This window comes from Diadema setosum, chromosome 1 (assembly GCF_964275005.1).
Source record: "Diadema setosum chromosome 1, eeDiaSeto1, whole genome shotgun sequence".
In the NCBI taxonomy this organism is placed as follows: Eukaryota; Metazoa; Echinodermata; class Echinoidea; order Diadematoida; family Diadematidae; genus Diadema; species Diadema setosum.
Genome location: NC_092685.1, coordinates 23,607,690 through 23,733,746, shown reverse-complemented (window position 1 = coordinate 23,733,746; position 126,057 = coordinate 23,607,690). Strand labels below are relative to the sequence as shown.

Sequence of the window (126,057 nt, the reverse complement as noted above, 5' to 3'; positions counted from 1 at the left end):
TAATTACTTATAGTCGACCTTGAAAATCCCTGCAAAAGCCCTTCGCCATGTTCACGTGGGGGCTTACAATCATGGAAAATGACGCTACTTTACCAAATCATTCTCCAGTCAGCGTTTTTTAATAGCATGCTGGCTTGATCATGCCGGTTTAAACACCCATTGTAGATTGCCAGTAATTAACTTTCTTGTCAAACTTGCTTCATACATTAATTCATTCCAGCCAAAGCTCTCCTACGTACGGAATTATCACTCTCGTGTGGTAAAACTACCGCTCTAAATGCGACAAAGCCAAGCTTGCATTCGAAGTTGCTTGCCTGTTTGTAATCAGATTCCTCCTTTTTGCGTCGTTTATATCAGTAATAAGAATGATGCTATTGACATGTTCGTTATAGTCGAAGGCAAGAACATTTTTATTAGTAATTCTTGGCTTATATACTTTGATGTCCTCTAATAAAAAAAAAACACACACAAAACTTTACGCATATTTTCATCATAATTACTCCTCCATATCTCTGGGTAGTGGCAGCCCCAGCGCATCAACACCAGGGCCATGCACAAAAAACTGTAAATAATGTTGTGATGAAGGCTGAATATACAGACTATCAACACGAGCGCCGTTCTGGTGACTAATAAGAGTCCGGTCCAAATATAAGTTAGTCTGATAAGAAAGAGTAAAACATATTTCGCCGAGTTCAACTATAAAATTTTGATCGAAATCTGGTGAGAAATAAGGAAGTTATGACATTTTGAAGTGTCGCTAATTTTGATTTGATTTGATTTGATTTGATTTGATTTTATTGGTTCCTGCATTATGTCATTGCTCATGCAAATACATACACCATATGCATTGATGGTGCCATACATATAAATGGATATACATAAACATTAATTGCTAACAAGATATAGTTTCTTCATTACCTTTAGAATGTACAGCAATACAGTTTCTTCATTGCCTTTACAACTATGTACAAAAGAACATTATCAGTGATGCAATGAATAACGCAGAAGGGCTACAGCTTAAGCATTGCTTGATTTGCATGCAGCCCTCGTACATAATACATAACATAACATACATAACATAATGAGAAATCATTCAGTTCTTGAACGGTCAATATGAATATGCAAATGCATAAGTGAGCATGTCATTCCCTAACAACTTGCCATATAGTTTGTACATAAGATTTTGAAATTTCCAGCTTTTCATTCAAACGCAGTTATGCCCGAGGCTCAAATCTTGATATACTATACTGATCACTATTGTGAAGTTATTCAACCAGGAATAGCATCATGTTTCAGACTTCAATGACATCGCAGAAACATTGCATTTTTGTCATTTTTTGTACACGATCAATGGAAAATTGTGAGGCCATGACATGGTCAGTTCACTCATTTGCATATTCATATCCACTGTACAAGGACTGTTTTGCAGAAATTAGCAAAACTTCGAAATTTCATAATTTCCTTATTTTTATCAAATTTCAGTCAAATTTTTATCCGTTGAACTCGTAAGACTCTATACTCTTTCTTATCGGACTAACTTATTATTTTTTTTTGGCTGGATTTGTAATAATACAGAGAATCTATTAGTGTAACGGGCAATGAAAAATGCTGCTATACTGCATGTAAACTTAACAGATTGACCATCCTTATAACTTTGACGCACATATTTCTTTTCCTTTAGCTGTTGACAATGAAATTCAAGGGAAGTAAATTGAGCACCCTGCATTCTATATGCCGACAGCAAAATGGCATCAGACAGTCAAGAGCCGGTATTGTTTTAGTTGCACAACTTTCAACGAGAAGTTGAAGAGATGTCTTTCCTAGTATGTAGATTGAAAGAATGTGACATAAACGCTTTAAATCATTAAAATGGTCAGATAATATACAAATGATGCACAGGATAGAGTGCGTTAGTGGAGGCGTAGCGCACTCGAGAGTATTTACAATAAGTTTATTGTGAAACATGCACGAGGCGAAGCCGAGTGCATGTTGCACTACATTGTAAATACCCGAGAGTGAGCTGCGTCTCCACTAACGCCACGAAATAATCCTGTGCGTCATTTGTTTTATAAAATGGGTCGAAAACTAACAACATTTTTTACGTACCTTTGCGGATCAAGATGTCCGAAGATGTTCGTCCCAAACACGTCGCACTCGGAAATCCCGCACATAAGTACTGTACGTATTTAAGAGTATACGTACGCCACACATGTTACTAGTATGCACACAAGAAAGGCCGGCCCCGGCAGCGGTTTTTTTTTTTTTTTTTTTTTTTTTTTTTTTTTTTTTGAAGACGGCACAGATTGGGGCATGGCGCGTGTTAAACCTATGGGAAAAACGTTGGGTTAGGGTTTATGGTTAGGGTTAGGGTTGGGGTTAGGGTTAGGGTTAGGGTTAGGGTTTGATGGTTAGGTTAGGATTAGGATTAGGGTTAGGTTTAGGGATAGGGTCCCCAATAGATTTTTAGGGTCCCCAATCTGTGCCGTCTAAAAAAAAAACACGCCGGCCGGCCGGCAGCTAGCCTTTATACAAGGCGACTCGCTCTGCGTGCCCCCGTATAGCGCGTTTACCCCACAAACCTGTTGGTCGGCGAGCGGAGCGAGCCGCCTTTATCCACTCGTTCAGGGATGTGTACTTTTGTCGTTGTTGTTGCTTTATATTCTTTGACAAATTTGCGTACAAATTTGACGCAGAAAATACACACGGCACCAAGGCAAGCCTCGTTAATATTAAGTAGAATAAGAATAGTTAACCAATCATAATATATTAACGAGGCTTGCCTTGGTGCCGTGTGTATTTTCTGCGTCAAATTTGTACGCAAATTTGTCAAAGAATATAAAGCAACAACAACGACAAAAGTACACATCCCTGAACGAGTGGATAAAGGCGGCTCGCTCCGCTCGCCGGCCAACAGGTTTGTGGGGTAAACGCGCTATACGGGGGCACGCAGAGCGAGTCGCCTTGTTTAAAGGCTAGCCGGCAGCTAGTCCACTTCCTGGACTGTATTCGTAGTGTGCCCGCGTGTGTACGGACGTACGTTGATGGTGTCTGTATGTACACTATATTACACAATTCACCCTCCTGAATTTTTTCGGGAGTACCAATTGGTGGAGTGTCGCAATCAGCGGTTGGGCGCATTGGGTGGGTGCCGAGTGTGTGGGGACTATGCGGATGATAAAAATCGTCCAGTATCTGGACTAGCCGGCAGCCCGAACTAGAAGTTGTTTTCAGGATTGACAGCGCGTATAGTAGCGCGCGACGCTCTTGTAACAACTGATTGAGTGCGCACTGCCAGTGTAAGCATTGTGACGTCAGGCCGCATGCTTGTTAGTGAGAAATTAATACAAGCACACGTGACTGATTTCAGGGCTTCCAATTGGCTACATTCTTGAACCCATTTTATAATAACAGACAGCGAGATTATAGGTCTGTTTAAAAATGCCCTATACATATCATGAATGTCATACACGAGAAAGAAGATTTGCAGAATAATGATAGATAGAAAAGAACAATATATGGGCAAACTTTTTCTAGAAGCAGTAAAACCCCTCCTTTCCTCATTCCCTTATTATCTCACTCTTCCCGTCTATTTTTCCCTTATTATGTATTATGAATAAGGGCTGCAATCAAATCAAGCTAAGCTTAAACTGTATATGAAGTAGCCCTTCTGTACTACCCATTGTACGCAGTGTATAAACTTTTGTTTACACAACATTGTAAGAACGTATGTATGTATGTATGTCTGTATGTATGTATGTATGCATATTCATATGTACATTATGTGTTACAAATTCTATTTGAAATTATTCTATTTTGTACATAATAATTTGCAATTGGTATTGTACTCCAATACCCCATGAGGGTAGTTGAGTGATAATGAGTCAATAAACTTCAAACTTCATAAACTTCAAACTTTACTGAAAATTGAAGTTTATGACTGTGCACTTCTTCGGGCAAAGTGATTGATACCTATTCTCTGACACTGCCTGCTTGTTTCTTGATCATTGGACCGAAGATTGGCGATAAGCTGTAACCAGAATCCCTATATTGAGTTTGGGTTTGATTCTGTTTAATCCAGATCGAACTCTTTCACTTTTCTTGGCTAAAAATTCCTTTCAAACGCTAATATTGTTGCATCGCACATGAAGAAGTCCACAGGAGTGGAAGAAAGCTAGCCACTGCAAGTCAGTGAAGGTTGGTAGAAGCCAAAATCTCCTATTGAACTTTTTGAGTTATTTTGAACACGGGCAAACAAACAAACAAACAAACTAACTAACCAACAAACCAGCGCCGATGAAAACGTAACCTCCATCCCTTGGCGGAGGTAGCAAGTGTGTCTAATACCATGGAGCTCCACGCTAATACTATGGGAGGATCTGTGTGAGATAATAATTGTGGTAACACTAATAAACAGCACATATGACGTTACGTGGTCCGCCTCTCGCTAGCGCTGTCCTTGTAATGAGGTGTAGTGTTAGTGTAGTGTTTGGAGTGTAACGCACTTTTGCTACCTCACTACGTCATTGACACACCTCCTCCGCGCCCCCATGCAGGAGCTACGTAACGCAAACGGCAATCCCCCCCCCCCCCCTTTCTTATGACAGTGCTTACGTCCACCGACCGCGTGTGCGGCGAGGCATGGCGAGAAAGAGCAAGACAGAGTCACTGACGCGCAGAAAGATGTACAGCTCGACCAAGCAATAATCTGACCTAGACAAACCGTCCCATACCTTGGGTAAATTGACAGAATTGAGTTATCGCCGTTAGGTAGTAAGAAGCAAAATGATCCTCATTATCTCACAGTAGCAAATACAAATAAAAAGAACCTTGATGTTATTTTCATTTCTCGATTTAAAAAAGAAAAGAAAAAAAAAACACAGCAGATTTAAAAATCAGAAAGGCAATGGATGTATCTCGAGCATGTTTGATCTCCATTCCTATCCACCATTTAACTTAGTTTGAATGAACCAGAATGAAGCATGCTATAGAGAAGTGCTAATTTTATCAAATAGCATGATAACAATCCACGTGTCATAAAATTGTATACTATTCCTAATCAATGAATTCAATGTGACATGCAATAATGGCAGGCAGCCAAAGCCTTCATATTTCGATCTCTACTGCTACCTCCAGACCATTTCCGTAACTGTGGCTCGCACAAACTCTCCCTCCCTCTCTCTTAGATCCCCCCCTCTCCCTCCCTCTCTCTCTCTCAAAACAAACAAACAAACAAACAAGCAAACAAACAAACAAACAAACAAACAAACAAAATAAACAGCAACATGAGTCACACAAACATTCTACCACCAGCCTATATGTTTTAAATATCAACGGCCTATTGCCTATGTTCTATGATTATAACCTTAAAAAAAATTGAGCTAGTAACTTGCGCAAGTGATATGGTGGAAATGACAAGAATCCTGCATCCTGAGTGGCTGTAGAAGGTTCTAATCAACCCATGAATTTGCAATGATATAGTATCTGCTTGAAAAGAGATCGATATGATATCAATTGTATCTATCCTGATGGAGAGCCGTCTTGTAAATGCACGAGGTCGGATTGTGTGTGGGGACATTGTACTATGGCCGAAATGTTTGCGAACCATAACAATGATCCTTGCTTGCACAACTGCGTACTCTTGCATGCAACTGTGGACCGACTTGTCCGTTACTGCCCGTTCTACTTAACATGCACTCGAGATGCGAGGCGATCTCTAATAACCTTAGATCTACCTGCTGAACTCCAGTGCTGCTGAACTCCCCTTTTCTTGCACATCTCACACCTTTCGGGTTGATGAATAGTTATTATGTGAAGCAGATTATTCCTTTTTTTGTGAAGCAGACAAGGAACGGAAGAGTGAAATTGCGTCTGGTGATAGCGTGGTAAGCGATGTTATTTACGTGTAGTTCGAATTCTAAGATTAAGAATGTTTTCTCTAAAAATAAAATTATGTTTGTGCATCTGTGCAAAATCATGAAAGTGAAACTGCAATGATGAACAGTGAATTGAATGGACAAAATTTGAAGATGATCAATGATGATGAAGCAAAGGCAGACCAACAAACAATCTCTAGTAGATGCTTGCATAACGTCGTAATTTTCAGCGAGGATTAATATCAGGGTACGATTGAGAAAGAGCATTCATTTACTTCACAGATCACTTATCATTTGTTTTGCTGTGAGTGACATACTAATCCTCTTCCAGAGTTCCAGGCCTCAGAAGAAACGAAAGTTCACCATCCACAAATAATGCTACAGCATTGCAGAATCTTAACCTGTTGAAGACAGTTTGATTTTGCTACAGCATACATTTCCCATTTTGCCCGAGTATACTCGGGACTCGTCCTCAATGGGTTAAGATGTATACCAGTGTGCCATGCAGTAGGCCCCTATACGACTATAGCTTCTTCCCCAGTGCAGTCTGTCTCTGGAATGCTCTCCCACCCGAAGCAGTGTCAGCCCCATCCATTGGCATTGAGGTCTTCGAGCACCGCCTTTCATCATTCACCTCCATTTGTTGTTTACTTGCACCTTTTATCGCTCTCCTTTTCATTTGCGTGTTCACGCTGCATTCACTATACGTGTTCCCATGACTGCGCACCCCACTGCACTCAGTACTTACAACTATAAAGACTGGAATCATCTATAGAGGGGTGTGGTTAATGGAAGAAGAATAAGAAGAAAATTTAGGGTGTTACTCTGCATGTCGCTCCCTTTTGTAAAACAGATCTCGACCAAAAGATCATCGGGTGGGATTGTTATGTTCCGCGGAGACTAGTCCTCATGACATGTCTAGCTTCACGGAATCTCTCTCTAGAAAAACTAGACAGTTTTGGAGGAGAACTGTCAAATTATAAAAAAAAAAAAGGTTTTAAAACTCCACCAAACAGACATTTTTTTTTTTTTCTGCCTAGCATTGATAAATGCATGCTAGACATGGCCCCACAAATTCTCCACCAATTTGAACAGATGGCACCAAAAACGACAAAATGTTTACTACTGTAAAAGTGGATATATTTGCGCCACTAAGTTGTCGCGCTGGGTCGGTTAAGAGTTTCGCGTGTTTTTAATTCCGCGGAATCAAGATATCAACTACTGGAACTATATGGCAAGCAAAAATATTCAGGTGTTTTATTTTCGTGCTAGCTTCTGGTTGCGCGAAATGCACGAAAATTTCAACACCGCAAAAATTTCTACTTCAGGGCTCCACACTAACTTTTATTTTTGGTGGCCCAAAGGCAAACATCCGACCTGGATCAGGCCACCAAATTCTTCATTTCTGGAATTTTGGTGGCCCGACGTGCATTTTTGGTGGCCCTGGGCCACCGGGCCACCGTTAGTGTCGAGCCCTGTACTTGTACAGTAGTCAAGCGCATTCCACACTTGGTTGGAGGGAGAGGGGGAGGAGTACTTGTCTTTCTGGCAAGGGGAATTGCCATGGAGCATTGATGATTTTGTGTGTGTGTGTGTGGGGGGGGGGGGGTGTCCATGTGTGTCTTGTGTGTGTCCTTGACCCTGCAAACACCTTTAAATGGTCCTCTTGCTTAATTAGTTGCCTTTCCTTTTTGAATTTTGGGCAGCATAACAGCTCTTTTGTTTTCCTGTTTCAGTGTTTGCATTCTATAAGTACTACAAATAGGTCAGCACACATATTTGCTTGACACTACTGTCCTTTTGGTAGTTTCCTGTTGTGTTATTTACTGCCAACCTTTTTTCAGTTACCTCAAGTCCATTAATATTAATAATTTGGCCTACTCCACAGTATGATGGATCCCAGACACAACTCGCATCACTGACTTCTTGCCAGTTGTATTACTAGTACAGTACTACAGCTCTAGTACATGTACATGTACTAGAGCTGCTTTGATATGCGATGGTTTTCACATCCATTGGCTAGTAAAATGGAAGTTAAAGCTTTCTCCACCAGAAATTCTAATGTGCAATTGGCTTTGAGGGCTGTGTTGTCAACCTGGTTCAACTATGTTTACTCGTAGTTGTAACTCCTGTTCCCAAAGCATGAGGGTTTGTCTATTGCAATACAACTACAGAAGCCATCTTGTGTACACTGTACATTGTAGTCTTGAAGTTTTTTTTTTTTCTCTCTTATTTGAGATGATAATTATTGAACACTTGAGAGGGTTGATCTCCTTGTTCCACATACAAATGTACAATCTATCTTGCTATCACTCCAAGATTTAGGATCCTCCTGTCGGGAGTCTGCTTGCATCTCTTTCTCTACTCCTTTGTTTGCCAACAGTCGTTTTACTCAGGTTTGGTTATTCTGCTGGTCTAGAAACAAACCTCACAGCCAACAAACTGGAGGACAATATATTAATCAAGGCTCGACATTAACGGTGACCCGGTGGCCCGGTAGCCCGGGGCCACCGAAAATGAAAGTCGGGCCACCAAATTTTTAAAAAGGGCAAATTTGGTGGCCTGCCTCGGGCCACCAAATTTTTTTGAAAAGTATGTCAATAAATTCGTAACTTTTCGTGCCGGAAATGTTGAGGTTTATTTATGAGTAAATCAAATGTCCAGTTTCCAATTGTTATGATGATAAAACTTAAATATTTGACTCATTAAAAAAAAAAAAAAAAGGACATTTAATGTTTTTTATCGTTTTTTTTTTTCGGGCCACCAAAAAATTGAAATTGATGATTTTGGGGGCCCCATAGGGCCACAAAAAAAAAAAGTTAGTGTGGAGCCCTGTATTAATGACTAGAAAAGCACTCTGAGAGCGCAGACCTCCGCCAAGTATGCAGCTCATTTCCACCACTGATCTTGTTCTTGCATAGAAATATCAGTGATTTCCACCATACGTACTTATAGCATTGTGTGCTAAAAGTCGCCCAATTTTCCAATATAGATGCCTTTGTTACGTCATAAACCCTCAGCTGCACCCGCGCCTCACCCTAGCAGAAACTAGATCACGCACTTTAGTGCGTGCATGCAAACCTCAAATACGCGCAGCCTGAACTCCCAAAATGTCAAAAATCCTTCATAAATTCCCCAAAATTCTAGGATCACTACCAAAATTTAATCATCTATTACTTGTATCATTCTAAACCTTTCCTGCAAGTTTCATCCAAATCCGTTGACTACTTTTTGAGTTACAACATATTTTGCAAACAGACAAACTAACTACACCACCTGTAACTAGCAAATAACACACAAACCAACGGTAACGAAAACATAACGTCCTCCCTTGGTGGAGGTAATGATAATTACATTGTAGAGCTAGTCATGTCACCACTTGATATTAGCCATGCATGACAGTAAAAATTACGGTTTCTCGTCACCCTGTGATCTCTTTGTTTGTTTAAAATCCAGGACTGAAGTCACCTTCGCGCCCAGTTTTGCACCTGCAGTGAGTAGCAGGAGATTGGAGAGGAGCGCGGCTCTGACTGGAGAGTTGTACAGTAGGCCTCGGCATCGGTAGCAGCGCAGCTAGGGGAAGGTCATGGCAGATATGGAAAGCCCATCAAAGGATGAACTCATCTTCTTCTGCAATGGAAAGAAGGTATACCTTTTATGTGTCTGTGTGTGTCTCATTGCTTTGTTTGCTCTGTCTCCCAAGCTTTCTAGTGACACATTATACTTTTATAACTGTAAAATGAGGAATGTTCGCGTGCAATTTAATTTCGCGAGAACCAAAATTCGCGAAATTAAAATGCACACAAGGGCTCTTGTCTATGCTATATGCATTGAATGCCAGAGGCGCTTTGCGAAAATTTCGTGCTGTGAAAAAGGCTGACGGCTCTAATTCGCAAAAAATTTCATGCCGCTAAAATTTCATGTTTTACAGTATCTCCTACTTTCTGTCTCTTTTTCCAAGCCTGCTGTAATGTTCTGTAGCCTTTGTTCTCTTCCATGGAGCATTAGCAGCTACTGTAAATAGTGGTGTATAACATGTAACCATGACAGCTTTTTTGGGCCATAATTGGGGGGGGGGGGGGGGGGAAGACCACAGCCCTCTAATGAACGGGAATACTGCTATGCAACAGGAGGAGATAGTGCTGACATGTTGGTTGAATTGAATACTTGACAGGGTGCTACATAACCTTATTTTACCACTTGCCCAGTCGAGCAAGAAGATTTTCAAATTTGCTGCAAAGCACTTGCCCGAATATCAATTTTACTTGCCCGAAAATACAGTCCGAAATATTAGGAAATAATAGAAAAAATCATGTGTACATCTAAGTCAACTTTTAGTCAAGGGCTTAATAAAAAAAGAATCATGTGAATAAACAGCACACATTGATTTGCATGCTTACACATATTTGGAATAACAAACTGTCCAATCGAGTGTTGCTGTTGCATTGCATTGGGGCTTCGTCATATAACTGGATAACTATAAGAAAGTTGCTGAAATGAAATATAAAGTGCTAACAGCTATTTTCTTTGAAATTCCGCTTCTGTATGGTTAACTTTTGGGTTTGTTGGGGGAATAAGAGAAAAAAAAGGTGGCTTCAAAATTTTTTACTTGCCCAATTCGGGCAAGCATTTGTTCTCACTGTTCAAAAACACTTGCCCTAATTTGATTTTCACTTGCCTCGGGCAATCGGGCAAGTGCTTATGTAGCACCCTGCTTGACTTTGTCACCATCGAACCCAAAAATGTTCTAACAAAGGAGAAGAGTACCTGATAGTGATGCAGAAGCGATATACAGTGGATATATGAGATCATATCTAGGCTGTAGTTTGTTAGGGAGTATGAAAGAATGTCGATGCTACTGGTATGATGTTTCTTCCGTCAGCTCTGTGTAGACAGAATGGCTTGCCATTGATGTTCCACGCGGTATTGCTAACATCAATTCTATGATGCGCCATTAAATTTTGAATGATTAAAATGTCTCTGATGTGTCTTTATTTGAACATTCAACCATAATAATAATAAATAATACATACAATTTCTATAGCGCCGTTCTCCACTTTGATTAAATGCTCAAGGCGCTTTACAATAGGTACATCAAAGCAAACAGATTGAAAATACAAGTACATCACAGTAATAGAAGAAGATGAAGAAGCAGAAAAAAAAGACATGAAAGTCTGTCTTCAAAAGACACTGGTCATCAAAATGCACTGCTAAACAGATAGGATTTTAAATTACTCCTGAAAGATGTTATAGAGCTTGAGTCTTTCAGCTCACGAGGAAGTGAATTCCACAGTGTTGGTCCAGCGTGAGCGAAAGCACGTTCCCCCCAAGATTTCCTAGAAAACGGAATATGTAAGAGACCTGAAGTTGAGGATCGAAGAGTTCGTGAAGGTTGGTATTGACGAAACAAACAAACATTGTAATCAGGAGCTGTTCCCTCAATAACATGATAAACCAAAAGAAGTATCTTAAACCGAATTCGCTCCTGTACAGGCAACCAATGAAGACTCTTCAGGATAGGTGTGATATGACTGCGTTTACTTGACAAAGAAACAATACGTGCAGCGGCATTTTGTAGCTTTTGTAATTGGGCAATTTGTGAGTTTGGTAAATTGAAAAACAAACCATTACTAAAATCAAGGCGTGAAGAAATAAGTGCATGAACAAGTTTTTCCGTGGCAGAGCGAGTCAAATACTTGCGAATAAAACCAATATTGCGCAATTGATAACGGACTGATTTAGAAATGTTGGTGATTTGATCGGACATAGCCATGTGAGAGTCAACCATAACACCCAGATTGCGACATGACTTTGACAGAGGAATATCATTACCTACAATCGAAATACAATTAATATCCAACTTATTCAAGTGAGATTTAGAACCAAAAAGGATAAATTCACACTTGTTGTGGTTTAGAAACAATGAGTTAGACCTCATCCAAGCATCAATATCAATGATGCAATTTTCTAGACAGCGCAGTGCATGAGATGCTTGGATTTGATGTGGTGGGAAAGATACAAAAACTTGTATGTCGTCTGCATATAGATGATACCGAACAGAATGCCTTTGAAATATTTTCCGCAGACCGATCAAATAGATAGAAAAAAGGGTGGGCCCGCCAACAGAGCCTTGAGGTACACCACAGCCTAATGGCTTTGAAGACGATATGACACCATTCAAAAGAACAGACTGTGAATGGTGTGATAGGTATGATTTAAACCATTCGAGAGCTTGTCCCTGGATACCCAAACTTCTAAGTGTATTGACAAGAATTCTGACCATCCACAGGCAAGCTGAGAATGGTAGATGGTACACATCAGTGAACATTGTCTGCACATGTATATGCAGACATGCAGTAGGTAGACCTATTTGTTGTGATGGTGTATGAAACTGCACTCTGAATTTTGACCCATTTGAGTGGGGGAAAAATGCAGTTAATACACGGCTATTTACAGTAGTTGTAATTTTAAATTTTCACTCACTATCCAGCCAGCTCCCTGACATGTGGTGTGAGGAGTTAGCATTTTGACTGTTTCTTCAGTGCTTTGTGTACCTGTGTGTGAGTGTGTGTGTGTGTGTGTGTATGTGTGAAGATTTGTTTTGGGTGAGAGGGGGAGGGTGGGTTGATTGGGCCTATCAAAAACAATTTCATTCTTGAGTTGTACAATGTACACAATACTTGTATTTCTTTAATAAGTGGAATATGATATATATGATTCAACATATTCAAGGAGAAAATGATTGCATAATTGTATGTCCATATTTTCTCATCAGTATTGACCAGTAGGATTGAGTTTTTAAAGGGATTGTACAGTTATGGTTGAGACCTAATTTCAGGTTTCTAACATTTTTTGGTGAGATAATGAGAAACCTCTTATAAAATGTGAAAGAGCATGTAATTCTATGAGGAATTCAACATTTATTTGATGAAAATTGGTTTTGAAATGGCTGAGATATCAAAAAAGAGCGATTCTAATAAAGTGTGGGACCCACACTTCATTACGATCGCTTTGTTTTACTTTGTTTTTTGATGTTTCAGTCATTCCAAACCGGATTTTCGTCAAATAAACTTTGAATTCCTCTTAAAATGGTATGTTCTGTACTATATCATAAGTGTTTTCTTCGTATCTCGCAAAAAGCTAAAAACCCAATTCTCATCTCCACCAAAACTGTACTATCCCTTTAATAAATGATTTACTGACCTCAGTATCAATGTTGAAGTAAATAATTAAGTTTGATATGATATTATTTTTAAGCTGTATAATTTGTAAATTGTATTTCTTTCATGTGAACCAGAATGAGTGAAGCCATGGATGATTTCAGTGAAATCAATAAAGATCAGAGAAATAAAAAAAAAAAAAGTGGTGTGTGTGGGTATGTGGGTGTAGAAGTGTATGTGCATCCTAAACCACTTTTCTTTGTTTCTACCTGGATCTGATCATAGAGCTACAGTATACAACAACTTGTTGCTCAATCCTCTGAGCAAGAAAGCGGCAGTTGGGTTTTGCAAACACTCTGTACATGTATTTGCAAGGGCCAAGATTCTTCTGTTTACATTTTCAACTCTTTGTGAGGGGAAAAAAAAATCCTGCTTACAAAGCACCTTCCACAATGTACAATGTAATGCCTAAACCCTAGCTGTCAAAATGGCCATTCGAATGCACATTGTTTGTCCATGCCTGCACTCCAGGGTTCTGTAAAATTGTAGTACAGGATGGTCAAGACAGTGTGGTTGATAACCAGTGTTGACTTGTCTGATAGAAGTATCCAGATTATATACAATGTAAGAGCTTTGGGGGGGGGGGGGGAAAGGCAGTTTTAATGCCCTGACCCCTTGGTTAACTTGTGTAGAATTAATAATGAATAGTCATGGGCTATTTATTGTTGATTGCCTTTTCATATTTCATAAGAGGTTTCTCATTGTCTAAAAAAAAAGTATAATGTTCGAAACCTAAAACCCCATCTCTACCGAAACTGTACCATCCCTTTAAAATGTTTGTATTTTTGTGTCTTACTATCTTCTTTGGCAGGTTGTTGAGAAGAGCCCCGACCCGGAGATGACACTGCTGTTGTATTTGCGCAAGAAGCGTATCCTTGCAACTCAATACTTTTTTTTTCTTTTATTTTATATCATTTTTTTAATGGTGTAATGATTTGTTTTATATGGTTGCTATAAAGGGTGTTCACACTATGAGAGTTCACACACTGAATGTTCATAATTACAATGTCTTGTAAGTTGCTTCCTTGATGCATAGTTATTTCACCAAAAGCCTTGCCCCTTAAATACTAATTATTTTGTTTGAATGAAAATGTATCATTTAATACAAGACTGAACAGTCAACCAAATGCCATGATTTGCCACTTTGGTCCTGTCATTTGGAATTTACTACTGCCCAGCATTTATATACAACTTTAAAATGTGATGTTTAGAAAACACATACAGCTGTACGTGTAAAAGATTTCTCCCTGCTACACCCGTAGCTTAATGTTTTTTTCTTCACATTTTTAATCTGACACTTTTAGTTAACCACCCCAGCACTGAAGTTTATTCTATTCTGTGTAGTAAATCATGTGATTTAATCACTGCCAGCCCTTGAGGCTTTTACAGGACAACTATTTCTCTCAGTTTACTGCACTTTTCTTTAGCTGACTAGTTTAGCAGTTTGTTGTAATGGCTTATAAAGTCATTCCTATGTAACATACTGGTTGAATGTTACAACTGTATATGTGAAATATGCCTCATTAATATTTTAATTGTGCATACAAGATTGTACATGTGTGTATTGTAAACATTGGAAGAAATAAAGGTATGGAACCATACGACCAAAGGCTTTAAGTTTGTTTGGAAGGACTACAGACAGTCGACAAATATGCTCTGCCTTTTTGTAAAAAGACTGCTGTTGGGGGAATTCACACAGGGGCCTCATATTTGATCGTTTTTGGTCTTATTCACGGAGCCGCAGCAGCTCCCTAGTATGACTGTATGATACTATTCAAAATACCTCCAAACCTGTCTATAACTACCATGATGCATACACATATGCAATAGTGCATCCTTTTATTATCTACAAGTGTATCATTCTTTTCTTCGGTGGGAGTGAGGATTGAGATTTGAGTTTGTGCATGATGTATCTTCTGTTCATATGACAGTTTTTGTTTTTGTTTTTTTAAATTCTGTAGTGTTCATATTTTGTCCATTTTGAAGAGATCCATTTGTACGTTACTGTCGTGGCCAGTGACTCTCTTCAAACATGTCATTTTATTTACAAATTTATTTATTTATTTTTACGAACGAAGGGAAACTGCTGTCTCAACATTGTCCAGACCTGCTATAGACCTACAACTTGTACTGTATTAGGAGAAACATGCATCATGGCAGAGGCATACCAGTCGCCATAACATTTCTAGTTTGTTTTGCGTAGTTAAGAAATGATTTTAATTTGATTTGTGCAAAGGAATCAGCTTCCTCTTTGTATGGGGATTCCAGATAATGTGATCCTAGTCATTAGATATTTTGAGTTAGCATAATGAAGGAATAAAGACTTTGCGAAAATAAAGTATAAAGACAAAATGTCATTTTCAGGATGAAGGAGATTTTATTAGTCTCCTCATGGACGAATTCTCAGTCATTTTTACCAGATGGTATAACAAAAATGTGAGATAATTTTCGAGAATATGAATAGTTGTAACTTTTTGAACAATTAAGTGTCTGATTCGCTGATTCCCCACCCCCCTCCACCCCAGCGTTATGCTGTAAACTTTGCCATAGCACCGTTTAAAATGTAAGAAAGCTTCTGCTTTGTTGAATTTGTCTCCTCTCACCATATATCAAAAGAGATTGCATTAGTTTCTACATGGGCTGTAGTTTTGCTGGCCTCCTATTATTCCAATGGACGTGACACGCATGGCTTGGGTGTTCCTTACATCCTGCATTGAAACCAAACGACATGAATATGAGGCCGTCATTTTGATGTTCTAATTTTGTTTTTGTTCCTTTATTTCATTGGCACTAGTATGTCATGTTTTATGTGTATTGACAGCAATATCTATGAAACTCCCTGGGAGCTGGCCTCCAAAGTTTGCTGATCCCAATACAGAGGATATCCTCCATCTGGGGTTTCTTGTACAATGGGGTTCATCTGCGTATCATCAGTGCTCATAAATCTATGCAGCTTTTGTCTCCTTTGAAGATGGGAGTGAATGTTTCAAAGTGCAAAACAGCCAGATACCTGTGTATTGTATTCACATTGGCGGCCTCATGACATCTATCGATCCTCTTCAGTTAAAGTGCCCTGGAAATAATTGACTTCTTGTATTGTTTTTTGTCTTGGTTTGGTTTGGTAGGTCTTTATTGTTTTGATACCATGTCATGTGCCACTCGATCTGAACAAGCCTGTTCATGTTCTAATGAATTCATAGCAAATATTTACCAAGATAATTTTAGACGATCTGAACATGTCTCTTCATGTTCCAATGAATTCATCTGCAGCAAATTTTTACCAAGATAATCATAGTACAAAGGTGAATCAAATAAGATTAGTGAAGGTTGGCGATGATCTGGCAACTCTGGTTTTGGCATTGTATATAGCTGAAATGTGTGTACATGAAAAATGTAGTCATCATTGGCACATCGAGTGGCACATGACATGATACCATGTCATGTGCCACTCGATCTGAATAAGCCTGTTCATGTTCTAATGAATTCATAGCAAATATTTACCAAGATAATTTTAGACGATCTGAACATGTCTCTTCATGTTCCAATGAATTCATCTGCAGCAAATTTTTACCAAGATAATCATAGTACAAAGGTGAATCAAATAAGATTAGTGAAGGTTGGCGATGATCTGGCAACTCTGGTTTTGGCATTGTATATAGCTGAAATGTGTGTACATGAAAAATGTAGTCATCATAAACACTGATCCGCAAGTTATTGACCTTATTTCTGGATGAGAAAAACACCTAAAGACAATAGACACATTCACAAGCTTTTGGTGACCTGATTGGGCCACTAAAACTTGATATTTTTTCACAAAGTGCTGGCTTGACATCTATTTACAATGTATGGTGGCCAATAAATGCGAGTTTTGGTGTAAGGTCAAATATTTAATGATTGGAATGCAAACATTGTACAACAGACAAAAGCAGTTCTGTGTTAGGGATGTGTTGGCTAGCTAATGATCATATTGCCCCTGCAGAAAGCCTTAGGACCAGTAAGTGCAGCTACAAATGCTGGCCTGAGGCTGGATACCATTTGTGCAAAGCTATGGCTTGCTTGCCTCTGATCACCTTTAGAGGTTACCTTCAAAGGAGCCTGACCTCGGGCTGGTCTCCTGTCATTCCAATGAAAGTTACATTTATTGCTTGGGTGTTTGTTACATCCTGTATTAAAACCAAAAGACTGTGAATTTGAGGCTGTCATTTTAATGTTCTACTTCTTTTTTTTTTTTGTTTCTTTATTTCATTGACAATTTGTCATTTGTTATGTGTATTGACTGCAATATGAGACTACAATGTATGTAGAAGTTGGCCTCCGAAGTTCACTGATCCCAAGAGATAGTCTGGGTGCCAGAGGCTGAACCTTGTTTTACCGTCCACCCAATGTTTTTTTTTTAATGATTTTACCCTATTTCGGGGGTGCTGAATCCGAATCTGGATGATGCAACTCTTGCATCCTTGAGGATTTTGAGAATTCAAGATGGCCGCCAAAATGGCTGCCGGAACTGGAAATTCCCATGTATTTTCTTCTAAATGGTGAGATATTGAAAACAATTCATGGTTTTACCCTATTTCGAGGGTGCTGAATCCGAATCTGGATGATGCAACTTTTGCATCCTTGAGGGTTTTGAGAGATTCAAGATGGCAGCCAAAATGGCCGCCAAAACCAAAAATTCCCATGTATTTCTTTCTAAATGGTGTGAAATTGAAAACAATTGATAATTCTGTCCTATTTGGAAGGTGCTGAATCCGAATATGGATGATGCAACTCATGCATCCATGAGGTTTTTGAGATATTCAAGATGGCCGCCAAAATGGTCGCGCCAATTAAAACCGGAAATTCCCATGTATTTCCTTCTAAATGGTGAGAAAATGAAAACAATTGATGGTTTTACCCTATTTCGAGGGTGCTGAATTTTCATCCGAACCTGGATGATGCAACTCTTGCATCCATGAAATTTTTGAGATATTCAAGATGGCCGCCAAAATGGCCGCCAATTAAAACCGGAAATTCCTACGTATTTCCTTCTAAATGGTGAGGTATGGAAAACAATTGATGGTTTTGCCCTATTTCGAGGGTGCTGAATCCGAATCTGGATGATGCAACTCTTGCTTCCTTGAGGATTTTGAGATATTCAATATGGCCGCCAAAATGGCTGCCAATTAAAACCGAAAATTCCCTCCTATTTCCTTCTAAATGGTGAGAAATTGAAAACAATTGATGGTTTTGCCCTATTTCGAGGGTGCTGAATGAGAATCTGGATGATGCAACTCCTGCATTGTTGAAGATTTTGAGATATTCAATATGGCCGCCAGAATGGCCACCCAAAACGGAAGTTCCCATATATTGAAAGCCATTGGTGGTTTTTATCTTATTTTGAGTGTGCTGAATCCGAAGCTCAGGATACAACTCTTGCGTCCTTAAGGGTTTTGAGATGATAAAGATGGTCGCCAAAAATGACCGCCAAAAACGGAAATTCATATGTAGACCCCCTATTTCCTTCTAAATGGTGTAAAATATAAAACAGTTGGTGGTTTTACACTATTTTGAGTTTGCTGAATTTGAAGCTCCAGGATACAGCTCTTGCTTCCTTGAGGGTTTTGAGATAATAAAGATGGCCGCCAGAATGGCCCCTAAATGGCCGTTAAAAACAAAATTTTCCATGTAAGCCCTCTGCTACCTTCTAAATGGTGTAAAATTGAAAACAATTGGCGGTTTTACTCTATTTCGAGGGTGCTGAGTCCGAACCTGGTTGATGCAACTTTCGTATTCTTTTTAAGGGTTTTTAAGATGTCCAGGATGACCGCCAATATAACTGTCAAAAATTGGAACATTTTAGACCCTATTCAGCACCCTCGAAACTTGGTTGTTGAAATTCATCCATTCTTTAGGGTTTTTAGACGACCAAGATGACAGCCAAAGTAAGTGGCAGAATTCCAATGTTAATATATTTTTTCTTAATGGTAAAAGTTTTAAAATAAATTGATGGTCTTACCCTATTACGAGGGTGCTGAAGGTCTTTGAAGGTTTTGGGACATCTAAAATTTCCTGTATGAACGGAAACTCCTTAACATTTTCTTATACTTAAATTATTACCTTCCATGTTTTCGTTTGTTTTTTTACTCAATTTTTTTCGCGTTACCTGTGATATCTGACCGTCCCCTCGTGTGTGTTTGTAATATATTATATATACGTATACATATTATACATATACACATATATAATGTTACATCATAATTGAAAAAAAATTGAAGCATAACTATAAAAATGTCCCACTCTTGTCTTCAACAATGTCATCAAGACCATCAATATAAACCAAATAACCAATTTGAGTGTTCATGGATGAAGAGATTAAAACTGCTCATGGATTAAGACAGGTAATATTGGGTAATTTCAGTACACTTCTCTACATCACTATCACAATATGATATGTTTTCCATATCTCACCATTAAGAAGGAAATACGTAGGAAATTCCGGTTTTATTTGGCAGCCATTTTGGCGGCCATCTTGAATATCTCAAAAACTTCATGGATGCAAGAGTTGCATCATCCAGATTTGGATTCAGCACCCTCGAAATAGGACAAAACCATCAATTGTTTTCCATATCTCACCATTTAGAAGGAAATACGTGGGAATTCCCGTTTTTAATTGGCGGCCATTTTGGCGGCCATCTTGAATATCTCAAAAACTTCATGGTGCAAGAGTTGCATCATCCAGTTTCGGATTCAGCACCCTCGAAATAGGGTAAAACCATCAATTTCTCACCATTTAGAATGAAATACATGGGAATTTCTGGTTTTAATTGGTGCGGCCATTTTGGCGGCCATCTTGAATATCTCAAAACTTCATGGATGCATGAGTTGCATCATCCATATTCGGATTTAGCACCTTCCAAATAGGATAGAATTATCAATTATTCCCAATTTCACACCATTTAGAAGGAAATACGTAGGAATTTTCAGTTTTGGCGGCCATGTTGGCGGCCATCTTGAATATCTCAAAACCCTCAAGGATGCAAGACTTGCATCATCCAGATTCGGATTCAGCACCCCCGAAATAGGGTAAAACCGTCAATTGTTTTCAATCTATCACCATTTAGAAGGAAATACGTGGGAATTTCCAGTTCGGGCGGCCATTTTTGCGGCCATCTTGAATATCTCAAAACCCTCAAGGATGCAAGAGTTGCATCATCCAGATTCGGATTCAGCATCCCCGAAATACGGTAAAACCATCAAAAAACATTAGGTGGACGGTAAAACAAGGTTAGGCCCAAAAAGTCGCTTTAGCACCCAGACTAAGAGAGGAACTTTCAATCTGGGGTTTCTTTTACAGTGGGGTTCATGTGCGTGCAATCAATGCATAAATTTAAGTCCTGGCATGCAGCTTTTGTCTCCTTTGAAGATGGGAGTGAATGTTTCAAAGTGCAGAACAGCCAGATACCTGTGTATTGTATTCACATTGGCCAGCCTCATGTCGTCTATTGATCCTCTTCAGTTAAAGTGCCCTTGAAACAATTGACTTTAAATTTGAAGTTGTATCATATTCCTTTGGTTTGGTTTGGTAGTTCTGTAGTGTTTCGATACCATGTGCCATTCTATCTGAACATGTCTGTTCATGTTTTAATGAATTTATCTGTGGCGAATGTTTACTGAGATAATTTCAGTCAGTCAATGTGAACATGTCCCTTCATGTTTCAATGAATTCGTCTGTAGCAAATATTTACCTAGATGATTTTAGTCGATCTTAACATGTCTGTTCATGCTCCAGTGAATTCATATTCATAAGTAGCAAATATTTTCCAATAATCATAGTTCAGAGGTGTTCTGTGAGGTGTTACTGAATATAACAAAACAAAAATGAAACACAAATGGAACGAGACATGAAAACTCGTCACATTGAGGACGAGTTAGGTGATACGCTTGTGGTCATCAGATGACGGTCATCTGTGATCGACAAAGAAAAGAATGTGATATAGGCACCTTGAACTTATATTGAGCGTGCATGCGAAACCGTTTCTGTAACCACTCGGCCACGGGTCATCCACGGAAATGGTAAGACAAAAAAAAAAACAATGTATAGATATAACAGGGGGAAAGTCAATGCCCACTCAACTAACGTGGCCTGGTGAACATCTATTGCATTGCTAGACGGAGAAGCGGCCCTGTAACGACTGAGGTCACTATGCCATTTCTGGCAACTTGGGAAAAATACGTCCCGCAGACATAAAACCTATAATCGGCTGGTTTTGATACCTTGCCTTTAATCACAATTTTCAGTGTAATGACGTCATCAAATTACAAAACAATGACATCGTCTTGAAAGACAATTGTTCAAAGTACAACACCTCAGTCGTCGTCATTACATACTATGATCGGTTTGACAAAGTCAACCTGCAAAATGTTGCTGCAGTCGAAGCAATGTGGTCTCCAACACACAAAAAAGAGGGATATGGCGTGTGTGTGTGTCTGTGTGTGTGTATAGGTGCGTTTATATACGAACGTGATTTCTACATGGACGAATATGAAATACAAAATTGAAGAAAAAAAGTAAAATAAAAAAAAAAAAAACGTTTCGTGATCTTGTGGGGTTCGAACCCGCAATCTCACGTCTCTGAGACGGCGCCTTTAACCACTCGGCCATACGTCTCGACGAGAAAATATGGGGAACGTAAACTTATGTATGTGAAAGATACATGGGGAATCGTTTTGTCCACATTCCATTTTCATTTTCAGTTTTAAACTGCAAAATTGTCAATCTGATGAGGAGATTTCAAAGAATAAAATGCATGATTACTGCAGCTTATTGTCTCAGCTACAACATATTAAAGTTTCAGAGGAAATGAAGCAAAATCAACTGAGATAAAGGTGCTTAAACGTTGTTAAGTCAATTGATGCTTTTAAAAAAAATCACCTCCCATAGACAATACACGTAAACTTGTCCGATTTTGCGTCTTTACCTTTAATCACAATTTAAGGTATGATGACGTCATCAAATATCAAAAGCATGACATGGACTTAAAAGGCAAATGTTCAAAGTACAACATATCTGAATTTGGGATAATATTGAGCTTAAACAACAGAGATACGAGCAAATGAATGTCAGAAACAGTACCTTAAAAAAATTAATTCCACTTTTTTGATTTCAGATGACGATATGATGACGTCATATTTTAATTATGGAAATAATGATACTTGAAACGTTATTTTCAATTCATATGCTTTTGTAATATGCAATAAAAACATAGGGTCACCTGACGTTTTAAAGAGTTATGGCGAAATAAACAAAGACATGTTTTTTCACTATATTTGCACATAGATGCGCACGCGAAATTTCAACTTTGACGCCAGTGCATTGCTTTGTTATTTGTCAAAATCTATCAGAAATCAATGGATATTGTTACTCAAAGTATCAGGAATCCAGATCAGTCAAAAAATGTGCATTTTCATGTTACTGACGCGCTGTGCGCGCGAAAATGCGCGGACGGACGCGCACGCGCAAAATTGTTTGAAACGCTTAAAATTGTCTGAAACTTCGAGATTTCCCATTGGAAAGTTGTTTTGAGCCTTTTAAATGTTTGACGCGCGCTTACGCGTCCTAGATGACGTCCTAGGTAATTAGCATCTGAGAAAGAAAGATAGAGCGTGACCTGAACTTTATGTCCACAAAAACTGATACAGAAAGGACCTTTAGTTATGAAGTTATGATCGATCATGTAACATGGTCCGAAAATCACAAAATGGCGCCTAGATGACGTCATAGATACGTTACTGTCATGAAAACCTTATTGTGGCTAGATATTGTCATGAGACATGTTGACTGAAAATGTCATGTTACTCCGTAATGTCATTCTTGAGATATTGACGACACAAAATAGGCCAGAAAGAAAGAAGAACGAGACATGAAACTCGTCACTTTAAAGACGAGTTAGGTGATACGCTTTGGGTCATCAGATATCGGTCACCAGTGATTGACAACGAAACAATTAAATATAGCGACTTTAAGTTATATTTCTGCAATAATATTTTAGCAAAGTCGATTTTTTTGGACCTTCATTATTCAGATCATATTGTTAGTAACAATGCAAACCACATGGAAAGTCCTGTACGTGTGTCTGCGTGTGCAAGTAGGCCCAAGTAGATTAACAGGTTTTCTTAGTACAGTGTATCTCTACGATGACGAACAAATATAAACACGAACAAATTGAAACACGTCAATACAGTGTTCTAAAGATCGTCTTGACTTTAATAGTGGTCTTTTAAAAATATGAACTCTAGCCCTTATTTCCATAACCAAAACTGCTATATCGAATCTTGTCATTAATATGATCAGTTTGGAGAGCTCTTAAAGCTACAAGCCTGTAAAATTTTCCAGCAATTAAGCAATGAATCATCCAATCCAAAACAAAGGAAAATACAGCGAGTGCGTGTCTTTACAGAATGGGATTTATACCCGGACGAAATATGGTGCTATATTGTACTAGTAACTACTTGCTGACTTATTTTAAGGGCTCTGCTGGTTGAGTATCCATGTTTAGCTAAATGAATTGTAATTTGGCGATAAACAAAAATTCCCACGAGCAACAGAAACACTCTAACCTCCGATATAAAATAAGGGAAATTGCGTGTTTGTGTTCGTGGGGATGTGTATACTTGAGGAAATAGTGAAACAAATGACATAGGAGTGAAGCTGAACTGCCTAAGAAAAAAAGGAAAAATAAAGAAAGCCCTTGCAGCTACAAGCCTGTGAAATTTTCCGGCAGAAAAAGCAATGAAACGTCCAAAAACAAAACAGAGGCAAATAGAGAGAGTGTGTGTTTGTTTACATGACAATATGATTTGTACCTAGACGAAAGCGGCATTACCTCAACTAAAATAAAGAAAGAGACATAGCTTCTAACCACGTAACTAAATGGTAAGTCTTTTCGAACCAAGAGTGTGGAACGTAAGATGAATCATGACGATCACCCGTGACCGACACATCTTCAAAGGGAACAGTTAGAAGTGGAAGGAGTGTCAAGCATATTGTCTCAACAAAGCAATGAGACAATGACATTTAGGCATTCCATAATTTCGCTCTAAAATCAATGGTATTAATCATGTAGGCCTACCATTGCTTGCATAGTCCATAAACTTTGCTTTACAAACTTTCAGTGAAACGTGTCATAACATAACTATGTAACTCCATTAGCAGTGACTACTAGATAAACAAAGATATATCAAAATGAACGCTTAGCACATATAACTCAGGGGATTATAACCTGATACTCTGCTCTTCACTGCTCAGATGGCAACAACACTCATCACCTACGGCTGCGTATAGAGAAACAGCCATTACTTAAATAACAGTTTTGCCTTTTATTTGGCAGATCGACACACAACCCCTTTAAACACACTGTAATTGGCACGGAGGGACATGAAAGAACTCTTCATTAATACTAAACAGCATATGCATTCCACTCATGTGGCGCAAGATACCTCTAAAGCAACATAAAGCCTGTCTACAACTCCGTTATTGGGTCAAACAATACAGTACGAAATATCACAGAGATGAGCGAGACGGTATACACCTGGCTTAGAGTAAATCAATTCAGTTCTTTTTCCCACTCAAGTTGAAGTATTTATATAAATGCATAAATCCCCACCTTCAGTATAACAAAACAAACGTAGCGAAAAGGGAAGAGAAGACGAGAGCTGGCAAAAATATACTGCACAACTGCAATTTATAACCTTTTGTGTGACAAGTGAAGCAAAATGTATTAGATGTTATAGCAGTTGTTTTTTTAGCATAAACAGACAAATAGAGGACATGAGACACATTCGTGAAGTCCTATTCTTTATACAGTCCCACATAATTCAGATGAAATTGTTTCTGTCATGCAACCATGTGAACATTTCATGCGTGTGTCGGCGTGGGCAAGTAAGTCGATCAGACAGGATATGTAAATGAATATTTACCAATAGGTCTTTATACTGTTAAAAAACAGAAATCAAACATGGCGATAAGGTCTTTTAAGGGTCACCTTCACATTTACATGTGTATTTTCAAGTCGAAATTTCCAGTCGAAGCGCTTTGGTCTCCAACACAAAACAAAGGGATATTGTGTGTGTGTGCGTATAGGTGCGGTTACATGCGAACGTGATTTCTGCATAGGTGAAGGTGTAGTACTCCATTGAAGAAAAAAGTAAAAAAAAAAAGTAAGTATTTTGTTTCGTGCTCTTGTGGGGTTCGAACCCGCAACCTCACGTCTCTGAAACGTCGCCTTTAACCACTCGGCCATACGTCTCGACGAGAAAACATGAGGAACGTAAAGTTATGTATGTCAAAGATGATTCAGTAATCGTCTGGTCGACATTCCATTCTCATTTTCAGTTTTAAACTGCAAAATTATCAACCTGATGAGATTTGCAAAAATAAAATGCGTGATTTCTGCAGCTTATTGTCTCAGCTACAACATACTATAGATTCAGAGGAAATAAAGCAAAATCAGCTGAGATAAAGGTGCTTAAACGTTGTCAAGGCAATGCATGGTTTAAAAAAAAATCACCTCCCATTGACATAACACGTAAACTTGTCCGATTTTGCGTCTTTACCTTTAATCGCAATTTGAAGTGTGATGGTAAGTCTTCTCGAACTAAGAGTGTGGAACGTAAGCTTCTACGTGAAAGATGAATCATGACGATCACCCGTGACCGACAAATCTTCAAAGGGATCAGCTATTAGAAGTGGAAGCCCTCGTGCCAAGCATATTGTCTCACCAATTCCAAAGCAGTGATACTCTTACATTTAGGTATAACATAATTTCCCTCTGAAATCAATGGTATTATTTATGTACAATTGCTTGCCTTGTCCATAAACTTTGCTTTACAAACTTTCAGTGAAACGTGTCATAACATAATTCTGTAACTCCATTAGCAGTGATTGACTACATAAATAAAGATATATGACATTGAACGCTTAGCGCGTATAACTAAGGGGGATTTTAGCCTGACGCTCTGTTCTTCACTGCTCAGATACCAACAACACTCACCACATACGGCTACGTATAGAGAAACAGCCATGGCGAAAATAAGGTTTTCCTTTTCTTTGGCAGATAGACGCACAACCCCTTTAAACACACTATAATTGACGTGGAGGGACATGAAAAAGTTCATTACTACTACTGAGCAGTGATGCCTTGTACTCATGTGGCACAAGATACCTCTATAGCAACATAAAACCTGTCTACAATTCCGTTATTGGGTCAAACAATAACAACCTGGAATTTCAAAGAGATGAGCGAGACGCCGTTATACACCTGGCCTAGAGTTAATTCATTCAGTTGCCATTCCTGCTCCAGTTGAGTTATGTAAATTATTTTCCGACCTGTCTTGTGCAGTGTAACAGGAACAAACGTAGAGAAAAGGAAAGAGAAACGAAAGGTGGCAAGCGGGGCACTGTATACCAAGGGCAATTTACAACATTACGTATGATAAATAAAGCAAATACAACCTCCAGCCTCCGACAAAAAAAAAAAAATGGAACTTGAGTGACTGTGTCTCGTGGGGTAGTTATATACTTGATAAGATAATACGATAAATGACATCGGAGTAAAGCAGAACTGCCAAAAGAAAAACAAAGAAAGAGAGAGAGAGAAAATAATAGCGTCCTGCGGGTCTCGAACATCTCGTCCTAAGGTAGTGCATAATGACAATGCAGCGGGCTAAGCGACTATAAAGCCACACGGCTGTCCCGAAGATTGGATGTGAAATTCATAACTTAATATCATTTACAACATGAAAAAGTTCATTACTACTACTAAACAGTGATGCCTTCCACTCATGTGGCATAAGATACCTCTATAGAAACATAAAACCTGTCTACAATTCCGTAATTGGGTCAAACAATAACAACCTGGAATTTCAAAGATATGAGCGAGGCGCCATACACCTGGACTAGAATTAATCAATTCAGCTCCCATTCCTGCCAGTTATCTAAACGTACATGTTCCTACCTATCCTGTTACAATATAACAATAACCAATGAAGAGAAAAGGAAAGAGCAAACGAAAGGTGGCAAGCGGGACACTGTAACAAGGGGCAATTTACAACATTAAGTGTGACAAAATTAATGAAGCAAACCCAATCTCCAAACTCCAATACAAAACAATTAAGGGAAATAGAGCAGCCGTGTTCACGGCTTACGTATACTTGATAAAATAATACGATAAATGACATCGAGTAAAGCTGAACAGCCGAAAAAAAAAAAAGAAAAAAAGGGAAAAGTCCTGCGGGAGTCGAACTTCTCGCCTTCCGGTATGGCGTTATGAACACCCAGCGCGCTAAGCGATTACGCCAAATGGCTGTCCTGAAGATCGTTTGCGAAACTTAAATTTTTAATTATACAATCGTGACTGTTGACGGAGATGGCGCTATTCAACTTCCCACAAGTGGCCGCGTGGATTCGACCAATATACAGTTGCAAACAACGATCGCCAATCGTTCCGTACAGATTGCATTCTCATTTTCAGTTTTTAACTACAAAATTGTCGACCTCATGAGGAGATTTTAAAATATAAAATGCATGATGACTGCAGCTTATTGTCTGAGCTACAACATACATAAGTTTCAGAGGAAATGGAGCAAAATCAGCTGAGATAAAGGTGCTTAAACGTTGTCAAGTCAATGCATGGTCTAAAAAAAAATCACCTCCCATAGACAATACACGTAAATTTGTCCGATTTTGAGTCTTTACCTTTAATCACAATTTAAGGTATGATGATGTCATCAAATTTCAAAACCATGACATGGACTTGAAAGGCAAATGTTCAAAGTAAAACATATTTGAATTTGGGATAATATTGAGCTTAAACAAGAGAGATACGAGCAAATGAATGTCAGAAACAGTACCTCAAAAAAATTAATTCCACTTTTTTGATTTCAGATGATGATATGATGACGTCATAATGTATTTCGGGAAATATTGATGCTTGAAATGTTATTTCCAATTCATATGCTTTTGTAATATGCAATAAAAACATAGGGTCACCCTGCGTTTTAAAGAGCTTTGGCGAAATAAACAAAGACATGTTTTTCGCTATATTTCCACATAGACGCGCACACGAAATTTCAACTTTGACGCCAGCGCATTCCTTTGTTATAAGTCAAAATTGATCGGAAATCATTGGATATTGTTACTTAATGTATCAGGAATCCAAATCTGTCAAAACAATTGCATTTTCATGTTGCTTACGCGCACTGCGCGCGAAAATGCGCGGACGGACGCCTACGCGCGGAACGCTTAAAATTGTCTGAAACTTCGAGATTTCCCATTGGTAAGTTGTTTTGAGCCTTTTAAAAGTTTGATGCGCGCGTACGCGCGCGTAATGATGTCCTAGGTAATTAGCATTAACATGTAAGATAGAGCGTGACCTAAACTTAATGTCCACAGAAAATGATACAGAAATGACCTTTAGTTATGAAGTTATGATCGATCATGTAACATGGTCCGAAAATCACAAAATGGCGCCTAGATGACGTCATAGATATGTTACTGTCATGAAAACCTTATTGTGGCTAGATTTTGTCATGAGACATGTTCCCTGAAAATGTCATGTTATTCCGTAATGTCATTCTTGAGATATTGATGACACAAAATTGTCCAGAAAGAAAGAAGAATAAAAAGAAATAAAGAGAGATTTTGACAATCACAATAGGTGATACGCTGATAGCGTATCACCTAATTAGACTTACATGGAGGCAGGAAGGGCTACAGCAGATCAGCTGTTACAGTGTAGCATATGCCTTTCCCTGTGTTTACAGTATAGGGGGTTGTATGGTGTGTGTGTGTGTGTGTGTACACGGTGTAATTTCTATTTGGTAGGGTAGTGTACAGTGTACATGTACAACAAAAAAAAAAAGAATTACAAGAAAAAAAAATGAAGTCATATAATCAAACTTCAAAATGATAAATTACTCTGTATGTCTGTAGTATGTGAAAATAGGCAGGTATACTATGATAAAATGCTTCAAATACCGGTACCACAAACTGTGACTAAAAGCCCTATTTTAACAGCCCATAGTGCGACAATGTCACAACATAGCCAGAAGAACAAAATTCCTCACCTCAGGCATTAAAACCGCAGGAGCCCATTTTAAAAGACACACACCAAAAACCTTCTCCTGGCAGGTTTCTACGAAGGGAGTGTGTCCACTGATGCAACTACCCCGGCCACCAACCAGAGCTGCTTGTCTATAAACAAAACATGGTTACAATCACTGATCTGAACTACGAAGAGGTCAGTGGTTACAATCCATGTACAGTGTATGTGATTGTTGCGTGGTGTGTTAATCATTCTCTGTCTGCAATGTTGCACATGTGTGCAGAGTGTACATATCACAGGACTGTTACCACAGTTGTGTTGTAATAGAAGGGTTAATACCTGGGTAATGTCAGGTTAATGTTGCTCTAATTACCCCAGCTGGCTAGAATTGGGCAAAAGTCACCGTGACATCTGGGCAACATTTTTGCTGAGACTGTTTTAACAGGCAGGATAAAAAAAAAATGTTTATACATGCACGCTACCTTGACTTTGTCACAGTGGCAAGGCTCTGTTAACCCGTTGAGGATGAGTCCCAAGTATACTTGGGCAAGTGTTTAGGGGAAATGCTTGTTATAGCAAAATCAGTCCGTCCTCCATGGGTTTAAGTTGGGCTTATTAAGAAGTAAAAGAAAAAAAAAATGTTTTCACAATGAATCAATTAGGTAAAACATTAATATGATTATAGACCATGACAATTATGTGACAATTGGCTGGTAAAGCATATATAACAGAGGGCTTCTAATGCCACGTACTGTTACTATAAAGTTCACTATTAAAGTCTCACATATTTAATCTTGATTTTATGCATAAAAATGATTTTCCTTGGCATCATACCATAGTTTAATGAATTGAAATGTGTAAGGTTCTGTCAGTAATATCAGAAATCAGATTTGACAATATTAGATAGAGTAAGTTTAGCTGTAAAGATTGGTAGTGATCTTGCAACTCTGGTTTTGGCAGCTAGCTGAAATATGTGTGGTTATCAAACACCAGGCCACAAGTTATTCTACCCTTTACTCAGGCGCGGTGGAGCACCCCAATTTGCATCTCATTATCGCCCCGTTCTATTTGAATTTCCAACGGGCATCCACGGCTGCCCGAAACTGTGTGCATGAAAAAGTCAAATCTTTACCTTCTCCTTGTGCCGCTATGCATGCCGCTAGGAAACTCAAACTTCCCACACTATCTAAGTTTTTAAAAACCTTCCTTTTGATGAAAAAATTATGAAATTTGCTGCACTACAACTTGAGATATTAAAGCATTTTGAAAATCACCTCTCGCAAAACATGCTCTCTGTTTTTTTCCGACTGGACTATGGCCGGGCTCCAATGTGTCCGAAATTGGCAACATAACTTCATCAGGCCTCAATCCATACATGGTGAAAGTTTTCGCTTGGTTCCACCTGTACTTTTTGAGAAATCAACTTGTTTTTACAGGGTTTGGAATAGAAAATTGTAGTCAGCGAAACAATTGAAAATGACGTCATTTCTTTTCCCGTAATATTGGGCATGCGTGGTATGTGAGATTCAGGATTTCGTGCTCATTGTTGGTTTGCATGTGACGCAGTCAATTTTGCCGAGTGTCGCACGGCGGTGACTGCTGAGCTGCTGCCGCGCACGCTGCAGGCAGCAAAGCATTTGTGTGCTGTGACATGCAACGCTACAGTGACGCGATTATATATACATGGGACCGACCTGTACGCGTTGCGTTCGTGTCATTTTTGACATCGCCTTGTGGTTTTTTCCGACACAACCATGGCCGGGGATATTACGGTATGACATTTAAAATGCAAGCAGATAAATACATTTCGGTGTACAGTCAAACCTGTCTTAGCGGCCACCTCTCTATAGCGGCCACCTGCTTATAACGGCCACTGAAAAATCCCCCGAACGCAATTGCTGTATTATAGACCCTTTATATAGCGGCCACCTGCCTAACGCGGCCAGCGGCCACTCATTTTGTCTCCCGTGGTGAATATCAACCTGCGTATAGCGGCCACAAAAATTGAGTTGATCCATTAAATCGGCAATGAGTACAATGTCTTTTACGTTCATTGCGTGATTTCTACCGAGTCCTAGCTCAGTCACAATCACACAGACATGATCGACAAAATATTAGTGCAGCTCTTTGCCACGAAAACCCATCTTACCACCAACTTGACTAGATTAGATCTAGGCTTCAGTAATGCAGCCTGAATAGATGCTACAAAGGCAAAGACAACTCCTAATGACAACTTACACTGTTACCAAAATGCAGACTAATTAGTGTTTAAGTCCCTTTGAATAAGGACAACATGGTACTTGTCTGGGTATTGTTTCTATAGTTTACGTAAATGTTACACATCATCAATCCTCCATCGAACTCAGCTCTCGTGAGCCCCGTTCATGCTAACCGGTAGGGATGAACCAGAGCACTTCTCAGGCCCGAAATATTATTTTTACATCAAAAGAATAGAAGGAGGCAATGAAAAAAAATGAAGTGAATTTGTCAACGAAAATCCCCATAATAGCACTGCTGCACATGCAAACTTATATGTTGTTGTTGTTGTTGTTTTTTAAAGAATAACATGCGGTATTTTCGGCCTATTATAAAATGCAAGTAATGGAAATCAAAATGGCCGCCAACCTGTCTATAATGGCCACCTGTCTATAGCGGCCATTTTTGTTGTTTCCCTTGGGTGGCCGCTATAGACAGGTTTGACTGTACTTTGTTCGAATGGCGCTTTGGTTCCGCAATCACACTTTGTGAATTTTAGGATGATTTTCGAGGCATACTTTTGGTAATTTTGCTCGCCAGGTTTTCGCTAAAATTTCACATTTTATCATTGTCAAATCCTTTAATATGTTATATGTGCATATTCGGACATGTTTTCAAATTCAAACTAACTGAATTTTAATCCGAAAATAGGTTTCCTTAAATTGTTATTACCTTGAGAAGTTGTTTACTTTTTCTCAACTACGCGAGTACATGTTGTTTACTTTATGCAAATGAGGCTCGGCTGCTGATGGATTTCTGCGAGATAATTGGGGTGCTCCACCGCGCCTGTTCTGGATGAGAAAAACACATTAACCAACAATGTACACACCAAAAAAAAAAAAAAAAAAAAATGGTGGTGATTCAATTGAGCCACCAAAACTTTTAACTTCTTATAAAGTAATGGCCTGACATCTGTTTGTGGTACCCTGGGCCACCAGAAATACAGTAGATTGTTATTACTGATGGCCCAGTGGCCCCGGGTCACCAGGCCAACACTAATATTGGGTCTTGTTGTGTGATTACATATTTAATTAATGCAAGTATTGTATATATATATAAAGAGAAGATAATTTTGTGGTAATGGTGTTGACTGGTTTGAGATCACATGACCCCCGCAGCCCATGTGACCAGTCAATTTCAGTTATGAAGCTGGCCTCATCATGCTGGGCGTCATTTACACAAAGCTACATTGTATGACCGGCCCATAAGCCAACCTCAGATCATCTCCAAAGGATAGCTGGAAAGGAGCATGGGCTCAGGCCGGTCTCCTGTTATTCCAACAGAAGTTACTATACATTGCTGAGGTGTTCCTTACATCCTGCGTTAAGACCAAAGACATGAATTTGAAGCTGTCATTTTAATCTTCTCATTTTTTATTTTATTCCTTTGTTTCTTGAGCAGTTTGTCTTGTTGATAGCAATATAACATTACGTGGGAGTTGGCCTTCCAGGTTCGTTGATCTATGGCATCAGAAATCCTCCATCAAGAGTTTCTTTTACAAAGGGTTTAATGTGCATACTGTCGGTGCTCATCAATGTATGCAGCTTTTGTCTCCTTTAAAGGTGCATAGTCCCGGTAGCATAGAGGGCGCTGTTGATAATACTGCCGATCACCGTTAGCATTGATACGAAGATTACCGAAGTTGAGCTGTCATCAAGAGTAAAGTGTGTAGGTGTTGCGAAGTAATGTTGCCTTCGTTGTCTTCTCTGCGCATTGCGCAGTCTGTAGTAATGCCAGGGTGCGTTCATATGTGCTTCTTATTATGACATCACAAAAGAAGTTTGCTGAAGCTGTCATCCCCCTCAGCCGAATCATGAGCCGAACTGTGATCGGACCACTGACTATAGTCAATCGGACTTCTTCGGACTCGGGGAAGTGGGCCACAGCGTAAGCGCTAAAGAGGAGTCGATAGCGTAGGTCTCTTTAGGAAACTTGCGCCGTGCGCCCGCGTACGCATTTGACTAAAACACCGGGACTATGCACCTTTAATAGAAGAAGGCAGTAATGTTAAAAGACCCAGTATTGTTGGGAGACATGGACAGCCTGATTGAATTGATCTTCATTTGCTACCCACTGGGGTTCAATCCAATTCGAGGAAAAGCTCTCATCAGCGAATACTGCACATGGGGGCAGTCTAAAAGCATTGATGTTATGACAGAGATTTTGATCATGTGTGCCACTTGTGCTTTCATGAATAACTGCCACTCGTAATACCATAGTTGCTGGTTTTATATCCAATGCTGTCTGGGTATAAGTGGGGCTTAGGAAAGAGAGTGGAGACATATGCCACTGACAAGTTTATGATCACATGTTTGAGCTCTTGTTCCATTGTTATATTTTGTTTTGTTTTTGTTGTGCTTTTTGTGTGTTGTCAACTCTTTCGACCTCTTCTTGTACTTTCATTTCAGTGCCAAACAGGAGAGATAGTGCAAATTTATTCCCTCCCCCTTATCTTTCAAATTGGTGTAGATTGAATTTAGATTTTTAAACACATGAAGCTTGTAAACTTTAAAAAATTTTATATCTGAAATGTCAAAAAAATATAATTTTATCTAAATATGATATACATACAAGTATCATTGCTTACGAGGAATAGATAAGAAGATGGTATGGAGTCATTTGCACACTACAGAACTAAACAATTATGACCAATTAAGCTCATGTCTCATGCCTTATGTCTCTTCTGAAAACAACACTAGATCCAAAGTTTTTTTTTAAATTTTTTATTTAGCTTTATTTTCAGTCAGTGTGCCTTATGCAGTGCTTGTGCTCATTGCTGGTTTTATCTCTGAATAGTGACAGTGCATGAGTGAGAAGGGCATGTATGCAGGGAAAAGTGTTGTGCAGGTTTACCCACAATGCAACTGGGTGTATCCAGACCAGGCAATGTATCAAACTGAATATCAAAATGAGGATTAAGTAGCCCTTAACCCAGACATCCAGTGGGGCTCACCGGGACCAAGTTGGGCTGTGCTGAAGGTGGATGCGGGGCTTGTACCGTGATGGTCTCCAATTTCGACCGTACAACACAGAAGATTCAGTATCCTTTAAAGATCCGCTGTAATGGTGACAAGAAACAAGTGACTGAGTCTGGGTGGCCTTGTCTGCTCTGCTATTACAATTTGTTTTAATTCTATATATAACACATGAATAGATTATTTGCTTTTTTTTTGTTGGTAGTATTGGTCCAGTGATTCTTTTTTTTTCTGATGTTTTGCAAAGTATATCTTTAGAATATGAATTTGGCAGATTCTTTTTTTTTTTGGTTAAATATATTATGAAGGATGCTGTGTATTGTCATGTATCATAGCTCAATGTGTTCTACTTAATTTTGAGGTATTTGTATGTCATTGCAATGTATTTCAGCCTTCGGGCAAATAAACCATTCTAATAATAACTCACATTCCTTTACAGAAAACAAACTATGCATTTTTTATTTTTATATATTTTTTTTTTTTAGGGGGAGGGAGGGAGGAGTGTTCTTTCTGTAGAAATTACTCTATCAAGCTTATTCTTTCCACAATATTGAGAGATTTTTGTGGTACCCATACACACAAAAAAAGTGTAAAGAATAGAGACCAGCCTTTCAAAAGTAGACCAAGGCAACTGGGGGGGGGGGGGGGTTATTACTGATTTAGTGACATATTTTGTGGTCTATGGTCTTTGTGTGTGATGTGTGTCTCATCTACCAAGGTCAGCAAATAACAAAAAGTATATGTCCGGTGGTCAGTTGTTGTTGTTGTTGTTGTTTCTTTTTTTTAGATTTATCTTTTTTCAGACAAATCATCCAGAACAGATAATTGGCAGGACTCCACTAAAGTGCTGTGAGACTGCCAGTTGCTGAAAATGAGATTTGGAAACTTCCTGATATTAATCAAGGACAGATCATTTTTTATGCCTCCGCCACGAAGTGGTGCCGGAGGCATTATGCTTTCGGGTTGTCCGTCCGTCCGTCCTTCCGTCCGTCCGTAATGAATTTTGTGGACAAGGTAACTATCGAAACCTATTGAGGTATCCTAATGAAACTTGGCATGTATGTGTATTAGGGGGTGAAGTTGTGCCTATCAACTTTTGGGTGCACATGCTCAAGGTCAAAGGTCAAAAGGTCAAGGTCAAATACATAAAATTTCACTATTTCCACCATATCTATTGAATGCCTGAAGAGATTTTGTTGAACCTTAGTGTATACATGTATTACCCAATTAAGATTCTCCGGTGAAAGTTTGGGTCATGAGGTCAAAGGTCAAAGGTCAAAAGGTCAGGGTCAAATACATAAAATTCCACTATTTCCACCATATCTATTGAATGTCTGAAGACATTTCCTTGAAACTTAGTGTATACATGTATTACCCAATTAAGATTCTCTGGTGAAAGTTTGGGTCATGAGGTCAAAGGTCAAAGGTCAATAGGTCAAGTAAAAATATCAAAACTTCTTTTTTTTTCTCTGTACCTTGGAAAATTGTTCAAGGTATCTTCATGGAACATAGTATATACATGTACTGACTGGAAGTGATTATCTAGAGAATGTATGGTTCATGGGGTCAAAGGTCAGGGGTCAAAGGTCAAGTGCAAGACTTCAAAATTTTACTATTACCCTCATATTTATGCAATGCCAGCAGGGTTATTTTTTTACACTTGGTGTATGCGTGTGTAACCTAATAGAAATTCTCTGGAAAGTTTTTTTTTCTCTTTTTGCCTCAAAGGTCAAAAGGTCAAAGATCAAGTGAAAGTGCTGAACTAACTTTTTCCTCCATATCTCGGAAGTGGCTCGAGTTACCTTGAAACTTAGTACATATTATGCATGTTCTACCTGAAAGTAATTATCTTATGAATTTTACGGTCAAGGGCCAGATGAAAATGGTAACAATTTACTATTCAATTCAGAAATTGCACTTTTTCTCCACACCTGTACCTTGAAAATTACTCAATGCCTAAATGTATGAATGGGTCAAAGTCAAGTTAAAGTCCTTAAATCCCTAGATACATGCTCTCCTATTCATCCAATTAAACATACGTCAAGGAAGGTGAACATTCAACACATTTGTGACAAACTTGTCATTCCAATATTTTGCCAATTTTGTGAAAATGTAATCACACAGTGTCCACATGTACTATCTAGACCTATTGGGAAAATCATGCATTATGGCGGAGGCATACCAGTCGCCAAAGCGACATTTCTAGTTTGTTTTTGAAATTGTGTTTTGAAACTTTTGGACTGATAATTCACAGAACCAGCAGGAATATTAGGAAGGTGGCGTGAAGAAATTTTTCCAATTGCGATATTTTGCCATCACACGTTACGCATACCTACACAGAGACAGAGACACAAGCAAATTAATAGTGACATACGACATGGATTTCATATATGAATCGTTCTATTCATCCACCTACGTATATTGTGTCTATCCATCCATCCATGTATTTATTCACATAATCTATTTGTTCATCAATAGTATGAAGGATGTCTATTCTTGTGGTAAGTGGTGAAGGAAATCTGATCCTTCAGTTGTCTATTTATATCATTGTTAATGTTTCAACATTTCTCTTTAGAGTCCACGAATATTTCTTGCTCTTATTATGAAAGATTGGGACAGTATTTCTGTATCTGTTGGTCAGCTCTATAATGTATTCACTATACAGCTAGTGTTGTGTAGAAAATTGGCCACAGTGCCCAGGCTACTGCCATTGTGATGATGTAATTTTCGTGAACAATCAATCTTCCCAGACACAATGCTGTCAATGCATGCTTGGCTCCATTATGCTCGGTCCACTTTACTGCAGTCACTACGGTGGAGGGAATTGGGAGTACAAAGACCAAACTGCATCCAGTCCAGGTAACTTTAACCCCCCCCCCCCATGCATTGTAGTTGGTTTATGGAATTAAAGGAGACCGCCAGATGATTTTCAGATATTTGAATAATTACAAGTGTACAAATTGATTAGACTGCTTTAAAAGAGTTTCAGAATTTATAGTGACTGGGATGCGCAATGAGAATGTTTTCATATACAAATCACAATGAACGAACTCAAAGGATGATGGCATGGTAGCCTCACCATAGGCATACATGGGGGGGGGGGGGGAGCTCAAGGAAGCAGAATAAGAGAAGAAAGCCTGCTTAGATAGATTCTACACAGGTGAACTTGTCAAGCAAGCTGTATTGTAATTGAATTACATTGCTACATTTCTGAAATATGTGAAATATTGTCTATCTATTAAAGGTGATATCATTATTGTGGTTTTTGTGTGTGGAAGATATGTGTAGAAATTTAGATTGGATGTCAAAGGAATCACAAAAAACAAAGCAAAACAAAAAGGACAACATGAGCTCTTGTTCAGCCATTTTTGTGACTTTTTTTTTAATACCCAGGAGCGCATTGCCAAGGCCCATGGTTCACAGTGCGGCTTCTGTACTCCCGGCATTGTCATGTCCATGTACGCCCTCCTGCGCAACAACCCACAGCCAACAATGGAAGAGATCCACGGGGCGTTTGAAGGCAACCTGTGCCGATGCACCGGGTACCGACCGATCCTGCAGGGCTACAAGACTTTCACCAAGGTATGTGGAAACTTATTGTCGACATGGCATATTCTGTTGTGTCACAAGATTCATTTTTGTATAAATTGCAGTATTCTTTTTTCTTGCCACAAACATAGTCTGTTCCCACGATACCGATATCTCTTTCAGTCAAAGAGAATTCTATGCTTTTAGACCGAAATCTTGGAAATCAATAGAAAATAGCATCCAGTTGTATGACTACGGTCTGTATTCACATTCAAGTTGGTTGAATACCGTGCAATTCACCAATATTTTTTTTTCTTCACGTTATGTTTTCAACCCATATCCACCGTTTGCACACCATGGAGCTTTTAAGCTGTTGATGCCAGAGGGTCTCTCAGGCATGTTCACTCAACTGTGCTCTCTCAACTTCAATTTGATGTCACTGGCACTTATGGGAAGAAAAGCATGGAAAACTACATTTTATATATGAATTGAAACAGAAAATGATAGTCTTTGGTATAAGATGTATATCAGAGTCCTGTGATGAATTATGCTATGTCACATAATATAAATATGAACATATGTAATACAAATTTATGGAAGCAAGGCTATTAAAAGCTCGTCATTGTCCAAGTTATTTCTGTTACGGATAATCCTGTGTATCAGTGATTGCCACATTTGCGTGAACTACGGAATATTCCGTAGATCGGCAGAGATGGGTTAAGATAGTGCATTGCATGTCTTTGCCTTTGGCCTGATGCGGGGCAAGTGATGTGACTGTTTTAGGTCATGAATCCTCGGCCCCTCTTCATAAAAAGTTGATAGGATAGCGACTCTTGCTGGAATGGTAATTGTGGTGGTAATGACAAGAATTCAGCTTCCTGATTGGCTGTTGCTACAGTAGTGTATGGGAAGTTGCCATTCCAGAAAATGTTGCTACCCTAACATCTTTTGTGAAGTGAGGCCCTGCTCTCATTTTGATGCCTTCTTCTGTCATCCATCCAGGAGGGGTGTTGTGGAGGAGGAAACTGCCAGTCGGGCCCCTGCCAGAAGAACAGCGGTGACAACCGAGAAGATGATGAGGTAGTTTGGGCAGAGCAACCCTTCTTTTTTTTTTAAATTTTTTTTTTTAGCTGCACTAGCAGTTGTAGAGATTCACAATAAGTTTCGTCGAAGCAAACATGAAATGGAGCCATGTGATTTTGATTCTTTCTGGAGGGGGCCGGAGGGGGGAATGCAAAAGGGGATGTGATGTGTGCCAGCACTTGCAATGATAGTTTTAGGGGACTCGTGAAACGTTGCAGAATAAAACGAAAGCCAGAAAGCATGCACCCAAAAAAAGAAGAAAAAAGATCTAAAACACATACATTCGCAGACGCTATATGCACTAGAGTAGTGAGAGTGAGAGATGAAGAGATAGATAGGAGCAGATTCCCATAATATTTGGTAAAACAGACACGTGACTACTTATCTGTTAATGGGGGGAGGGTCAGGGAATGGGGGAGATGGTAGGGCAGCAACATGTCCCTCTAAAGATAATTTCACTATTTTTGAGTGAAGTGCAATGTATCTGTGATTGTCTCGACAATATTACTATTCCTTACCATTCTCTCAAGTTGTGGAACTGAACTGTCATGACTGGTATGTCATCATATCTTTAAACAAAAGATGTCATACTAGAAATGTGTGCAGGCATTTACTTAGTACACTATTTTCATGCTGTGTATGTATGCATGATGCGCACATCCCCACATGTATCTCTTGCATTCAGTATGCACTGTAGTAGGTATTATTCTGTGTCCTGACAGTTGCTTGAATCACTTGTTTGCAGACCTGGGTCCCGTTTCATAAAACTTGTTGTCAGTAACAACTGCCGCATTTCTATGACAAATTTGCTCTCAGCCAATCAGATGCAAGGATTGCAGTAGCTTATGTCAACTATCGTAACTTGTCATTGATAACAAGTTTTATGAAAAGGGGCCCGGGATAGGAGAAATATTCATGAAAGCTGAGCATAGTGTATATTAAAAACTTTAAAAAAAGATTTTTTTTTAAAGCTTGATGTGGCTTTTTTAAAGATCTTGAGATCTACAACTGTAGAAGTCTTGAGATCTACTATTATTTACAACTTCATTGACTTTGGTATGGAAGAGCAAATGAAGCAACCATAGAGAAAAAGAGATTGAGTTAAAGAAAGAGAGAGGGGTGGACATAAACTTGTCTAAATTTAGTCCACTATATTTGATGAACTTCTTGTATGCCCTTCATTTGAACTCTCTACTATAATAAAGGCACCCAGCATGTTGTTTGATCCAAGGGAATTTGCAGAGTATGACCCATCACAAGATCTCATCTTTCCTCCAGAACTGATGGTAAGCTACTGTACAACATATGGATGTGGACTGCAATGTTTCTCTAGTGGTCAGAAAGTTGTATCTTTCTGCACTTTCATACTCTTGTTAGTCAGTTATGTTTGCTACAAAAATCAGTTAGATTTTTATTTTCTTCAGTTCAATATTTATTTTCTTTCTTTTAAAAACAGCCCCTTTTCACCCTGATATTATCATCGTTGTCATGATCACTATCAAAGATCAATTTTAGATGATGATTTTATTTATTTTTGTCTGATTATCGTGTTTACAAGGATTGTTGTAGCAGTGATGATGATTATTGATGATGCAGCATATTAAATTGCTGTTAAAAGATAAAGTAACAAGTCTTTAGACTGATATAAGTTGAATTTAATGTTATTGTTTTTGTTTGTTTTTTCCTAATGGAAAAGGTAGGTTGTGCAGAGAAATTGTCAATTGAACAAGGTTTTTTGATAATTCCTGTATTATTTGAAAATGGGTTTGAATGAGAGGACATGACCATTTTTGCCTCAACTTTATTTCTATTTGGCCTTTTTCCATTTGCAGATGACTTCAAGTGAGCCACCAGTGTCCATTTCATTCCAAGGAGAGCGAGTCACTTGGTACCAACCTGTGACCCTTGATGAACTGCTTGACCTCAAGGTCAAATACCCCATGGCAAAGCTGATTGGTGGAAATTCTGAAATTGGTTAGTGTCAAGGACCATTTTTTTTTTTTTTTTTGGGGGGGGGGGGTAATACATACTCCATTTTGTGTGCCTTCTTTGACATGATACTAAAACAAAGTTGGAGCTTTCATGGAATTTTAGAATGTCATAGCTGCACAGAAATGTGCATTCACTTGCGGAGCAAGCATAATTTTGGTTTTTTTTTGTTTTTTTTTTTGTTCCCTTAATACATGTCACTTTAACATAAAGATGAACAGTAGTGTGCATGGAAGGAGTGAATGGAGATATGAGGGTTTTTTTTTTGGGGGGGGGGAATGGAAGAAGAATGTGGTATTGATTTCAGTTTGATTTCCTGTCAGCTGCACCTGGCTTGAAGAAAAGAATTCAGCTCCTTTGAACCTTTGAACCCAAGCTTGTGAAAATTCCTCTCTGGATACTAGCAAATGTAAAAAGGAGACCTTTAGATGGTTTTCAGACTTTTACATTTGAACAGCTATAAATCAGTTATACTGAGTACAGAGTGTCTGAATTTATAGTGATTGCGATGAGGAATGAGAATGTTTTCAAAATGTAAACAAATTGCAATGAACAAGAATGATGACATGGCAGCCTCAACATAAGAATGCATGAGTTGGGGCTCAAGGACATGGCCGATGCCATGTTTTCAAAAGTGGGGGAGCACCCTCTTCGGGTTTCATGAGCTAACAAGCAAAAAAACATTTCTGATACATTTCTGATATATGTGGGGCTCCTATGTCATCAATATTGTTCAGTGTAATTTGTTGAAGATTTTTCAGAGTATAAGTTTCTCTGCTCAAGGACTGCAATAAATTCCACAAATCTATATTTGGGGCTGTAGATACATATACTACATGATGAGAAATTTTGAAAATTGTCGGGAATGCCCCTTTAAATCCAGGTCTGCATTTACCATCATGCTCCATCACACATGAATTTCTATTGTGACAAGAAAAGAAGACCTTTTGATGAAGGAATGATGTTGTTGCCTCTAGCTGTGAAGATGGAAAGAAATCCATCTTTTGTTAGAGATACATTTACCTAGATCTTTATCTTAAGAAAATATTTCTTTTTTTTTTTAGAGGGATTTTTTTTTTCTTTTCAGTTGTGGAGACACCATTTTCAGCTACCCAGTGGCAGAGATAGTACATTCAGATGTTTGATGGTTATTATGGTGTAGGTGAAATACCAATACCTCTTTACATTGCATGACTAGTATGGCATGGCACCACAGTACATATGAAACCATGAAGAACACCTGAATTGTTGATGTTGCCCGTAGAGATCACAATGAAATCTTTACTTGTCAGAGGTAAAATTTCATGACCTCAGCAGGCACTTAAATTTCACTTATAATAACTTTGAAATGGATCCTCGCCCAACACTCTGTGCAATTATCATGTGATAATGCTTTGACATGTGATGTCTTTCTGCACTGCCATGTTGACCTCAAGGTGTCGAGATGAAATTCAAGAACCAACTTTACTCCGTGCTCATCTCTGTGACGCACATACCGGACCTGACTCGGATTGATGTGAATGGCCAGAGTGTGACCATTGGGTCCTCGGTCAGTTTGACGCACATGGACAATTTCTTTAAAGACTTCATAAAAAACCAGCCAGGTAAATATTGACTAGAATATGCAAAGGTTTGCCTGTGTATTTGCAACAACGTAATCCTTGCCCTCATTTCAGTAAATAAATTGTAGGGGTTCATGATAACCTGGAAATCCATTTCTGTTACTTTTTTTATCTCTCCAAATGCCCACTTATTTGTGTTCTTACAGTACAATCCTTTGGTTTGTATTTGGTCTCAATTTATAATTTCTGTTTCGTATAAAATAGTAGCCACTTTTAACATGTTGTCTTTAGGGGCTTTCAATGATGAATGCTCACAATACAATGATGTATACAGGACAATGCCTCTTTTTGTTCTTTGATTTGAAGCCCAGAGAAGTCTTAGAGATCTCTCAGGATCTGAATAATATCATTGGTATGCATGACACATTCATTTTGCAGAATACAAAACCAGAATTTTTGCCGCCATTGTGGAAATGCTCCGATGGTTTGCCGGTCCTCAGATTCGGAACGTGGCCGTGAGTATCTCTTCGGTTCTTCTTGCCCTCATCTTAAAGGGATGGTATAGTATTGGCTGAGGTGAGATTCAGCTTTTAACCTTATTCGAGATATTTAGAAACCACTCTATGAAATGTTGAGAGCATACAGTTCTTATGAAAATTGAATGTTTATTGTATAAAAATCAGTTTTGAAATGACTGAGATATCCAAGAAACATGGTAAAACAAAGAGATCCTCGTAAAAGTTGTGGCCTGTTGCAGTTTATTAGGATCATTTTTTTTTGTTTTTTGTTATTTCTCAGCCATTTCAAGACCAGTTTTCATCAAATTGTGAATTCCTCTAAGAATAGCATGTTCTTCCATATTTTATAAGAGGTCTGTTATTATCAAACAAACACATAAAAAAGGTTGGAAACCTGCAGCCCCATCTAAACCAAAACTGTACCATCCCTTTAAACAAGACTCAAGTTATCTTTATACTTCTGCCCCAAAGGGTACGAGAGAGGCATTGTGTTTTCTTCGTTTGTCTGTCTGTCACTTCTTAGATCTCCTCATGATCATTACTTTTCGAGGAAAGTTATATGGGAATTTTCTTGATATCTTAGTCCAAGAATATTTCATGAAGTGTGGATACCCTCAATTTTAGATTCTTGGCAAAATCTCTCCAGGTCTGAGGTCAAAGGTCAATGAACTTTTGCTGAGCCCAGAAGTTATCAGCTGTCACTTCAAATGAGAATGACCACTTGTAATTTAGTTTTGAAAATGAAAACCCTGTAAAATATATGGCGTATCCAATGCATCTTGTGCAGCGGGAAATGCTAGAAGTCAGTGAAACTTTGATATTGAATAAACATTAAAATACACACTAACTGAAGTGAAGTGTCCCTTTGGATACATGGAAGGACATACTGTTGTTTTTGTTGTTGATCACATCTGTTGTATCGTGATTGTGTCATAAATTCTATATCAAGATTCCAGCTATAGTGAGAAGCAGCTTAAGCTGCTACAAAATTGTAATCCTGCCATAAACTGTCTAAATTGTGATGTAATAATGCACACATATAATGAGAGCAGACGCTCTTATTGTAGTCATACCTTTATGGGATGAATGCCTGACTTGTAATGTCACAGTGTATGTTTAGTGAATGCAAATACTTTTAATTTGTTGCTATTATCGCCATTGCATAATTCACAAGACATTTTCATGTGTGTGAGTGTATGTTTGTCGGTGTTCCATTTCAGGCTGTTGGTGGCAACATTGTCACTGGGAGTCCTATCTCGGACCTCAACCCCATATTCATGGCAGGTCAATGTACTCTGGAGTTGGTGTCGAGATCTGGAGGTGAGTTCCTGCCCTCTTAACTTGAACACAGGGGTTTTCACTATAGTCTTCAAACCCCCTTGGATTACAATGTAACCCAACCAGGTCCTGTCCCTTTAACTGCTGAAAATCAGAGAGCAGAGTTTCTACTTCGGCATACATGTACTGTAGCTCAGACAATTCCATACCTGCTCTTGCAGGGTGGAAGTACAGTTGGCACTGCTTAGCCGAGACAACTCAGGAGTAAGACTTCTGTCCCAAAGGAGGTCAGAAATTTAGCAGTCGTACACAACATATATGAAGTTCAATGCGTATGGACCATAAACCCCCCCTGAAGAAACATGAATGTACGCACAGGGTGAGCCATAAGGAATTTTTGCACGTCACAGCAACATGCTGCAATCTTTTTGCTCAATATCTTCAAAACAACATGCAACATTCTATGCACCTTGATAAAAAGAAAGAAATGATGATGTCCTGAAAAAAAGAAATTTGCCAGTGAGTCAAATGGATCTGCAAGCATTCTAAACACTGGATAAGACTTTGTGTCCTGGGATTGCAGCTCATTCACAATGGTCAAATGATTAAAAAAAAAAAAAAAAAAAGCAAGAAAGGAATAAAGAACGGGGGGGGGGGGGGGGGGCTAAGATGGCACCAGACAGCATCTAGAGTTACAGAGCTTCTAAGACCCTCAGGTAGGTTATGGACACCCAAAGCTACTACACACTCCCAAGTGCGTGCTTTGCATTCATACATAATGTCAAATTTGTTTTCCTTCATACAACATGCTAAAATTACTCATTAAACAAAAAATGCAGAGACTCCAACTCTCCCGTTTTCGACGGGAGATCTCCCGCCGAAAACCCATTTTTGCAAAATCTCCCGTTCTCCCGTTTGAGATTTAATTTCTCCCGCCCTGGCTCTTTGTCTCCCGTTGGAAAGGATTTCTTACATATTTCTATCGTATGTTGAAAAAATAAGCCTTAGATAACACCAGAGAGCATCTAGAACCCTGGGAATTTCGCGCTTCGCACACATCAACTTTGAGTCTCCCGTTTGCTAGGGGTTTCAGGCGGGAGAATCTCCAGATCAGAAGGTACTTTGGGTTGGAGTCTCTGAAAATGGCTGATAACTCAAACCTTAAATGGAACACTTTCTTTTCTTTTCTTTTTTTGTGTGTTGTATCTATTGAGTTTTTTTAGCATGCAGGAAGATGAATTGTGTACAAAGTTTATGGTTTGTGCGAATATCTGATTGACTTTCTGTATTGTATCACATACTTCATCATACTCAATACTGCACTATGTCACTGCACTTCAGGACAAATGACGCTTCAGAATATGTGAAAAGATCACTCAAAATAAAGTAGCCTTTGTGGGTATGGTAGCGGTATGCCCACATTTATTTGAAGTGTCCCATTTCTTAATGCTAAGTGCATTGATGGAACGCCATGTAATACAGTGTACGTGAAAACGTGAGAAATCATTCTTTTTTTTGTGGGGCAAAACTTTTGTATGTCAAGCACAGCTACGTGTAGTCTGATATTATTTTTGTGATGCATGTTTGCATCTGGAGAACATATGAAATGATACACCGAGGAGAGACGTGCAGCATTTTATTTTAGGATGTTCTGTATCTATTGGAATTACGAGTTGTTTGTACACTATAAAGAGTACTACTGCAAGGAAAACCATGTATTTAAAGGACAAGTTCACCTTCATAAACATAAGGATTGAGAGAATGCAACAAACACACATCAGTGAAAGTTTGAGGAAAATTGGACAATTGATGCAAAAGTTATGAATTTTTAAAATTTTTGTGTTGGAACCGCTGGATAGGGAGACTACTACAGCTTGTGAGTCATATGCGTACAACCGTATAAAGAAAATGTAAAGAAAATTCAACATATTTTCACTTTTTTCGCATAATAAAAGAGCACTTGACTTGCCTCTTTCTAAAGGCAGGGGGAATAATATTACCCATAACATTTGTCGGTAACGAGTCAGGGGAATGTGTACTTTTTTTCAAAAGATGAAATTTTGTGAAATTCTCTTTATATTTTCCTTATATTGTTGTACGCATGTGACATCTAAGTTATTCACACACTGCAGTAGTCTTCTCATCTAGCGGTTACTGCACAAAAACTTCAAAAATTCATAACTTTTGAACGGATTGTCCGATTTTCCTCAAACTTTCAATGATGTGTTCTACTAATATTGCTACATTCTCTCAATCCTTATGTTATGAAGGTGAACTTGTCCTTTAAACCCGTTGAGGATGGACTGATTTTGCTATAACATGCATTTCCAATAAACACCCGCCCGAGTATTCAAGGGGCTCGTCTTCAACAGGTTAAAGTACTGGTATCCACCAGTGAAGTTTGCCCAGTGAAAGATTTAGTTTGACTGCACCCACAATCTATGTTTTTGTGCAAGTTTACTACAAAACATTTCCAACCCCAATTTGCTTGCACCTAGTAAAACACATTTTAATGGGAACTAATGCAAACATAGGACTTATGTTACCATTTCCTTTTGTTAAAGAAAACTGTTGTCTTGTTAGGGATGTTATCATTTTATGCCACAGAATGTAGGCTGTCTCTTATCAAATTTGTGAGCTTGAGATTTCTATTTTTAGCTCACCTGAGCCGAAGGCTCAAGTGAGCTATTGCAATCGCTCTTCGTCCGGCGTCCGTCGAGCGTCGTCCGTCGTGCGTAAACTTTTTACATTTTCATCTTCTTCTTGAGAACCCCATGACCGATTTTCACCAAACTTGGCAGGTAGCATCCCTAGGGGGATAGAATCTCAATTTGTTCAAATGGGCACTATGGCCCACCTGGGGGGTCCCCCAAGGGGGCCCAAATACCCTAAAATTAAGGAATCTTTAAAAATCTTCTCTAGAACCAGAAGTGATAGGGCTTAGTTGATACTATGAGTAAATACATTGATGACTGTAGTTTCAAGTTTGTTCATGGGGGAACCAGGGGTGCCCCCCCTTGGGACCCAGGGGAGGGGTCCTAATGGGGCCTAAATTGTACATTTTCATCTTCACTTTGAGATCGCCATGTCTGATTTTCACCAAACTTGGTAGGTAGCATCCCTAGGGGGACATGATCTCAATTTGTTCAAATGGGCACCATGGCCCACCTGGGGGGGCCCCCAGAATCCCCCCCCCCCCCCCCCCCCCCCGGGAAGGAGCCAATGTTGAGTATAGACAGCAGGGCTATATACAACTAGCCAGTACATTTCATCCACCAGCGATCATCACAGCCATCTGAAGTTCATTGTAGTCATGATTAATCACAGAATTGCACACTAGAGAAAGATACCAAAATACACTCCAGTTGTTATGCCATGGCCGTATCTACGAATATCACTTTATTGAATGAGCACATGACCATTCAAAAATTCCGTGGGGTTTGACTTCCAGTTTGGACCGACCGGTGACATTTGATAAAACAGTCTCATTCACGTGCAAAAGAGCAAGAAGAACACAGTGGAGTTGCATGTATCGCTTGATATCAATGCAAGTTTGTATCGTCAGATTAACCCGTTGAGGACGGGCTGATATTGCTACTACACGCATTTCCCAAATACACTTGCCTGAGTATACTTGGGACTCGTCCTCAACGGTTTAATAGGAAGACACGGCCACCATAATTTATGCAATTAAAATTTTGAGTAAAAGGGACTGGATTTTCCCTTCAACTCGTACAATTTGTAACTCTGCCATTTTTACTCCTTAGACAACTTAAAAAAAGAAATACATGAATACAAGGTGACAAATAAGGACTTTTCTTTGGGTTCAAGTACATGAAAGGGACTGGATTTTCCCTTCAACTCGTTTAATTCGTAACTCTGCCATTTTTACTCCTTAGACAACTTTTTAAAAAATACATGAATACAAGGTGACAAATAAGGACTTTTCTTTGGGTTCAAGTACAAAGTATAAAGGGACTGGATTTTCCCTTCAACTCGTACAATTCGTAACTCTGCCATTTTTACTCCTTAGACAACTTAAAAAAAATATACATGAATACAAGGTGACAAATACGGACTTTTTCTTTGGGTTCAAGTACATGTGTGTTGTGAAGAAAGTTTTGGCTTATATAAATGTGACTTGACTCGTGTTGACTGTATTGTACTACGTATGTACTTGACTGTCCTGGCATATAATTAGCAGGTAAATGAAGCATGCCAAACAGAAATATTTGTGATGGTTTCAAAACATTGCAATGCCTACATTCATTGAGTAGCACATATACAAATGTGTACATTAATGCACACATGTACAGCAAAGCAATCTAATGTAGTAGAAGTCAACCAGTGTTATTGTTCAGTGTTGATTTCTTGGCAAAACATGTTAAGGCAATGCAGACAGTCACAGGTTCCGATGTATGGAAATCTGCAAATCTGTGCTACAACTTTGCCTTTAGTACACAAATTAATTCAAAAGATATACAAATGAACAGAGCTGCAATATTCTGAGCATGGAGCATCCTTACTTTACAATACTGTGATAGTCACAGTGTGACATTTAAGATAGGAAAACGGCTATGAAACATGAAAATTATTGAAAAAATCAACCAATGTTTCTCCTCAATAAGAGCAAATGTGATTAGTGTTTTCTCTTTCTTTTTTTATGTGATTGAAGGAAATGTTAAATGAACTTAACTCACCGCTGCAGCGGCTTTTTATGTTGCATATTTTAAACTGTAGATGATTGTCATCGCTAAAGTATGCATGACCCTTACAGAGATAGAATGAAATAATCAGACTTACAAGCTTGTACGTATGATGAACACATACGACAAGATGTGATTAGAATTGTCATTATCAAGAGAATGTCAAATGATTTGCATTTGAAAATATTCCTGGTAAAGTTGTACCTTGTAGGCTAACTTACTTTACATCACTACTTTACATCACTACACAGTATATTGTACATCCAGTGTTACAGCTTTAGACACAACATGCATCATTATCATTCAAGGCAAGATATAGCTCTCCTTGCGTGCATAAATGTGTGCAACCAGGCTATCAGAATCATCACATTTGTACTGCTATGTAGTGTGATTACAAATCCAAAATGATAAGTATCAGCATCATCATATGAGGAAGTTTAGATTATAGTACTGTTTCATTCTACGTGACACATACCATGTCTGAGTAGCAGGGATGAAACAGAGAGCTGTAATATGATAATTAGTTCTTGGTTACTTTCAACACGCAGCATGCCCTAATTGCCACACTGAATGCACTCGACACTATTTATATCCATGTGCATGCACTACCACAAATGGCTGCAGTGGACTGCATTGGGCTATTTTACCTGTGATTAGCATATCTCGAATTAATTCTTGTAGTTGTTTTGCTTTGGACTGTAGTTACAAGCTCTTCAGTTACACTGTTTCCGTCAAGTACATTTCAGTGCCTGGAATTCAGTTTTACGTGTACTTTTGTTATGGAAAGATGTAGTAACAAAATACACAATTTGCTAAATCTACTCCTTTTGAATGAATACGTCTTTGTGCTCAGTATCCAATATATCATTGCCGGTCACACGAACCGACGAATCACTCGATTTTGGGTCAAATTTTCGATTTTGAGATTTTCACTCATTTCGATAGCAGACATTCCATACTACATATTCTGAAATTCTCAGTGTGTAATTCCGTGTAATTTTTACGTAGTTATCACTTTTGTAGAAAGTATGTAATTCCATTTGTGAAAATTATTTGTTTTCCCCATAGACGCGTGTGTTAAACAATCAGGTGATTCGACGGTTCGGTGACCGCGCGTACTAGTACGCGCGGTCACCGAACCGACGAATCAGTGCGCATTGACTTGCGTGTAGTTTTTGAGATTCAACAGTTCATTGACCGCGCGCACAGTGCGCGTACTATGTAATACATGTGTTGACAATGACAACGCTCAGTGTACATGTACATATGGACACACATGGAAAATGACAACGTTCTTTGCAGACCGAAAATACATGCATGCAGCTCTTTGACGATTTCCCGCTTATTTGTTAACAATACAATTCGATAAAAACATCACAAGTTAGAGCAAGAATTGAAGTCTGATGTACTACAAAAATAATTGGAAATTATAGACATGAAAGTGTAGCAAACATAAGTCAAAAATGGGTTAACTTCAAATGCGATTTTCTCGAATTGTCATTCTTACGTAAACCTGAGGGATTCGTCGGTTCGTGTTACCGGCGACGATATGTGCATTAGGGTTTGGTTTGTTTGATTTATTTTTGTTTTTGTTTTTTTATTTATGTTAGCTGTCACTTCTGATGCTGCAATCCTTTTATGAATATGTGTCTACTTTTCTAGTCTTGCCCAAGTCAGTGTTTTTGTAACACTTAGAACCTGTTGCCAAAGCAGATGTTGTGTTTGCATTGGTGAGAAATAGTCTATCTACTACTGCAGCTTTATCTTAGTAGTCCTTTAGTTGTTTTGAACAATCATGCCGGGTAGATGATTAGAACTGACACACACTTACAATGTGTGTCTAATTCAGAGATGCCTGGCCCATGATTATGCAGTAGTAGGCAAGTACAGTGCACTCCCGTTATAACGAACACAAGTAAAAATTCAGTCCTCAACATTATCAGCTCTATGTATTTTCATTGTTTATTTGTTCGGTTATAACGAAATTTCGATAAAACGAAAGAAAACTGCCTGTCCCAAGGACTTGGTTATAATGGGAGTCTACTGTACTCAGATCTGTACGTAGTACTCATTCCAGTATACAAATAAATGGTTTGATCAAAAGATTCATAGCAGCACATCAGCCATTTTCTACCAGGTTGCTCTCAAATATTCATACTTATGCAAAATGCTAACTGCAGATCTTAAACTTTATATCATAGACTTTGGAGTTAATTACTTTGTAAGGAAGTCTTTAATGAAGTCAGTGACTTTTTCGGGATGATCTTGCTGGATGAAGTGTTGCCCACCCTCGATCCGCTCGACCCTGAGGTCGGGGCAGAATTTCTCCATGTCGTATGAGAGCTTGGTGTGCAGAGCCTGGTCAGCCGTACCCCAGATGAGAAGACTCGGGACGTTCACTTTCCCGGTCTCAGTAAAGAGTGTGCTGAGAATGTTGCGATAGTAGTTCAAAAAGTGGTAGCGCGCCCTGCGGAACATGAGTGACCAAGGTGATTGAGATATACGTCAAAAAGAAAAGCAAGCTGTGGAGCAAAGATTGTTATTTGTCATTGTCCCTCACAAGAAATGTCAAAAAAGAAAACATAATGCCTCCATTGACACTTCCTGGCGGAGGCATAAAAACAAAGACAAGATGAGAATGACACAAGATGCCATGGACATGGAAATGACAGAGCAAAACAAGATCCCCACAGTACGCATGGAACAAAGAATGCAATTGGGTGTTTAGAGTAACTTGTTCCCTGTTGCATGAAAAATGGGGGGGGGGGGGGAAGGAAACAAATAGGAAGCAAATAATGGGCATTTTTACAGCAAGTTGTTTGAAATTGAGAATTTGATTATTGTCATTTCTGCCTCCTTTCTGTTTTGTAAAAGAAATAATTAGGACACTGAAAGCTTACTTTACATTACACAAATAAATCATGCCACATGCTATCACTATGAAATATCTTCAAATTGTTGAGTACCTTTATACAGATACCAACATCAGTTTAGAGATACAACCATACGTGCATGTTATATATGGTTCTTGGAATAGCGGTCATGTACTGGTACTGCTTGTAAGTACTTGAAGTGCTCAATGAAGAGGTTAGTCCTCCTCGCAGTAATTTGTATGTGTGGCTTTCATTCGCCTCTAGTATACAGTACTAATGATTTGAATATTCAAATTGAAAGACTTATTTGTGAAATATTGCTGGGATCTTCAAACAGAAAGTAACCACGTGAACCAAAAACTGGGGGAAACAGTCGTGATGCAAAATGGAACTGCAGAGAGTTCAGAATTTTTGGTGTTAGTGTCTTTTTGACATTACACTTGATATTAAAGGCCCTGTCTACCTTTGGGAGCAGTGATTTAAAAAATGTTAAAGATATCACATTTGATGCCAATGTGTAGGTCAGTTTTATCACAAAACATCCTACCATATAAAATTGTTGCACTAAAGCCTAAAATATAGGAGATATCACTATTTTTCTCAATAAACCACAACTGTAGATGGTTTAGTCTGGAAACATTTAGTAAAACTATTATATTGTTCACATTTCGTATATTTAACAATACTTAACATCATTTATACTGGTTCAAAGTTTTACATTGGTTGTTTCTATCCTTAACTCACATTTTAGAACTATTTTGAAGCACTAATGCTGGGTTTTTGTTGCATCTGCAAATGGTAAATTATGCCTTTAAATGCAGCCAGCATATCTGAAATTTGAGCAATGGCTTGCATTACCGCTGTATGTCGGTTTGCTGGTACTGGCAGTGTTAAGATGAGTTGTCAGTCCAATAGACTTACCCGGTTGAGAGAAAGCAAACTTGAAAGCCTCCCTTTCCTCCTCTGTGGCCTTACCCTTTGGGAGGCCCATCCCGATGGGTGCGTAGTCCCCCATCGTCATCAGCATCTCTGGGAGGCGGGGCAGCTGGAAGAAGAAGATGTACCTGGTGGGCAGAAAGAGGAGTGGAGGGAAAGAATGATCAACTCTTCACTTTCACTACTCAGGAATGTTTGCAGCATCTGTGGGGCTTTCTGTCCAAGGGGTGAACATCAGGGCCCCATTTCATAAAAAGTTGATATGATAGCGACTCTCGCTGGAATGGCAATTGTCGAGGTAACGACAAGAATCCAGCTTCCTGATTGGCTGTTGCTGTTGGAAGTTGCCATGCCAGCAAGAATTGCTATCTTAACATCTTTTATGAAATGGGACCCGGATGTCTTGGTCTGTTCATTTGCACACCAGTATCAATGTAATAGTGCTTTTGGTATCACTAAACCTCTTTTTTAATTGCTCTGAAATCATATATTATTTTGTTTTTCATATATGCTAATGTATTGTTGTGTTTTGCACAACTAACATGTACCCAAGTATGTAGTGAGAATGAGAAGAGGATTAATTTGGTTTTAGTGAGATATTTTCCAACTTAGGACGACAAAGAAAGTCAGTGAAATCATATGTTCGAATTCTAATGAGTGGATATCAGTAAAGCTATCAAAGAAGTGATGCTAGCATATGCTGAATCAGTGGCATATCCAGAGGGGGCACACCGCGCCTCCTCTTTATTTTTTGTTAAAGCAAAAGAAATAAAAAGAAAAAATGGGGTGGGGGGGGGGGACGTGCGCCCCCTTTAATTACTATAAAGGCGCCTCCCCTTTACGGAATTCCTGGATCAGCCCGTGGGTGAATGGTGTAATACTGGGAGACATACGCCACCGAGGAGTTATAAGCAGTATGCACATTACAACAGAACTTGGAATTGATGGTTTGAAGTGAGTTTGGTGATATTCAAATTCTCTCAAGGAAAAAAATATTTAGGAATCAAGATGCATGCTCAGACAGAAAGTGCAACCAAATGGGTAAGAGAATGATCTTTTGGTATCATTGTTGTTGTTGTTGTTTTTTTTTGCAAATTTTTCGCACTGGATGAGATACATACTCACCAGGACATTCTGGTTTGGGGCAGAAAAGAGGAGACTAGTTCTGCCATTCGGTCTGGATGGGATATGTTCAGGGCAATGAATTTATCCACCATCTCTGGGTAGTGGGCAGCGAAGGTCCAGCCCACTATGCCGCCCCAATCATGGGACACAAGGACGCAGGAACTGTGACCCAAGGCTTGGATTAGGTCGCGGACATCACCTGTGGCGGGTGGTCAACATCGAGCATCATGCAGGGAGGAATTGATAATATAAACTTATGTATGATAAACTGTCAGAACTATCATTTAAAAAAGAAACACCTGTCATGTCACAAAACTATTAATAGACCCATACAATATAAGCAAATATACCCTAAAAGTTACTCCAAGTAACCAACAGGGACTTTGATATGGAGATCAAGTGTTTTAGGGGTGCAAATACAGATAGGATTGTTTCTTGGCGTGCATATATACACAAATTTTGGTGTTTGAATAATTTGAGCGTGTGTGTGAAAATCTTGTGTAATACATACTATCAATATGAAGTGATGAGTCATTGCTAGAAAGATATCGTATACTGTGGGACACGAGAGTGCACACTCCTTCAAATTTCTTTATGATATATCTCTATATGGTCATTTCAAACTCGCGCCCCACTAATGGGAAGCCTTGCAAAAGGTGATGTAGTTTCTAGACACGCTACTTGAAGTTCAAATCTGGGAAAAGCAGAGATCCACCCTATAATTGTAACAGTGATGTTGTTGCAGTGTCACTGCATTGTGATATTTTACTTGCATTTAATTCTGCAATATAGTTTCTATGTTTACTATAAAGCTAGTGGGTCAGTCTTTGATGCTCGGGTTTTTCAACGAATGTATGTGTACACAGTGTATACCAATGATGGCATATCCACAGTTCCTAAAGGCGATAGACAATTGCACTTCTACCCATGGAATTCTCTTACGTGATGATTACCGTCATGAACATCTATGTGAACATAATACAGTGTATGTTGTAGTGAGTGACCCCTTCTGCTATGAGAATGCTACAGTGGTCAAGCTTACCGACCAGCTTGTCAATGACGTAGTTCTTGACCGCTGGGGGTGCATCACTCTCTCCAGTTCCTCTCATGTCCACAGCCACACAGCTATTCAAAATGAATTGTGAAAAAAAAAAATGGGATTGCAGACCAGCATGCAGCGGACTTTGACAAAGCCTTTGATTCTCATTCCTTTGATACATTTGTGATTTTTTGTTCCCCTTCTGAAAAACCAGGAGATATCACGACTCTTCTTACTTTTGTGTGTTCTGTTTTGTTTTTGTTCTTTGACAAGATGCATGTACGTGCATCACATGATATTATACTCACTAACATCATTCACCAGTAAAGACATGTATTGTCTACTGTTTTTCGAGCCATCATCGAAATTACTGTTTGCCTTTTTTTAAAATAGAGATTAATGTCAAAAATGCTAGTGACATCTTCAATCAACATTCATGATTTAGGTGATGAGTTGTCGGAATTCAGATTTTTAGGTACTACCTTGTATATATGCAGTTTGATTATATGCTGTAAAAGGGTAATCCTAGCATGATCAGTATGTTGAACTTATTGATTACCAGTATTATGGTCTCTTCAAGTAAGCTACATTGGACTGTAGAATGTAGCTTATTTTCTGGGTATGAATGGGGGGGGGGGGGGGGGGCTCTATTTGTAAACTTATGTACATTTAATATCCAGAGCAACTTCCTTACTGGTAGTCTTTGTTGAACGCCTTGATCTGGTGTCGCCATGAGAACCAGCACTCGGGGAAGCCATGCAGGAACAACATGAGGGGCTTTGAGGGGTCACCCGACTCCACCGCGTGGAGGCTCAGTTCCTGCATAGAGTGGTCAAGCACAAATATAATGTACTGGTCTTGAGTGTGGTCATTTCAAACTAGGCATGGCTGTCTTCAAGCACAAAGTCTTTGTGAGGAATGCCAACAGGGTCAGACTAACCTTAATCTTTGTGCAGACACACTTTTAGATACATTGGTACATTTTGCACGTCTACAGTCAAACCTGTTTATAGTGGCCACCCAAGGGTAACAACAAAAGTGGCCTCTATAGGTAAGTGGCCACTATAGACAGGTCGGTGGCCATTTGGAATTTCAGCACTTGCGTTGTATGATAGCATTAAATAACATCATGCTGTTCTTAAGGGAAAAAAAAAAGTTTGCATGAACAGCTCTAATATGGGAATTTTTTGTGTGCACAATTCACTGAATTTCAGTTTGAATTAAGATACTTCTGTTCATTTGATTTTTAATTGACTGAAGATTTAATTTTTACTTGTGACCGCTATATGCAGTTAGATATTCACTATAGGATACAAAATGAGTGGCCGCTGGCTGCATTAGGCCCGTGACTACTTTATAAAGGGTCTATAATACAGCAATTTTGTAGATTAATTGGCACACCACAGCAGTGAAGTAATGAAAGCAGTTTTGCCGTGGTTACCTTAAGTTTGATGAATTTGTGCGTGCCAAGTTGAGGGTCATTCATGCAGTCTGGCCGAACCTTCCTCTCGGTTTTCTTGAACATCCATCTTGGACCCTGAAAGACGAGGGTCATCAGCAGCAGGAAGATGCCGTAGAGCCAGCTCAGTATGAAGACGGGCGAGAAGTAGATGTTTCTCACCAGAGAGTATTGGAGCAGACCCATTGTGTGGGAGCTAAAACGGTTAAGGGTATGGGAGGAATCGACGATCAGTGTGGCAGACAATCTTGTCATTTGTGAAATACTTAATCATGGACTTTTTGAAACACTGTAGAGTCTAAGAGTAGTATTGTTTCCAATGAGGAGTGAAGTGTTTCATTGACCACAAACTACAGACCTTTGCAGTTATTTATTTCTTCTTTTTTTTTGTATTGGCTCTTTTTTGTTGTTGTTAAAATATTGAGAAATGTAATTCATACATTGCTAACCCCTGGACGCAAGTGTTCAGCTCAAGGACTTCTTGCAATGCAACCATGTGGTGGTGTTTTCACTACAGTAATTGGATTGGAAAGGTTGTGATTTTACATATAATTTGTAAATTTTCACTCATGTCTGTCCTACCTAGTCATGTAATATGAAAGATTTAGTTTTTTTTTCTTCAAATTTTGACAGCTGCATTGTATATGTAACCTCAGTAAATTTTAGCATTAATGTGTCCAATTTGTTGATCATTATTAGTCAACTACTATGAATTTATGGATAATTTACTGGTTTTAGCCATTAAAGTGACAGTGAGTCCCACTCACATCTGTGATCCAATCTATAGTGTACACATAATGTGCGGTAAAATCTGTGCAAAGCGATCAATCGAAGCGAGATGTAGCAGCATACTAGTAAGCCAACTCATGCAGTGTCTGATAGGATAGAATTGGCAGTGCAGAATTGCTTGCTTGAATCATACATCTGTCAGGTTAATATTTTGCATAGTTTTTATGTAACTAGTGATGTTATTGTCATTTATATTTATATATCATTTATATAGCTTATTCCCTCATTGTTTATGCATAAGGTTATGCAAAGCCCAGTAATGTATCTGAGCGTACATGAAGTATATAATATAGTAATTGAAACAAGAAAGAATAGGACCATGAAATTAGGTCCATAATAAAACATAATATCCCCACCTTTTGATATCAAAGTTATCGTCAGCACTTGGTTGAGACGTAATAAAATGTCTGCCTGCACTTGCTAAGCCAGCTTTACTGCCGTCAGGGAACAGAACTGAGTTGGGTGTTTGTATGAAAGGCTGTCTGTATGATCCTGCTTCTCCTCAGCTCCAGCAATGAGTAAATTATTAGCAGTGGGATTCTATCTTGCAATTTGAATGCTGAGCAGCATTTGCACAGAGCACCCCATTCACATGCAAATTAAGAACATTCTTCCGTGTGTTCTCCAGTGGTGTATTATGTAGGTCTAACGTGTGTGTCTTAACACACTTCCCTACAAAGTGTGCTCCAGAGTCACGCTTCACTGCATCTCTTCCAGGCACTGTCATGCAATCACACTCGGGTTAGAATGTGAATGTCGTCCAGTGTCAACACTTGGACAGGGGTCCAAAGTCCAGGGGTATGATAATCAAGGCAGGCACACAGTGCTTTAAAAAAAAAAAAAAAAAAGCTGTGTCATTGATTGCATGAAGTTCTTGTGAGGTAGACAATATCATCATGCTTATATTCTGATAGTTATCTGTAAACATTTGTCCGTAAACATATGTCTGTAATTGCATTACCTGTACGTGCTCTCTGCACACCCACAAATTTATTGAAAGTGGTAAGGGGCAGTGTTCTTCCCAGTGCACCCTGCCCAATACCGTGACTACAGCTGTAGATGTCATGCCCAGATACACTTTTTCAACATGTGTTTTTCTTCTACATATACAAAACAAGTAATGCGGTCATGTTTACAGTAGTAAGGAATATATTCACACACAACTGTAAATGTTTACAGTTTCAGTGCTTCCATCGCTGGATGAGAAAGGTGCAATATCTTGTGACATTTTATGTACGGACAAAGATAGTTAAAAAATATATAAAGGCAATTCTACAAAACTTGATATTTTATGCAGAGTACATATTTCATCATATTACTAGATACAATGTATGTTAAGGGTACTAAATGCTTTTTCATTATGCTGTGAAAATGTCTTAAATTCTGCTGATGGTTTCTTTATGTCATTATCCATGCATGATGTTATGATATGCTGTAAATGTCTTCTCATCCAACAATATTAGCAGGATTGAAGCCTTAAAAACTTATAATGTGTGAACGGATTGCTTGATTTTCCTCAAACTTCATGCTTATGTTCCACTAGTATTGCTGCATATATTCAATCCACATGATATTTAAGTTTCATTGTCACAAAAGCTCACTGTGTTGATTACTGCTTGCAACTGAGGTCTTGTTTAAATTCTTTCTTTATTCTAATTATAGGCGATGCAATGAGATTGGAATATTGGGAACATATACAAGTGGATGTAAAAGATGTCCAAATGTATTCACTTAAAAAGATGCTTAAATCAGATTTCATGAAGACAGTGCTGATGTATTAAAGAGTTTAGATGGGGCGAGAAAACTTGACAAGTGATCTCTTGCATAGATTTAATCATTCTGTTCTTTGCAAGAATGACCCTCTGTGTTTTATTGCATGTTTCTTCAAAAGGAACGCGGACTGTCACGATGGATGAGAATTTCTTCACAGGCTATCGGAGGAACATCATCCAGCCAGAGGAGATACTCAAGTCAATCACCATTCCTTGCACCCAACAGGTTAGCAGGTTATACTGTCTTCTACTTTCTTCTTACTTTCTTTTTGTCCATTTACACATAGTTACTATCATTTCTTTTGTTTTGTTTTTGGTGTTTTGTTTGTTTGTTTGTTTGTTTGTTGTTGTTGTTGTTGTTTTTTTTTTTTGGGGGGGGGGGGCTACAGAGGGAGGGGATGGAGAAATGAGTATGTATTGAATATACCGACAGGTGATACAGTCTAAGATACTCAAGCAGTGTCTGAGGGCATTGAAAGAAAAAGGGCATGGAGAGGGATGAGTGGATGTGAGTGAATGGAAAAATGAATTCATGGAGGATGGTGGAATCAAGGGGAAGGGGATGAATTGTGCATGAAGAAATGGAAGGTCACATTGTACTTTATAGATTTCTATATTTTTATTTCATGTGTTAATTTGTTTGTTTGTTTGTTTTTTGGGGGTGGGAGAAAAATTTGGAACTAAAGAATCCAGATATGGTACATGTGCCTGTAATGGTGTACCCATGCATGTCCAACTCTGTTGCTATGGTGCACACAAGTGACACATCTTGGTCAGAAGGTTTGGAATTTTCCTGTTGTCCAGATGTTTCATAAAAAATGCTGTATGTCTCAGTGCTGAGAGGAATTGACAGCAATCATTCTCTCTTGTGTCTTTGTTGTGAAAGGTCTTTGATGGGCAATAATATGGTTTACAAATGTAAGATACATGTAGTTGTTTGTCTATCCCAGGTCTTGTTTTCACAAATGAAGAAAAAAAAAATCACGACACAACTGTTGAACAGATTTTCTTGGTAATTTGCCCAATTATGCTACCTGAAATGCAGACAGGCCATTTTGGTACCTGAAGATCTTGGGCAAATCTAACAAGGTCAAAGGTCACAGAACTGTGGCTAAAATGACATGTAAACTTCATCTTTAAATATATCTAGTTGTAGGGAGGGTAGAAATAAAAGGGCATTGTCCACTAGCAACTTCATCTTGGAAAAAGGATTGAAATCATGAGCAGTATATATTAGCGGTAAAATTGCCTGAAGTTACAGTAGTGAAAGGTAATGGGTCAATGTTAAGCAAACAGATTTTGCCTTTGTATTTTGCTATTTGTGTTTTTTGTTTTTTTGCAATTTCCTATGCAGAACGAATACTTCTTTGCCTACAAGCAGTCGCCGCGAAGAGAGGACGACATTGCCATAGTCAATGCAGGTATGAGGGTGGTCTTTGAAGAAGGCACCGACATCATTAAGGACATCACCCTGGCCTTTGGAGGGATGGCAGCCACCACGGTGCTGGCCCTGCAGACCATGAAGAAGCTGGTCGGAAAGTAAGTCATGACATGTACAAGAACGGCACATGAAATGTGTTTGTTGGTATTTATGGGGTCACCTGACTCTCGTCATCACACATGTTGTACTCCCCATGCCATTGATTAGTTTGCAGGCACAAACCCTTGTTGATTGTAAAGGAGTCTGTGCAAAAGCATCTCTTTCATATTCCCTCTACTGTAGTTGCTCAAGAAGCTACAGTACAGGGCCTATATAATATATATATGGGACAGTAGTGCCAGTGGTGCATGTATATAGTAGTCTTGTCGCAGACGCCTTTACCAACCAATAAGGGTTTGTGCCTGCCAAATAGCCATCAATAGGGAGCTGTAGATTTGTGACGCGGACGCTTTAAATAACGATTGCGTTGACTGCTCTCCTCACTCCCCTCATCGTGTTGCAGAGTAGCTTTGGATTACACGAGGACAGAGCCTATACAAAGTTAAATGGTGCCCTCATTGATCAGTGCATCAAATAACTCACTGTGTTGTGAATTGAGCAGACGCAAAAATGGCCCAGAACGCGTAGTGAAAACTCAGACGACACAAGATCGATTTTGATAGGCAGATTTCTGTGCTTTATTTGGCCATTGGTACACACATCATTGTGTATATCTTGGTGTTTTCTGTCCACAGGCACTGTGCTCATATAGTGAAGCAGAATGTCAATGAATAAGGATTATCCATACCATTTATCATTGCCATATGATAAGGGCTTGATCCTATAGACTGCTGCACCATGGATCATACTTTCGCTTTGGCCATACTTTAGGTCAAAATATTTGTATGCTTCCTCCCCCCCCCCCCCCCCACCACCTCCACCTCTGCAGGCACTGGCACAAGTCCATGCTGGACACAGCCTTCTCCTCCTTGGCAGACGACTTACCCCTCCCACCTGGAGCCCCCGGGGGTATGGAGTCGTACCGCAGTTCACTGACCCTCAGCCTCTTCTTCAAGTTTTATCTCATGGTGCTGAAACAAATGGCTGCTACCCAGGTATTTTCCAGTGGCTACTTTTGTGTTTGTTTGAAGATTCCCATTTGGATAGTCCTCCTTACTGTCCAGTGTCTTTTCAGCAAAGTTGACTTGCTCATATTACTGTATACGCCGAATATTTCGCGAGGTTTTTATTTTTGCGAATTTCGCGAGTTAGGTGCTATTTGTGAAATTAAAGACACGCGAAAATATTGACTCTGATCCCAATGTGAATGTAACGTAGGCGTGTACACTTGTCCGTTCCAGTACAGGACTCTACAATCGCAAATTTAACCACTCGCAAAATTGTTGGGAATTCCCGATTCGCGAAATTTCAGACTCGCGAAATATATAGGGCATACAATATTAAGATTCATAAAATCCTTGTTCTATTGCTTGTGCTCATTCAAGACTTCTTTGTCATTCTTTGAGGAGAAACTTTTAGAGGGATTTTTATCATATTTGCCCAAAGCATGCTACGAGAAGTATAGGTGGACTGAGCAGAGTTTGGTTGAAATCCCTCAAGGTATATAATTTGATGTTCCCTCTCTCGAGGATATGTGTCAAACAGTGTCAGGTATTGAATCAGAATGATGCTGTAATAAAAGAATTAAAAGATTTTATAGTCTATTACAAGCAGGAAGTCAGCACATGCAGTCTGATCATTCATAATAATAATAATAGTATCCATTTATTTGTCTTTCCCCACCAGTCTTCTGTTGCCATGGAAACTGTATCCTCTAGCTACAAGAGTGCAACATCACAGTTCAAGCACCTGGAAGTGAATGGCACCCAGTTTTATCAGGTGTGTGAATGCATTTGTTCAGATATAAATTTGTAATATTCATATCTTTTTTATTGTTGGGAATAGTTTTCTGTAGTCTCTGTCATTTACATAGCCTTTATAAAGCAATGCAAGAATTAAAAAAAAAATGCAAGAAATTTCCCTCTTTGACAATATTTGATCTTAAGGGCAGCCTCTGAAAGCAAATGTATATGGATGTCTTATTACCATTTGTATTACATTAAAAAGCAAGTGAGATATGGAATCAGGAAATAGGCACTGACTGAGCAGAAAATGAGTAAGGGAGAAAAGGTTTGCAGGGCGAGGGTAAGAATGGCACAAACAAGTTTACCTGTCCAAGTAAGTTTGCATGATGAAGTTTTGACTGTTGTAAATATGTGCCTTACATGTTTATGTATAAAAGCTTCAGGGTAACATATTACTACCCTTCTGAAATTTAGTAAAGATAATAACTTAGTTTTCTCTCTGTGAGAGTATTTGATGCCGTGGAATTAAGAACTAATCATACTCCCACCTTCCCCTCCCCTTGCTTGGTTTCTTTACGGCAGGAGGTTGCCCCAGGGCAGCCGAAGCGTGATCCTGTTGGGCGCCCTTTGGTCCACAAGTCAGCCCTAAAGCAGACCACAGGAGAAGCCATTTACATTGACGATATGCCCAGTATTGCCGGTAAATATGTACTGGTATCTGCAGATTATTTTTAAGGGCTTACCATAGAGAGGTTTGCAAGTAATGTCCTTATGAAAATTTTACATAGGGCATATTGGGGAAAACATTTCCATTAAAATATTCTGCATGAAAGTTCAAACCAAGCTGGTTGGGATTAAAAGTCAAACAAAAAGAATATATTAGTCACCATTACTTTCTTTGAATGTTGAAGATTTGTAGATGCTGTATTCAAATTCTGCATAATTGGCAAAGAAGCTATTCTTGTAATAGTGAGCCTTTAGTGTCAGCTCTACAGGGATTCCAAATGATGAGTGTAACCATCAATGTCTTAAAAGCAATCAAGGGCAAGCTTCTCATGCAGGTTAAAGAAGTGTTGGAATGTATTAGGCTACCCACTATGCTGCAAGGTCACATATACAATTAATAGCATACCCGTGTGTATAGATTGACTATTAACATCTTAAGATGATCTCATCTTCTTCCTTCATTTTCTTTTTCTCTTTGTTCTCCTCCTTTCCTCCCCTCCTCCTCTCCTCCTTTCCTCCACCACCACCAGACCGGCCAGCCATACTAATCTGCCCTACTTTGGCAAAAGGAAGCAAGTTACATTTTTGTGGATATTGACTTTTTTATTGATTTGACATATTTGAGGCATGCTCTATTTAAATGAAAAATCCAAAAGTTACAATTTTGACCCATTTCTGAGATATTTGGGTGGCAAAAGGAAGCAAGTGCACAAAATTGCATGAAAAAAAAATTGGCAAAAAGAAAGCAATTATTGATATGATTGTTACTTGCTTCCCTTTGCCAAATCATTTATATTTACACACAATCTAAAATACCTTCAATGGCAAAAGGAAGCAAGTAACATACTCATGATATGATTGGCACATGCTTCCCTTTGCCAGATTTCTCATGTTTGCTGCAAATCTATAATAATTTCATGAATTTGAAAAATCTATAATACTTTTGCAAAAGGAAGCAAGTTACATAATAATGAGTTTTTATGGGAATATCAAAATTCCTCGAATTGTTATAAATGCATCACCATATGACTTGCATGAATACCGACATTAGTTCTCATCACAAATTTCCATGTTGAAGGGCCTACCCAAAAACATTTTTTTCATTTGTAGCATTTGTACTCGATGTCACTTGCTTCCTTTTGCCAAAGTAGGGCAGTAATATTCTGTTATCTTCTATAGTGGCCATTCATGTCACAGTGCCAAACACCCTCATCAATGTGTGTATGAATGAAACATTGTTGACTGTTCAGTGTGAAAGGAGTTTGCCATTAATGGTGACCATGTATACATATGCTGTGTTTTTCCATGCAGGTGAACTATACATGGCCTTCGTGTTTAGCCAGAGGGCCCATGCAAAGATCATGTAAGTACGATGTTGTTATCATATTAGCTTGTCTTGAGGGGCCAGGCCAGGTCAGCCTGCACAACTGCAGATTTGTGTTTAGGGTTTTCTCTTACATTTTATGGTCCATTATAACCTTCATCATGGCCACCTGTCCAGGAACATGGTCACGCTGACAAGGCCCACCCCACACAATCCATTTTTCTTTGTTCATATTCAACATATAGCTCACAGCAACATATGATGTCTTGAATATGAAGAGAGAAAAATGCATCATGTGGGTTGGCCTTTGTTGGAGTGACCAAGTTAGCCAACAGATGGCAATGTTGAAGGTTATGGACCATAAAAGGTAAGAGGAAACCCTGAACTTAAACCTGTAGTTGTGCAGGCTGACCTGTTAATTTGACCACTTTCATTGACAGATCTCGTCCATTTCAATTAGACACTCAATGTTCCTTCGTGATAATGCTCACACTGGGGAAAAATGCAACTTGTCATTGTTGTCTTTAAAATTAATATGCTCGGTCATTTATGACATTTGTCAAACACAATTAGGTATCAATGCAAAGAGAAAGAGTTTCTTTTATCCTTACAACCAACATTGCGCTCTCCATGGTTGACATTTATAAAACAGTAGCCCTCAAAAGTGGGATTTTTGTCCCCGCCAAACGAGTTCGAGCAGGGGACTATGAAACGGGCTCCGTACGTGTGTGTGTCCGTCTGTCCGTCTGTCCGTCCGTCTGTGCGTCCGTGTGTGATCAAAATGTTCAAAATGCTACTCCTTCGCCATTTCTAACCCGATTTTGATTCTGTTTGCTTTATATGATAGCACTACATGGGAGCTTTGAAACTTTTATACAGAATTTCAGTTGTGACCTTTGACCTGGACCTTTGAACTATATTGTACATTTTGCTTCAAAATGCTACTCCTTCGCCATTTCTAACCCGATTTTGATTCCGTTTGCTTTATATGATGGCACTAGGTGAGGGCTTCAAAACATCTACACAGAATTTTGACCTTTGACTTCTTTGACCTTTGACCTTGATTTTTGACCTATATTTTACATTGCCTACAAAATGCTACTCCTTCGCCATTTCTAACCCGATTTCGATTCCGTTTGCTTTATGTGATGGCACTAGGTGAGGGCTTCAAAACTTCTACACAGAATTTTGACCTTTGACTTCTTTGACCTTTGACCTTGTTTTTGACCTATATTGTACATTTTGCTACAAAATGCTACTCCTTTGCCACTTCTAACCCGATTGCAATTCCGTTTGCTTTAAGTGATGGCACTAGGTGAGGGCTTCAAAACTTGTATACAGAATTTTGACCTTTGACTTCTTTGACCTCTGACCTTGATTTTTGACCTGTATTGTACATTTTGCTACCAAATGCTACTCCTTCGCCATTTCTAACCCAATTTCGCTTCCGTTTGCTCTATGTGATGGCACTAGGTGAGGGCTTCAAAACTTCTACACAGAATTTTGACCTTTGACTTCTTTTACCTTTGACCTTGATTTTTTACCTATATTGTACATTGGCTACAAAATGCTACTCCTTCACCATTTCTAACCCGATTTCGATTCCATTTGCTTTTTGTGATGGCACATATATTACGCACCGCGTAATTTCTACTTTTCCTTGTTTTTTTTTTTAATAGGCACTGTATAGATGTACATGCAGTTGGCTGTTCACTCTCATACAGTTGTTGAATGGCAGGCACCAGACAAAGCACAGACTCTTTAATCCTGTTGATCTCTTGCGTTATAGATCTATTGACACCACCAGTGCCTTGTCGCTGGAGGGTGTCCACGATATCGTCTTGGCCAAAGACATCCCTGGCTCCAACCATGTTGGTGCTGTCTTTCATGACGAGGAGCTCCTACCGACGTCAGAGGTATTGTAAAAAGCTTGCGCATCACTTACTGCAGAAAACAACTTCATGATGATTCAAATATTACCTTAAAGAATGTTTGTACAAAATTTAATGTAGATCAGTCCTGTCAAAGTAAATACTGTAAAAGTGGACATTTTCGTGCATTTTGCGCAACCAGAAGCTGGTGCAAAACCAGGGCTTGACACTAACGGTGGCCCGGTGGCCCGGGGCCACCAAAAATGAAAGTCGGGCCACCAAATTTCAAAAAAGGGTACATTTGGTGGCCTGCCTTGGGCCACCAAAATTTTTTGAAAAGTACACTGTATGTCAATAAATTTGTAACTTTTTGTGCCGGAAATGCATAAATGCATGCAGTGAGTGTGTGACTCATTAAAAAAACAGACTTCTAATTTTTTTTTTTCCATGGTTTTTTTTTTTTTTTTTCCGGGCCACCAAATTTTTCTCTCGGGCCACCAAAAATTTGAAATTGATGATTTTGAAATTGTTTTCAGTCAATATTTTTTTGTTTGTGTTTGCTCTGTTTGCTCTGTTTGCTCTGTTTGTGCAGGTTCACCATGTTGGGCAGCCCATTGCAGCAGTCGTTGCTGAGAGCCAGGTCCTAGCCCAGAGGGCAGCCAAGCTGGTGGTGGTCCAGTACGAAGACCTGGATGCAATCATCACCATTGAGGTCAGCCCACTGTCCCCACCAATTCCCTTCCTTCCCTGGTCCTCTGCCCTCCCCCACCCCCTGCCTGTACATGTATTCCGTCCTGGATAATACTAACATAATTATGACATGACTGAGTAGAAATAAGATGGACAGTCAAGAAAATCACTATATGTTAACTATGTTATATGTGTGTGTGTGTGTTTGTTATGCCATGCTGGTATTTGAATAGTCAATCAGTACATATGCACCGTGATAAGTTCTGCAGTCTCGACTCAATTTGAATTGCTTGGTGTACAGTGAATTATATACCGGTACTGTAATGGTCACAGTGTGACCACAGCACAGGTGATGAAGGGGATCATCATGAACACCCCATGATGTTTTCTCTTTTCTTTCTCCATCTGAGATGGTGCCAGATGCATTACTGTATTCAACATATATTAAGTGAGTCTGATTTTGCATAAATTGGGACTTCCAAACATTCCTTGCGAGTGGGTAATTTGCGATCTTAGAGTACAGCAGTGGACAAAGAGATGTATGCTTGTCAAAATCAGAGTTAATATTTTTGTGTGTTCATAAATCTGTGAATAGTACCTGCATGGCTACATTCACAAAAAATGAAAATCTGACAATTGTATGATGTATACAGTACTTGTCTTTTGCAATTTTTTTACCTCTCTGTCTAAAAAAGTAGAAATGGGGGTATTGCCACCAAGAGTGTGATCTTTAACCATTGCTCTCTTTTAATTCCTCACTCGATTCTTCTTGATTTCATGCTTGAACCCCACGAAGGATGCCATCGCCAAACAGTCGTTCCACTCCGCCACGAGGGGCACCCAGAAGGGCGACATCCAGGAGGCGCTGGAGAAGTCCGATCACGTGATCGAGGGGGAGATGAAGGTCGGGGGTCAGGAGCACTTCTACCTGGAGACGCAGTGCGCCTTCGCCATCCCGCGGGAAGACGATGGAGAGGTGGAGATCTTCTCCTCCACACAACATCCCACAGAGTGCCAGGTAAGGGGAGGCAGGATGGTGGAGGGAGGAAGAGGTGGGGGAGGGGATAGAAATTAGATGGGGTAGTTTGACTGTGAGAGACACTGATGCTCAATTCTAACCCATACAGGATAATTTGTATTCATTTCAATTTTTAGACCAGCCATTTCAAGCATTGCAAATTTACACATTATTTTAAGGCAAAATTTCAGTGAACATCATCCAAATTAAAAAAAAAAACAACAAACAAAACACAACAACAAATGAATGCATGAGTATAAATTTTTGTGGCATTTCTTTTTGACTTGACACCACAGGAATGGAAATTCTGGTATGCTTTTTCTGTGTCTCCATGTTGTCAGTTCTGCAGACTCTGTTTTAGGTCCATCTCTTTGTGTGTGTTTGATTATAGTTGCTCCTGTCTATGCAACCAACCAATTATTTTGTTAAGATGATGAATTTATTGCAGTAAAATATCACAAGTCCTCATTCTTATTCCAAGCATGACAAACAGCCACCAAAATTCTCTCAGCTTTGATGCAAGGAAAATGTTTTGCATGGTGGGATGACATGCTCCAGCAAATTTTGATGGGCTGCTATTCTCTAAAAATTAGGGGTCAGGGGTCAAAACCTCTGAAAATTTCCTTTGAGTTCTTCTCCTTGAATTGAATTTGATATATTCAAGCTGTAAAATTTTCCTGTCTGAGCAAGCCATTGATGTTCTGAGTTAACACAACAAAGCATTCTTTCTGCAAAGTTGATACTGTGAGTGAAAACACAGGAAAGCGCATTCATGTGGTTTAATGAACTTTTATCATGAGCACATATATTTTTTTTCTTGACAGAAAATTACATCCGTCGCACTAGGGGTTCCGTTTAATCGGATCGTCTGTCGGACAAAGCGTATTGGAGGAGGATTTGGTGGCAAGGAGAGTCGCAGTTCCATGCTGGGTGCCATTTGTGCGGTGGCAGCATGCAAGTAGGCAGTCTCACCTCTTGATTTTAATGGACACTCATGTCTAAATGGGGCAATACAGAGCAACTTGAAGGTTGTTTTGTGGAATTTGAAGATTTTGAAACATCCCATCATGCTTGTTTGGATGTATGATAGCAAGAACAAAGAAAAAAAAATCTTTTCTTAAACAGATATGCATTGTGTGGATTGAGTGGCATACGAGAATCTCCAAGCCCCTCAGTGCAGCTAATTTCTTACATATTTCTCACATTTGTATGTGACAAGGAGAATACTTGAGGTATGATTTTACATGTAATGTTGCATGCCATGCAAGCAGCTGTATCGTAAAGCTGTGGTGTGCATTGTGGTTGAAGTGAACTTATTCCTGTATTGCTTGAGAATCTTTATCATGGCTTTGAATGATAATTGATAGTAACCATGTGGTTTATCAATTCACATTAGAAGAATAAAATGAAAATAACAAATATAACAAATATAAAAAATTCCTTGTTTGAGTTCATCTCAAACTACTAAACTGTTGCATTTCATATATTTGTTGTCATGGAACTCTGAATGAATGCTCATATGTGTGTTTGATTTCAATATTCTCCAGAAGGCAAAATTGTAACATGTACCAAAGGTATGTTATGAGATATTGAAGTATTTGATGTACAACTTTCACTTCTCCTCTCCAAGGTTGAATCGTCCCGTCCGATTCATGCTGGATCGGGATGAAGACATGGCCTGTACAGGAGGTAGGAACCCTTTCCTTGGACGATACAAAGTTGGCTTCACCACCGAAGGCATCCTGACGGCCTTGGACATCGATCTCTACGCCAACGCCGGCTTCAGCCATGATCTGTCTGCAGCTGTACGTCCTCCCTGAATCACATTAATAGGAAGATCGATGGATTTCATCTTTACATCCCTGTATAATTTAAGTTTCATTGTACAGCACTGGTTTAGATTCTCTTGGTTTGTAAGGCATTTGGTGATGACAAGATTCAAGTGAAATATATGCACTTCCTTGCATTATGTGGGCCATGCCAAAACTTTCACAAAGTTTTTGATATAGGGACAGTATGTAATGCTATTCATAGCTGTTTAAACTTCTTGTTCCTTGTTTATTGTTTCCTTCTTTTCATACACCATCACAACTACTCCGACATGTCATGACTATTATTATCATGAAATACGCAAAGATGCTTTATTACAAACTTTCAAACCATGTGGAAAGATGTATAATGAAGTTGGTTGAGCAAATGCAACCAGAAGGCAGAATGCCTTGGCATGAAGTCTGCTTCCCAATCCTCCTCTACCCCGCCAAAAGAAAAAGAAAGAAAGAAAAAATACACACTGTACGAGACTCTCCCTAAACTAAACACAAGCAGAAATATGGTATTGCCAGTTAAACGTATGAGACTTTAGATTTATCCTGAACAAACAATATTGATGATATATTTATGTAAAGAATATCAATGCAGCCAGTATTTACTGCAGTACAATGCATGTGTAGAATGTAACTCCTTGTCACACATACAATCTTTCAGGGAGCTAATGCCAGTGGGTGATTTGTGATTATAATTCACTGTCTTCTTTTTCTTCTCTTCCAGGTATTGGAGAGGGCAGTCTCACACGTCGACAACACATACAGATTCCCCGTCACTCGTATCCAAGGCCGGCTGTGCAAGACCAACCTCCCGTCCAACACAGCATTCCGAGGCTTCGGTGGTCCCCAAGCCATGATCATCTGCGAGACCTTTATGACGGATATTGCCCACAAGTGTGGCATCTCGCAACAAAAGGTTGGTCGATACCTGTAAGCATGAACTGAAAGTTTTTGCGTGTACAAGTCCGGATCCCGCTGTATGGGGTCAGGCTGCCCCCTTAGCTTCCCCAAACTTCAGTGTTGCATGGAAGGGGGGGGGGGGGGGGACTGAAGAAATAATGCTCTATACTCCTTGACTGTTTTTATGCCTCCGCCACGAAGTGGTGCCGGAGGCATTATGTTTTCGGGTTGTCCGTCCATCCGTCCGTCCATCCTTCCTTCCGTTCGTCCATCCGTCCTTCCATCCGTCCATCCGTCCTTCCGTCCGTCCGTAATGAATTTTGTGGACAGCGTAACTAAGAAATCTTTTGAGGTATCCTAATGAAACTTGGCATGTATGTGTATTAGGGGGTGAAGTTGTGCCTATCAACTTTTGGGTGCACATGCTCAAGATCAAAGGTCAAATGGTTGAGGTCAAATATGTAAAATTTCACTATTTCCACCATATCTAAGCAATGCCTGAAGATATTTTCTTGAAACTTAGTGTATACATGTATTACCCAATTAAGATTCTCTGGTGAAAGTTTGGGGTCATGAGGTCAAAGGTCAAAGGTGAAAAGGTCGAGTGAAAATATAAAAACTTCACTTTTTTCTCCGTACCTTGGAAATTCTTCAAGGTATCTTCATGGAACATAGTATATATACATGTACTGACTGGCAGTGATTATCTAGAGAATTTAGGGTTTATGGGTTCAAAGGTCAGGGAACAGAGGTCAAGGGCAACACTTCAAAAATTTACTATTTCCCTCATATTTATGCAGTGCCAGCAGGATTATTTTTTTTTTTACACTTGGTGTATGCATGTATAACCTAATAGAGATTCTCTGGAAACTTTCTATTTTTTTTCTTTTTTTTTTGCCTCAAATGTCAAAAGGTCAAAGATCAAGGGAAAGTGCTGAACTAACTTTTTCCTCCATATCTCTGAAGTGGCTCAAGTTATCTTGAAACTTACTACATATTTATGCATGTTCTGCCCGACAGTGATTATCCTATGAATTTTAGGGTCAAAGGCCAGATGAAAATGGTAACAATGTACTTTTCAATACAGAAATTGCACTTTTTCTCCATACCTTGAAAATTACTCAATGCATAAACTTATGAATGGGTCAAAGTCAAGTTAAAGTCCTTAAATCCCCAAATACATGCTCTCCTTTTCATCCAATTAAACCTAGGTCAAGGAAATTGAACATTCAACACATTTGTGACAAACTTGTCATTTTGATATTTTGCCAATTTTGTGAAAATGTAATCACACATTGTCCACATGTACTATGGACCTATTCGGAGAATCGTGCATTATGGCGGAGGCATACCAGTCGCCTTAGCGACATTTCTAGTTTCAACATAAATTCTCTTTATATTGCTATAAGCTACATCAATTATTGAAAATGTGTTTGTGGATGTATTAAAGTCACCAAATTGATGTGTCGTTACCATATAATTTCATGTCAAATTATTTGTACATATATTCCAAATGTATTGTAATAATGAAAAAAAAAACACAGACAGCAAATATTCTAAACTGAACACAAGTGATCAACTCAAGAGTGGGTGGGTTAATGTGACTGATGCGGTTTGCATGGCAACAGGTGCGGGAGCTGAACATGTACCGTGATGGAGACATCACCCCGTGCAATCAGACGATAACTGGTCCCAATCTCCAGCGCTGCTGGGAGGAGTGTCTGCAGAAGAGCAACTATCAGACCAGGAGGAGGAACGTGGACCTCTTCAACAGGTTGGGAGCTCCTTGGAACTCTTTGGTGTTTTTTTTTTGTTTTGTTTGCAGACCTCTCAACCATACTGAATTTGGAGGAAAGAATCTGAATTTTGACCTTTCCCAGCTCTCGTTTCAACAGGAGTTTCCCATTTTCCTGGATAATTTTCTACACACTCATATCGCAACTGCTCTTTCTTTCCTACTTTGCAGCCAAATCATCCCTATTTTTCAGTCAGAAAGGTTGGGAGATCTGTGTTCGTGTTTTTACAGGGATGTTTTAGATATTAGGAGCTTCTTGTTGATGGACTGTCCTAAGTAAAAAACAATTTTGAAAAGAGTTTTTATTTGGCGGGAAGGAAATTTTAGCAGGATCATAGCCTTGTGTGGGATTGATAGAGGTTGAAAAAAAAAGATGTATATTTCTTATGTTTATAGAAAAGTAATGATGCAGAGGCGTTAGCATCTCATTTCACCCTCCTGTGCCCCACTGTACAAACGTTTTAGTTGAATACATTGATTGGCCAGCATTACATGTATTTGCTCTGATCATACATTACCTCTGATTGGAAATGCAGATTCAGCGAAATTCTAAAATTTGCTTTCTTGAAATTCCAGTGAGAACAGATGGAAGAAGCGAGGACTTGCCATAACGCCGACAAAGTTTGGAATTTCTTTCACTCTGGCTATGCTTAATCAGGTGAGGGAAACTCTCATACAAGATGTATCCTTCACCTTTGCTGCTAACATTACAATGAATGTATGCCCTCCCCCATTCTAATAGAACAGTATGAATTGTTCATGCAAGCCATGAGATGTCTTTGTAACATACCATAATTCTTATCTATTTGTATTTCTGCTCAAGATGCCTTCAATTGGTAATAATAATTATATGAACTTGCTACTTTTGGGGGGATATGACATTAATTGCCCTCACACGAATTGTATTGTCCTTGTCTTCGACTCGGGCAACACAATTCTAGTTCAGGCAATAAATGTCATATCCCCCTCAAGGCCAGTCCATATTGATTTAATCTCCACCAATATGTTGCATTACCGGTCAGTGTAATATTACAGAGACAATGTAATATGACAGTGCGTGGTTTAGTCTGCTGACGATGGGCAATGGTTTGTTTTACCAGGCTGGAGCCCTTGTTCACATCTACACTGATGGCTCAGTACTGGTCACCCACGGGGGTATTGAGATGGGCCAGGGCCTCCACACCAAGATCATCCAGGTGGCCTCCAGGACGCTGGGCATCCCGGAGGAGCGCATCCAGCTGACGGAGACCAACACCAGCAAGGTGCCAAACACCTCGCCCACGGCGGCCAGCACGGGGTCGGACCTCAATGGCAAGGCGGTGGAGGTCAGTGTGTCTCATGGCAGAGTTCTGTGTTGTGTGTGGTGTTATGGGTACTGTGTATGGTGTTATGGGTACTGTGTGTGATGTTATGGGTACTGTGTATGAAGTTATGGGTACTGTATGTGATGTTATGGGTACTGTGTATGGAGTTATGGGTACTGTATATGTGACCGGCGACAACGGTTTCAGGCAAAAGTCGGGAATTTTGAAAATGCATTTTTTAATTGAATCACATTGCCCATTTCCTAAGCTTTACAATGATATAAAACACTTGCATTCTCCGGCACCGTAAGTGGTCAAATAAAGCGAAATATAGTGCACTTTTTGATTTGTTAGCCTGACAAAATTGCGAGAAAACGGGCTTTGAAGATTCACCTCTTGCTCGAAGACAATGCCGACCGGCGATGCGAGTTGAGAATCACCCATCCGTACGATGGTGCCAATCGAGATTAAGCTCCGCCTCTAGCAACCACAGCGGCTTCTGATTGGCTCACTGAGAGAGTCAAATTTCCCGGGCACCTTCCTCAGAACTCAGCGTATGGAGCCGAATACACAATGCGTTTCGCTCGGGTTGGTTTACCACACAGAACTCTCTGTGGTTTACCAGTACGTACACAACGTCTTTCAAGATGGCGGATATGATAATTGCAAGCTTGCTGATTACGTGTGAATGTGCACGTATTACCGAATGGCCTCCACACGCTATGCCTGTGTGTTCATGTCACAGGAACGGGTGGCGCATTCGTATACACATCTTTACAAATCACATTATCATTGCGGTTGATTTGTCCTGTAAATTTCATTATTTGAGACCCTTTGTTTTGTTTTCAAGTCTCGCATGTGTTGCATTGTGCGATAAAGAAAGAAAGTAACAAACACGACTCTACTTAATTTGGTTCAATTTTAATGTTTATTAGGCCCTACAGCGTATTTTAATACTGGTCAGTTATGACCGCTCCTTTCCTCTCTTCTGTTTTTCTGAATCAACCTGTTGTCGTACTACAAGCATGAAAATCAAGTGAGTTTCCGATCACATGTTGCACGATTTGCGACTCTGATGCGTCGAAACAATGTTCTCTATCGTATTTGTTTTCACATTGAAAGTCAGTGCTGTTTAGTGTTGTGTTCACTTTTTGTTTCATTTCCGTTGTCGAAAACGCGGTAGAAACGCTCTGATAGAAAGCCAAACGAAGAGCATACACGAGAGCGAACGTACAGGTGTCTATTGTAGCAATAACAATGGAGCACGCACGCGTGGACAAAACATTTCCGACACGCTGCAAGACGTATCTCCGAAAGCCGAACTATGTAAATGTATGCGACGCACTAGCCAATCGCACGCGAGACGCCGCTCCGTAGCAACACTGGGCATATTGGCGCGGCGTTCGAAAGAACATCGAAGCTGACGAGTGCGATCCAACATAGGGTGTTTAAAATTCCATTTTCGATAGGAAAAACTTTGTCTTATGCTCCGAAATTTGGTGTAGAGGTAGTAAACATATCAAAGATTCAATTTCTGCAAAAAACCAAAATCGATAAAAATAATGGTCAAAATCTTTGTACCCCGCCTAGGAGGGAATTTCCTCTTGCGACTTTTGCCTGAAACCGTTGTCGCGGGTCACATATGATGTTACGGGTACTGTGTATGGTGTTATGGGTACTGTGTGTGGTGTTATGGGTACTGTGTATGGAGTTATGGGTACTGTATGTGATGTTACGGGTACTGTGTATGGTGTTATGGGTACTGTGTGTGGTGTTATGGGTACTGTATGTGATGTTATGGGTACTGTGTATGGTGTTATGGGTACTGTGTGTGGTGTTATGGGTACCAAGGTACTGTGTATGGAGTTATGGATACTGTGTGCAGTGTAATGGGTACTTGAACCTGTGTATCAGATATTGCGTTGTGTTGCAAGATGGATGTAAAAGTTGATGTGGTGTGAGTTTTTGTCTGATATAAATGTGGTATGTGCAGAGGTGCTTGCATTTTTACCTATAGGCATTGTCTTTTGTAGCATCTTATGAACCTTAAAGATATACTATTTTAACATGCAAACAAAGGCTAATTACACGTATTGTGTACGTCTGAGTTCGAATCCGTCGTTGGATTTTCACAAATATGATTCATTTTCACGAAAAAATGCCAAAACCCAAGACTATCGGGAACGCCCCTAAAAAAATCCGGCTCAGCGGCGGGTGATTGACAGATGTGTGTATACGTCACAACCAGAATATACCAGCCAGCTCGCCTTCGAAGGAGCTCGCATATCTGCCTTGCACTGCGTGTTAAAGAAATACGTGTGAGCGATAATTTTGCCCTCTTTTGAAAGCACGATTATGAAGTATTGTAATTGTAAACTGAGGGGAAAAGCCCATGTTTAAGGAATTTGAACATTACTCTACATACACATGCGATGTAATTTGATTTGGGCCCATATTTTACCCAGTTTATCTTATTTATAGTCAACGTTATTTTATTCTTCCCGAAGCTGTAGTGCGAAAATGTGTTGCATACGTAGACGTCAATACAGGCGTTTTATTTCTCCGCTCTAATACTCGGGCACTTGCTAACACGAGCATTGTCTTGCGTACACAATAGATTGATCAATATACGACTGACTAGCGCGACTGGCGTTGTTGTCATCTACTAACGTGTTACAGTGAAGTTAAGTGTTAGCGTCTGCGTTCGGACTGAATTTGTAGCTCTGAAAATTTGAGAAAACGCTGCTTCTTGACAATGGATCTGGGGCTTGAGTCGGATTTGGTGGTCTGAACCCGAATCTGAGATGGAGGAATCAGATGACGACAGTGGAGACGAGCCAGCGGCCCTAGATCTATTTGTTTGAGCCGCTTGCAGAGGTGGAGGCCCATGTCAGGCTTAGGCCGAGTCGGTGGACGCTCCTCCGGGCGGGCTCGGGGAAGATGCTGAAGCTCGTGCCGCTGATCTTGACGGCGACGCACCTGCGCCTGCTGCTGCAGGAGCAGTACAGTGAGACTGGGAAATAAACTGGTAAATTAAAGTTAACTTGTACTTCTCATTACCAGTCATAGTTTCAAATGTATTATGCTCATTTGTTGATCCATAGTCTAACGTTTGTTACATATACTTTGAAAGTTTGAAATTATGTTTTGAAAAAGGACAACATAGCCGGTAGGGCCTAACATCAGTTACCGAAGTCTTATTTTGTACATTATACTTTATAGTATAAAGTGAGATATTATTCAGAACAAAAGTGAAAGAAGCTTCGGAAGTGGGCTGCTGGTGACACAAAGAAGAACAGTTCCCTAGGCCTATCACTAGTAGAGGTCTACCAGGTACATGTACTTGTGATAGACCTACGGCTACGCTATAGCCATATAGCTGTAATTTCTTCCTAAGTAACTTTTATGATTATCTTCTCGTAAAAGTATGAAGTAGAGTCTCCAAATCACTAGATCATGTATAAATATTGCCACTACAGCAGAAAATACACAGCATTGGAGTGACAAAGCTACTATATTTTATGATAGTGCCAATAACTGCTATTTACTGCATAGAGATTATGGCAATCCTTCACTTTAGTGGGATATACATTGTATTTGCTTGCTATATTTAGCCTTAGCTCTTGGGTAAACTTGAAGGGAATAAACCCTCAACTGAAATAAGCCAGGCAACCAAAAAATATACATTCCACTAAAGTGGATGATTACCACAAACTTAGTTCAGTACAATGTACATGTGCATATAGCAGGTGAGCATTGCCATGGGGTGGCAAGCCAACGTTCACAAACAATGGGGCGTTTTTATGGGAGACGCCTCTGGTATATGTATAGTGATAGACTCATTTTGTAGATATTTTGCGTGTATAACACAACATCTTGCAGAGGTCATCTCAACTTCTAGATGGCAGCCCAGCAATGTTGGATGTAACTGTAGTACATGTATGCTGCATGTATGTACACTGTACATGCTTGCATGGCTATTTCATGTATTAATGTGTGCAGACAATTCACTGTTGCAGAAGTAACTACATATAAACAACCTCTTTTAGCATCACTTTATATTCATGCTTTCTATTTTGATAATACAGGTGTTCATGCAGTTGTGGGTGTATCCCAATGCAGTCAGTGAGGGAGTCCATATGCTGCAAAGAATTCCTGTACTGGTGAGGAAGATGAATGACTACACTGACGGTGAGGAGGACCTGAATTGCATCACGGAGCACCCAGGATTCCAGCCAGTATGTCTAGACAAGTGGGTACTGGAGACAGCGTATTTTCAGTATGTACAGCAGTATGAGGGTCACCACCGGAAGGATGTAAATGAGAATGAGTGAGTACCTATACTAGTGCAAATGTGCTACTACATGCACGCCATTGAACTTTAGAAGTTTATCAAATTTGTGAGAATGGTTTACACTATAACAAAGTTATGTATCATCAGTAAAATAAAAAATGTTATTGACATGTCACCAAATTGGAAGTAGTTCGAAACAACAATGAACACTTTTAGTTACATTTTTCATAGCAAATAACTGCTGATAAGTAAGAGTATAATTCATAAACCATGTTATAAGGTTGTACAGTGGAACTTCATTTAGTTGGAAAAAAAAAATAACAGTGCTAATACAGTGTGTTACATGTATCTAAACATTTTGCAGGTCCCAGCTCTTTATATGAAAATTTGTGTTTTTGTACCATAGTATAACAAAGTAATTTTCATGGTTCCATGGTCCTCCGTAGGACCTGTTCATTTTTATTATTATTATTATTGGGGTTTTTTTTTTCTTGTTTTTTTTTTTTTTTTTGGGGGGGGGATCTTCTCTGTCTACAGTAGCTATGTTATAGCCTCGGGCCTTTTCGGTAATTACATGTACAATGCTATGACATCAAATCCTGTGATGTTTAAAGAGAATAATGTATTCATGAACAAATCAAAAGGGGGGGGGGGAAACAATTCTATGCCTATGCATTCAAGTATAAGCCTTTTCGCAGTTGTAACTGCGCATGCGCGAGAAAATCGGGTTTGGAGATAAATTAACTAAAAGTATAATAACGTAACAGTCAATGCGTGCGCGGCTGGCTCGGGCCGGGCGATCGAATCGACAGGTGATTCGTGAAGGAAATAATGCATTGTGGATGTTGGCGGACCAACGAACGGTAATTTTTGCCGACATTCTGTGAATCTTGACTCTAGGCCTTTGATAATCTGTTTATCTATATATTCCTATATTAATGAATCATGTATTTTTTTTTTATTTTATTTTTTTTTGCGTTGTGAGATTTTAGACGATCTTCAATCATAGTCAGTTTTAGACTAGGTCCAGGCTAACTGCGACAGCCGTCGCACGAAGCGGCGCGGTCCCCGGGGCTAGGTCCAGGCTAGGACAGGTACTAGGTAGGCCGGATAACGTGGCTTTCAGACAAAACATCACATATTAAAGATAATGGATGGGACTGTTAGTGTTGTTAAGAATGAGGTTCTAACTTCTATAAATGGCAATAGGCCTAATGTTGAATATGTTTTCAGGTGCAATATTTATTCATGGTTACGTACAGGCCAGGAACTGATGTTTGAGATTGCATTAATTGGATTTTTGACAAAAATACTCTTATGTTTGAATTCTGAATTCTGTCGATTTGATTGTTATGTATACTGTTAGGTCTAGAGCACTCATAGAGCACTTACTATACCCAGTAATGGTAAATGACACCACCTTTTCTTCATGAATATTTGCTTCAAATATTTACTCTTTTAAATTACTTTTTGCAAATTCAAATTCATTGTTAGTTTACATCAATATCAAACATCCAGAAAGTGCTGAAAACATAAGCTAACAGTAACATCCAAATGTTAAAAGAAAAAAAAATTATACCTACTTTAATTCCATAGTCACCAAAATGATCCCGTACGGTTTTGGGATTTTTGTACACGAGTGTGCACTCAAACAAATGCCACTGTATTTTACGTTCGTGCCCGTATAAGGTCATATTACTTGTAATTTGACCTTGTACTTGTAGAAGTGGTCTAGAGAAGACTATAGATCTACGTGTAAACTAAGCCTATAGTATGAGTATGACATGTTATTGTAAAGCCTTAATTAAATGGGAGTCTTTGGATGAGAGAGCACATTTTTTTTTGTCACTGTGAGAAAGATGTTGAAGGTGTGAGTGTAAAGTTGTTATGTTTAATATTGTGTACGGTGTGCGTGTATGTCTTAGCATCTTGTTTACATTTGTGGAGAGTGAGTCATCAGATCTATGTAAGCGTCAGAGCATGAAAGAGGCTTGCAAGTAATATTGCATAACCATGCACAGTGCCTGATTCCCCCATTCTGCGGGGAGCAGTCGATTTGGTTCACAATTCCAATTGTTCTAACTTCTCCGCAGGATGGTGGTGGTGGATTTGACAAGCACCGGCATGGTACTGTGCACTGTTTCTTTATGCAACCTACTTTTTGGTCTTTGCTTCCTTCATTTTTTTTTTTTAATTGACAGAACCCTTTCCGGTGTAACTATCGAAAATCCTTACATGTTAATTGGTCTATATTGCTATATATTTTTTGTGTATCGTTATATTTCTTTCATGTTCAATGCCCAACTAGCTATGCATTAATTCAGTTGGGCCTAGAAGATGATTAATTATGCCTACTTTTGTGTGCTGGGCAGTAGAGCCAGCACATTTTAGTTTTTACACATAAAGATGGTTTGGATAGATAGTATCGTAAATTATTTTGTTTCCTTTTCTTCCACTTCAGCTCGAATCACCATGAAGCTGTGTGCAGTTGTCGGCTGTAGCAATGGATCTTATCAGCTGGATAAGTGGAAGCAGGGAAAATGCTCCAAGCATCAAACTTTCAATGGACTAGGGTGTTGTGATTGTGATCCTCCATTTCATCTCTTCCCATTTCCCACTGAGAAGCAAGATCAAGATGGCAGAAGGCGATGGAATAAGCTTATGAACCAAAAGGATCAATCAACTGGTAAAAACTGGATAAACAAACCTCATGATAGAGTGTGTTCGAAACATTTCCCGGATGGGAAACCAACCTTGGCGCATCCTGATCCTGTACTTCATCTTGGATACAAATTTTCACCGCAAATAGCACCAAAGCGTGCACCACCAAGAGATCGTGAAGAGCCAACCAAATCTAGGAAAAGAGTTTGCCGTACTCCCACTACATCTTCAACACCAAGTCCATCTATTGGCATGGCTGCTTCAGTGAAGGTTGAACAGGATCACAGGTACACTTACAAGTGTGATTGCAAGCCTAGTTGTGATTGTGTAGGCTGCATCCAAAAACAGGCAAAAATTATTTCTCTTGAACACAGAGTCAAGGAGTTACAACACAAATTAATTTCAAGACAAACTGAAAACAAAGGACCAAAGAGCTGCAGAAAGAAACTTATATGTGCAGAGAACATACGTACTGACAAAGATGTTAACCATTGTACAGGTATCAGCTCCAAACAAGCATTTGAGGACATGTACAAATTTGTAGAGCCTCATGCAAAGACAATGAGCTACTGGAAGAGTGCTAAATGTAGCAGGAAAGGCCGTCCATTCAAGGGTACCCCAAAGAAATCTGGTCCAAGGAGAAAATTGCAACTCAAGGATGAATTTCTACTTGTTCTGATGCGTCTTCGATTAGACTTGACTGTCCAGTTTCTAGCATTGCTGTTTGGAATTGTATCCAGCACATGCTCCCAGATAATTACAACTTGGTTAAGGTTCCTTGCAATGACCCTAAAACCTCTGATTGTGTGGCCAAACAGATCATCCATCTCTCTTAATATGCCCATACAATTTAGGAAGCACTGCCGGAACATTAGATCCATAATTGACTGCACGGAAATATTCATTGAGAGGCCACGATCACTTGACCTGCAGGCATCAACTTGGTCAGATTATAAGAAACATAATACCATTAAAGTATTAGTTGGGATCACGCCAAATGGGCATATTTCCTTCTTGTCAAAAGCCTACGGAGGAAGAGCATCTGATGTTGCAATCTTCAGAGAAAGTGGGTTTCTAAGCCTCCTAGACCCAAATGATGTTGTAATGGCCGATAGGGGATTTCCAATACAGGAAGAATTACTCTTGCACCATGCTACGCTTGAAATACCACCAGCTGCACAAGGCAAGCGTCAGATGACAAGGAGTAAAGTGCAAAAGACAAAAGTTATTGCCAATCTTAGAATTCATGTGGAGAGAGCAATTAATCGTTTGAAAGATTTTAAAATCTTAAACAACACAATGCCTCTCACACTTGTACCCAGCGCAGATGATATATTGATTGTATGTGCAGCTCTAGTTAATCTGCAACCAGATCTTATTAAGTGATGTTCAGGTGGACTACAAACTTTTGTGGTAGTTTTATGTCATGACTATGATTCAAAATATTTTTGTGAGGTCAAATAACTGAAAAAAAATTGTAATGGAAAAGATGTACATATATATCCAAAACAGAGTAAAGTTTCAATTCTTCAAAGTGATGTCTTCCTGCTTTTGTACTTAAAAAAAAAAAAAATTACATATACTACAAAGTATTTCTTCGAAAATATTTTCTTTCATATCCTTTTCCCCCCTCTCGTGCTTTGAAAGAGACAGCAAAACAACACAGTGGTGGATCCAGGCAGGGGACAAAGTTGATGCGCGCTCCCTCTGTAATTTTAAGCCACAAGATAGTTATGGTAAATTGCAAAAATTGAATGAAATCAAATTTTTTTATAAATGTGCTATTTTGTGGTGCTGGGTGAATAATTTTAATGCTTTGTTAAATCATTTTCAAAAGAAAATACCGAAAACTTTGGAAATGTTGAATTGTTCCCATATAGGTATTGTATGTACTACATGTATAGTGATATTTTGCCATTTGTCATAATTATAAATGAAAATATGTCGTACAAAATGATTGCAAGTACTAGTAGGTTTAATTGTGTTTTGGGACAAAATCCAGCACTTTCTGTAGATCAAGTAAAACATTTTTGAATTCACCAAAACATTGAATGTGTACACTAATATAGCTAAATCTAATTGTCATTTTGTGCCAATTTTATATTTGCTCTTTGTGCCCCCACTCATTCCAAATCCTGGCTTGTGTAATAGAATCAATGCTCAATCCATTCTAAATTTCATCTCACATTGTCTTAGGTGCTGTTGATGTAATGCACCTAACATTGCTTTTAGGTGCTAAATGGTTTCTAATGTGTTTATCATTTAACTTTGACCAATTGTTATACAGGGTGGCCCAGAAAAAATGGCCTAACCTATTTCCCACGGATTGTTTTTGCAATGAATGGTATCAGTGGATGAGGTAACGTCTTCTGAGAAAAATGACACCAAGATCAGAAAATTTGGTTCAGCAGTTTTCATTTAATAGTACATTGTGTGGGGCAAAGTCACGCCTTAGAATTGTTCTCTTGTCGGCTACCCCTGAACTGAAAATGGTGGAAATCCGGGCGTACCACAGCTAGAAAGAGTAATCAGATCAAGTTGATCAATTCTTATGAGTAGTCTCTAGTCAATACAATTTATCAACTGAATCAGATTACCCTAAACAACTGTGGTACGCTCAAATATCCACTATTTTCAGTTTAGGGTTAGCCGACGAGAAAATTTTTAGGGCTCGACATTACCTGACAAAATGTGCTAGAAAATGAAAAGTACTCAACCAAATTTGCTCATCTTGGTGTCACTTTTCTAATCAGATGTTACCTTATCCACTGATACCATTCATTGCAAAAACAATCCGTGGAAAATAGGTTAGGCCGTTTTTTTTCTGGGCCTCCCTGTATAGTAAATAAAGAAGCTTTAATAGGAGTGAACTGTAATTTGTTAAACAAATTTCGGCATTACTCTCATGTGGTGAAGGTCGCATGTTCGATCTATAATGAATATCGCAAGTCACCAAGTCACAAAAAAAAAACTGGAAGTGGGATTCAAACCTGCCATCTACTGCATGCAGGGCAGGAACTTACCCACCAGGCTGTTCTGGTTCAAGGCCAAGTCACAATCTTCGGCACGTGGGAGTAATGCTGAACACTTGTTTGAAAATTATTGTAATATTCAGGCGCGGTTCTACGGGAAAGAGGGGGGCTTAATTGTACATTATATGTCAGTATAATGATTATAATCTTTGGCTCTAGGTCCACACTTGGTAATACATGTATGTATCTTGTGATTCCATGACTACTGAGAGTCTGTACAGAAATTTATACAAATGAAACAAAATGTAATTCAGTTACATGTTCAGGTGTTTTGTTTTATTAGAAGTGAGCCAGTCTTCAATGCATTGAAGCTCAGACATTGAGGAGGTAGATCTTTTTCTGTATACATAAGTACACCCGATAAAATTTAGTAAAACACATAACCTTAATGCCCGCTGCACACTACACGATGGTCTTCAGCCATGAAGTAACCATGAAATTGCATACATTTTCTGCACAGTGGGTCAATGGCCAGTCTTAAAAAATTTGACATGTCAAATCCTTAAGACTGGTCTTAAGACCGAGTCTTAAGACTGGAGACTGACAAGGTTGTGACGTCACACTTCTGGTCTTAAGACCGGTGAATCTTGGCAATAGTATGCGGTGGGCTTTAGTTACAATTTGATGAAAAACCTGATAACCTTTACCATCATTTTAAAGGCTTTAAAATTTGTTACAGGCTACTAGTCTTGTACATTAAAGTTTGTTGCTTTAATTATATCTAGGGAGCACACAGGTCTAGTACTGATACTGGATGGAAATAAATTAAGAATGAAGAATACACGTACATTTACCTACATGTACATGTAGGTGTAATACTGACATTGTATTGAAACAGCTATCAAGAATGCAGAGAAATTACATGTACATGTAACCTCATAGATCACTCATGATTTTCCCAGTCTACTTGTTTTGTCACGTTTATCCCACCATCACTTGTGCTTGCACATTTTGAGTAATTCCCTTTAAAAATGGTTACATGAATGATGAATTTGAATGTAAAGAACTATTTGAAAGATGTTTTTTTTTTTATGGCCATGTCATTAAAAGAGAAAGATGCATGTAATGAATATGCACCTGTATTTGAGTCTTCAAATTCTTATGTGCTGTACTTACACAAGTTATCTTTTAAAGTCATAAGTAGCTGCCTGCAGTAATAGAGTGAAAGGGTTGAGAGGGTGAAGAATGCATGAGAGAGATTGAGAGAGCACTAAAAAAAAGTGAGAAAAGGGGGAGGTGGGGGGGGGGGAGAGGTAGAACAGTACACGAATACGTGCAGTCAACCTCGCTGAAATTGAATACAAATGAACAAGAAAAAAATCCTTTCACAAATGTTGCTTTACACAATAAAATCAATACTGGTTTACACCTATCTGAACCAGAATTTTTCTTTGACTTATACGATTATTCGAGTTGTGTGAAGATTCGGAGTAGCATCTCTTAAATTCCATATCTCAGACTAGCGTCTATTAAATTCCATATTAAAGCAAATACATCGTTCTCATCAGGGTCATTGTGAATAACTCTTGAAGCATAAAAAATGGCAAGCATAATTGCATTTTGATATTAATAATCTATGAGAAAAGAGTGTGAATCTGTATGCAGTCATTTAGGCAAGGCACAGGTATTTCCCAGTGATGTACATGTATGTAAGTACATGTACATGTAGTAGCAGGTATAGCAATGACGATTTTTGTTTCCTTGAACAGTGCAAACTCACAATATGCTTACGACCAATAAAATTACCTCGATATTTCAAGTTCACGTATCTTTTTATTTCATCTATGAATAAAATCAGAAAATTAATGATACTAGCAAAAATATCTTAAAGATAGAGACATTTGCAGCCTAAAACCTGATATGTTCATACACCTTGAAAAGTCACAAAACTTTGCATGAATAAATGTTAACTCTTCTCAAAATGTGTGTGAAATCTTAGAATCATACCTTTAATACAATACAGTATTTGTAAAGTATGAAAACTAATCAACTAGTGTCGCCTGATATCGCAATATACATTTTAACCAGATAAAATTTAAAATGATGAGACTTTGTCATGTCCCCTTGAACTAGCTTAGACAAAATATTACAAAGTACTAATTCAAGGTTCTAGATTGATAACTGCTTTATGTGAAAGACATAAATAACCGAAGAAATCTCACATTTTAGGCTGCAAATGTCTCTGTCTGCCATTAACCCTTTATGCGTTACGTTCGCAATTTTGCACAATTGTCATGAAATTCAAAGGCAGGAAGTACTGCTCATTGTTCTGGGAATGAACAATCGAAAAAATCAATACCTTTCTCCCAAGGTGCTGGGTCTGTTGGGGGACCAATTCAATGCACTATTAACCCTCTCATGACCATAGGCATGTAGATGTCTAGTATAAAGTCAATGGAGTTTGCAAGGTCTGGTACTGAGAGGGTTAATGTGCTCAGAAAAGTATTTAAGTTCATTTTCTTGGATATCACTCTTTAAGTAATCTTAAAGTAACGCATAAAGAGTTAAGGGGTAAAAGGTAGTGTGAATGATAAATATTTTCTAGATATTTTAAGTTATATTCCATTCATAGTACTGTCAATATTCAATACAGTTGCTGCACACACTATGCTACGGTTCATGGCTTTTACTGACAAGTTCAGGGGCAATGTGTTGGCAGAAGAATTTCTCGGCCACATCCATCGCTTTGTTCCACATTTCTCTATTAAAAAAAATGCGCTCTAGATGGAATCCTGATTGGGTGTATACAAAGAAGTCACACCACGTGCGTCCAGTGATCCCCATTTGGCACTGAACTTGATAATAGTACTGGTGATTGTTTTTCAGTTTTGTTTCTCCATCTACCATGGTGAGATAGTCGAGATTCTCAGCTGTTGGTTCCTCAAAGGCAATGGTCCGAGGACACTTTATCTCTAGGACTCCAGGCTCATCACAGCACTTACAAGAAACCAATCCATCAGGTGAAGCTCCAAGAAACACCTTGATTGGATGGACGAATAGACCACACTCCTTTACCTGTACACTTTGGTGGCCATTTTCTTTTTGGATTGTTTCATATGCATTCCTTGCGATTGGCTCCATTATCCGTCCATACTTCAGATTCGGTAAATTTCGATCAATAGTAGAACGACCCATCAGTCTGTCTATGATAGGTTTTGTGTCCTGACTTTTGGAAGAACATGGATCATCGAGTGTAGCTTGCCTTGTAATGGCTGATTTCAAGTTAGATGCTGTTATCATTCCTGCACGAAATTTTGCCCACTGTATATTTTCTGCTTGGCCTCTTGTATGTTCTTCCACGACATTAACTTCCTCCTGTGTATACGTAGGCAAACCATTCAGGAACGACTCTACAGTCTCATACCTGCCACCTAAAGTTGTCAGACAGTCGGGATCGACTGAATTCTTTGTTTCAACTTCTACCTCTTGTCCCAGATTGAAGTCTACTTCAGGAGAGTAGTTCACAGATGGTGACACATTGTGGCTTTCTTCATCCTGTAAATACTTAAATACTGTTGATCTCTCACAAGTTGGGTACATGGCATTCGCAAGTTGTCTTGCTGGTGGTATTGCCTTGCTTCCCATTGGGTTGAATAACCTCTTTACTGCTGTGTTGACTGGCTGTTTGCGTTTCCCTGTATTAGAGGAAAAAAAATGGAATCAACATTGAACCCCAAAATACATAATAAATAATAATTGATAATTTCCTTCAGAGGCCTTTCAACCTAAATATACTTTTTTTAAAGTTCATTAAATATCAGAAGTTATTAAACAAGTAGTAAAAATTTACATCCTAGATTCATACTTTATTGTAGTTTTTTGTTTTCCAATTCTTTTGATAAAACACACGGCTTAAAGCCACTGTTTAACATCGTAACTGATCGATTTAAAAAATTCTAAAACTGTGTAGCCTGACCTCTCTTATCATGTTCAGATGGATGAAAAAACAGCCAAGAATGCAAACATAATGAAAGAAAACCAGTCATTATCAAGATATCTATGAAAGTTGTAGTTATTATCGCTAGCTATAATAACTCCAGTACTGTAGTCTATGGGGTGATCTTTTAGGTTTTCACTCTTTTGAAGCACTAAATAATAACATTGAAGCCTAATTTTTTCACAGGTGCATTTTTACACCCCATCACATACTCTGATAGCATGTAGGACCATGCAGCTCAGATTTTTTAAATCTAGAAACTGTTAAACTATGCCTTTAATATACATGTACAATAACAAAATATTGGCCTATTTATCGAGGGAGAAAGATAATTCAATTCTAAACAAAAAAGTTACCTTCTATTACTCCTCTCCTTTATCATAAATTTGGGGTCTAAATCAATTCTTGATCATGCTAACCATCAGGCATCAGGCACTGGCATATTTTCCACTTTTGGTCATATTTCCCGAACCCTGTCCAAACAATAGAAAGTCAATGGGAGAAATTTATATTTCCCGGACAATTAGGTGGGAAATAAGATTCTGATCGGGAAATATTCCATCCCTCCTAACCATTACTCATAATCCATGGATGAATTAATATAATGATTTAAAAAAAAAAGAAAAAAAAGGGGGGGGGGGTATTGAAAATAGGAAGTAAAGTATGCTTACTTTTGTTTCCATAGCTTGGTTTCACCCACTGCATCTCACACACTGGCTTGCCATGAAGAACTGCAGCTGCACCCCCACTGTACACATTCCAACTGCAGACTTTCGATGTGCATGGTAGATGTCGATTTTGCGACACTCCAGTCATGAAGGCATGATCCAACTTGAAAACCAGTGCAGCAACATGGTTGCATGAAGATCCCAGACTGTAGAAAGTAGAATACAAATTATAATGTAATTAACATATAGACAACAATATAATAGTAGTTTTAAACTTAAAAACGGAGGTATCATCCTACTCTTACCCAGTCGGGGAGCCATTGGTATGAGCTGTGCAAATTTACGTGTCATGCAGTTTCTATAGTTGGAGACAGAAATAAACATTATCGAACTTGTGGAAAATATTGTCCTGTACACCCTAGATGATAAAATATCCTTTTTTTCATCCCACTCCTTCAATTGGATCCATGTTACATCATGTAGACTCTATATCTTGATGATGTGCTTCACATCATGCTGATCACTGATCTTGTTCATATTTTATTAAAATATACTACAGTAGATCTCGACTCTAGAGGGATTAGCACTGGCGGACCCCCCCCCCCCCCTCCCAAATTAAATAAATCAATCTGTCAGATAGAGGGCAGTGCTGAAATTTGTGTTGGCCATAGAGTTACATGGTGTTTGCAGGAGTGTGTGTAAGTTGCTAATTCAATTGGATAGGAGAAAAAAATACAGTGCGCTCATCAAAACCTAAATTTTCCACAACTGGACGCAAGAAGAGACAAGGTAAGTATTTTGGGTTTTTAAAGCAAACGGTTCATTTAGATGCCCATTTGTACGGCACATACATCTAGACCTAAGTCACCTAGTCCCAAACAATATAGTCTACCTTCGTATTAACTATTATTCAGCAATTTACTAGAGTCTAAATGCAAGTTTATCTGGCAACAACATCATTGCATGATTTGTGTGATTCTTACCCAGCAAAGCAACTACAGTAGGCACTGTAGATTTTTCCGGAGGACTTGTCAATGGCAACCCACACGCTGTGAGGTATGTTTTTTACTGCCAATGAGGGAGTACATTGTGCTTTCAACACAGAAACTTCACTTTCCGCTGAAATTGGGTGGTAGAATATTTCGTGGAGCCACTTGCTGTTGAAGTAAGAGAAGGCCTTTCCCTCTTTGTAGTCTGAGAGTAATCTTTCTTGCAACGTTTTTGGTCTAGTACCACGCGATTTCCGTTCCATCTTACTTGCTTCACTGGGGCAGGGCGCCTCGCTTAACAACCACTCGGCTATTTCAAAATAACTAACGGGTGGCCAAAACTTCACTCCTTCTTTTTCTGGCAACCAGTCATCTTTCAGGTCCGCCAAAGGATCTGGAATTTGTTTTCCGTTTATGAACAACAATTCTGCATACTGTTTTGACCGCGATCGTTCTTCTTCAACTTCGCTTGGTTTCACACTGTATCCAAATCGCACTGCGCTGTAGACTAACGCTTGCAGCTCCGCTTTCAAACCCGTCGTTTTTAGTCCTCTTATGCGAAGAAAATCCTTTAAAGCGTCCACTTTCCAAAATTTGATTTCTTCCAAGGTTAGCTGACGTTCATTTTCCGTCCCATTTGCCTCCATTTTCGATAAATAGTTAAATACTCATTTCTGAATTCTAATCGTCACTGTACACACGTACGATTCAAGTGCAGACTACGATTATTATAAGTTTGTTTATCTCCAATGACCTTTGACATAAACCCACAATGCAATGCGCGCCGAGATTGCGAATCGGCTTATTGACATAATATGCAAGTGTATTAACATGCTTGCTAACCCCCTTGTCTTTCTTGTATTTCCTCTCTTTTTTTTTTTTTTTTGCAGGCGATCAAGGCACATTGCATACAGCCAGCTGGCTCAGTGGTGTTGGGGTTTTCTGGGCAGGAGGGTTCGTGTTCGCCTTCCTTCATGTGCCGTCACAACCATCCCCTACTCTTATCCATCCGAGGTGTACAGGGGATTCGAGGACATATAAAATTTGTTTCTTGGATCTTCAAGTGTGACATTTGAGGGACTGGGATTGGGATTATTTCTTGTATGTTGCACTGTATTACCCATGGCTACACCTCTGAGTAGAATCCAGAAGTCAAGTTCAGAAACCATTTCTACAAGACTCTGGATGCTTGTCATGTATTCTGTTTTACTTAGTATCTTACTATCTATCTTTAGAACAAACTATTGAGTTTGAGAGTATTGCAGTGATACAAATTTTAATGTGTTCAAATATAGTGCCGCATTTGTTTCTTTTCTTGTAGCTTTGATTTACATCTCCTGCATGTGGTTATTATACATAGTATTTATCTTGTCCTAATCTGTTGTAATCATAATTCAATACTAGTATGTTTATGCTACTGAAGCAGAGCATACACCGGTAGACTGAACGTGCATAAATTGTAAATAGAGAAGGGAAATGCCTAATGAGAGTGATAGGTCATGAAGCTGTAAATCATATTTTTGCCACTAATGTAGCTTGTTTCTATTCATATCCATTTCCTATTTTCCTATGACATTTTGAAGTGGGGAAATGACAAGTTTTGTGTTCTCATGAAATGCTTGTACATTGTACTTTTTTCCCCAGTGTCGGTATGTTCCCTGCTCTTTCAAAATGAGGTGAAAGTTGCTGACCATGAAATGTAGATTTGTGGAGCATTATTTATAGTTATGTAATGGCTTTCTCACATGTTACACATTTAGATATGATCAAACAATAAATGTAAGTGATGCAATGCAGTGACAAGTATTCTTGAGTGACAATTTTTTTTTGTTGTTTTACATAGCAACCCATCTCCTTCCCTTGAAATGTTTCTTGCCCTGATTCATTTGACACCCACATGTTTCTGTGGTGCCGAGTACAGATGCAAATAGTACAGAGAGATTTCAAAGTGATTCTAAACATGAGGATGTAATATCATTTACAGAATCCTTTTACAATCTTTCTCAGCTCTCTGTATCTGTACTCTAAGCAACAAAAACATGCGGTTGTCAGATGTAACAGACTCCAATTTTATAAATTAGACCCCGTAATTATGAAAATACCCAAATAGCGATTTTCTTACTAATTCAGAACACACACACACATACACACAACACACACACACACCCTCACACACACATATACACAAACAACTTGTGTAGAATTTGGCTAAAATTATCAAGAGAACACCTTCCATGTAATGCTGTGTAGTACTTCTACATTTATTCATCTCACAATGGATGAAGTAAGCTTGAATTCTTCTATGAGATGATTCAAAGGTATCAACATTCAACCAACATACATGTAGAAATGTTTTATGATACTGGATACAAATACCGTTTTAGTGAGGAACATTTAACCAAATGTTCAAATATGAGTTTTTGAATGGCTAAAATATCAACAGAAATTAGAGCAAACTTTTTACATTTATTTTTCTACCCAGGTATTATAATGAGATAGTTCATAAAACAAGGTAATTCTAATTTTCATAGTCCCTCAATACTTGTTATAACAGGGTTCCACTGTACGAGCTGAATCGTACTTCAAATCTAAAACATGGATGAAACTAAAAAGCTCTCTCTTACAGTTGCTAATTCAACGAGTGTTGTGTATTTTGTATTGTATTGTATTGTAATTGTATCTTGAACAATACTTGGTTATCTTGAGAAATGTGTATTTTCAGGCATACCACATCCATGACCTTTGACCTACCTAAGTTATCTCGCCTTTACACACAACTACACTTCAATATGATCCATCTATGCAAGAATGCATGAATTTTACCGAACAATAAATGCGTTATCTTCACAACATTTTGCTAATGGACAGACAATACAGGCCATACCATCAGGCATACAAAAAGTGGTGATGCATGTACTTACTAACAATACTTAACAACCAGACTGTCAAAATACTTCTGTGACACCTACGTTGTATTTTTCTTCTTTCAAGAATGCTTGGTGCAATAAAACATCCCATGGGTCTTTCTGGAGACCCTTTATGGGGTAACTTTATTGAAGGTACATTGTATTTAACACCCCCCTCCCCCCATAAAAGAAAAATACAACAAAAATACAACAAATAATAAATTGATAAGTAAATAAATAAAATGAAATAAATAAAAACATATTTTGACATACATGTAAGTCCTCCATCATAAATGTACACAATGCTTATTTGTTTTACAACATATACAGTCAACTTCGGATACCTCGAATTCGTCGGGACTGAAGAAAATGGTTCGAGGTACGTGAAATTCGAGGTACGCGAAATTCGAGGTACGCGTACGTACGTCGAATTTTCTTCGACTTATCCGACGTTTATCGATGTTCAACATGGTATCTGTTATAGTGCCTACCGATTGTTTGCATGCTTGTCAAGATTGGAATTGAATCGATATTTTATATGAATGAATTGAATGAAAATCGGAATTGAAATCAGAATTTCAGAAATAAAGATTTTGATGGCCCTATCGCGCCACCAAAAAAGTCGGATGTTTGCCTTTACTTTTGAAAATGAACAGCGGTAACAATCGGCTCCGTAAGATACTAAAATAAATGTCGGATGTTTGCTCATACTTTTGGAAATGAAAAACGATAAGACTCAGCTCCGTATGGTGCTAAAACTAATGTCAGATATTTGATTTTGCGTTCGGAAATGATTAAGGACAACATTCGGCTCCGGAAGACGCTGAAATAAATGTTGAATATTTGCTTTGACGTTCGGAAATGAAAAACAATATTCAACTCCGTACGATGGTTAGATAAGTGTCGGATGTTTCCTTATACTTTCGAAAGCAAATAGCAATAACATTCGGCTCCGGAAGATGCTGAAATAAATGTCAGATGATCGCTTTTATGTTCGGAAGTTCCAGTAACATTCTGCTCCATACAATGCTAAAATAACTGTCTGATGTTTGCTTTTAAATTTCGAAATGAATAACAGTAACATTCAGCTGCGTTCAATAGTAAAATTAATGTTTGATGTTTGCTTTGACGTTCGGAAATGAGTAACAATAACATTCAACTCCTTACGATGATAAAATAAATGCTGGATGGTTGCTTTTACGATCGAAAGTAAATGGCAATAACATTCAGCTCCGGAAGATGCTAAAATACATCTCGAATGATTGCTTTTACGTTTGGCATGTTTGAAAGTGAATAGCAGTAATATTCTGCCCCATAATTATGATGCTAAAAAAGTATTGGATATTTGCTATTACATTTCGAAATGAATAACGGTAATATTCAGCTACGTTTGATGGTAAAATAAACGTCTGATGTCAGCTTCGACGATCAAAAATGAAAAACAGTAGCATTCGGCTCCGTACAATGATAAAATAATAATTATTGACAGATGATTCATTTCACTTTCGGAAGTGGACAGCAATAAAATTCGGCTCCGTACGATGATAAAATAAATGTTGTATGTTTGAAATTAATAACGGTAATATTCTGCTTCGTACGATGCAAAAATAAATGACAGATTGTTGCTTTTACATTTGGAAATTATTAACGGTATTAATCCACTCAGTTAGATGCTGAAACAAATAGCGGATGTTTGCTTTCACGTTTGGAAATGGATAAGGATAGCATTCAGCTCTGTAAGATGCTAAAATGAATGTCGGTTATTTGCTTTTACATTTAAAAATTATTAAAGGTAATATTCGGCTCCGTAAGGTGCTAACAGACTAATAAATGTTGGATGATTGCTTTTACAATAAGAAATGAATAACGGTAACTTTCGGCTCTTTACAATGCTAAAACAAATGTCGGATGCTAACAGATGTCGGCAAATGCTCCCACTTTTTCATTTCAAACGTAAGTTTTGACCTCCTTAATTTTTAGGCATCAACTTTTATAATAATCTATACGCCTATTTGCTAAATCTTAAAACACAAAATAAGATGATTGGATTTTCTAATTTTAATTTCGAGTAAATTCGACCACCAAAAAATAAAAATCAGTGATACTGCTGGTGGCCCGATAAAAGTTAGTGTGGAGCCTTGTCTATTCTATTTTTTTATTATGCTCGGCCTATACTTCCACATCATATTCCACAATATTTTCATAATCGCATTGCTGAAAAAAAAAAAAAAAAATCAGTGCATGCGTTCTCGGGGAAGAATAAATGAAACATACTTCATGAAAGGCGAAAAAAAAGTTAAAAAAAAGGCACTACGCAGGAGATTGATGTTTGGACAGTGGACCGTGATTAATGCCAAAGATGATTATAACTGTCAACACCCAACACCTACGCAGGTGCGCCATGACGGTTTAGAAGTCTACGCGCGCGGTACGACTATCATGATCAAGAATTAAAACACAGTGGTTAAAGAAAAGAAGATGATGGGCAGAGCGTAGTGCTATCGTAAGCACTCCATTGGCAAGGGTGCTATGTGCATACCGTGTACGTATGTTCAATGTAGGTAGGTGTTGGGGATTTTTCTTGTCAGTTGTGTATATACCGGGTATTTCTTTGGGCGCGCGATTGTTTCTGGTCGGGAATATTTACAGTCAAGTGTTAAAAGATTTGTGACATATCTTCTTCGCTGTCCACGCGCGCTTAAAAATCGGAGATGCTGAGTGATGTTGCAATTCGATTCGAGCTACATGCTGGGAAAAACAATAAGTTAATTAAGATTGGGACAGTAGATTTCACTTCGAGGTAACCGAACTTCGAGTTATTTCTTCGAGCTACGCGAATTTTAATACACGGAAACTCCATAGGAACAATCGGGACTTTCATTTTGCCCCCGAGGTAAGTGATATTCGGCTTATCCGACGTCGAGGTATCCGAAGTTGACTGTACTGCAAAATTCAAGTATCCAATCAACTCTTTCCTTGGTTCTAAAACTTGATGTACTGATGCCTTTTGGTTTTAGTGACATATTTTTACTTCCAATAATGACAAATCTCATGAGGATGTCTCACCCAGTTACTGGCACACAGAAAAACTTGCACAATAAAAAATTTAAAGCAGGCTAAAAGTCATTGACCTGTGTGACCTTTGACTCCATCCAAATCCCACTGTCCCTAAGAACTATGTACATGTACCAAAAAGGTTTGGACAAAACTGAGCATGGTGGAGACAAGTTATGACAGACAAGTAGATGATAGAAACCATTTCAATCCCTCAGTTTCTTATCCTTCAGTGGGCTGACAAAAATGGAAAAAAAAATTGTATGGTGCACCCCATCCCTTACCCATCAATATATCCTATCTAAGCCACTTTGTCCTTTTATTTATTGTAAAGGTTGTTCCTATGATAAATTACCACTGGACAGCATTTTTTTTTCTTTGTAGCTTTGTGTCCTAAGAACTCTTATCCACTCGACCTCACTTCATTCATGGGCTGAACTGAGTTGGGTCTGATGCTGTTGAATGACATCTTCTTTTGATGGGTAAGTGTGTTCACTGGACAGTGGAGGTGGTGATGGCTGTCTTGCATGTGGAGATGCCTCACTGTCATACTCTGAAACTTCAGTCATGAGTTCCTCAGCATATGCTATACAAGAGAAAAAAAAGGGGGAAGATATAAAACAAATTAACACACAGATGTTTTTCTTTACATTAAAATGTAGTATATCTTTTATTTTGAATGATACATTTCTCCCTATTTCTGCATTTCTTTATTTATTTTTTTTTGTAGCGGGGAAGCACTGTAATAACTACCATTACCAAGTGATATACTGTATAATTTCTCTATGTACAAAGTAGGCTTACTACGACAAAACTAGACAGCATCCTATTTTGCTTATCAAAGCTTTAACTTACAGTAGGTGGGAGGTTCTTTGATGGGCTTCGCAGTCGCTGATCCAGGCTTGTATTTGGGCTTGATGATGATGAAATGACGCTCTCCTTCACCTGTGGTGGCTTGTTGCCAGTCACTGTTAGGGCTGTGATGCAATGCTGCAAGGTGAAGCCTGCAACAGTAATATTAAGAACTTGGTGATGAAATTCAGCCATTGGACACAAGGTTATATGTAGAAAAAATGATGTTCAGTAGTAACATAACATTGGAACAACCATTCAAATAAAAGGACAAAATGGCATAGCTAAGTATATTAATGGATGGGGAGGGGCACTTGGATTTTACCTTGTGAATTTAGGTATTCTACTTCTCGTTCTCAAGGCCATTGTCATTGTAGGAAGGAACAATGTGTCACTAGAAATTGTAAAGTGCATTAAAACATTGTCTTTGAAATAAGGAAAGACTTGTTTAGACACCTGAAGACTCAAATATTTGTTGTAAAACAAAGATTGGGAAGTCAAGTCAGTACATTTCTTTCCTGTCTTTTTTGTGGTGGTGGTGGGGGTGCTGGAAGGGCAGGGGAAGGGTAAGAGCACAGATTAACTATTAAAATACAAACAAAAATATACTTGCCTGCAAAGCATGCCATGGTATCTGTATACATGACTTCATCTTGGGTGCAAACTGATCAATCACACTGTGAAATGATTCCAGAGAGGAAGTTTGTTGCCCACATGACATCTTCTTGATATCTTTGAGAAGAGTTGTGCTGCAAATGATGTCATCCAACTTTTCAGCGACTTTCGTATCTGGATATCAAGAACAAAAAATTAATTGGAGAGGCAAATCAAAGAGAAAATGGTTGTTATGGTACTACCTCCAGCAAATGAATTCTTGGGGCTCTAAGGTATGAAATCAATTTTGGGAATTCATCAACTGTAGGTTTCCTTTGAATTGCATTCACACTTCAGTGCAAGAGTATCACACAAAATGTCTGATATCCCTTTTACTGTAGTCCAGCTTTAGCCCATTTTTGAAGCGGGATTTACTTAGTAACCTAGCTTTGTAACCGCAAATGCAAAATTTATTAGTGCTACACTTTCCTACTGGTTTCAGTTCAGTTTTGTGCAGTATTAGAGGCATATGGTAAACACTGTGACTATTGCAACTGTCCTAAAAATCTTGAAATGTTTATGACCACTTTTGGTTCATTAGTTTTGGAAAAACTTACGGTACCCATACAAACACACACCGCATACGTAAACATACAAAGCAGAACATGCAAAATCCCTCTTTTTTTTTTCTTTTTTTTTTTGTCTATTCTTTCACCCCTGCATGTGTCACTGAATTTAGACCAAGCGAAATATCAAGATACATTTTATGCTGATGCCTGAAACGGACCTGCTTCATTGAATTCCTTCAATGAAGCAGATAATTCCCAGTAAAAATGTGTACACGTGGGATATTAGTAGGCCTACATGTATTAGCACTATAGTAGGTCTATGAAAGTACGGTTGCATGCAAAATTATTCCACACCCTCGCATTTTGGACATTCTGGCAAAATTAGTAACATTACAAGTAACTGCAGACATCTCTACTAAACCATTCAAGTGGTGAACAGGTTATTACAATTCAATACCAGAGCAAAATTCAAGCTTTGATTCATAGTCCATTCAAATTGCAACCTTCACACAAAAAGCAGGATTCAACGTGAGAGGGGAAGATAGCAGGCCCTGAGCCGACTACTGTATGAGGCTAGTAGCACGGAGGAGCGCAAGCGAATGCAAGAGCTCTGCGCGCGGGGCCGCGCCGGCAGTCGCGTCCCTCGCCTTCATGCATCCCCAGTCAAGTCTGCTCATAGTCATACGGTAATAGCCGCACCGACCTGAACGCGAAGCGTTCGGGTTGTATGGTTCGGCTCTCCAATAACACCGCTGGAGTTCTTGACAAAGCTGACATAACTAAATGAAGAGTCATTTTCACAAATGAATAGTTGAGCTAAGTAATAGCGAATACATTTGTATACAGTACAATCACGATCGTACCGGTAGTAAATCACTCAGCCTCCGCGATCAGTGACATAAGAGATTATACACGTACACTTTGTACTAGTGGTAGTTCCCGTATCGACACTGCACGGGCACGGCCTGGCCTGGCTAACTTACCCATATTCGTATTCGTTCTCGCTTTACACAGCTGCTCTCCTGGGTGTTTTTTTCCTCAGATAATCTAGGTCCAGCTCCAAGCTGGATGTTTGGTACCGCAGATGACTTCAGCATTCGCTTTTTTTTTTTTTTTTTTTTTTTCTATTCCAAACTGGTGGGAATGCTTCCCACTTTCGACGAAATCGTCTTCCTTGAAAGTCATCAAATGGGCACGCAAATCACACTGCTCTCCGATCGATGGCACACTCCACTTTGCTCTATCAATTGAACTTTTGCAGTCCACATTCGGCGAACGTTTTCGTCATTTGGGAATTGATGCAAACTAACACCATTTTTTGTGGTGTTGCTGCATCCTGCAACAACACATCGCTGTGGCATTTTCGCTAAATATCCGAAAACAACTCAAGAAACAGAAAGTGTCAACACTCGAAACATACGTAACATACGCGATGACCGACTGGGATCAAGCGTCAGTCTTCTGGTTGTGAGGTCACAGGTCACATGACCGAGAGAATCCGATATCGCCTATTTTTAGGGGCGGGGCGTAGCATCGGGGAAAGTGTCAGAATATGGAAAATGAAAAATTCATCTAAAAAATATGGATACAATTTTTAACCGAACTTTCCCATTTTTGATATCTATATGACCCATATTTTCATTGGAAAGGCCATTGCTAGATTAAAATAGTATACCTTTAAAGGGTAATAAACAGACAGCCAATACTTTATACCTCATCTTGTTCTTGCTTGTAACAAAAAGTGTACTGTGTATTGTTTTCATATGAGTCTATGAAAGCTGTTTTGACTACACTTTAACAGAAGTATTCACATTTGCAGATGAGGCGCACAATGCACAATTCATGCACATTCATGTTCATAGTACAAAGTATATTTCCACTCTTTTTTTTTCATTTTTGATGAAAAACTGTTTTAAACAGAAACTTTCCTGGGGCCTTAGCCATCTTGAGACAAGTTGGTGGAGCATTGTGTTGTTGTTATTCAGAATTCGATCGTCATTCTTTTATCTGTGAGGTGTCCATTGGAGAAAAGTGCCACATGACTTGATCATACATGTATGTACATTCCTGTGCTGAAGAATATCTGCCAGATGTTTTGTGAGATTGTTCAGCTATTTTCTATGCCATAAAAATCACTTTGGTAAAGATGAATGAATCCTGCCCCTATTTCTTTGCTTCCAAAGACATTGCTGAATGATAAAAAGCTGTGTCTAAAAGAATTGTTCCTTTAGTAGAAGTCTTTTGTCTGTAGGCTCCCTGTAGATTGATGTGACAGTGTACACTGTGTGTGTTCTCTTCCCAGAACGCTTGTAAGACACTGTTGCAGCGGCTGGAGCCATTCATGCACGCCAACCCAAAGGGGAACTGGAATGAGTGGGTAAGTCCTGAAAACACACTGGTTTCACATTGCATCTACAATCACTTCATATGGGCTGGCAGCAAGTGAGATACGTGGGAATATTTGGACTAAGAAGGGCTGCATTTTAGGGGGTATCCAATGAAATCAATGATTCAAACATGATTATTACATCCGCACATTGAGTAATGCATCCCTCGGAGCTTTACTCATCCATATTATTTTATCACTTTAATAAGAAATGCAATGAGCCCGACCCTTTAACAAATGGAATGAAGAATAGTGCATTGCACCTGGGCCCCGTTTCATATAACTTGTTATCAGTGACAAGTTGTGATAGTTGTTGTAAGCTACTCAAATCCTTGCATCTGATTGGCTGAGAGTAAATTTGTCATAGACATATGGCAGTTGTCACTGGTAACAAGTTTTATGAAATGGGACCCTGCTGATGCCTAGGGGATTATTGCAAGATACATCTTAGCCACTGATCAAATGAGACAGCTCTTTGAGTTTTGTTTGTTTGTTTGTTTTTGTTTTTTGTTTTACACTGATAAGATACCATATCTCCAGAGAGTGCCACGTAGTATACTTTGCATCAATACCTTTTGTATTTCTCTATGACCCCACTGCTGTTATGTTTTATGAGCATATCGACTTAGTGTGTTCTCTTTTAACATTAGGTGAATGCTGCATACATGGATAGGGTCAGCCTTTCCACCACAGGTTTCTACAAGTAAGTAATATATGAAATGATACTGTAATGACACAATTTTAGTTGAGTAATGATGAAAATGCAAAATATTCGCCAAAACAAAAAACAAAAAACAAAACTTTGCCGCAATTACTGCAGTCTCAGAGCATACCTGACCGTGGTTGCTACATAATTTTTTTTATAATCAACATATCAGGCCACAACAATATCTACCGATTTTCTGTGCTTGAGTGAATCACATGCATCATGAAATTGCTAGGACTCTGTCGGTCAGCATGTAATGTTCTACCTACCTACTACTTGAGTGGGGAGGGTGCTTTAGTATCTTGGTAGACCTTTATGTTGTTTTACAAGCAGATTCCAAGTGGTGGAAGTTGAACTTTGACCCCTTGTGAGAACTATGTTTTGACTTTAAAGGGTGTGTACAGTTCTCTTTGAGGTGAGGATTTAGCTTTTAACTTTTTGCGAGATATTCAGAAACCACTCTCAGATGTCAAAGAGCATGCAATTCTAAGGGGCATCAAAAGTTTATTTGATGGAAAATCGGTTTTGAAATGGCTGAGATATCCAAAAACAAGTTGAAACAAGGTAATCCTAATAAAAGGCGTGGCCTGTAGCCTTTTATTATTTTCACTTTTTTGGCTATCTCAGATATTTGAAAACCAATTTTCATCAAATAAACGTTGAATCCTTCTTAGAATTGCATGCTCTTTCATATTTCATTAGAGGTTTCTCATTATCTCACTTCGGAATGTTCAAAACGTGAATCTCCACCTCAACCAGTACTGTACAGTCCCTTTGATAATGGCATTTAGAAGCCAAGATATATGAATTTTTGTTCTCTCTGCTATGCACCCCCTAAAGGACACCCGACCTGAATTACAGCTGGGCCACAAATCAGGGCAAGCTCTTCCACTACTTTAGCTACGGGGTTGGGGTGTCCGAGGTGGAGATCGACTGCCTGACAGGCGACCACCGGTGTCTACGCACTGACATCGTGATGGACGTTGGCAACAGCATCAATCCAGCCATCGACATTGGCCAGGTGAGAGTTCAACATCTCAGATGTTGTCAGATGTACCAAAAGCTGTTCTGAAATGACTTCCTCTTTTCTCTTTTGTGTTCTTTTTTTTTCACTAAAAGGGTCAATGTATTCTTATCATTTGTTGATTCTGCCCGAGGAAGTTTGCCATTGTATAGCTTTGGACAGAGTTTATGTAGTGAATCAACAAGTTTTGAGTAAATGAGCAATGGTATAAGAAACATGCAAATTTGTGGACTGTGAGTTACCCCAAAAATGTAATTTATTTGAGTTGGAGGGAGAATGTGCAGAACATAATTATGTGTCACGTCCCTCTGCAGATTACAATTAGATTATGCTTGTGGAAATGCTAGCATTTCACTTAACCTAGCTACATTAATCTACACTTAGTAAAAGCCTTGATATTTTTTAAACATTACAGACATAGCGCCCGGCACGCCGTGTGGTAGTGTAAATGCAGTGCTAGTGAGTTTCTTGCACTTACATTGCAGCACAATGGGATATGTGTGCTTTTTTTAGAATAAAATAACATCACATCCAGTTTTGATAAATAACAAATAAAAAAAAATGGCAGTCTAACATTCGATCAAATGCATGATGAATGATAGACAAACTTTGAATAGATGATTTCATTTTTAGTGAAATTTAGTGCATATATTGAGAAACAGACAGCAAAGTCTAAGATAAGTGAGTAGAATACAACCCCATATCCTAAATGACAAATAAGCTTTTCTTACTTTAATACCAAAAGGTCCATGGGATTCCACATTTCATGATTTCACTGCAAACTCAAGCATAAATCCATATAAACCCTGAACACATCCAGTTAGATCTAGATGTACAATGTAGTTCAACTCCAAACACAGTTACAAGCATGTGAATATGAAACGCTCCAATTTCGAACACAAAAAGGCATTTACAGTCATGGAGTTTCAACATAGTTACATTTGAAAGTGATGGTGAAAGTTAATTGTAGATGTAAACGTTGCATCCAGCATGGAAATGGTAATGCTTGTGGATGCTTTGTTGGTGGTGAATTTGCGATGAACTGATTGTAATACTTTGTTGCCGTAAGCCACAGTTTCTTGACTGTCTCGCAACTGGTCTCAGTGCTACTCATTGTCAAAGATCTGGTCTTCCTTTCATAAGTAGATGTAGAACTTGTGGTAGAAGTGGTTGTGGTCATGCCTTCACAGTAGAGCTGTTGGGCGAGGATCCCTCTCATTTCCCTTCTTCTTGTGTTGCTTGTGTGGCTATAGTGTTTTAGGCTTGTTTCACTCTTGTGACCACTTATACTCATGATGTCTCTAGCCTGGAACTCCGCACTATCCAATGCATTTACAGTTGTTGCACGAATCGAGTGATTTGTATAGACTTGGCTGCATCCAGCAATACGAGATATCAACTTGAGCTTGTTTCCGATGGTGTTGACTCCAAGTGGGCTTTTGAAATACCAAGAAGAACCATTCGTGGAAGCTTTTGGTTTGGGCCTTTGCCAGAGCCAGGGGCATTTGGGGTTTATTTACTGACATACGTGTAAGTCTGAAATGCCATTATAGGGCATGAATTACTGTCCAGAATCGCATACATCCTGCCAGTGTTTGACTCCTCATCTTGATCCTCTCTTGTTATTTTTTTTTTTTTTTGTAAGGCAGTCTTTCTTTTTCATGAAAGTAAGGCCAGTGTCAACATCTGTCTCAATCGTGAAATCGTCCGGTTTCATCCCATGAATGTTTTTCCTTCTGTGGTTACAAAAATAGGTCATGATTTCTAGGAAACCTTATTTTCCAACCTGTATGGTGTTGTCCTGTCCAGTTTCTCAGAGTTCTGCATAACATGTAATTTCATGTCTGTTTTGCTGATTACGGGCTCATGTTGAACATGACCCTTCTTTTTTTTTTTTTTTGTCAAATTCACCAATCTGGCCTTAAATGTGCGATTCCATTGAGGAAATTTCACCTTGTCTGTGATATCCAGGCGGACTCGTCCAAATAATGATGATGAACTCCGTATTTTAGAGTCCGCATACTGGTAGTTCTTTTCTTACAATTTGTCTCATCCTCCTTTCGATTACCGGCATAAATTTGCCAAAAAAATGCATCAAGATCAGATGGGTCGGTCAGGCTTTCCATAGGTCTTCGTGGTGTTGTTACTATCCATCTTGGGGACATGAAACGACTTACTATTAGCCTTTTTTTTTTTTTTTTTTTGCTTGCGATTTAGGTCCAAAGTTAGACTTATTCACCCTTACAAATATCCGATTGAGAACAAAATGTTTTATTTCCGCACATTGTACGTGTTGGATCATGATATCACAAGAGTGGTATATCACTTATTTTGTGCGCGAAAAAAGTTGAATGCCATGTGACACGTTTTGACCAATTACTATGCTTGAAATAGTTATGACTATTTAACAAGTTCATTTATTCTACGATCAATCCTATTGGAATGGCAGGATTGCAATTGCACTATGCCATTGTTTGTTTGGGTTTTTTTTTTTCACAAGTAGAAACAGGAAGGAAATGTTGTATCACAACTCTTAATTGCGCTATTTTTTTGTTATCCCCCCTTCAATCCCAGATTGAGGGAGCCTACACCCAGGGTTATGGCCTGTCTTGCCTGGAAGACCATCGGTGGACCCCCAAGGGCTTCTTACTGACCAGGGGGCCTGGCTTCTACAAGATTCCTGGGTTTGGAGACATCCCCGCTGAGTTCAATGTTACCCTTCTCAAGAACGCTCCCAACCACAACACCATCTGCTCATCTAAGGTGAGCCCTGCTTTCATTCTAAGAAATGTCATTAGAAGGTTATGCTAAGCATCAATTACATATGATTACTTTTGGTAAACTCTTGCTTCTTTTCCAGTGACAGTTGGATTCCAATTCATCATGTAGATATATATGCCGAGATTGTGACTCTTTAAAGGTGGTAATTTAGTTTGAAGGATTTATTAGGATCATCTACTGCACAATACTTTATGTAAAAGTTCTCTTGAGTGGTTTAGAGTATTATCCATGGAGCGACTTCCAAAAAGAACACATACAGAGAACAGATCTACATACACATACTGTTATTTATCTGCCATGCGAGATGATGCTGAAAACTATTTTTTTTTCACTTCTCTATACTGACAGTTTACTTTGGTAGTTTCCAAGTCTATGCCGCTGTGTTTGAAGCAACCAGTAGTACTGTACCACAGGATACCAGTACTGTGCACTCCTGTAATCCGGAACACAGATATTATCAAATTCTGGATACAATGAAGTAAAAATTCAGGCCACAACATTATCCACTCTATGTTTTTTATTCTATATTTGTTCAGTTATTGCAAAACTTCGATATAACGAAAGAAAACTGCCTGTCCCGAGGACTTCGTTATAACAGGAGCCCACTGTATTGACATTTGATTTGTCACTTTGCATCTGCTCCTCCTTCAACAGGCCGTCGGTGAGCCGCCCCTCTTCCTTGGAGCCTGTGTCTTCTTCGCCATCAAGGATGCCATAACATCGGCCAGGACGGTTGAGGGCGTCCATGGCCCTTTCACCCTCCACACACCGGCAGCATCCGAGAGGATTCGGCTGGCATGTGTAGACCAGTTCACGAGAAGGGTGAGCATTCTGATTTTCTACACAAGCGTCGACCCATTCAAAATGTGCAGAGAAAACTGTGAAGATATTTTCGCAGGTTTAAGAATTCGCGCTAGCCAAAAGTAGCGCGAAATGCGTGAAAATTTGTGTGTTTACAGTACTCCATGTCTGTCAGTGTTTACCATCAAAACCCCTACAGGAAAATATCTTGACTTGTGTGACCAAGGAGCATTAATGCTGCTTTCTTTCTTTCTCTTTCCTACCCCCCCTTTTATATCCCCTTCTGTTTCTCCACACAGTGTCCAGAACCAGAGCCGGGAACATACACCCCATTCTTCATTCGACCTTAGATTGCACAGACAGGATATCGTGCCTTCTTGCTCTCAAGGATTGACGAGATGTCAGTCATCCATGTAGAATAATTTTGTTACCATGACAGATGTATTGCCCATAGAGGCGTTAAAAAAAAGAAAAGAAAACATAAATGATGTCAATTCTTCAGAGTAATGCAGGGGGCTAAGCGAGTGACCCCTCCATGAACTGCATGTAAAGCTTTCGTGTTTTAGAACCACAAGACAGATCGAGTTACTGTATAAGCTGTTGTTTTTACTAGTGTTTAATTTTCACAAATTTCACGAATCACAGCTGGATCGCGAATTTAACAACATGCAAAAATGTCGGCAGACGCTAGAGTAATAGTACATTTGAATTAGCGTCAGTGTCAATTCGCGAAAACAATATCTCGCGAAAATGTGTGATCTCATTTGCGAAAATATCTGTACGCGAAAATAACAGTGTATACAGTATGTGTATTGGATTTCTGTTATAGATATAAAGCGTAAACATCCAGAGCTAACAATGTCCTGGATACCAATTGTCCGGTCAAAAACAGTCAAATATGCATTGTACTTTGTGATGCTTTGGCTTGTTTTAAGTCTCTAATTACTTGTCTCGTATTTTATCATGACACTTTTGTGACAGTCAAAATGTGACTTTAACTTTGCTGCTCTTGAAAATTTACAAGCAATGCGGTAGTGTGTGCCCATATTCAAGTTTGATTTGTTGTTGTTGTTTTGACCCTTTAGCGATAAAAAAAAAAACACTCCCTACCTCACATACCTCAGAAAATGTTGTGATGTGAACTTCTTAAATCTATGGAGAGACTTTTCAAGTTAAAATGCTTAAAGAGTCAGTTTCACTTCCATTTTTAACCTGTTGAAGACGAGTCCGAAGAATACTTGGGCAGGTGTCTATGGGAAATATGTGCCATAGCAAAATCAGTCCATCCTGAACGGGTTAAGAATTGTGCCAATAGAGCAGTTGAAGTGGAAAAGCATTCCAACCTCCTTGTTGACAAATGTTGTGATAATCTGTATAGTTTGATTGGCAGTACGATGTCATATTTTTCTTTTCTTTTAGAGCCCATCACCAAAGAAATTGTTTTCATTGTTTTCAATTTCCTTCAATTTACTTTAATTTATGTATATGTATGTTTTTGTAGAGCAACATAGAGCAATAATCCTTCCGAGACCTTGATGGTAAGAGCTGTTGGTCGGTACTTACTGTTAGGAGGCCCCCTGGAAATTTGACCTATAGATTCTTGCCTTTCTATCATGGTTATTGGGCAGTATGCATAAAAAGTAGCAATGGTTGTCCTAGCCCTTTACTTGAATTATATGTCTACAAATGAGCAATTGCTTAGAAATGAAGTAGTTGCTTATTAAAAAACATACATGTATAATGGACCTTTTGCTAATTCTTGTTAAGCAATTGCATACATTTTTTCACGCTCTGTCAAACCAGCTTGAGCTCATGCTGAATGTGCATTGCTTGCGCGTTAGTATGATGTGCATGTTCATATTGAGAAAAGCCGAAGTTGTGGCAGGGTAGAATAAACTGAGAAGAAATTGCTCCAGAGATTTACTGGAAACATTCAATGATGATAGAAAGTGGCAGTGATAGAATGATGATGCTTGTGGGCATGGTGATAATGATAATGACCACAATTATTATGACGACGTAATGATTTGCTATTTGAAATGAATTATACCATCATACTGTTAATACTGTATTACCACTAGGATTGTCATCATTATTATCCTCAGGGAGGTGATTACCGTTAACTACATAACACGCACAATGTCCATTCTCAACTATTTTGTTTCAACAAGGAGGACGGTGGCGGATCCAAGGGGGAGCGCACTGGGAGCGCGCCCCCTTCAGTTTTCGTTAACACAAAAGAAATCAAAAGAAAAATATGGGGGGAGGGGTGCGTGCACCCCCTTTAATTTTGTAAAAGCGCCCCCTCTTTACGGAATTCCTGGATCCGCCCCTGGAGAATGCTCAGTGGTTAGCACAAAGATTACCTATGTGAGTGTGAAGTTATACGGGGAAGATGTCTAATACAAGTGGGGAGCGTGGAGACCACACTCCACACCATTCCACTCCACTCTCCTTCCGACAACCAGGCAACAGTAAGGGAAGTGATAGGGTTTGACCAAGTCCACTGTACCAGTCTATGTGGTGTGTGTTCATGTCCATGTGTTGTGTGTGTGTGTGTGTGTGTGTGTGTGTGTGTTTGTGTTGTATTTTGATGTTATTATGTTTATGTGAGTGTATGGACCTATTAAGTTATGTAAGTGTTCATTTTGTTCTAAGATTTTTACTGCCATGTGAGGAAGATGCTTTTTGCACGCACATACTGAACCTTTTGATATTACCTCATACGAAACCCACCTTTGTTCTACGACGAACAGTGTTCACACAAGTGTGATATCGCTTTTGTTAAAACCGCAAGCAATTTGCCTGGTGAAGACAAGGAAATGGTTTGAGCACAAGCAAAAAACATATGCCTGTGGATTTTTAAGCAATTGCTTGAGCTTGACCTTTTGCTTGACTACAAGCTTGTATTTGTGCTTGAAGCAACTGCTTGCAAGCAGTCGCTACTTTTTATGCATACTGCCCATTAACAGCATACCACGGCAGGGTTTGCAAATTGTGTGCCAACTCAGCTGGTTCATTCTGGTGGTTGTATGTAAAGAAAAATAGACAATTTTTATTTTATGTGTTATATGTGTGTGTGTGTTTCATTTTATTGTGATGTTGTAGGACACAGAATCATGATGCCGCTGCTCTATCTACGCAAAACAGATGACATTTAAAGCTATACACTGTGGTACTAGGAGGATTCATAAAGGTAGCTGCTTAAACTTGTGCCAACCTTTATTTGCAAAATGCTGTTTTGGTCATGAACAAAAATAGAATGGGTTCACAGAAGTTGGTTAAGATGCTCCGATGGTCCATATTCAAATCTTGTTGCCAAGGCAACATGTTTACTGCACAAAAGACGCTCTGTCGTCATAGAAACAAGAGGGAGATGTCTTCATCTCCCAAATCAAAGGAAATTCTATGATACAGGTAAATATGTGTATTTTATGCACCTATTTTTGGATTATGTCTTTGTTTTTTTAATACTGTAAAAGTGGAAATTTTCGCGGTGTTGAAATTTTTGCGCATTTCGTGCAACCCGAAACTAGAGCGAAAATAAAAGCACACAATATTTTTGCTTGCCATATGCTCCAGTAGTTGATGTCTTGATTCCGCGGAATAAAAAACACGCGAAACGCGAAAATATCCACTTTTACAGTAATGCATTTGTGTCATTACGTTAGTGTGCTGCAGGAGAATGTACACTACACTGTATATGCATGATGTTTAGAAATTACAGTGCTTAGCATGCATATATTTTTGTATTTTATGTAGCACATTATGTTTGCATGATGTATCATACAGCACAATTAGCATGGATAACAAATGTGTTATTTTTATACGCACAATAATAATTGTGTGAAAGGAAACTCATCCCCTGTTGTCAGATTTATTGTACGATATGCTATGCCCTCATTAATGTGAATTATATAACCTGGGCACTAAACTCTGAGTAATGAATTATGATATTCCTGTGCATGTACATATTGCAGTGATGTTTTAAGTGGTAAAGTGGCCCCACTTGATCGAGAGGGGGTGGGGAGGCAAACCTCTCTCCCATTCCTGCTGAAGTGAGTGCCCAGCTTTGTGGCTGGTGTTGACCCATACAAAGGCGCCACATGGAACCAAGTACACACTTTGCAAGTCACGATGCCCTTGAACCTTTCAATACCAAAAAAAAAAAAAAAGAAAGAAAAAAAGTCAGCACTCTCTTATAACTTGATCATGTTTTCATTGTACTGCTCCTGTGCGAGTTGAAACTGAGTGCTCGGTGTAACTACAGGCATGATGCAGTCCTAATGTGTGTGGTCTCACAAACTTGTACGTGCTCCTACCAAACAGCAAATACTTTGATAGTGCAATTTGCAAAATTTATATAATGTTGGTTTAGAAAATAACCACTTAGGTAGGGAGATAAACCCCTGTGATTTTTCTCCAATATTGGCATCATTTTTAGAAATTGATATAGGACAGCTGAAGCTATTTTTTTCAGCTTAGGTATGTCTGGAGTAAGCCGGTTTTGTTTCTGATTAAGAGGTGAAAATCAAACATGAAGAGTTTGTTGCATTATATTTTGTTGCGCTTTTGCAGTGTGCCACTAAAAAGCTCTTGATTATTGGGCGAGCGCTGCATTGATTATTTATAGTGAGTATGTTGCTCCTGTGAATTGGTCCTGTGAAAAAAAGAAATGATACAATATGCTAATCATGTTTACTATAGTTTAGCAATGTCTTCCTGTATGTAGTAGCTAAAAGATCGGCTGTGGTCTGCATTTTTGCCTTTCCCACGTCATAGTTAGGCTTAATATTTGACACACAGTGAAGATTGCAAAATGCCATGATTGCAGTCACCATGGTAACAACAGGGCCAAAGCCTATCAGTTTTGTTTGTTTGTTTGTTTGTTTGTTGTTTTTTTTAGTGTTTCAGGTGCCATGTAGCAATAGTCCTAAGAGTCTCCAGTACAAGTTTTAATGCTGGAGAGAGAGAGAAAAAAAAAATCAAAGTTGAAAATAAATACTACTTGCTTTAAAATAGAGAAAATATAGTATGTAGTGGGAACGGTGTAATGCAGTAAACCATTCAGTAAACATTTTATTTTCATGGTAACACCTTTGATGATGGGATCCTTGAAATGATAGTTACAGTAGGCCCTATAGTGATAGTTGATAGTGACAGATTATGCAAAATGTTTTTTTTTTTTTTTTTATGCTGGCGTGTGATTTCATCACCATTCAACTCAGAGAGATTGACAATATATGAATAACAAACATCTTTATGAATGAGTGATCCATAATAATGTTGGACATATGATCAGGCCTTGAGATGGTCTTGTAATTTGGTAGACATTTGCATCTCATAATGCCCACATTCTTACTGGTTTTGACCAGCATCAGACAGCATCTAGAGTTTTAGCAGTACAGACTTAACACCAGCAGTTAGTAGGCCTAAAAAGATTGTATGAATTTGGGTGATTGACATGAAAATGGGCAAGTCACACAAGCCCACACCATATCGAGGAATTCTCATGTAATTATGGGCTTACAGTGTGCCTCTTTAAAAAAAAAAATTATTGTTTTTCCATGATGCTTGTATATGACCTGACATTAGATTTAACATGTTCAAAAGTAAATGATACATTATTATATGTGTCTTTACAAACATCATTGAAATTAATGATACAATGTATGCAGACTGTACTTTGGATGCTTTGAGGTCATTCATGAAAAGAAGAGTGAGCATCGAGTTACAGTAGCAAGAAGTCTTTTGAGATAAAGTAACAGAAAATACTTCATATTTTTTAGAGCATACTGTAATTCTTGTATTAAACATAATTTGGAAAGTTTTCAGTATTTTGTAACTTTGCACTTTCATCTTGCAATAATCATATTGTATTATCTATTTAATTTTCCACTACAGAGTCAACAGATTTTTTAATTTCTTATAACTACAGATGTGCTTTTTAATGAAAGTTTGCAAGAAATAGAGCAGAAATGTAATTTATTGCTCTCAACACAGCAAGATCACATTTTTACTGACATAAGATAACTAGAAACTTAAAATGGTTGTATTTGTACAAATATTTGGTTGATTTGTTGGTGCATTCACATGCTTATAACTACATTTGTAAGTAGCAATTTTGCAGATGAATACTGAACCTCTTTTTTTTTTAAACCTAGGCTAATTCTTGTCATTAGTTGTTTGTAGACATACCCAGTATTATTTTGTGTGAAGGTGACATGGCCGGAAGTATTAACATTTCAAAAGTAGCAATTCCATACTTAACTTTGATATAATTTCTTTATGCTCTTTAATAGTTCTATGTACACCTACATATTTTCTGACAAGACAATGAAGTGAATATATGTACATGTATATTATATGAATAAAGACAAATTTTAAAGCATTCTCATTAATTGTCTGTCTTCTGAATAACTGTACTGCTTACCTAATGCAAATTTAAAAAATGAAATAATAAATGCAATTGTAAATGAGCAGAGAGTAAAATGGAAATGCATGTACACACACAAGATTAGTTGAATGGTTGACTTTGTCAATTTATTGATGTTAAATTATATTGATTTGATTCACCGGTATGCCATTTGGGTTACAGCTGAACATACGGCTGACATCATATGGATCAGTTATATCGAATGGGCAATGTTAATGGTAACCACACAACATCAGTCTAAAAGCTCTCTGTTTCTCTGAGTTTCTATACATGGAGTGGAAATAGTATATCGTTTATGTAATGTGTAATCTGTGTGTGAATGCTACAAATATGGTAGTAATATGCAGAGGAGAGAGAGATGCCGTTGTAATGGGCACACACACACAGTATGTATAGATCTTACTGGTATGTCTTGTGTTGGTCCATGATACCAAGCTGTTAACTTTCAAAGGAAGCCAGCCAGCTACCAACTACATCACCATCATCATCATCATCATTATCACCACCATCACCACCATCATCATCATCATTATCACCACCATCACCACCATCATCATCATCATCATCATCATCATCATCATTATCACCATCATCACCACCATCATCATCATCATTATCACCATCATCATTACCATACCATCACCATCATCATCATCAGCACCATCGTCAATCAACCATACAAAAAAAAAAAAAAAAAAAAAAAACAACTTTGTGGTCTTGGGATCACCATATTACATACACTGTAGATGACAGGTGGGGAAGGGGAACATGCAGAATATTCTATCCAAGGGATTTTTACATGCTGTTGAGGGAGGTTACAAGTCTTCACCTCTCCAAAAGAATATCATGTCAAAACTAGAGGATGATACATTTGTAGAATATTCTGTTTGTTTTCCACAGTCAAAATCATCATCTCAAATTTGCCAAAGCATTTTTTTTTTAAAGATTTATAGGTGTAACTTGAATATTCTATGGTAGCCACGTTTGCAGCATCACCATCTCAATGACAACATCAACATGCACAACCCAGCTTTTGGTACATGTACACGTATATGACTAAGTCCATACAATACCTGTATAATCATCCATCTCCTTATCAAGTACACTGTAAAATGTACAGGGGAACCTTGTTGAAACAAACTGCTCAGGACCACTGAAATTTCCTTATGTCAATTACCCCATCAGATATAAAAACTAAAAGGAATGGCACCCACAAAATTACTTCATTGTATCGGGCATCTTGCCATATCCGACCTCAATATAATGAGGTTGCACTGTATCACACACACACACACACACACAAATAACCCTACAAGGAGATCATTATGTGGTCAAAGTCAGTGCAAAGGAAACCATCGTAACCAAATATGCAGTAAAGTGAGACGAGAACCTACTGTACACTGGAGTTTGGAAGAATGGAATGAATCCGTCCGTGTCAATAATTTTGAATTAGAATATTAGATCCTACATGATGCAACTACAAAGCCCTTTTTTTCTATAATTCTCTATTAAATGACTGGACTTCGCTTTCACAGATTTCATGGCTGGGAATAGATAGTTCAAGATGAAAAAAAGTTGTAGCTGAGTAGGTAATTAACTGCGGATGCTTAACAAAATAAACACATGAGGTACAGTATTTTGTCAAAGCACATACCAAACTCAAAATGTCAGTCAAAAAAAAAAAAAAAAAAAATCAGCCAAAAGCCTGTATGTGTAGAATTAAAATGCCTCAGATACTCATTCTTAAATCAGGCAATAACTTATAGAGTACATGTACAAGTACATATAAATGTGAAGTTAGAACATTTTTGTACACTGAAAATATACTTAATCAACCACTTTTGTAAATTGATGCCACGAAAGTATAATAATGACTTCAAAAGACACAATTAATATTCATATACACTTCAAATCTTTAATAACATTTTTCTCCCTTTCAAGAGCATGATCATTTGTTCCAAAGTCACTTGGAAACAGACAAAAACCACACTATGAAAAATGCATTTCCATGAAGGGGAATATACATGTACACATTCGCTGCCTCTCGGGCTAAATATTTCCCGTCATGATGCATACACACCAATCTGCAACTGACAATAACAAAACTGCACACACCCTTGGCATGTTAAGAATCAAAATCTTTTTATGCATCCCCATCCTTTGCCAAGAAAATTGCAAACCTATCATGAGAACTGTAGATATGGGAATGAATTTACTGACAACACAGATCATACAGCTAAGAACATTGTAGGTGTGCTTGAAAACATGATTTCAAAATCCAAACGGCAACCAATTTCATGACATGTCAATTTGTATGCGATTGGTTGCTCATTGCCAAAAAGTCTGTGTAAATGAGGCTTTGAAAATAAGAATATACTTATTGATCACTGAATGAATCTTAAACACCTTCGTGTCAACTATCATTGTTACAATAAATTACAACTACCTTAAATATTCTGGTTAATCACTATCACCATGATTAGGAGTAGATTTTATCTGTGACTGAAATTACTGAGAGCAAGGTATTTGCCGTCCTGAATGTCATAAATCACAACTGCATAATTATGGCATGGCACACACAACATTTCATGTCACAAAATCTGATGACAGCAATATATGTGATGACTCAAAATTGAAGATGCGCCTGATATTTGCCAAATGACATCACTCATGATGAAAAAGAGGGAGGATATATGACTGAGTTCTCTCTGGAGCACAGTAAGATAACACAAGAGCATGGACCTGTAGTACATCATGGAAGGGAAAAAAATGAGCCGACGATGACCCTTGACCCTCTCTGCTGCCTTCCTTTGCCACAAAGTCATCACAGGTCGGTCCTCTCTCTTTCTCTCCCATCATTTTCCGATCCTTCCCTGACTGTGGCTGCTGAACTTTGACCCCACGGTGATGTCACAGATCTGGCCGTTGGGCCAAGGATGTGGGGGAGGGGGATACATTGATTTTGATGTGATGCATACATGTGTCAGTCAAGATCGATCTAATCCTCCCTCGCTTTGTATGTGTCTAGATGTGACATGATGTATCCAGGGATTACAAGGCATCCTGCTGTGATGACCGAAAGACCAATCACCTTTTCCTGAAAGTAAAAATCAACACAACGTTAACATCACCCCATCTGACATACATTTTTGTGTCAACGACTGTGCAGACAAAAAGCACCAAAACAACAAATACAAGTACAGAAGGGATGTGGAATTGATAGTTTCTTGAGACTGGGAAACTTGGAAGTTTCGATGCTCATACGAGTATCAAATATTAAAAAATATATCAAAAATTAAGAAATAACATAACAATGAGACCAAAGCTTTTTATACATATCAGGTAATGTGCTACACTAAATTTCTCCTTTAACCATCAATATTCAGCAAAATTCAAACAGAAATCAAACAATAAAAAAAAAAAACCCCGGCATTTCTGTACATGGTAGCAATTGCTGTGACTAGGATAGCTTCATGTCATTTTCATTACAACTCAGTGCCATGTTACAGAATGAAAAAAAAATTAAGACAAAGAATGAAAAGAATTCCTCCACAAATGAAAGAACTCATGACTTATCTTCTTCAGAAGGCAATGAGAGTAAAGTTATCGCAAACATACAGTGTATAAACGCTGGATATAATTATGTCAGTAATATGTTGACTCAAGGGAATGTGTACTTTATTCCCCCTCCCCCCCTCAAAAAAAAAAAACAACAACAACAACTTCGCATAACATCTCTTACAATTTCTTTATCATTCCCCTACTGTGACATCACAGACTGCGGCTGTCTTCTTTCCATATCAGGCAATGACAGCACATGGATTTGACTAAAACTTTAAAGATTCATTTTTGCATGAATTTTCCTTTTTTTCTTCAAATGTCACTGATGGGTTCTCCTAATAGTATAATACAGTATGTCTACAGTATATTCACAGAATCCAGAGTATTTGGAGTTTATCAATGCCTCATTTGATTCTACCAAAACAACACAAATATTAAATTAATTTGAATTTCCCCAAACTATGCATTCTGTGAATGAAGAAAAACATTGGAGAGACTTTAGATCAGCTTATATTCTTGGACTACAAGAAAGTATTAATGGGAATGTAGCGCAATTTGTCAATCAGCTACAAGAGGACGTATGACTTGCAATTAGCTCCTACAGAAATTATGGGATGGCTGGGGAGAGTATACTCCCGCCTCACATGCTTCATGCCTCAAGACCCAACCAATCAAGTAGGGCCAGTCAGGGGAATGTGAAATGACAGTAAATTTACCCATACAAATTGTATATGGGGATGCCTTTAGAAATCAACTCGTATTGATTGATGGTATAGGGCCTACAGGCTACATTTCATGCAGCAAGTTCATGTGAAGAGAGGTTTGATGGAGTATAAAATGTGTAATATATCATCACTGTAACGTTCGTATCTGCATCATAGTCTTTATTGCTATGGTTTGGTTTGTGTGCCATACTGCCAACTTTTAAAACAGAATTTAAAAGTCATAATCTGCATTGAATTTACTGTGGTTTGGTTTGCGTGCAAAAGAAAAGTTATGAGTAAAAATGCAGAATTTTAAAGTCAATACCAAATAGATCTAGGGTACTTAATAAGTCATCCCTGACAAGCATAGGACCTACTGTAAAACTGGCAACCTCATAATAGAAAGAGTCTTTCAATTAGTGTTGCGTTCATACCAGTAATTAAATTTATACCACTTTCCTCCCCCTCTCGTCTACACATGCCCCCCACGTAAAAATGGCCGCTTGTGTGCCTTGTGGTAACCTGTCCTTACACCAGCTTACTGCTTACCGGCATTGTAAGAGGTTTCTTTGGTGGCAAACTCTTGATCCCTCGGGCGGGAAGGGTGGTTGTCCCGGTCCTGAGAACAGGTGCAGCACGGACGATTACTCCTCGAAGGATTCCAGACATGATGTAGTTAGTGTTTTGAAGGGTGTAGGTCTAGAAATGAAAATGGACTCTGATTCCAATCCCAACTGCAGTTCCCGATTGCAATTGCACCCACACAACTATCTGCTTGTACAGTGACTTATGGCCTAACGTTCTGCGGTGCGGCACCCGTAAGGTAATGGGAATTCTCGCTTCACGTGAAAACGGGTCAGTCATGAAACGTACATTCCCACGCACGTACGCACAAGAGGTCACATAGCATAGTAGGCGAAGTCGAGAGGGTGCGCGCGCGAGCAGGGGCCTGGTTTTCTTTCGGGAAAACAACGTTGCTGGAACGCGACGAATACAGTACCAGTAATACATATAACCAGTTCAAGCTAAATAAGAATCCACTACGCAGAAATAGTTTGTGTTTTTTTTCCTCTACGCTGTAACTTTAATCTTAAATGATATAAAACTGCGTAAATCTAACTTTCACAACGTGTCTGGCTAGCAAATGTCAGCTGATTATTTTTGTTTTCTTATGACGGGCACTCAGGCTCAACAAGTAAAAAGAATTATAAAAGTAATAACATTTTATTCTATTAACTGGGGATTTCACGTCACTAACCTCTCATGCTTTATAGTTAAGGATTGTTGTTGACTGGTTTATTTGTTTGAAGCACAGGTCTGTCACATGCCATCTCTTTCCTATAAAAGAGGCTCTTGAATATAAGAACATTTTGAGCTGTGTCCCTTGTTCTATTTCCATTCTATGTCTACATTTTGTTTTGATTCATTTCAGCACACAGGTGTTTTTCAGCAACACCAAAACCACTTCAACAAACACAAGGAAGATTAGATAGATAGGACCTCAGCCACAAAGACCCTTTTTTTTTTTTTTTTTTTTTTTGCAGAAGCATGTGCGGGACAAAGAGAAAAGAATAAAAGAACACAGACTGGACAGTAATCTGTATTTTACTAATATGTAAAGTACTTTTATTTATGATATCAAACGTTACCTTTGAAACATTAAAATTTAATGTCAATCTACTCTGTTGCATATACAATATAAAAATGAGTTCTTGTATATACACACCAAACAAAACCTCTCAAACAGTACTGTAAAATGATACCCACTATTTGCTAGTACAGAGAAATGCCCATGATGAACACAACTAAAAAAAAACAAACAAACAAATATTATGAGTAGCAGTAGAAACATTGGCAATATTGATTAGATGAGTACAACCCCCCCCCCCCCCCCAATAAAACAAAAAAAATTGTGTTCAAGAAATGAGTCTTAAAGGGAGAATTAAACCCAAATATACATGTGGACTAAGTGAATGCAGGAATTGAGTAGATAGAGCACATCAGTGAAGTTTGAGAAAAATCACACAATCTGTTCAAAAGTTCTGAATTTTTTAAAGTTTCGGTAATGCCATCACAGATAGGAAGACTACAACGTTATGTGACATATAATGATATCAATATATAAACATTAAGAGAATTTCAAAAAAAAAAATCATTTTTCTAAATAAAAAGCACATTCACTTGGCTTGCTACAGACATACTCTGTGTCTTTTGAATGAGTTTCGTCAGCTGCTCCATCATCATGCTCGAAAATGGAAAATATGATGAAATGTCTATGTAGTTCTTTTTTTGTTATTGTCCATCCGTGATGTCACATAATCTTGCAATCTTCTCATCCAGCCAGGGCGGCATCAAAAATTTAACAATTTATAACTTTTGAACAGATTGTCTTTGTTTTCTTCAAACTTTAGTGATGTGTTCTCCTATAATTCTGCATGCACTCAATCCACAAACATATATTTGGGTTTCACTCTCCTTGAACAGCATATCAACAAGAATAAGTGGGCATTTCATTGAGCATTTTGTCAGACATTTTTTCTGACAATCTGTTTTAACCTACAGAAATTCTTACATCTGATTCATTAAGAGTGAATTTGTCTGAAAAAAAGAATTGCACAATGCTTGCTGAAATGCCCCCTCCCCCCCCCCCCCAAGATACTAATTGAACACAGTGTTATCAATCTTCCAACACATAAATTTGCACAGCCTGCATTGCTTGTAAATATCCCACGAACACATAAGTAAAAACACTTTCCATTGCAGTGATTCATTTTCTCCTACTCGGCATTTTTTTAAAACCAACAACCATTACTTTATTTTACATACATTATCAGTTTCTTCTCTCTGAATCTGTGACTCAAGTGTTAAAACTGTATTCAAGAAGGGAACATTGTCTGATTTACTTTAAAAACTTTTTTCATTCACTGGAGTAAACATCTTTTTATTTCAATTATATGATGCACTAGAAAACACTTTCATAATTCACCTGTTCTTCATGAACCTTTTTTTTTTTTTTTTTTAAATCACACTTTTAAGACCCTCTTGCTATTCATTTGTACTTTCTATAATATGATCTATCAAAATTTCTTTAAAAAACAAACAAGAACAATCAAGAACATAAACTCTACCTTAAAGAGTTACAACATACATGAAAGAATCTTGTTCTTAGTCCATCTTACATTGGATGTCAGGAGCAATAATATATAGCTACAATTGCCAACTAGTCTACACATTTCAGAAGAGAACAGGTACATGAAAACATACAACAACAGTCATAATGCCTATCATCCTTCTCCTTTGGCTACAGCTTTGTGATTAAACAAATGCAACAAAGTGCATTCACTTCGAACCACTAGACTTCATTCAATGGTCAACAGAATATAAGATGCTCGCATCTTTATAACATAATGCTATATATTTTTTTCTCTCTCTGTGTCAAATTTCGCTAGGCTTTGGCAAACGTATATACACACATATTTCAATTGCAGCAGCTTTCTTGTGGCTCATTAAAGGGATGGTACAGTATTGGTGGAGATGAAAATTGGGCTTTTAACTTTTTGCGAGACACCAAGAAAACACTTATGATATAGCACAGAGCATACCATTTTAAGAGGAATTCAAAGTTTATTTGACAAAAATCAGGTTTGGAATGACTGAAACATCCAAAAACAAAGTAAAACAAAGCGATCGTAATAAAGTGTGGGTCCCACACTTTATTAGAATTGCTCTTTTTTGGATATCTTAGCCATTTCAAAACCAATTTTCATCAAAATCAAACGTTGAATTCCTCAAAGAATTACATGCTCTTTCATATTTCATAAGAGGTTTCTCATTATCTCACCAAAAAATGTTAGAAACCTGATATTAGGTCTCAACCAAAACTATACGATCCCTTTAAGTCAAGACAGCAAAGAATTTGAAATAAGATCAATCACGGAGATGACTGTCAACTATGACAGGCTGGGTGTTATGAGTGGACATTTTGTTTCCATCACAAGGAATCATTAAACAAACAGGATTTTTTTTATTTTACTTGAATATATCAACAGATGAAGTTAGACACAGTACTATTATCATAACAATGCAGACACAATATTTCAGTCCTAGTATTACAAGAAAAGTAGATATTCAACATCCCCATTTCCAGCAATATGATTTTTTTTTTCTTCTTAGGTATATTTGAAGAGTTAATTGTTCACAAAAACCGATAAGTCCATATTTGCCAAATGGAGATATTTGCGATTAAAGATCAAGAAAAATAATGAGAATAATAAGAAAATTTTTGCTTCTTTTGACCATAACTTCAAAAATGTACCTTTATATGTAGTGACCAATATATCATTTAAAAGGTATTATTTTGTACTTTATAACAGAGACCGTACTTCAAAATCTTCAAAAATGGACTCATCGGTTTTTGCGAACAAACTCTTCATTTCTTCTTTTTCCTTTTTTTTTTTTTTCAAATGAGTGTCAAGAAAGTTCCAAGTGCATATATATGTCATTTCAATATATATTTGCATTCTTACAAATTGCATTCAGCAGTGAAGAGACATAAACAATTGCTATTATACAAACTCAACAGATGATCTTCTATAATGAATACTGCATGCATCTCAATGGCCTCCTATCACAAACATTTACAGAGCTTTCTGTACAAATCCTATCATATAAGCACAATACATACTTAATACTTTAATTGACAAACTCAAAGTCTATCACTTGAGGCACAGAAATGAGGATATTATATGATGATGATGATGATGATGACGATGACGATGACGACGATGATGATGATGATGATGATGATGAGGGTGAGTGATGGTAATAGATGATGATGGATGATGAAGGAGTGAATTCATATCAAGAATAAAACTCACTCTGCGGATAGCACTTGGCAATATAAGCATGTACACTGTAAACAATGTAATCTCATCTACACATCATAACATCATCAAAAATACTCCTTTACATACTAAAGAAACACAAGTGTAAAAACAAACTCGGACACAACCCTGTGATATGATCCGACGACTATTCTGCAATAAAACTGCACGCAAGCAGGGATAAAACATTATTCCAAAACAAAGAGCAGAACTGCTGGCAAGATAACCGTTACTGTCACAAAATCTGTATTTCAAGAGGTAATCCTGGCAATCTTCAAATTAGTCAATTCCTGGGCAAGACATTCATAACCTGCATTCCCTCAGTGAAAGTTGTTACAAGATACAAGCCAAACATCATTAACTGCATTCTAGATATGAGGAGGTGAGTTTCCGGTGTGAAAAGCAGAGTGAATAGACCCTTTTGCAAGTCTGAGTCTTCAGTACGATGGAGTTATAAGTATAAATAAATAGCAACATTACACCCTGTAGTAATTGACTTGCAAGAATTATAGTAATCTTTAAATGCACTTGTGCATCTGGTAGGCACAGTGAGGTAATGGCGCATAGTAACACCCTCAAAACTTGTGGAGAGAGCAGTTGAATGACAGTACTTCAGGAGATGTCAAAAGTTGTTCTGTATGGTCGGTTATGGAGCACATGCAAAATTTTATCCCCATCACTGTTTGGATAAGCGAACGACAGCACTAAGTTCTTGGATTGGCAAAGTTGGCTGTTGCTTACAAAAAATAAATAAATAAATAAAATCTTCTCAATAAAAAATAAAACACCTTGACACAACCAAGCTTTTCTCAAAGGAACCATTTCTCTTGATTTCATACCTTGCAAGGATTATATCTGATATCAGACAATGCCTTTGGTACCCTTTAGGGTAGAGGCATAAATGTCATACATAGATAATTGATAGCTCGAACCGCTCATGGGATCAACAGTTCTTTTTCCTCAACATCTCTATGTACTTAAAAGCTTTATTTCTATTCAAGTCAAACATCTCACAGGGATAAAATAATAGCAATGTTTTCATGATGAGAACACTATCTTATGAGTTGTCTGCATATGCCACCCAAGGGCTAATTTCTTGAACATGCCTGACGTGTTTTCAAAATAAAAACTGCTACTGAAAAGAGGTAATCTTTCAGTTTCAGTTCACATACCAAGTTAACTACGACATTTTTTGCATGATTTAGATGAGCCCGACTTTCCATTTACAGAAAAAAAAAAAAATCCAAACAACAAATATTCCATGGCACCTCTGGTAGTGACTCAGTCAACATTTTAAACACATGCAACTGTCCTATCTATCTGTTGTAACTTATTTGTTATTTACTGCCAATAATTCGCTGTTCTGGTGGTTTTCTGAAACTTTGTGCAGGCTTACATAAGTTTGCTCCAAGATGTACATGTGATGTAAAGTTAATGCATAGCACAATTATATTCAGGCATAAAATTCATGCATGTTCAGGGTATGTTTGTGGGCACAAGATTAAAATCCCACCACATAATGTCATCTTCACCATCTATGACAGCAAAAAAGCATCAAAATAATGATAATAATAACTTGAAAAAAATAAAAGGTTAAGAACATTTTACAGCTTTATACATCTACATTGCTGTACTGGTAATATACCGTTCAAATTCCACTTATGCATAGCTCTCTGGATTTGAATTCCAATTGACTACTATTTCCACAAAGTCAAGAGATATATTGATAGGAAAATCCCTCAAACGGTATGATGATATAGTATTTTCAGAATATATAAATATGAAGATTTATCCCACACAGAAGAAAAAAAAAAAAAACCTTTGGGAAAACTACCTTACAGTTGCCATGGCAACATTTGACAGTGATTGACAGCATACTTTACCCTCTGAGGAACACCACTTTTAAATGCTGTCAACATTTTGCATGAACACGATGCTGCCTGTAATGAAGGAGACGATCACACAGCAAATCTCAACCCCGCCCTAAACAGGAATTTCAAATACCATTGAAAAAAAGAAAAAGAAAAGGAGCTTCTCAGTGTGTGAGTCCAAAAATGCAGACCATCAGCAAGTCAGTGGTCATATAGACACTATCTAGCTCTAGGGGTGAGCTAAAAATGAGCTAGAGCTGGACTCGCCTATGATATCGAGTCATATCAGACCTGCTATGGGATAATCTGCACTCTGAAAAGCAGCAATGCAGCCGTTCATTAGTACTCTGTTGAATGCTGTCATTGCTGAATGAAATGAATGTCACAGATTTTAATATACATGTTACATAATGGTTATTTCCTCCCCTTGAGGATGATACATAGTAACTGGCCTATATTAGATTTTTTTTGTTTGTAAACAAAGAGTAGGTTGTTTGAGAAAGCTGGTGATTTGCATGCGCTGTGTGGAAAAGTGGCTGGTCTGACTTGGGTTCATTAAAGATCACATTAGACATGAAGGTAAACACTACCTGCCTTTTATCGCCATTTTTTTCTCCCTTATTGTCTTTTTGACCAAAAAAATCAAGACTGGAAGAACAACTATTGGAAAACAATGCATACATAATACTACTATTGCCAATTCCACAGAGACAAAATGTCTTTGATTCAACTAAATTCACATATACTGTAAAAGTGGAAATTTTTGCTGTGTTGAAATTTTTGCGCATTTTGCACAACCAGAAACTAGCGCGAAAATAAAAGCACGCAAATATTTTTGCTTGCCATAAGTTCCTGCGCGTGATGTCTTGATTCCGCGGAATTAAAAACATGCGAAACTCTTCTTACCTGGCCAAGCGCGAAAAATAAGTCACGCGAAAATATCCAATTTTACAGTGCAATGTTTAGACACAACAATCAACACAAGGCATTGGTGACAAAGGATTTGATATAATATGCAACTGGTTTGCTCGAAATCGCCTTCAACAGTGATGAAACAATGGTGCAGTGGGGTGTTCATGACATTTTTGCATAACATTTCTGTCTGCTCACTCACTGACCCTTGCTTCAATCAAATGATTGGTTCCCTGCTTATGACAACCAACCAACCATTTTTTGTTTTTATTCTTCTATGTCCCTACCCTTCCTAGATAGTGCATCTCATGTTGCTCTCTGCAGTCCACATAGTTGTTGGCTTACCTTTCCCGTTTATCTTTTTGCCTATGACAAAGATTCTGCTTGGATCAAAAACTAAGGCCTCCTCTGATTCAATTTTACTCTAATGGCTTGCTACTATTGGATAAGCAATTTTCAGCAGCTTTTCTTTTTTTTTTCTTTTTCCTGCATAGAATTTCTCTGCTAACATCATACAGTTATTGCAAACTATGACTTGGAATCAGTTAACACACCTTTAATTGTTGTCTATCAGCATCTTTTTGTTGTTGTTTTGTTGTTGGGTTTTTGTGTTTGTTTGTTTGTTTGTTTTGTTTTGTTTTGTTTTGTTTGTTTGTTTTTTTTTTTTTTGGGGGGGGGGGCGCAAAACCGCACAGAATTTGAATAGAAGTTGTTTTCTTCTGTTATCAATGTCAGCCCTATGTATCATGTCTTCACTCACATCTGGAAAAACAATGATTATTGGATGAGTATGGACTCCAATTTTAATTGTTTCCTCATGTTCTTGGACATGACATTTCACCATTTTGTCTCTCTTGGAGTGGATGTGTGAATAGTAACTTGGCAAAATTTCTGTAGCAATAGTGGCAGGGTCCAAGGAGGGTAAATCGGTTCTTAAACTGAAGAGGTTATCTGGGGTAAACAGGACCGAATTAATACTATTGCCAACGACCTACAAACCAGTCTGTTACCCATTATCTGTCCTGTAAACCACAGTCAAGTCTATCTTCTTCCTTTTAATGATAAATAATAATGAAGGGGGTATTTATAATGCCCCTTTGAGACCACTCTGCCTGAGAGCTAAAAGAGCACGAAAAATTCCTCACACTGCATAAAGAGAAAAGAAAACAAATAAAGGAGAGAAAGAAACAAAGAAACAAAGAAAGAACAAAGTTACTGACTAATTATGTGCTAAATGAAATAGGTGCATTGCCAGTGCTCTCTTAAAAGAATCAACTGAGGTGATAGTATGAATACGTAAAGGAAGCTTGTTCCAGAGAGAGGACCCTGTGTGAACAAAAAACCAGTCACCCCACATGATTTCTGTTTTTGGAACAGGAGGAGGCCAGTGTTACAGGAATGGAGTTATCGCCCTAGAGTATGCTGTTATAATAAAGAAGTATTATGTGGAGCAGATCTACTTTTTTTTTTTTAAGAGGGGGGGGGGGGGGTGGGGGTTAGTTTGGAATGGAGGAGGTAGGGGAATGACAGAGATCTCCATATTTGTTAAATTCCTACCTCTGCCCTTGGAATTTGAGACCAGAGTCATTACAGTGATCATGAGACTATTTCAGTATTGCACCTATCTATGTATGTTTCTTGAACCACTGATACTGCTCAATGACTTTGGTAGGATCTGAAACTAAATAATAGTCAGGTCAAAGAAAAGTGCAGTGGATTACTTCCAGTTTCTGAGATATATGTGGTTACAAAATGTAACTTGTTTCACAGTGGTCTCTTCATATACTGTACATTTAACTCTTCAATCATCACATTGTATATATTTCAGGATGATACATAGCATCATAATTCTACAAGGTGATACACATCATATGCAACATATGCAACATTCAAACACTGTGCTGTTAAGTCAGTCCCATTTCCAGAGATTCATATGAAAATTCAGCCATTATGGCCCAATACTTGTGATCTTTGCATATCAAAGACAAAATGTGCATAAAGAATAGGCACCAGCTACGAACAAGAACAAATTCCTTTATATGAACACAAGTAATGCCAGTTAAAATAGTACTACTGACAAAAGATGGAAAGATGATGCAGCAAATAACTGCTGAATCTAATCCAGTATTAGCAATAGTACATAGAGCTAATAGTACTGTGGTAAGAAAAAGTGAGAAAAGATAGATAGACTCATATCCAGCTACTTATACATATCAAATACATTGTCTGTAAAGTATCTGGCTAAAACAGCATTAGTTTCAATTCCATTGGTGATAATTGTTGGTGTTTTGTTTGTCCATCAGGTTTTGAGTTGCATAACTAGTAAAATGATATGCTGTGCATTGTAGAAGGTCTTCGCCGATGTAAAATGTAAGATTTTTCAGCCAGTTTTCAGACTGTTGAGAATCGGGAGAGCCGTCACTGACCCTGTGGCAAGCTAGGGGAGACATGGGGGACTGAAAGCTCTTGGCAAACTCAAAATCCAGCATCCCTTACTGGCAGAAGGTTACATCCTGGGCACACTTGGCTGCAAACCACTCGCGCATTATCTGATCGTTCTTGTTGAGACCATCGTCAGATCTTGTGTTGTAGTTCACTGCCTCATCTTGAGCCTAGGGCAAGAACATGTAAAACGCCAGA

The 126,057-nt window shown here is 38.5% G+C and overlaps 6 protein-coding genes and 1 long non-coding RNA gene across 7 annotated transcripts in view; 4 read left to right on the top strand and 3 right to left on the bottom strand.

The window, feature by feature from the left end:
• Window positions 1–5,796: 5,796 nt before the first annotated feature.
• LOC140226338 (xanthine dehydrogenase/oxidase-like) lies at window positions 5,797–75,757 on the top strand. The gene is made up of 28 exons (XM_072306859.1): window positions 5,797–5,882; window positions 9,330–9,519; window positions 13,905–13,962; window positions 34,372–34,468; window positions 37,154–37,262; window positions 37,797–37,985; window positions 38,934–39,011; window positions 40,220–40,300; window positions 40,847–40,988; window positions 42,440–42,607; window positions 43,004–43,080; window positions 44,304–44,403; window positions 59,180–59,286; window positions 60,415–60,599; window positions 61,430–61,595; window positions 62,287–62,379; window positions 62,928–63,045; window positions 64,383–64,434; window positions 66,185–66,311; window positions 66,859–66,978; window positions 67,753–67,974; window positions 68,799–68,932; window positions 69,605–69,779; window positions 70,522–70,713; window positions 72,326–72,471; window positions 73,069–73,150; window positions 73,593–73,817; window positions 75,731–75,757. The coding sequence occupies exons 2-28, from the start codon at window positions 9,460–9,462 to the stop codon at window positions 75,755–75,757; spliced, it is 3,330 nt and encodes a 1,109-aa protein (XP_072162960.1). The 5' UTR covers window positions 5,797–5,882; window positions 9,330–9,459.
• Window positions 51,249–57,790, bottom strand: LOC140235037 (epoxide hydrolase 1-like). The gene is made up of 7 exons (XM_072315077.1): window positions 57,645–57,790; window positions 56,482–56,695; window positions 55,735–55,859; window positions 55,044–55,126; window positions 54,002–54,200; window positions 52,858–53,004; window positions 51,249–51,534 (listed from the first exon to the last, which is right to left on the bottom strand). Exons 2-7 carry the CDS (start codon window positions 56,683–56,685, stop codon window positions 51,282–51,284), a joined length of 1,011 nt encoding a protein of 336 aa, XP_072171178.1. The 5' UTR covers window positions 56,686–56,695; window positions 57,645–57,790; the 3' UTR covers window positions 51,249–51,281.
• A 733-nt stretch (window positions 75,758–76,490) lies between the features above and the next one.
• LOC140235056 (uncharacterized) lies at window positions 76,491–91,171 on the top strand. The gene is made up of 3 exons (XR_011901664.1): window positions 76,491–76,824; window positions 77,885–78,126; window positions 90,268–91,171. It is a non-coding gene; the product is annotated as an uncharacterized lncRNA (long non-coding RNA).
• On the top strand, window positions 78,797–82,137 carry LOC140235026 (uncharacterized). Its single transcript, XM_072315068.1, has 2 exons — window positions 78,797–78,953; window positions 80,552–82,137. Exon 2 carries the CDS (start codon window positions 80,563–80,565, stop codon window positions 82,135–82,137), a length of 1,575 nt encoding a protein of 524 aa, XP_072171169.1. The 5' UTR covers window positions 78,797–78,953; window positions 80,552–80,562.
• Window positions 85,939–90,116, bottom strand: LOC140235047 (uncharacterized). The gene is made up of 3 exons (XM_072315087.1): window positions 89,372–90,116; window positions 88,392–88,594; window positions 85,939–87,418 (listed from the first exon to the last, which is right to left on the bottom strand). Exons 1-3 carry the CDS (start codon window positions 90,022–90,024, stop codon window positions 86,394–86,396), a joined length of 1,881 nt encoding a protein of 626 aa, XP_072171188.1. The 5' UTR covers window positions 90,025–90,116; the 3' UTR covers window positions 85,939–86,393.
• Window positions 91,172–98,836: 7,665 nt separating the features above from the next.
• On the top strand, window positions 98,837–106,790 carry LOC140226237 (xanthine dehydrogenase/oxidase-like). Its single transcript, XM_072306762.1, has 7 exons — window positions 98,837–98,896; window positions 99,655–99,729; window positions 100,389–100,441; window positions 101,285–101,465; window positions 104,043–104,231; window positions 104,904–105,071; window positions 105,350–106,790. The coding sequence occupies exons 1-7, from the start codon at window positions 98,837–98,839 to the stop codon at window positions 105,398–105,400; spliced, it is 777 nt and encodes a 258-aa protein (XP_072162863.1). The 3' UTR covers window positions 105,401–106,790.
• An 18,130-nt stretch (window positions 106,791–124,920) lies between these two features.
• The window catches only part of LOC140226127 (probable tubulin polyglutamylase ttll-15), a 7,918-nt gene continuing 6,781 nt past the window's right edge, over window positions 124,921–126,057 (bottom strand). Inside the window, 1 exon segment of the mRNA XM_072306655.1 lies at window positions 124,921–126,029. Within this exon segment, the coding sequence (XP_072162756.1) occupies window positions 125,910–126,029 (120 nt within the window). The 3' untranslated portion in view covers window positions 124,921–125,909.

Bases quoted from the DNA above. Each gene is read 5' to 3' on its own strand.
- LOC140226338 (XM_072306859.1), top strand. From the start codon at position 9,460: ATGGCAGATATGGAAAGCCCATCAAAGGATGAACTCATCTTCTTCTGC. The intron at 9,520-13,904 runs GTATACCTTTTA...CTTCTTTGGCAG, and splicing joins TCTTCTGCAATGGAAAGAAG to GTTGTTGAGAAGAGCCCCGA. The intron at 40,989-42,439 runs GTTAGTGTCAAG...GTTGACCTCAAG, and splicing joins TGGTGGAAATTCTGAAATTG to GTGTCGAGATGAAATTCAAG.
- LOC140226237 (XM_072306762.1), top strand. From the start codon at position 98,837: ATGACCGAGAGAATCCGATATCGCCTATTTTTAGGGGCGGGGCGTAGC. The intron at 104,232-104,903 runs GTGAGCCCTGCT...CTCCTTCAACAG, and splicing joins ACACCATCTGCTCATCTAAG to GCCGTCGGTGAGCCGCCCCT. The intron at 105,072-105,349 runs GTGAGCATTCTG...TTCTCCACACAG, and splicing joins TAGACCAGTTCACGAGAAGG to TGTCCAGAACCAGAGCCGGG.
- LOC140235026 (XM_072315068.1), top strand. From the start codon at position 80,563: ATGAAGCTGTGTGCAGTTGTCGGCTGTAGCAATGGATCTTATCAGCTG.
- LOC140235047 (XM_072315087.1), bottom strand. From the start codon at position 90,024: ATGGAGGCAAATGGGACGGAAAATGAACGTCAGCTAACCTTGGAAGAA. The intron at 88,595-89,371 runs GTAAGAATCACA...TACTTTCTACAG, and splicing joins TACTGTAGTTGCTTTGCTGG to TCTGGGATCTTCATGCAACC. The intron at 87,419-88,391 runs GTAAGCATACTT...CCTCTAATACAG, and splicing joins ACCAAGCTATGGAAACAAAA to GGAAACGCAAACAGCCAGTC.
- LOC140235037 (XM_072315077.1), bottom strand. From the start codon at position 56,685: ATGGGTCTGCTCCAATACTCTCTGGTGAGAAACATCTACTTCTCGCCC. The intron at 54,201-55,043 runs GTAAGCTTGACC...CACCCGCCACAG, and splicing joins CGTCATTGACAAGCTGGTCG to GTGATGTCCGCGACCTAATC. The intron at 51,535-52,857 runs GTCTATTGGACT...CATGTTCCGCAG, and splicing joins GCTTTCTCTCAACCGGGTAA to GGCGCGCTACCACTTTTTGA.